Source organism: Cyrtonyx montezumae, unplaced genomic scaffold (genome assembly GCF_038088225.1).
Source record: "Cyrtonyx montezumae isolate F1298 unplaced genomic scaffold, pur_monq_1.0 scaffold_0, whole genome shotgun sequence".
NCBI classification, from domain to species: domain Eukaryota; kingdom Metazoa; phylum Chordata; class Aves; order Galliformes; family Odontophoridae; genus Cyrtonyx; species Cyrtonyx montezumae.
The window spans coordinates 7,483,549-7,627,727 of NW_027071824.1; the positions used below are offsets into that span (position 1 = coordinate 7,483,549).

A 144,179-nucleotide genomic window follows, 5' to 3' on the forward strand; every position below is an offset into this window, starting at 1 on the left:
CTAATTCTCAAAACAATTTTCAGAGCCCGTAGCCGTGCAGAGCTGCAGAACACAGGCTCACTTAGGCTAAACAAGAATGACTTTTGCAAGAACTTCCACTCACTAGATTGATCTCAGACTAGATATGGGAACCTTAAGAGAGAAAGGTGAAAGCCTGGAAAGTAGTTTATCACAAGCGCTGTATTTATTTGCCATCTGTGAAAAACAGAACTACCATAATGTTTCCAGAATGACAAAGCTTCAAAAAAATGAACTCCAGTTTTAAACAAGTCAGAGACCTTTTAAGTGTGAATACAGACTTCTCAGGTCCGATCCTCTGTCTGTAAACCTCAGGGCTCAGACCCTCATTGCTAACATCCATTTGTTCAGCTTCCTTCCACACTTAGCAGGAAGAGCCTGTTAGCCTCTGCTAACAGCAGACTAAAGAATTTGAACTCTTGAAGTGGGTTCCCCCTATGTAGGTGGGATGAGTTTTGGCCCACCTATACAAGGCTGGACACAATCCCTGACTTCTGCATCCTTCAAGCTGGCAATCAGTATTTCAATAGCATTTCCATTACAATTTATTTAGAAAAATACATCTTCAACAAACATACCCTTTCTCTGCCCTGATTTCCACAACACTGAATGCTGTTAGAAGACAAACTTTATTTGTACAAGGAAATAACATTTTAAAATAAGAAAAAAAAAAGACCTTTGAACCTAAATTTTTTATTCATTTGACCTAAAAACATTCTGAGTGAATGGACTTTCAATTCCACATTGAACAACAAATCAGAAAACTGAAAGCAAACAATAATCTACCTTTTGTCATAAAAATTGCTTACTTTAAAACTGCATTACTTTTTCCTACTTCGTTTTGTAATTTTTTTCCTCCATTTTGCACCAATGGGAACAGATAAAGAATTAATCTTTGTAAAAGAATAGCAAATAATTTCCCTTTCACTTTCTAGTTAACCTGTTCTATTTTCTTGTAACATTTTTCAAGCCTGTTCAAATCTGACCATACAAACGTATTTTTGTAAAGCATTTTCAAGCCTCAGTTATCACTACATAAAAACCTAAGAAGATCCCATAATTAGACCTGTCACATTGAAATGAATTAATTTTCTGTAGCACAAAATCCATCTGAAGAGTTCTTATAATGAAAGGAGAACTTGAGTTTCTCATTATTATAACTACAATTAATTGGTCCAGGTGTTCTGTTTTTGACAACAAATTGAAGCTTGGGCCACTACAAAGTCAGTAATTTCTGGACATTTTAAAATATGTACCTAGAGCAAATGGTATGTTCATCCCAAATTCTCACTTTTTGCTGTGAATATATTGATGTTGGCGTAGCATTTTACCATCTATCAGCACATATAGTAGTATGGCCACAAGTGTCATCCACTTCACATCCAAGCAAAGGTCATGATATCAACATGTGAGCATGGATTCATTTCACAAGACAGGACACAGGCAGTGAAAGTACAGCAGCTCGTTTCCAGCTCACAGCCAGTGAAATATGTGAACAGGGGTGGATGTGCAAGTGTCAGGAAGACCCGTAGGTGTCTTACATTCTCATTGCTCTTGAAATAGCAGAGAATAGGAAAGGAAGTGTGATTTCTCTAGTTATTTCTCTAAAATTGAAATATGTACCTCTGGACTCCGTTATAATTCCTTGTAAACACCAGATTTGGGCCAAATTATTCCATCACTTTCCATTTCAATTTCTTTTACTAAAATGAACTCCATAGTTTACCAATCCTCCCAGTTAAGATTATGCACTCTAGGATATAGCAAGCATCTCTCCCAGCGTTTATAAAATGACCACTTAAGGCACAGACATGTAATGTTAGTCTGACTCTCACGAGCCAGTAATACAGGCATGGGATGTTGCCAGCTGCTAATGTCTTTTCAGCATCACAGCTGTTATCTTTTGTACTTTCTATTTTGTAGAGAGGTTGTAGGAGAACCTCTGTCCTCTCTCAAATATTATAATTTATATTGCTACAGAGGAATAGCAAAAGACACAGAAAACAAACAAAATGGTTTAATATCTTTTCACCCTCCCCATCACATCATCATTCGTGAGTCAACCTGTAGGTATTTTGCCCTTAGATGCTACCAGCACCAATTTCTTCTCATCTTCTCAAGCAGCTGTATATATGCCGGTTCTCCACACAGAAACTCAAGATGACGACATGCCCAATCAAAATGGAGACCTTTTCCCTAGTGAGATGTGATAGTGAGCAAGTACCTCTGAGATTCTTCATAACCCTCTCTTTTCATTTGTTGCCTTTGCAGCCTCCAGGTCATACTGATCCAGTCATAAAACACCCATAATCACCCTTAGGCAATTTGTTCTGTTGAAAATAATTGAGATAAGAATTACAGGAAATTGCTTGATATTGGCAATAAAGTCATTTATTGTAATTGATTGTATAGCATGCCTTATGTTATTATGAAGTCTAATAATCAGAAGCACGTAACAAAGTCATCTCTAGCTGTGGAGAACCATGACCAATATGAACCATAAAAATAGGAGCAGCTGTAATCATTGATGTTCTCTGATCTTCTAAATGCACATTGGAAATTGTATTAGCCAAGATAACAGAAAGGGAAATGTCTTGTTTCAGAAATAGTATGAACATAATCAGATTTGTGAAACAAAATGATTATAGTAATATGGGGCACTGTGCACTGAGAGCAAAGAAAGAAAAGGTTTTACGAATTGCATTTCACTACTCAGTAAATGGCAGAAAATAAACCACAGGGACTTCATCCTTCACCGTTACCATGATTGCTGTTCTCGATAATTCAATATAAATTCAGATTTCTCAGGTGCCACATGATGGAAATATCAGAAAGGGAGAATGGTTAACAAAGACACTTCCAAATAGCCAGTTGCACTCTGAAGTTATCCTAGAAGAAGAACCACACAGAAGTAAATCAGATAAGCGAGAGCCTGCTCTATCCATCATTCACTCCATAATCAAGTCACTATATCCCCACAATGTTCATATGCAAGTCCTTCATGCATTTTAATTGCTCCTCTCTTAATCCTGGTATCCCTGCTCAACAAAGATGTAAAAACAATTTAGGTGTTTTTCCTGCTTGAGAAACAAGAAGTAAATATTGCTAAATATTGAGCTGAGAAGTTATTACTTTAAGTCAAAATAAACTCCTTAGAGACACTGCTGTGCTGAGTCACACAGCTTAGATATTTTTTACCCCATATCTAGACCAACCATATATTTGTCATGGAGGTCCATAGCAAATACATCCAAAATAATGGCTTTAAGGCATATCTAACATGCATTTCAAGTGCAGAGCCACCCAACTGAAACATTGATTTTGCCAAACCAGTGGGTGGTAAATTTGCTATCCGTTAATGCAACAACATACTCTGAGGTACAAAAGCAGAGAAGGTATCCTTATTTTTCCAATATAATTCCTGTTTTTGAGTGTTTTGTCTGCATTTTTTTCCTACTAACTATTATTAAACTGTAAGCAGAAATCATACTTGCCATAAAGAAATTCTACGGCACTGACCTGGAGCAGATCAGGACCTCAGAGCTGTATATTCACACCAACATGGTGAACAGCAAAATGGCATTTATTGGTAGTAAGCACTGGCTTATATATCCTATGTGCCCCCAGGCGTGCGTCATGAATGATTCTGATACAGTCACGCAGCAGATAACAGAGCAGGGGAGGTCCTACCACGTCACATCCCAAAACCATCTCGTTATTGCCTAATACAACAATATTGAAATGTTCCCTTTTTCCAAACATTGCTTAACATTGTTTCACACATCTTCAGTCCTCTCATCTTTTTTTCCATCGCTTCCAGCCCATCAGCACTCCTGGTTTGCTTTTACTATGCTGATTTTTCTCATACAGCCTTTTAACACTGGAAAGGAATTCCAAATGGACATCCAAAAATTGCTATTATAAAGCTATCAAAATTTTCCTTCAATTCCCTTGCTTTCTTCAAAACTCTTTCCTAGATATGACAATATACTCGGTGGAAATTAAGCCTCACTTTTGTTGATCCAACTCCTTGACATAAAAATAAAATCAGCTTCATTGTCGCCTCTGGTGAGTTCCATCAGTCAGCGTACTCTGCCTTAAGACTTTTTGTACATGTTAAGCTCACCACAGCACAAAAATATCTTATAATACACTCACAAAGATCCTAACATTTTAAAGAGCTGACCCATAGATGGTTGATTTGGAGGCTGTTGCAAACTAGATAATTAATAATAGATAGTAGTTTCTTTTTTTGTTTGTTTTATGGCTGTTGAGGAATTAGTTCTCTATTACAGTCCAGTTTTTAAATCAAATACAGCAAGTTCTTTCCCTTTTTAACCATACTTTGCTTTTAATAAAAAGAGTAAGCTTGCGTTCTTGCCATTAAACACTTCCTTCCCTTTCCAAAAGGAAACCATTAATTTACAAATCATAATTTGGATCCTCAGCTGCTTTTTTGCTATACACAAAGAAGGTGTATAACTACACTCATTACATTATTTATAAATATGTTAAAACAATTTCTGCATTAGAATATTTCAATTAATCTGTAGGCGTAGATGTCAATCTACATCAGGCCATTTAATAATACTGAAAAGGGCCTTTTAGACCTAAAATGCTAAAAAGGTATTTAAAAGATAATTTTGTGCCATTGAAAACTAGGAAATCTTTTAATTAAAACCTTGACATTGCTTAGTTAGGCTGTCTCCAAGTTAAGCAAAATGAGCAGAAATATCAAATCATATCCTGGAGCTTGACCCACACATTGTACCAGGTTATTTTTCATGCTTATGGAATTTTTGCTGGGGCTTTCTGCTCCAGTCAAAATACTTACCAGACTAGTTAGCAGAGAACTTCTTGACTAAGATTAAGTCTAATTTAGCATATTTCACATTCCCATAACTGATTTAGCAAGTTTTCTCAATTTGGGAACAACTTCCTACAGAAGAATTTAAAACAAAGATTTGTATTTCTGTCTAGCCAGATGTTTTTAGCTACTTCTTACAAATTGCTACTTATGTGTTTAAAAAAAAATATTCCCTTTGAAAAATTATCTTGTGGGAGATTATCCACTGGTCGGTACACTTTAACACCCCCTTTGTGATGCTGTTTCACGGGGGAAGCTTCCCAAAATAGGTTATAAATTACATATTCAACAAGCTGATTTATATCAAAAAACAATCGGTATGCAAAGAAAAAAGTCTAACAGAAGCAATGTGATAACATGGTAAAAATTGGAAGAGCACAAAACTGAAAATACTTTGGTAACTGCCTCCACACTTAGAAGGCCTATTGGTAAACAGATCAGTAGTTTTTCTAGTTAAAGTTTGTTTCTCTATTTCCACCCCCCTCAGTCAGCTTCCATGTACTAGTAGATTTGTGCTGGGTGGTGAGAAATATTGATGATGAAGTTCATGAGTAGAAAACAATGCTGTGGATCTAGCTTTTGTCCTCATGTAGTATTTGAAGCACGCTCCATTGATTTTGGAGCAGTCTCACAGAGGGACAAGTCAGTTTTACAACCTAGTGCTGCCAGCAGAGAGACAGGTCCCACTGCTCCCCACCCCAATTGCATCCAAACACCGTTTGCACAGATCTATTGCTCATCAGACTTCCTCATCAGAAGTCAGTTCAACTCACACTTCCAGATGAAAAATAATCCAGCAAAAGCATGTAGCTTTATGTTAGATTTGTCAAATATTTAGACTATCCCAAAGGGCCCCTGTCACAGCTCCAGAAAGTCTCAAGTCCTCGTACATTAAAGCATTCAGGATTGCGCACAGGGACAACAAAATTCCTTACGCCAATCAGTGAAACCTCTGCTCAATTCAAACTCTGCTGAAATCAATGGAAGCTTACCAACAGCTTCACATATTTATCACCAACTAGAACATCATTCACAGTGCTTACACCAATACCTAACGTGGGCAAATCAGCCACTACACTTTTTCAAGATGCGCATGGTCACAGTTTCCAGTACAGCCACAGAAAGTAAATAGTATGATAGGGGCAGGGGCAATGGATTTCAGCTCCTCATTAATAATATTTTCTAAAAACACACTATTGTGCTGGTAAACATATTTCAACATGCATAAAATGACTGGCCAAAATGATAGCTTGCAACTAATAATTATTAATACAGTATTAAACTTATAACGATGGTCAACAACACTACTTATCATGCTCAAGGAGTAATTACATGAGATGCCTGGTGCTAGTGCAGTCCACCTGGAGAATTTACCCCTGTAATGCTCTGCTGTAAGTCTGAAAACTAAACAGTCATAAATTCTCCTTTACCCTGGAGCTGTGAAGCAATCAGCTTACAAAGGCCAAAAGGGAAGAGAAAGGGATTATATTCTAAAAGTGAATTAATAATTTTTTTTTATTTGTATAATTCTGGCCCTCCCCCAAAGAATATAGATATATCTATTTTTTAACTACTTGACATAGCCACAGAGCAATAAACTGCAACAGGGAAGAGCAAGACCTGACTGAGCACTCCATATCACCATGCCACAATTACCCTGTGAGCAATCTGTCTCTTCCTTCCTTGGGGTAACAGGATGAGTCCCAGCTCTGACATCCAAAAAGTAATAGCCAGGGCTAAAGACAGGTCAAAATCCACCTTAAAAAAAAACACATCCCCACCACAAGCCAATTCCCTCTATGGGCCAAGTAAGACTGGTTCCCAAAGGCCCTACCAGTGAGAACTGCACTGTTGACCCAAGGATAGATGCAGCCCGTGTCCTCCTCTGCCCTGTGCATGGGGTCACAATTTGGGAAAAAAGGAGATTAAAAACCAATCAGCAGTCTTGGCTTGAATTAACCTAGCAGCAAGGGAAGAGGGTGGAGGTTGTCAGCCTTAATTAATGCCTGTTTTAAAAGCACTTTACATTCTTTGCCTGATGTGTGCTTAACAAAAGCCAAGAGCTGTTGTTGTTATTAACAACTCGGTATATAAACACACTTGGCCTGATTTTCCTCCTCCTCACAATAGGCTTCACGCTTGTTTAAGTCTCTATTCCATTGGAATAAGCAGGCTTTCTGCTGTCAGGGCCAAAGGATGCTCTGAGAGGTATCTATAAGCATCTTCAGAAGAAAAGGCAGTAGGAATAAAAACCAGCTTGGTTAAGTGCTCCATTCCTTGCAGGCTGAGTATAGAATCAAAAGCAACCCCAATAGTATTAGCCTTTACCCATGCACACTTAGCTGGTTCTGAGAAAAAAATTGTCTTGTGCCAGAAATAATTTTATAAACAAAAGCTTTTTTTTTTTTACTGTGTTGATTTACTTACAATACAGACAGAGTTAATGAGACATCAAATTTATTCTGCTAAGACGCTTTGATCAAGAAAAAATGCAAAAAAAAGAAAATCCAAACAACAAAAAAGGAGTCACTGTCCCACAATGCTTTTCTGTAAAACATTAAGATATTTCAAGAGGGAAAAAAACCAAACCTATCAACGTCTAAAATCAGTCCCAGAGGTTATGAGCTTTCATGTTCTGTTGATCACAGGAGGCCCTTTAGTTTGGCCTTGATCCTTCCAAGTAGCTGGAAATGAAAACACGGTGCAGAAGCTGCAGTTTCAATTAGACATAATATCAAAAAAGAAGCTTGATAGCTCTTCCTTGCTAATGAGAGAAAAAACAAACAAACAACTAGTGCTCTGGAAGAATGCCATCCCACCCTGCCAGCTGACGTCAATAGAACAACAACACACGTCTCAATATTATAAAGTCAGAGCAACCTGCAAACATAATTTTACACCTTTTTCCTCTCCTGACTGGCTCCTTCAAGGAGATGAAGCTAATGCTGTTCTCTCTTCTTTGTTAAATACATTTTTGATGTTTTTTTCTCTCAGCTCAGCAGAAAAAAAAATCAGTAAGGAAAGGAAATAAATTTATTTCCCCTCTCCCCCCCCCCCCCAATAACTTGCAAATTACACTGAGGAACAAAACTAGTTAGTAATGTTGCTTTGGTAGCAGAGAAGTCTATAAGCTTACAATGGACAAACAACATTAATTCAGGAGAAAAGAAATGTGATGGAGCTTAAACAGCAGCTTCGGTGCTTGCTTACCACAGCTCACTCTCTTCACAGAGATCTAGGAGTACCTAAAAGGCCTGTGCCTTTGCTTTTGGGTTTTCCAATCAAGTCAGTTTATTGTCCAAGGAGTTTCATACCATTTGGGATTTAAATAGACAAAATGCAACAACAGCAAAGCCATGGCAAATCCCACTATGAATTCAAAACTGGGTGATGTTCGGATAGAACACAGCTGTAGCAAAAAGGACCTGGGAGTACTGGTGGATGGCAAGTTGGACATGAGCTGACAATGTGCTCTCACAGTCCAGGAATTTACTTGTATCTTGGGCTGCATTAAAACAAGAATGGCCAGCAGTACAAGGGAGGTGATCCTGCCCCTCTGCTTTGCACTGGTGAGGCCTCACCTGGGAGTACTGTGTCCAGATGTAGAGTCCTCAGTACAGGAAAGACATGGACGTGCTGGAGCACGTTTGGAATGGTCACAAAAATTATCCAAAGGATGGAACACCTCTCCACCTCTTCTATGAGGACAGCCTGAGAGAGCTGGAGCTGCTCAGCCTGGGGAAGGGAAGACTTGATAGTGGCCTTTTAGTATACAAAGGGTAATATAAGAAAGAAGGGGACAGACTCTTTGGCAGGGCCTGCTGTAAGACAAGGGGGCACAGTTTCAAACTAAAAGAGGAGAAATATAGATTGGATATAAGGAAGTTATTTACAGTCACCACATCTATAGGACAAATAATAGCAAGGTCAATGCAATGACTGCGTACTAAGGCTTTACATGAGATATCTAAACGTTTCAGTCTACAGTGAATACCTTGCAAACATCCCTCGACTATAGAACAGGACTTGGAGAAGGGCCAAAGTTATGAACATGATTTCATAATGATCGTTACTGTAGTCCCAAGTAATCAAATCTCTTTCAACTAAAAGATATTACACCCTTTCTAGATTCATCCAGGGAGTATTAGATTCAGTTATGCTTTTTTCTACATACACAACAAGAAGTATTTTCCTAGCAGCTGCTATTATCAGCTGGGAAGAAGTAGTCCATTTGCCTGGAAGTAGCTCTGCTTTAAGAAATCTATTAGTTACTGCTATATATGATTACTATTTTAAATAACATGAAATACAAGGTACAATGGTATTTTAGAACAGTAGCGCACAGCCAGCATCTCACAGCTCAGCACAGGTTGAAGTGCAGTTGAGTAAAATGGGAGAAGCTGAGCTCAGCTATCCACCCCCAGCATCACCCTTTTGTGCTGCTCAGAGATATACCAAGTGATCAGCTCTTCTTTTTTGGAAGCCCAGGTACTTGCTCCCTCATCACCAGCCACAGTTGCTATCTTGTCTGGAAGAGAGAGAAGGTAATGGGGGCAGTGATCAATCTGGGCCTGGTTGCACACTCAGCATTTGTCCCTTCCATTTTTGTTCTGGGTCTTTCCTATGTTTTGGGGAGTAAAATTCTTGAATTGAAAACTGTGAGATATTCCTTTTTTTTTGGGGGGGGGGCATAATTCAGAAAAAATGTTCATTCATGGCTTGTTATTTTAAGAAAGAGTTACCAGTGAGACAAAATACTGATCACTTCCATTACAGCACTCATCAAAAGAGGAGAGGCCAGCAGAATGAGACAAGTGATCGCTCCCCTCTGCTCTGCCTTTTTGAGGCTCCCTTTAGAGCACTACATCCAGCCCAGGGAATCCCAGCACAAGAAAAATGTGGAGATGTCAGAGCAGGTTCAGAGGAGGACCATAAGGATTCTCAGAGGGCTAGAGTAGCTCTCCTTAAAGGTGCCTTCCAATCTAAGCCATTCTATGATCATATATTGAAACTTCTTCAGTTTTCAGTTTTTAGTACCTTACACAGTAAACTGCCTGCATGACTCGTAGCCCAGAATTGCACTGCTCTGCCTGTTATAACGAAGAGCATCAGGGAACTTTTCCAATACACTACTTTCAGTTAGTTGTGACTTTGCAAAACTCTAATCACTTAATGGATTTTGTGTCAAGAACGCAGGTTCCCAAATCCAGTTAAAGGTGCCTTTGAAGAGTCATTTGTTTGCAGCTAATGAGAAGAGAATTGCTGGACCTTGACAACTAAGTCTGAAAAGCTTACAATATACTCTGCATATACTACACAAAAACCAAGCATAGCTCTTCCTTTCGAACTGCTCATACATATGTCAGACTAACAAAGAAGTTGAGCATGCTGAAGCCCTCCACAATCCCTTTCTGTGCTATTCCCAGAGAGCAGTGAAATTCGTGCAATTTACAGAGCACAATTTACCTGAATTAATTTTTTACCATGCCTACCTGACTTATCATGTGAATGTACAATGAAAAAGATGGGAACATTAGATCTACTGAAAGCTTTACTTAGTTCATAGCTTCTTGAGCATATTTGTTCATCTTCATACCCATCCCTGCTCCATCTCTGAAGGCATTGTAATAGCAGTGCAGTGTCAGCAATATCAGGCTATAGCCAAAACAGCCAAAAAAAAAAGTTTTCATTCAGCTACTAATTAGTGACTTTGACATCTCTGGAGAAAATGTTTCGCATACAAAACTCAGCTATTTATTTTGCACCACCCAAATCACTCTAAAAATTACTGGCACTTTTGCCAACTAAGACAGAGTTCATGGGTAACCAACGAGGACTCATAGCATTGCAGACATGCAGACGTCCTTAGCACTGTGGGGTCAAAGCCACACAGAAACAACAACAACAGAATCTAGGGATATTATATAGCTATGGTTCTTACAAGCATTTATTTGGAGAATCATCACTTTAAAAACTTTACTTCTTTTAATTAAAGGATATAATCCCTCAAATACATATTCTTCACCCCTCCCCCTTCTTATTTTTGTGCAAAGTATTTCTATGTATAATGTATGCGGTCACAGCAGCTCTGATTCTGCTGTTTGGGAGGGACAATAGCTACACAGGTGTAATGTTTGACAACAGCACTCTCCAGCTTATAAAAATAAATGGAAACTGAACACCAGAAAGCTTCTCTTAATAAAAGATACTCAGGAAGATCAATTGGAGCAACTTCAGTTTCTCAGATGGAAAAACAGCCTTACATTCTTAAAGGAAAAATAACCCACCCCAGGAAATGTTATCAGGAGAGAAATATAAAAACCTCACAAGTAACACCTGCTTTTCATTTATTTGGCTAAGAAAATTGAACAAGCATATATTTACTTGTATGAAATTACACATGATTTTGTGTATTTTCGAATGGTGCTAACTGCAATGAAGTTTGACATTTTAAAAATTGCCTGAAAGCCACAAAACAAACTTGCCTGTTTGAACTCTTCCTGTGAAGGGAAGCAGAACTTTGTTTACAACATGTTTAAATATATACGATTACTTCTTGATTGCAAATGGTAAACACTGACTAACTGCTATTCCTTTATGCTTATGCAATACATGAGCTACTTTAAGGTTTTGCATATTTTTTCCTAGTTACACATTTTGAAAAGAATGCACCTAATTAACCAAAGATTTTTAGTCTGTCTTCACCAGAAATCCACCTTGCTGTTCTCCAGTTTTCAAATGCTAGCGGTGCATACAGGAGAATTGAATAGTCTGTCATGAGTACAACTGTAGTTACTATTTATTAATAACAAGGAGGAAAAAAAAAAAAGGAACTTAGTACACTGGTAGCAACAAACCCCATTTGAAGCAGGTTTTCTGTTATCATATGACTTTTTGCCCACCAAAAACCGTCCAGCCCTGTAAAGGAGCTCACCAACAGCACTGTCCCAGAGGCCAGCATCTGCTCTGCTCTTCTTACATCTGCCTGGCTGAAGGAGAGATACTAAGAAAGGACTTCCAATGGCCTATGTAACCAGACTTTAGGGCTTAGTTTAAATCCAACTCTTTCCCTTTTACTCTAGCAGATATGGTTAAGAAGATGCATCCCTCTCACAAGGCTTAGTAGCATACTCAGTTCCAGGCTGGGCAGCCACTCTTTCTGACAAGATCAGCTTACATTAGCTGGGAGACAACCAGCCAGGAACAAGTCACATAGGTCAGTTGTTTGCTGAGCTAGCTGTGCAGATTCAGCATCCCAGCAGCAAAGAAAGATGGTTCATTAATATTATTTTCTGATTATAAGGCATTTTTGAATTGAGAACAGAAGAGATGTCTCCAGATACAACAACAGAGGAGTAGATGCTCTTTCTGATTAGCTCAGCTTTTACTAAGTGAGGAGCTGCTTATTTCCATCTGAATGGTGTCCAGACAAAGCAGAAAAGAAGTTTAAAGAGGATTAGTTAAAATTACACCTTACCTTTTTACCTTAAGGAGATCATCCCTCACATGGAAAAAAATCTCTTCAGTTACACAGAATAGTAAAAAAAAAAATACTCTAAACAAGTTTTTAATTGAATCAGTCTTCAGAAATAATTAAACCTCCTCCATCATTCCTTCTTCTTTGGGTTAGAAAGTAATATGTTCCAGTTCCTCTGAAACAAGAGGGCTATGGTGGTGCAATCTACAGGTTTTGATATTGACTGATTACCAGCAAAGCTTAAAAAACTGTTAGTAAGGGGACTCAAATTCTGAAATAGAATAGTCCCATGAAGCTCTGAGAGCTGCATTTTCACAGCTTGCCTGGTGCAAAAGGCCAGCTCAGGATGCCGTTGATGAAATTGACGCTTAATTATTGAAGAACAAGGTAGTATAAATAAGGGAGAGGGACGACGTGCTCTGCTCTGCAGCATTAGTCACACATTTCATATCTAAACAGGCCATTATATGTCACATTAATTAACAAAAGTTATGGTGGACTCTGCAGAAGGTTTACTAGCAGAAGAGCTATTGGTTTGCAGACGAGCTGTCAGCTACTAAACTGCTGTGGGATTTTATTTTTATTATTTCAATTCCAATCGCAATTAAGTGGTCTCCACTGAAAGGATACTACTAAAAACTACCTTAGCAAGAAAGTGCTGGCAACAACCCAGGAATTTCAGAGAAAACTCTAGAGCTTGATCTGAAACTACATTTGGCATTTGTATACCTTCAAAATGAGAGACAACCAAACCTGAAGCCAAACACTGTTGGTCACATTAACTATTTGACTAAAACATGACTTCTTTCTTTATTCCAACTGTGCAAGTGGAAAAAATAAATGTTTTGACAGAATGAATAGGAAGGAACCCTACTCCTCTTGAGGAAACAAACTGATGTACATATAAACACTATTTGATATAATTCACTATATAATTATACACTATATGTTAGATAAAATAAGGCATATATTATTACAAAATAGGAGGGCTTAGCTAAAGTTTTTGCCCAAGTCAATTTGCCATGTGGTTAAAAACATCAGCCTCCCCTCTCTGGCAGTTCAGAAGATCTTAGGTAATTGCAGGTAAGCAAGGTGAACTTGAGCTGACATGATAATTGCAAGTCCATAAGCAGAAGCGTCTTTCTGAGAACTCTTTCACCTCCTGCTTACTTTCAGACTCTTCTTGCTAAGCACAGAAGCACAACACTTATTTTCTATTCCTAACTCTCATGTGTACAACAAAACTTCAAACATTTCACTTTTCTGTAGTACTTCAATTTTGGTTTATTATTATGGCCTCATTTCCTGTTAGATAATCCTTGATCTTATTTCAGTGAATTGATGGAAAACACTCTCTACATGCACCCCAACAAGAAAGCCACATGCTAGGATACACGTGTTTCACTGAGGTCCACAGCACACAAACAAATACACACAGCTTATTGCCACCAGAAATTTGCTTCTCATTTATCATGTAGCTGCAGAAGTATACGTGGAAACTGGGTTTATTTGAAAGACTTTTCCCACATTGTGCCCTCACATCACTGCAGAATGCAACTCACAAGAAAATTTACTGAAACAAGTCATGGCTTACTTTTCTTTAACACTCATTGACTTTTAGGTAATGATAAGCGAAATACTGCGGCTCCGACAGATTATTACTCAAGTCAAAAGGAGTCTGATTTCTGAACTAATAGGACGCTTGTATTTTGTGATATTTCAGAGGAAGACCAAGACTGCCCATGAGCAGGAGGTTTGATTTCATATATTCAAGTGTTGCGTCACAAATAGGTCTTAAGCGGTGAGATACAGAATATAATTCCCAAGACACAAATTTCACTGCATAAGCTTTCAGAAGCATGCAACTAAAAGCACACTTAGTTAAAATGGTGCCTAGCAAGAATCCAAACAGATCTAGGCTCTGTTGCACTGATTTAGATGGGTCTGAACATCCACAGCTCTGAAAACTACTACGGTGATCTCATTAATTTGCAAACTGGATCAGATGTTGCCTTCTTGGAAAACAAAGAAAAGCTATTTATTTTTGTTCAAATGCATCTGGAGAGCACACTGCAAAAGACTCAAGTTTAAGAAATAAGTGCAAGTTATTCTACTGGCTACTTACAAAAGCCAACAGGAGAGAAAAAGAAAAAAAGTATAGGCCATTTGTATCATGCTATTGGTGCCCACTCATGAGTTATTCACACAGTAATTAAATTTAAACTTCAAAGCATGAGGAAAAAAACCTTGGATAGCCTTTACAGTCCAGCTCTTAAGACTGCCAACCATAAATATCAAAATCAAAACCAGAAGTTAAATCATATTGCTTGTCCCTGCAGCTAAATTAAAAGCAGAATCAGACACTTGAATTAGTAAAACCAGTGACATCAACATAGTTATAGTTCCTGAGCCTTGTCAGAGGTGATCATTAGCAAGCAGCAAATTAATTCCCATTGCAGTAGAAAGGGAAACATATATTCCCAGCTTCTTAATTGGTAAGGAAAATAACTGACACGAATAAAATAAAATGAAAAAAAATCCAGCATGAGAACTCTTAACTTTCCTAATGGACCATGTGTATTCTTGGTTTTATCCTTCATTTAAACAGACATGCTCCAGAGAAAAGCATATATACTCAGCTGAACTTCAAACTCTTTAGTTCAAAGAATAATATCTTGGAAATACAAAAGTAAAGGAGTCAAAGACAACAAAAACTCAGTGGCACTTTACTACAACTCTCAGCCAAGATATGTTTGGTTGGCTGAGACCAGGCTAGAAATAAAAAAAAACCAAACCTAATTTTGCAACACAAGTGCTGATGTCTCCAAATTCTTCATTCCTGCAATGGCAAACTAAATCCTACCGCAAATGACTGAGACACAGCCAGTTTGACAAAAAAAAAAAAAAAAGGCCACTTTAACAGCAACCGTGGAAAAAAAAAGACAAGAATTGCCCATTTCAAAATGAGGGTTAATTTTCCACTGAAAGATCATTTGTGCTGTCTCATATAAACCTCAGATTTTGCGAAGTGATGGGGATTTTAAGCACTCTCAGCCCAAGTGCATCTAGAAACACTGGAAAGAAGATACCACTATTAATAGATCATCACACTAACTTCTAGATAGCTGCACATTTATACCATCAACCACCACTAGTGCAAGTTGAAGATTCAAAAAAATGTAAAGCAGAACTGCTTCGATCAACATCTGTAGTTTTGTACCCAACTAAAGAGAGGTAAAGCTCTTTATTGTATTCAGAGTGCAGGAACAGTACAGGTAGCAGTGCTTGAAACTTTCCATGCTTTCCTACTGCTCAGAAAGGAGTAATAAATAGTATACAGTGTCCTAAAAATGAAGGCACAGAAGGGCACCATCCCATCCCTGAGTGGACTGACCTTCCTGGAGCACAAAGGGCCTGCTTCTTCAAAAAAAGCTGCTTTCTGGTACTGCCTAACCTGAAGGTAATTTCAATTGAAGGTTTACATTCCTCAAAGGCCACAAGCCTTATGAAAAACTCACAGGCATCGAAGACGTTTGGCAGCTAATGACATTCAATCCACACTACTTACAGTGGGTTTTATCAGCTCTTTCAAACAGCAAGAAATGCAATACGTAACATCTCACATTCAATTCCCATCAACTCGTCTAAACTAATAAAAACCAAAACTGAAAGCCAGACTCAACACCAGGACAGCAGCACGCTGCACAGGTTTGCAATTTTAATTTTGATCATAGTGAGCCGAACAGGATAATTATTCCAGATTTTAAAACATAATCTAAGATTTGGATAAAATTCTGACAAGATTTATGTTACACAAATAATGAATAACTAGGTTATATAATTCATTCCACCATAGACAGTAATTAGATCAAAGAGGATGCTATTTGCTGGAAACTTGGAAAATTTCATTCCCTTTCACTCTTGGTAGAAATAGAGCCAGATAAAGCTAAATTTATGAAGAACGGCTATTTGCTGAAAATCTAATGGTTCCTTCAGATCCTGGCCTGATGTTATATTGTTGTGTTTTTCTTATTAAAATGCAATTACCCTCTTTCAGTGGTTCAGTTACATTAATTTTAGTAAACAATTTGTCAACAGCAAATACACTTAAAACAGCTGTAGTTCCTTTTGGAGCTGCAGTGTTATCAAGACCATATGGCCATTACGGCGATGTTATTTCCTCTTTTGTCCTCTCCTTTTGACAAAATAATTTATCTTTAACGTGCTAACACTTTTCAGAGCTGGCCTGGACTTAAGTTTATTTTTAATCTCCAGAAACACTAACAATTTCAAAAATAATAGACAGTCCAGGGAACAGAGCATACGCATTTCAAAGGTAAAATCTTTGCAAAATTAATCCCCTCTTTTTTCTTCATTAATAGCAAGACTACAAAAGAAATTATAAACAAACAATGAAAACGTGTTGAGTTATACCTGTCTTCCCTCTGCTCCAACATTACATGATCCTGTAGCAGAATTTGCAAAGGGTGATATGCAGTATTTAAACTCATGGAGAACCAAAATCAAGTTCTACCTGAACAAGTAGCCCAGAGAACCTAAGCATCAAGGGGCTGACTTGAGACAATTATTATTACTACTGTGAAATTCTTGCCTATGAAAACCTTCTTCAGCCTTAGGCAAAGCTGCTGTTCAGAGTTTTTTTCTCATTTGTTTGAGAAAACACGCCTATTTTGTTGATTGTGATTTAAACTATGCCATATAAGGTATGGTGCAACCCCACTACCATCCTCCAGGTTGTAATATCTTCCTCCAGGGAGGCATCTGGCTGAGGTTTTACCACACTGGTAAACACAATTTTACTTCAAAGAAGAGTGTCCCAGCAACAGTGCCCTTCATTGTCGATATAGAAAAGTCTTTTAATTCCTGCTCTTGCAAATGAGGATGGAATACATTGTTATCTTGAGCACAAAGGTGTTACATCAGTGAACATGTGGGAGAAGCAAACCAGAACATAATATTGTTTCCTTCCTAATGCTTTTCTCCCCAGGAAGAACAAATAAAACATTCCTAGCTCTATTTATTCACAATACCTAAGCCAACATTCCTGGATGAGTATACAAAAACCCTTCCAGACACTTATCTCCTACTCTAGACTTTCTGTGGCTATTAGGGCAGCTTGGTGCCATCATCACCAGCCATCGAGCTCAAAGCCAGCACACAAACCTTCTTGCAAAGACGAGCGATAGAAACCTGAACATTCAGAGTGAGAAGGAGAGGGAAAACAGTTTCTTCCAGGGAGATGCAAGATAAAATCACCTGCTAGTCTCAAGCATGACTTTTTTTTCCCCTCCATTTTTAAGAAAGCAAAGCACACAAACAACAACATACAAAACTGGGAATAGTTATGTATTTGTAGATATCACACAGTGACATGCATCCATACAAATAATCTACCTTTTTGGATCAAATGCAAAACAATAGAAAATTTAATAAAAATAATTATAATAAAAAATAAGTGAGTTTGAAAAAAAAGTTTGCTTGAACACAACCTCCCCTCACTGTATGCACAGGCTTGCTTGACTGCTCTCATGAAAGACAGAAGCAAGATGCACACCAATAAATGATTCATGCTTTCAAATACGTTAGAAAAAAAAATTCTTAAAGAAATCCTCAGCATAAACTCAACAAAGCATTTTTCTAGTGAATTATGAACATAACAAATGTAAAGCAGTGAAACAGGCAACTCATCTAAATTTATGCAGCCAATTTTCTTTCTCCTTCATATTTGATTCAAGTATCATTCTCTCTCTGCAACATGGTTGCTGCTGGACTCCTTAACATCTTGCTTAATTAATGACATTTTCTACAGATTTCCAAGAGTACCACCACCACTGCAGAAATATACCAACTGTTCCCCATGAAGCCTGTAGATCTAAGAGACTTTATCACCACCTGATAACATCACCATCATAGCTGCCAGGGATGGAGGACATTGAAGCCAATGCTATAACCTGCTACAGATTTAAAAAAAAAAAAAAAAAAAGACTTCTCTCCTACCTTGTTTCCAGCGCAGCTTAAACATTTGTCAGAAGGAGAAACGCCAAAGAGTGGAGGCAGGGCCAGGGCTCAGCTATGTCCTTTGCTCTCTTTCCCCAGCACCAGAGTCCTTCCCAAATGCTGAGTGCTCGGCAGGTAGCCTGGCAGCCAGGTCCCAGATCATCACAATTCTAGAGTTGGACTGCCTTCTGAAACCCAGGGCTCCCTCAGGCTGGAAAACCCACTGCTAATTTCCATACCTATAATGGTGACCTCTCCGTCACCTTGTGTAAAGTGGGCTAGCAACAAGGCTCAGCTGTGTAGCACTAATCAGCCTGCACCTGAGCTGCAAGGTTTTCATCTCCTCACCTCTATGATTTGCTGCACACCTCTACAGTTTCAGGCAGAAATAAAAGTCCTGCCTTGACTGCCTGTCCTGTTGCCCTGTGGTTTAAGTTCTCTTCAGAGATCATAGAATTGTTAAGGTTGAAAAAGATCTCCAAGATCATCTAGTCCAACCATCCATCTACCACCAACCTACTAGAGCGTGTCCCTAAGGACTAAAACTAAAACTACCCTTTCCTTAGACACCTCCAGAGACAGTGATGTCCCCATCTCCCTGGGCAGCCTGTTCCAATGCCTCTCTATTCTTTCAGAGCTTTTCCTAATATCCAATCTGAACAACCCCTGGTGCAACTTGAGGTCACTCCGTCTCAGTGTATCACTGTCACCTGAGAGAGGCCTACTCCCACCTCTCCACAACCTCCTTTTAGGTGGTCAGAGGGAGCAATGAAGTGCCCCTTGAGCTTTCTCTTCTCCAGACTGAACAATACCAGCTCTCTCAGCTGCCCTTCATAAGAGCCGTGTTCCAGATCCGTCTCGGCTTTGTTGCCCTTCTGTGGATATGCTTCAGGGCCTTGAGATCTTTCTCATAGCAAGAGGCCTGAAACTGAACTCACCTCCTTCAACTAAAGAAATTCAGTTTCTCAGAAACACTGCTGTATCAGAACTATAATGTAAAAAGGGCAAGCAGTAAAGCTTGACTCTTTTTAACACTTGCCTCTATCAACAAGATGTCCCTTTTTTATTGCATTTAGATGGGAAGATTCAACAGAAAGCTGAAAGAAACTGAAACCTGCACGTTAGCAAACCCTGGTGCTGTATATCAGATTTCAGAAGAAACCTCAGTCAGACCTTGTCTCCCCGCCACATCCCCCACATCATTAGTGGAGCCACATGCTGCCTTTTTAATTGTGGGCAGCTGAGGTGTTGGCCCTTGGCCCCTCTCTGTTGATCTGATGAACTGTCTGTGTTGCTCTAGGACCTTGGTTATATGCATAGGGTTCTGGGTCTCTATTTGGGGACAAAACACTGGAAAATTAGATTTGGTGTTGACTATTTTTAGGTATGTACATTCGTTATTGGACTTAAATCTCAGAGCTATACTGAATGAAGGAATCAATTATGAAGTGTCACCTCAGTAATTAGTTTTTCACATTTGCTTAAAAGCTCTGCATTCCCTCATTTGATCAGAAGTCTCTGTCTGTTCTGCTCATTCTCTGTCATTTTATGTGTTTTTAAGGCAAGCCTGATCTTTTAAACTTGAGGTCTTAAGCACTAGAAGTAAACTTCTGTAATGTAATAAAACTGAGGGTAGAAGTTTTGATGCACGTTCATTTTATCTGACAGCAAACGAGCAACGACAAGTAGACAGGAAGTTTCAAAAGCAACAAGATTTCAGTTGCGTAATGGTCTCAAAAGTGGGGCAATGCAAAATAGGTCCGTCCCTACTCATTAGATACTGAGCTCATCTCTTTTGCTCATATTATAGAATCGTTTAAGTTGGAAGGGGCCCTTAAGAACACCTGGTGCAACTCCTACTGCAATGAACAGGGACACCCACAGTAGATCAGGGTGCTCAGAGCCCTCCCAGCCTGACCTTGAGTGTCTCCAGGGATGGGGCATCCACCAATTCTATGGGCAACCTGTGCTGATGCTCCACCACCCTGACTGTAATAAACTTCTTCCTTATATACAATCTAAATCTTGACTCATTTCATGAATTTATATGCATGAAGCTGCTGTAACAGCGTTCTTTCAGTCCACTTCTTTTCTGTCAAGTGGTGCCATGACCTCTGTTTTTCCTCTGGTGGCTTGAAAGCTGTGACAAGACCTCTGGACAACCTAAATACTGACATTGCAGGACGCTGAGTGCCCTGCCAGCCAACAGCTGACCTTAAAGGACCACTGTAGGAAGTGCTGTGGTGTTCCTATCTCCTCCTGCTGGAGGAGATATCTACTGTGTCATATTTCCTACGAACAGAGCTCCATTATAACCTGCTGCTACACCAGAGCACTTAATTCTTCTGCCAGCATTATTTACTGCTGAGCATGTAGCTGCTGTCAATAGACATACACTCCATATGAGTGACTTGATTTTGAGCTTCAATTGCTAAGATGAATGAACATTCAGTCATATTAGCAACATCATTACAGTTAATTGCACTTTTATTATGCTCCCCTTCACAGCATAAATTACACTTTTTCTAATACTTACTAAGAATATTGGTTGATTTAAAGCAAGCCCTTCTCTACGGTGTTCTCATTCTCTCACTTTTTCTAGAGATAACATTACCCTTGGAGGTTGGAGAGCCAAAGCATTTATATTTGAGGTTCAACTGTATTCGCAAATGAGAAAAAGGTGCAAGAAAATATTCATTTTTGGTGCTCCACTGTGGCCAAGCATTACAACAAAATGCTTCATCCATGCTTCAGTACCTTAGGAAGGTGGCACATAGTATTGAAATTATCTGCACAAACATCATATTCATCTTTTTTTTCCCAGTCTAGTTCCTTTGGTAGAAACTTTCTTCTTTTGCTCTGCTCTGGGAGGAGATGGGAGGACAGACAGAGGCAGAGGTGGGGCTGTGGGCTGACATCTTGCACAGATGGAAGGACATCCCCTGAACAGTCTTCTGGAGGGACATGTGAGTTATTTACATTGCCTTTAACAACATATTATTTGATGTTAAAAAAAAAAAAAAAAAAAAAAAAGACCCTTCCTCCTGGAATTCTTAGTCTTGGTAGCAGTGCTCAAAGTAGAGCTTTCCTTGTATGTTTTCTCTTGTACTTTTTCTCATTTCATGTAGCTGCTCCCAGACTCAGCTTTCTCCTGACAAGAACCTCTGAAGCACTCCAACAATCTGGCCACTTTGTTTATCAAAGCACCATCACATCCACTGTTCTGCTGAAATTTGGCAACAGAGCTTTTAGTAAATTAATAATTCCTGTCATCTGTCATGAAAGAGAATAAGGAGGTAACCATTGTTACAGCTTGAAGTGGAGGTCCAAAACCTATTCCCTTTTATGCTCTCTCCAAGAGTCTGTACTCCATGGGCTGCCGACTTTCAATAAATTATGACATTTACTGAGTACCACTTTACAGCCCAAAAATGCGAAGTTTTGGTGAGGCAGCAGCTCTGTTCTGGGGAGAAGAGCAGACCCCCAGTGCTGGCTCTGATTTTCCATGCCTGTCATTGGGGTGACTAGACAGATGTTTAGAGTGCTCTCAAATTAACATGACAAACAAAATTAATGTATTATCTGCAGTTCCTGTACTTATCGCTACGGTGATCCTATTAATTTGACAAAAAGAAGTCCTTTTGTCAAACAGGAGGGGAAGCAAGTGCTGTTAACATGGCACTAATGGCAGCAGCAGCAAGGAAACAAAGTCAGTGCAGGATGCTTCCTGTGTTGCCTTTTTGAGATATTTCTTTTCAGTGAGACATCTCAGTTCAACAGTTTCCTATATTGAAGTGTTTCAGAAAGCACTGAAGAAGAAGGAACTCTTCTGAGCTGTTGGAACAATTCTGTGGTGAATGATTTTTCACTCTAACAGCTTTTATTTCTGCTTTTAACATAATCTGTAGGTTGCTGGAAAAATGCACAATCAGGTGTGAAGGGCTGGATACCTTGATGTGTAATGCTCTGTACCTGTGTTAAAGATCATTCTCTTCAGATGTGGCTGAAATACAGCCTAACAGGCAGAAACTCCTGAAATAATCACTGTCCTGAGAATTGCCACTGCTACTCTGAACTCAGTTTTAGTTTATTTCTCTCAGTCAGGATAAGAATTTGTAAAGCAGTTCAAACCCAAACTATGTGTCTGTAGCAACATTTCGATTATTAACCTACTTCTCTTGCACAGCTTTCAAATAACAAAGGTGCATGATAAACACTTGAGAAATTGGTGTAATCACTGTGACTGACCCCAAATTCTAAATCTTCTCAGCGCAGTATAACCTGACTTTGATTTTCCAACTTCCTTCAAGGACCTTTTCACTGCAGAATTGCTAAACCATCAGGCAGAGAAGCTGGATCAGACAGGAAAACAGCTTCACTGTGGTTGCACACTATTTCAACAGCTGCCTAAAGCACCGTAGGAAATGGGAACTCATGGAGGTCTTCACATGATCACAACTTCCTCTCCATGCATCATGTAACATCACATCTTTCAACATTTCTAGCATATTAAATTAGAAAAATTAATCTGTTCATCTTTACAGTATTTTCTTTTCATGAATAACCCTTTCCACCTGCACTGAGATTGTCATTTCCTTCTAATAGGACCAGAAGTGCGCAAGCCAGAGGCAGACAGTGCACGACTTTGTTTCAATGATTTACATTTATTATACAAGGTGTCACTATAAAAACATAAAAATCCATGAAGACATCTACTTGTCAGACAAACAAACAAAACTGAAAGAGAATGAAAGGAAAATATCCTGACTTTGTAGCTAGTTATACATTTCTGCATTCAGTTTTTCATTACTGAGAACCTGGGTTTGGATTTGTTAAGAAAAGGAGGAAAGCATTATGGACTACACTGTAATTAAGGGCTCTGCATATTCTCTATCGCAGTTCTTTACTCTCTTTGCTGTAGGTTCTGTCCAGTCAGTATGGAGCAGGGTTAAACTGGTATGCAAATAGGGGAATGCAGTCTAATTTAAGGCCTAAACCTGTCTTCCTTGATCACTAAGCAGCAGTGAGAGTTTAAAGCAGTTTTTTTTTCTTTATTACATTCCAAATAACAGTTTCAGCCTGCACAAGCAGTAATCGCATGCAATTTCTGCTGCTGCTTTGGACTGAAGTCCTGCACATTATGAGACAGGCCAAGCTCATGGGCAGAGTATAGCTGCAGTGACAACATGGAACTGCTACCTAGCCTGTTGCTTTCATATCGCAGAATCATAGGATAATTAAGGTTGGGAAAGACCTCTAAGATCATCTGGTCCAACCATCCCATCTGCCACCAACACTGGCCAGTAACCCAGGTTCCTTAGTACCACCTCTCCATGGTTCTTTGACACTTCCAGGGATGGTGACTCCATCACCTCCCTGGGCAGCCTGTTCTAGTGCCTCATTGCTCTAACTGAGAAGAAATGTTTTCTAATGCCCTACTTGAACCTCCTCTGGTGCAACTTGAGGCCATTCCCTCTCATCCTATTGCTGTTACCCAGAAGAGGCTGACCCCCCCTTTCATGTAGTTGTAGAGAGCAAATTCATCCCCTTTTAAGCCCTCCCATCTTTGTTATTTAGCTTGCACCAGAAGAGTGTGATACACTCATAGCTGGTGCACGTACAGAGCTTGAAAAAGCACTGCAAAAGAACAAGAGTAAGCTGGTATAATGCAGACTGCACTCTCTCTTCTGACAGTCTCTAAGGACACTGCAAAATGAAAAGGTCTTTGTGCCTGCACCACCTCCACTCTATATAGCGCACAATAGTACATGACATATTACTCCCACTTCCACTTTTCACGCTGGAGCCTAATTTTTAATCCTCCTTTTGCTGCAAATCACCAAGATATTCACAGATTTTATGAGTCTTCACTATAGTCCAGAAGGGCCTTGACTGCGACTCAGGATAATATCCAGCCAACTGCACAACAAAGTGCCTTTATATCTCTGAAATTTCCTTTCTCCTGCTACAGAGAAGGCAGAGATAACAAGGTGCTCTAAACGCTCTATACATTACAGGGAAGGATAAGCTGAATGCAACCTTGATAGCTGAAGCAGAACTTTCCCACAAGATCTAGAGGTCTTGAGTTGTGAATTGCACACTGCAGCGACGCCCTCTGCCTTCTGTGGGCACATTCTATATTCGTCCCTTTCGAAGCACTAACTCCCTGTAATACTCAGACATCCCTGCTGGGTTTTGCACTCAATCATGAGGACATTTCTGCATGGTAGAAAATCATCACTGGACAAAAAAACACGTTCTTGAAAAAAAAGCCCAAAACTTTATGAATGACTTCCTGTTACACTACTTCAGCATGCATGAATACTGAGTGCAATAGCTTATGAATAAAATGCAAAATCACAGAATCACAGAATTGTAGGGGTTGGAAGGGACCTCCAGAGATCATTGAGTCCAACCCCCCTGCCAAAGCAGCTCCCGAGACCAGGTTGCACAGGTAGGAGTCCATATAAGCAGGAACAGATTTCTAACTAGTACAGAAGTCAGATCCAGCAGTGTACTGATGTACTCTCACGATCCCATCAGAGAGATTTTAACAAACAGATCAATACTTCTGCTCATGCAGCAAAGTTCATTTCTGACTCCCTGGAAGCAGACTGAAATACGACGTGAAAGATACATCTCTGCTCAAAAACGTAGACCCCACAGTTTAATTTGAAGAATTAAATTAATCGTTGCTATTGCTTCTTACTTCTTTAATGCTCTCTGTTACAGTGGAAATAACTAAATGTTAAATAATTTTTTAAATCAAATAGTGCCTAATCATGTCTGACCCAATGAATGGTGAAGGGAAAAAAACTAAACTAAACTAAGAAATCATTTCAGGTTGCGGCTCATCTTCCGCAGATAAATTTAATAATGACAGATAGTTCATTCTCATTAGGATTTCTAATGTGTGCATATCATATGCCTTCCCTTGGAGGATGGAGGTCTGACTCTATATACTTGAGCATGAGCTAGAATTAATAACTGAGGTTAGTAAGAAAAAATGCTTCTTGAGGACTTTCTCACTAAGGACACTCATAAACACTCCTGTGACATTTACAGAGAAAGCAGTACAGTGTTTAATGAATACTACTAACAATAATTAGTAATGGTTCAGAGCACAAAGTATTGTTTCAACGTCTGTCATATGAAATCTAATACTGGTAGCATAACCATACCATATTATTTACAAACCATGCTCTGTCTGCAGCAGCCAGACTAGAACACCCACTGAACATTCAGAAACAATTAAAACAGGCAAATATATATGTATATATATTATATTGCAAGTGTAGAGAGTTCTGTAATACATGAAATGTTGTGCTATCTACTGGTTTTCTAAGGTATTCATTTTAAATTGAGCTATATTGTCAAAACTTTTATTTACCAAAACAATACTGAATTTACTAAAGTGGACTTTTTGCCAATTTAAGATTATACAGTAACACTGATGCACGCTGAATGCACACATATATGTGGGCCCACAATAAAAAGCTGTATGAGCTTTTGTATCAGCTCTTGTAATTAAAGGATAAAACCATGATGTTCTCTAAGATGAATGTAGCTGTTTGTAAACTCACTCAACATCTTCTTCCAAAAGTACCTGAATGCATCATAAACGATGGCCTAGAATGGACACGTTCTGAGAGTTTAAAGTGTAAAAACCTGTTGTAATTAATTCTCACACAGGCTCTTCTCAGCTGTAAGAAACTGATAAAACACAGAATGCTTGTTTACATATGAACCGGTATTATTAACATCTATGAGTAGCTCAACAGCTTTTTATTTCTAATAACAGTAAATCAGGACCTTCTCTGTTTTCCTCAAAAGGAAGATAACGTTCACAGGAAGCTTGCATTATTCTTTTAAATCTGCAGGGCAGTACAACCAAAAATCTTGCACATGCTTCTATGACAAAATAATTATTTTAAGTTTGACATCTTCAGGTAAAATGTATATTTTTTATATATATAAAATCCGTTCCTTTCAAACAATACTGGAAGGCAGGAAAGAGAAGATAATTACCCCATAACTGTATGACAGCAATTTATTAGAAATATTACTGCCGTATTTCGACATTATATGTAGTTTCCCTGACAGGAAAATTTCCATCACAGGAATGAAATTTTTATAATCTATCGCCTTGCAATCATCACGTAGGGTTGACTACATACCGCAGCCTTCCATTTCTTCTTCTACTGGGCACATTATATTCCTGTTTAGAGATCACTGATGTAGAAATGATGCTGGAGAAACAACAGCTCAAAACAAACATACAGGCCAGATTTCCTCCCATCTGCCATCCTGGTGTCGTGGTCTGTCTAGTGAATTAAGGAAAGTCCATTTCAATTCAAGACTGGTCCCTTTAGAGGTTTAATACTTCTACATTACTCTCCAGCTTTCCTCCTGTTGTGTCAAAAAATAATTCAGGAAGGGGTGAAGACAGTATGTTCATAAGATACTCAGTGGGCTTCTGGGTTTGATCCTGTCAAACTACTTGCAGCTCAGACAGTGCCTCAAGATTGCCTAGCTACTGGAAAACGGAGGACAGCCAGCCCAGAGCTAAAGAAGTCATGGAGGAATACAAAAGTAACCACGGACAGGGCACAGAACACATTCTCTGTGGCTCAATCTCCCTGCCTTTCATGCATGGCTATCCAAGAGCTGAGGACGTAACCAAAGTATACACATTGGGCACTTTGTTAAAACAGTAAGTACACCAGAGAAGGCAAAAAAATGAGGATTATTATGCAAGGCAGAACATAAGCAACAGCCAACAGAAATTAGCTACTACTTTAACAGACTCCAGACCATTATTATTAATGTAACATTTCCTCTAACACTGAGAAATAAATTATTTTACGTGGCAAAACAGTCTTTACAGATCTTTACGCTCTAAAACTTCTCTCTCATTCAAGATGGATTGTCAATGACTTTTTTAAAAGGTAATTTCTTGTCAGAACAGGAGAAACAAACCTTTACCAGATTGTAACAGCATTTTCAGGTATTTGCTTAAGTAGCAATCATCCTAATAGTCAGGAAACATCTCCATGTATGTGTGAGAGGAAGGAGGTCGCAAGTGGAATTTCATGAAGTCCTAATTCATAGGAAAAAATACAGAGTGAGAGTTATGCATGATTTCCAGAGCATGAAAGACATGGGGTTTAAATTTGAAAGTTTGCTTTTACAAGAATGAGAAAGAAATATCTTTGCAGCTGTCACTAAGTTTTATAAATTCACTTCATCATCCTTAGCAGGTCTATCACTGTACAGAGAGGGAAAAACAGATTTTCTAGTAATGCTAATGGCACTAGACCCATTTGGAACTGTTGACTCATCTATTTACACCATCTAAACTGTTGCATCATTTTTTCTGGTTATTAAAACAATGAATTCAGGATTGTATTTGCTAGTGTTTTGTTCCAAACAGCCAAATCTAGCCTATTTTACTTCGATAACGTTGGATATTTCAGATCACATATGAAAGTAGAAAAATAACCACTGTATTGTATATACAAAATAACAGGGGTTCTTTTCCCAGAAATCTCATGCAAGAATCAAGGTAAAAACTTCTCAATAGATTTAACAAATATCCATACTGATATCATAAACACTGTCATTGGATCTTGAAATAACATACTCTTTTCAGCAGGTCCTAAGGTGACCACAGTTTATTTAAAGTGAAAGAAACCAGGCAGGCACTTACTGCTGTAGGTTGGTGAAATGAAACTAACTAGTAATTACGATGGGCTTAACCTTAAATCAGAGAATGGTTTGGGTTGGAAGGGACCTCAAAGCCCACCCTGCCCCACCCCCAGCCGTGGGCAAGGCTGCCTCCCCCAGCTCAGGCTGCCCATCCAACCTGGCCTGGAGTGCCTCCAGAGATGGGGCACCACAGCTTCTCTGGGCAGCTGCGCCACTGCTTCACCACCTTCATAAAGATGTCACATCTCTTTTCAGTGACAGTAAGCTTTAAACATTATCAGTCCATTTTTCCAGAAGTCACTGACATGTCCTATCCATATTAGATTGGAACAATTTAAGAAAACAGCATTCTTCAGTCTTTACTTACTTCCACGCATTTGCAAGTTAATGTTTCCTTGGCCAAGGCTTAGAGAGGCTGCTGCAAACTACCCACTGCAGAAATGATTGTTCTGGTACAACAGGTTACTGCTCGGAGAGCTGCTGGTGCACTCACCTCTGCAGAAGGTGACCACCAGCATGGCATCCTGCATCTCTGCCTCTGAAACGACAGATTAGCAGCTGCTCCACAGCACATGGCAACTTGAACTTGGTCCTGCCAAGTTTTTGAACAAAACAGCAAGAAACACAAATCAGGTGCAGCAGACAAAGAACATTACTTTTAATATTAAGAAAATATATATATATTTCTGTGCTGGATGAGTCAAGCCTTTATTGCTAAACCAGCCTGAATTGAAGCAGGTGGAAAGCTGCTATGCTCTAACCAGTGAAAACACAAAATAGTTTCACAGATGATTTCTCAGCATTCCAGTTACAGCAAGCAGGAGATTCAGAAAAGCTTATTTTAATTAAAAACTTTATTTTTCATTACAATTCACAGTTTATACACGGCAAGACAAACTCTTGCCATGTGGACATTCAGAACACTGTGCTGGGGAGACAAGGGTCTTTGTTATAAGAGCATTGCTCAGTGCTGTTTCATGGAACTTCTTTAATTTTAAAAGCGTACTCTCTATAAATGTTAATTGACTGATATTTACACTGAATTGACTGAATTTACATATTAACTTATATTTATTAGAAAACAAGCTAAGCATCCAAAAACATTAACATTCATATCTTGCATGTTATCTAATGGTCAGAGATGCTGTAAGATTTGCCACTTGAATCATGCCCAATCAGCAAAGTCTCATTCTTTTTAATTTACACAGAGCCTAAATTATTCTTTAAGGCCTGTTCAATTCATGTTATGTACAGCCATGTTACAGTAGACTAACATAAGAAAAAAATGTAAAATTATCCATTCCATCCTGCATTTCTTCTGAATCTCACGTACACTTATAAGCAAAACAGAGGATATAAAAGTAAAGTTAACGCGTTTTCTTAAAACCAATAAAGAAAACCCACAGTCTGTTTTCGATCTGCTTCTCATCAGCCTATCCTGTCTGAACAATCACCAGTATTCAGATTGTGCTATTTCTCAGCTCTTCTTCATGCCTGCACTTATATTCAGAGCCATCTCTATTGGAAATGTATGGAGTCACAGTGATACCAGTTTCAGTTGCATTCCCACGTCAGCCACAGCTCCGGCACAGGCAGCCTCTGTACAGTGTGACATTCAGGAAAGCACTTCAGCAGGATTCCTGTGTTAAATATCATATGGCGCGTGGTGCGACTTGACTTAAGGAGGAAGTTAAGATCCTCTCCACAGAGCAAATATCTGGCAGAAGCCTTATGCTCACTGAAGATGGTTGTGTTTTGCTGCATTGTTTTCTGGACGTGGTTATTGGAATACAGCAAGTAAAAGCCTCTCCTGCCTCTCCTTAAAACAGCCTTCTTTATTTTTCTCTCGTCATCTACCAAATAACCTAATGATAGAAAAGCTGAATCTTTTGTTTTATTGTTTTGGGTTTTTTGTTTGTTTTTGTAGTTGTTGTTGTTGTTTTGGTACATCTGACACAGAGAAAAAAACATCTGCTGAACACCACTTGAAAAAATAAGACCTAAAGAGGGTCTGCAGATTCTCCAAGTCACTGTGAACAAGCATCAGCTGGACCTGAGTAAACCAAAATTATAGTGGGGAACATGTTTGCAACTTTCGAAACTGCAGTGCCTTTAAATTCAGAGCTAAGGACATCATTTGATGACTGTTGAGTTTTGGCATTCATTCATGCTGGTTGGTATCTTCAACACAGACACCTTTAAAATATCATTTCAAGAAGAATGAAAGCTCAAATGAAATGCACTTATCATGAGAAGAGAGGAAAAAAAAAGAAAAAGAAGGAAAAAAAAGAAAAGAAAACATACAGGAACTGTAGAGGTTCTGGTTCTCCAAAAGATAAGGCACTGACAAAAATTTCTTAGGTAAAAGGCTGCATAAGAATTTCTTGCCATTTACAAATGTGTTGTAGTCCATAAATGGTCCATTCCTAGGCTCAGGAAGGTAGACCCTGAAATATTAAGGACTGATCCCTCAAAGCTACATTGTTACCATAAACAAGTGTGATTCATTCTTGAGGCCGTATGGCACATTAGGAGAAGTGAAAAACAGTCTGGGCAGATAAAGGCAGAAGACGTTGCGTGTTCCAGCATCTTTCGATAACAGAAGTGCCGTTCATCTTTGTGTCTTTTGAAGAGATGCGATGGTAACTCTGGACTGCAGTTTCTGTGGAACTCATGCACACATATAAAATGCTATTAGCATTGATCTTTGACAGGGTGGAGAATAAAAGGGTGTATGGCTAGTCTAAGCCAAGAGCTTTTCAAGGACTGGGACCCAACGTCACAGCTACTTAATATTTTCAATGACAGCTATCTCTTCTGCTGCACAGTGTGGTGTCAAACCATTCATGTAAATGCTGTCCGTCTTTGTTAGAGCTGGCAAGAGGTCCTTCTCACTGGTGAGATGGTTGACTGACAGGGTTCTCTTGCAGGGGGTCAGGTCTTGGTTGTGGTTGACAGCAAGCTCAGCAGAGAGCTTTCTTTTGATGGAGGTAGCCCGCTGGAACTTGTCGTATATCTCCACGCTCAGGCGTCTTCGGGTTTCTTTGAACTCTGCAGTGACATTGGCTGTCCACTCTGCAGCGTGGGCTCGGAATTCCCCTACCTGCAGCAAAAATAAACCAAACAACAAGAAAAAATAGGCAGCATAATAGGGCTGAGAACTTTAACATCTTCATAGGCTTAAAAGCAATGCAGCTTTTGGCTGCCTGGCAGAGAGCTGCAGTGGTTGACACGGATTTCTCATCCCATATACTTGCTGTATTACCGACAGCAACAAAACAAGAAAAAAAAATGATGCTGTAGTAAGAGTTAGTAGCAACTCAAAAAGAAAAATCTTTTCTATTGGAATTTGTTATTGAATTACAAGCAGAGAACAACAGAGGGGAGCTCCAGAGCCCTGACAGCTGCCCAGTGCCCAGCTGGTGAGGGCATGCTGAAATCCCAGCAACCCAGGCTGTGCTGTGTTGTTATTTATGAGCACTTCTACTGTCTGCGGAAAGTTCCCTAGGAGACTTGGCAAAGAATTTTCTAAATATAGATGGAAAAGCTTTTTTAAAAGAAAGCACCAGCTGCTGGTATTCTCTCTTTCTTTGTGCTTGCTCAGACACAGTAACAGCTTCAGCCCTGTCAGCAGCCTACTTCCTGTACCACCCTACTTCCTCCAAGGTGACACGCATGCAATGGGAGGGTGAGACAGGTGAAGCTGTCACCACTCTGACCCCAAGGAAACACAGACTGCCAGTCAGCACACTGCGCTGTGTGCTATCACCATACAGGTGGAGGGTGGCATTTCCCTCTCATGCATGGATCCCCAGCCTGGTTGGCTGCAAGGTGCTGGTTTGCACAGCCATCATCATTTAATGAATGTGTGTATGTATGGGAGCAGCCTGGTCTAGTAGGTGTCCCTATCCATAGCAGGGGGTTAGAACTAGATCATCTTCCAACCCAAGTCCCTTCCAACCCAAACCATTCTGTGATTCTGTGTCTGTATATCCCTGTCATATACATGAGTATTCCCATCCTCAAAGTGCCTTTGCTTTAGAGTCTGTCAATATATAGGCTGATTGACTTCATTAAAACCACTGTAACTTTGACTCACCGTTTCTGCATTTCAGTGCTGTGAAAGCTGGAACACGCTGTGAGCTCAGGCCCTGAGGACACGGCTGAGGAGGGTGAGGGAGGCAGCTGCTGGCACAGGCTCCCAAACTATCATCTTCCTCAGACAAATGATTTGGAAGCTTATCCATATAATAGTCTGAGGTGAAGATGGCCTTGTCAATTATATGCTATTTATATTTTTTCTTTTGTATTTCAACCGAACAGTTACTATAATAAATTTCAAAGGTAATTAAAGAAAGCAACTTTTGAGGAGAATACCTTGTTATAAGGGAAAAGGAAATGGATTGCTTTTCTTTAAATCTTGGCTCCATAGGTGGCTTATTAGCTGGAACATATAGCACAGGGAAGATAGACTGCTGATAAATATGACTCCAAAGAAAAGCATTTTAGAAGAATTAACCTTCTTAAACACATTAGTCTAATTGGTACTGCTCAGTCCAGAATTTCAATCATCAGCAAGCAAGCCTGGACTTGGTGAGCACAGAAATCAAATAAAAATTAACGAAGAGAAATATGGGGCTAAACCATCAGAGAAGAGTGGCCAAAGGCTTATTCATGCTTTGCAGCGCAGTGGAAAACAGGAATATAATGAATGTTAAAAAAAAACAACCAATCAGCTCAGTCAGGAGTGACGGGTTTTCAGGAACAACTTTGTCCCTCCAGAAACAAAACAAAAAGCTCTTTACCCAGGGGTCATTTTATTACATTTGTCTCAGCTTCAGTGAATTACGCAGTTGACTAATGTGGACCCATTATGTGTATTTTCTAAAACGAGGATTATTATCTGTAATACACAGAGGATTCGCCCAGCTGAAAGATTATTAGTATTTAAATTGTGCAATTAGGATCAGACACACTGCACTTCAGATCTGAAAGTAAGAAATCTGCACTGCTGAAACATTTCAGCTGCTACACTAGTTTTATTTGTAGTAAACAAATAACAAAAGTATGATAAGAAGTATCAGTGCACTGACACCCTGGGGCAGCTTTGTGCTGCTCCAAAGCTCTTCTAAAGGCAAGCTACTCAGATTCTGGAGCAAGCTGCTGTCTAGGGGAGCAAAAAGCCCATATATGGGTTCCTATTTTACCCTGCAGATTTGTAGCCCTCTCCAGCTGTGTAAGTCCTTTGCTCATGCACACATGTCTGTGACTGCACCTGATCACATTCAAGGGATACTATTGGATCAGTACTTTTAAAACCCTGTCTTGGCAACCTACTGGAAGCCACAGGTGTCTTGAACTGCCTCCCTTTGGCCTTTCTAACCTGACTTTTGGTAGTGGATCCAGTTCCCACTTCTCCCATGTGTTCTGAGCTAATGAAAAACAGCTGGCTGCGCTTCTGACAAAAGCAAGTACAGGTAACCTTCATGACATGCTCAGAACTATCTCACCAGTCTACCTCATGGCATGTTGAGGATGGAGCTGTCTTGCACTAGGAAAGCTGCTCTATTTTAACTTGTATGTATGGGAATGATTCTGGAAATTTTTCAAATTGTAGTTGTTAGGATACCTAATTACTAGGTTCTAATTAGATTTCTTCTGGGAAGCAAGTTTATGCAGCTAGATGCAGAGCATCATTAAATATGTCTCTCAGAGACAGACTCGTGTTCCAATTAAGGTGATATGGAATATGAACATGGTGGTCTCAATCCTATCTGCCCATATACCACAGCTATGATGCTGCTTGGCATGATTTCAATTCTGTATTAAAATCAGTAAAAGAAAAAGAAAAATGCAGTGCTGTTACTAAGCAGAATTGAAATACATTTCTAGTAAAACAGAGGTAATTGGCACAGCATGAGAAACAAGGAGTTCAGTGCTGTGTGAACTGTGTGCCCCAAATTATTGCTTTCAGCCCCTAGCTTTTGTGTGAACTAAAAAATATATATATATCTTTCCAGAATAAAACTCTTAATTCCACAGCACTTACAGATTTAAGTACAAAAGGTCACAGGAATAGAAATGTGCAGTTTTCAACTGCCAGTGAACATAAGCAACTAATAATTTGATCCTTCCTTTATCCATAGGGACCTTTCTGTATACGTGCAGGTTCATTATATCCTTAGGGTATGACATTTCTTCCTATTGCATTATAGCTTCTCTTCATCTGGGGGCTGACAGATGCAGAACACTTTATGCAAAGTGATTGAAATGCCAGTTGCCTGTGCTGCTCCACAAAAATCTTAACTTACATACCTACCATAACACTTGTTTACTTTTCTCAAATTCTCTTGCCCAATTACAGCACACAGCTCAAATTTCCACAGATACCACAGTTGGATATCACAATACTGTAGCTGGACAACACAATGCAAAGATATGGTCTCAGTCACAGAAATTATTGACAGCTGAATACCTTACAAAAAGTTGAATTGCATTAAGAAGTAGTATTGCATCAGAAGTAACAGGAAAACTACACCACAGTGATAAGCAGCACTAGTCTGGTGAAGCTGCTCCCTCCTAACCATCAGGGAACAGAAGTGCCATCAGTAATGGGGACTCACTTATAAGAACAGCTCCAGATGGACTTCTTCAACATCAAAATCCAAGTCAGACTGCAAGATATTAGATATCCACAGTGATTTCACAAGAAGCATCAACTTCAACCCATTAATATTGTACTTAGAGCACCAATAGCAGGTATCTTTACTAAATATTTATGAAACAGTACCCCACTGCCATATGAGACCTGCCTTTGCTGGACTCAACAACAAATTCTCAAGACATAGGAACAAGAAATATGTATATTCCACATCGTAGCATACATCATCATGAAAAACTAGACATTTTTCTCTCAAACATCATTCCTTCAGTCACTGCCCAGTACAAACTGCCAGGCCTCCAGCTATCACTGCAGGTGGACCTCTATCTCCAAATATCTGGTGTCTAAATGTGACATTTATTTTATTAGAATGCAATGAGAAATAGCATCCGAAAAAATAGAAAATGTGTCTACTTATTCCTGTTAAAGCCACTTAAAATATATATACATGCACACCAAATATACTGCATGAATTTTCTAAACTATCAAAGAGTTCCCAGACTGTGCAGACGTCAACTAAAATGTCATTTAGAGATGAACATACTGAATTCAATGGAACTAGGAAAAAACAAAACAAAGCAAACAAACAAACAAAACAACAATAAATAAGCATTCTTTCACTTTTCCTACCAATGAAACCAACCAACCACCACCATCTATATTAATATTATTCTAAATATCTGTTCTACGCCAAGCCTCTCAGCCATTATCACTAGTGAGATCAGCATCTTCCCTATTGATTTTGAAGAAACTTGAAGAACCTGCTGCATTCTTCATTACATTTATTCCAATTCTTATTTGTCCAGAGTTTGGGGACCTTTCTGGACACTCTATGAACAGATATCCAAATAATTATGTAAACAGAACTGCCTACCACACAAGTTACTAACTGCAATCTGGGCAACAAAAGTCACATAGTCATAACCCCTACATATGAAGTCTGTATTTTGAATTAAGCCACAGCTGTGATAAAACAAACAAAAAGCAGAAATAAGTACCTCCTTAGATAGACCAAACTGAATATGCACTGTTCAAGTTTACCTTAGCTTTGCTTGAAAAATCTCAATATGAAAGTGTAACCAGTTGATCTACAGAGAGAGAAGACAGATAGATGTTGCCTGGACAGACATACATGATGTGAAATATCTGATATGCTTGGAAGAAGCTGTACCAGTGAGTACCAAACTATAAAAATAGACTTTTTTTTTTTTTTAGCCCTATGTTGTTTCCTTTAGCATATAGATCTCATACAATTTAGAATGGTCACGATGTTAGTGCAAATAAAAACAAAATTAAACAGGGAGCAGCTGAGCGGGAAATATCCATCTGACTGCATTTAATAAATTAAAAAAAAAAAAAAACTGTCTTTCCTTACTGATACTCTTAATGCTTAAGATATTCCTCAGGATATGATTTCTAACATTTATACCTAACACATTCTCCAATTTTTCAGCTTTTTTTTTAACCTCCAAAGTACTTTCCCATTACTTAAGAATAACACATAGCTCCACGATCCGCTACTCAGCGACAAAACTAAAACGTCATGTACATGTCACATCATACACTCAGCAAAGTACATAACATTTTGTCTTAGCTTTCTCCAAGCCTTCTCAGAAATTTCCCTCAGAAAATCCCACTTAAAAATTGAAATAATATAAGAAATAACTGTGGTACAGACAGTCTTGATGTATTTAACAATGCAGCTGCTGGGTGGGTTGATTCTGTAGGCGGATTTGTCTCTCTGCCTTCTCACTTTCCTGAAGTCCTGGGTAAGCAAACACCACTTCTTCCTGCCTGAGCTACCACTGGCCACAAATGTATGTTCATTTTTGCAGAAGAGAAAAAAAACTGGTTTGATAGAGATTTTTGACAGACATTTTGTTTGAAGCCCATGCTTTTCCCGTATCTTAAGAATTCATAGTCCAACTAAGTACATTCCTATCCCGTATATTGTTCTTGATATTTCTAATTATAGTATTATTAGAGATTATCCAAGTCTCACTGTGTTATAGCAGGTGTAGAGAAGACTACTATCTACTTGTCTTTAAAGGTAAAACAAGGCAGTAGCAAAACACAACAGGAAGTCAACAGGCTGTACAAAGATAGCTAGGCTGAGCTTCCCCTGGTGTTTATCCACTATATTCTGTTCCTTTATTCTTCTAGAACTCAGCACTCTAGCAAAGATCTCTTCTACACCAGATCTTTAACACACCAAACTTGAATTTCAAATTGAATGTCACAAGTAGAGTGTTATTTGTTCTCTCATTTGGTACCCCTGACCACTTCACAACCCCCTATTTTAAAAGCCAAATACTAGAAGGGAAAGATTCCATTTTGTAAAATTGCCATCTTCTGGAATAACATTTAAATTACTCTAACAGTGGTACTTTTGTAGACAGAGTGGTACTCTCCTGTTGGTAACTGAATTACTCAGTTCTTCAACAAATAATGTTTGTGAGTTCATTCCAGTGAGAAATGCCTGTTTGGGTTCACCCACAACTTCCATGAGCACAGCTGATGCCTTGGATGAAACAAACCACATTAGTTAAAGGGAATGCAGAAAGCTCATGAATTTTGATTATTTTATTGTGGAGCAGCTTATACAGTGACATCTGTGGGGGTGTATTTTGTGGAGATAATGACAGATGGCAGATACAGAAATGGCTTTTTTGCTCTATCATGGTCAACTAAATAGGAACAGGTAGCTCGCTTTTTTTTTTTCTTTAATTGACAAAAACAAATCAAAATATATCAGTCATTGGGCTCTTTTTTTTTTCCTCCTAATATTGTCCATGAGTTATTTGCATAAATATTTGGGATTTTTTTTGCATAAATTTATGAGCATATATTTCATTATTGTACACAAACTATTGGCACATTCAGCTCCATTTCTAGCACTTCATCTTGTTAAAACTTAAAGCACTAAGAAAAATGTAAGCATCCCTTTATCAAAATCAGTCATGTTTTTCAGTTGTTTCAACTACGTCAGAAACCTCTCTCAGCCTGATGGGAGTGAATGACACCCACCTTTATTAACCACAAAAAACTTCTGGAGCTAACATGAAGCTCAATGAGCTGACCCTAATGTGATTCAGGAGAACAACATGTATTCTCTGTCTACGCTCTGTAGCCCATGACTTTGCTGCAGCCAGAAATAGCAAATATTTTAAGAATTTTAGTAAAAGTATAATGAAATCCAAGTCACAAGCAGCTGAAAGGCTCTGTCTTTTAAATTTCTCCCACAGGAAAAATATGACTTTCGTAAATTCACTGGATTCTTTTTTTTTTTTTTTTCTTAAAATAGTATGCTAAAAAGAACAAACAAAGACTTATTCTGGACTTGGTACTGAGTATAAGACGGTCATTGTAACTACAGGATCAAGTCTCACCAAAAATTTTTTAATCCTTAAATTCCCAGTGTTAATATCTTGGGGGATATTTTGTGAAATATTAAATCTCCACTTTAATTCTTCAACCTGAGTATTACAGTTGCACTCATTCCCTCTAAAGGAATGAGTTTTCCATAATTTCTTCAGTCTCTTTTATCCATTGTTGCAAAACACAATTTCCTCACTATCAACACAGGTTCTTGAAGTTGCAAAGTTATTCTGCTGGACTGGCTTTGCCTGGCAAGTCTTCCACAAGAGAGCTATCAAATGCAAACTTACTCATGTTCACTCTGGGATTATCATAAAAAAAAGTTAAAAAAAAAAAAGTCTTCAGGAATATTAATCATGAAGATGTGGGCTGAACAGATTCCAGCCTAAGTATCTCTCTATCAATGGAGTTAAATCACAGATACATTTGTCTCAGTAACTTAAAGGATCAATTACATCTTTTCTCAATAAATAAATAAATAAATAAATAAAGGTTTTCTAATATAAGTTATGATAACCTACATTCAAAGAATCTTCATGTGTAATTAACTCTGAGAAATGCCACTCCCATAACTGATCTCTTTAATTAATTTCTATCTTATTATGAAATGTAAGTAATTTGCTCTAATTTTAATTTTGAGAATTCAAAAGTTCTTGTCATTACTGTATGGCTGAATTCAACATGAACCAGAGGCACTGCATCATTCCCACTATCCAAATCAGCACAGTGAGGTGATGGGGGCACTGGTGAAGAATTGGGTAAAGAGAGCTGGAGCTGCCGGCAGCATGTGCGCAGTCCAGGCACAGAGTGCCACTCTGCTAACAAGAGATGTACTTTGCTAACACTTCTGTTGTAATCAGCATCACACCAGCATCACCCTGGGCCCTGGTGGAACTTATGCAACAGCAAAACAGCCATCACTGGAAGGCATTTTTAATCTCAGCTAAGAGGCAGGTTATAAACATGAACCACACCAACATAGTAACAGTGTAGACCTTGCTTTCCTGTGTGTTAAGCAAATGCAATGTGCCAAAAATACTAAAAACTCAGGAAAGACATCTCAGAAAATGAAGTGTCAAAGCCACTCAGCAGATTAGTTCTCTTGGGACAAAAAGAAAAACGCATCTTTCCATGTTCTTTACTGCACATAGTACAACAATGTAAGAAAGCAGTCAACACAAACTCAGTGCTAGAGTGTTGCTATGGCACGATCTAGGACATGACTAGGGTAGCTTGCACTCATTACTTTTGGAATTAGATCAACTTTCATTCAAAATCAGGTCAGCCATTTCTTCCTTTTTACACCAGCATGACTCTTTATATGCATCTGAGACTAAAAAAGTTTATGGGGGGGACTGCATTACCATCGTGTTTTATTCTGGATATTTTTGTTTGTTTTGTGGGTTTCTTCTCTTGTCCTATTGATACTCATGTTTGACAATATTTTATGACCTAATTCTTTTTATGTTCTTCCCCATCTGACACAAATTACTGGAAAAAAAAAAATTTAAATGTTGCAATTCTTTCTCAAATACACATTTCTGTACACTCTTAAACCTAGGCAGATTTCTCCTGTTTTGACATTCGTGTAGCCCACTACGTTCCTCTTGAATGTTAGGCCACAGAGCTAGGGACTGCTTGCTGGTAATATTCCTTTCAATAACATCTGCAGCTGAAACACCGTGTTCCTACAGAAATTCAACAACCGCCTGCTGGCACATCCTAGAATTGTGTCACCGCCATTAATCAATGCCTTATAAAAGGATTTCACATGCAGTTGCTTTCACACTATGACTGCCTCCCACAAATATTTCTCCAGTTCACTTTCTAGGAACAGGCTTGCATCAAGTCAGTCTGCCAATCCTTTAAGCTTGTGAATAGATGATTGTTAGCACTACAGAAGCCCTCTTCGGCTTTTGTTGTTGTTGTTGGCTTGCTTGTTTCCATGAAGAAGAAAAGCCCTGAGTTGTTTCCTTTGATAGAAGCTGCTCATCTCGGATAAAACAACGTGCAGTGTATCAGCAATGATCTCACACCTTTGTACAAAGCCTCTGATCACCAGGCTGATGAGCTATTCTGATCACCTTCATTTCCAACTCAATGGATGTCTTGTATAACGGCAAGTGCCAGATCGTAAGCTCTTTGTCAGCGGAAGAAAACCTCAGTCTTGCACACTCATCGAGCAGGCTCTGATGCCTTTTTGCCTAAAAGGCCAATTCATTTCACTGAAATCTTGCAAAACTGTATCTCGCCTCTCTAGTAAGCTACAACCATTCATTTTGCAGTCAAATAAGCACCAGTGGTGTCAAAACAGGGCTGTAAGAGTACTGCAGAGAAACCAGGAAGGAGGCCAGGAAAGGACAGAGGACTGAAGGAGAGAGAAAGGGAGACTAGTATTTTCAGCAAAGAGTGGCACAGCTATTTGCAAAGTCAGACTTTTTTTTTTATTACACACATAATAGTACAAGACTGAAAGACACCATGCCACTCCACGTATACAGTCTACATTCAGGGTTCTCCCATGGTGGATATGAGAAATGGATTCATATTCCCTTAAGGCAGGACCCATATGTTTAGCCTTAAGCTTTAGTAAAAAGGAAAGACTATACACATTAAAGAGTGCAATAATATCCATGGCATCATCATGACAAGCCTAATTCTGTTTTGACAGATGTGAGTGACAGGTCTGCTGCTGATGCCAAGGAGATTAAACAGTGATGATTCAAGTGAATCAAATTGTTTATAAATATCGAAGATAACATTTGCCTCTTGAATTTCCTGAAGAAGTGAGTATGCTATTTTTCATGAACTTTTTAGTCCTGGTCATTAAAGAGGGATCCATGCCATTCAGTTCAAGAGAAAGATACCCAGCATAAAAAAATCACTTGTCCAGACAGAGCTGATGTCTAACACTCTTGATATTCAAATAAGAGAACAGGAATGTGGAGAAAGCAATTCATCTCAAATAGTAGATGCCTTAAAATGAAACAGGTCATGCTAGAAACATTGATTTCCTTGCACTAACTTTTAAGGCAATGTAGATGACTAGGTCAGAAGTTATTCTCTACAGTGGAGATTAATGCCATCTTCATTGATTGTTAAACTCTAGTCCAGAGTCCATTAGAAAGAGCACTGCAAGGCCAAGCAATGCAAGCTCTTTATTTTAAAAACAAGGATTCAACATGTATAGGCTAAGTGACTAAGGTTCTTGGTTGGGCAAGCATTTTTGCATGACACACTGAAATTCAGAAGCTACTGCATACTGAGGTAAAAGAAAATGTGATGAGGAAAAAAATCCTGCTGAAATTCTACCTTTCAAAGAGACTAAAATCAGAAGACTTCATAAGTTCTCTGAGTAATCAGAGCACAGAGAATAATGAAGAGGAGGGAGTTTATGGCAAGCTAGTATAGCTAAAGCTGAACTTCAGAGACAGATCGCCTACTTATGATTATAGCACACAGCATGTTCCAATGACTTTCTGACACTTCATCTATCTTACTGCATGAACTGCTTCCAGCAGCAGATCTATACTTCTAAAACTCCCACTTCTGTCTCTACTTGTCTTTCACTTCTCTCTTCATCTGATACACTCAAAACTCTCAGGAGTATTTCAGGAACCAAGGCCACCTGAGCAACTGAAGGACTTCCTGATTATTTGGATTATAATATCAAAACATAACATTATAGTGAATCAAAGATTACGTGACCAGATTTATCTTTTTTTTTTTTTTTTTAATGTCAGTTCCATTTGCATCTGACAAACATCTTGGCACTATCCTGCAACAAACTTGTTTTTTAATTTGCTGAACCAGTGAAATGTATTACCACCACCAATTCCCTACATAGATCATTTTTAAGAGCAATACAGCTGCATTTGTAAAGAGACAAATGTGAACAGGTCTACAGATATTATGTGATAGTCATGATCAACGTGCCCTTTTCTTGGAACGTGGAGGATTCGTTTTACAATATATACTCTACATTAGCACTTTTTAAATTATTACTTCTATTCTACTTTAGACTGCATGAAGAAGCACAAAGTAGGTTATTACTACTGCCTATGGAAAAAAACTCAATTTTGATTGTTCAGGGGAAGGAAATATAGGGGCCTCTATGATTCCTAATGTTTTGTTGTTTTGGTTTTGTTTTTTTTCATGAGAATTACAACACGACTCCTAAATATAACCTTTTTTAACATGTGGATGTTGATATTCACAGCAAGTAAAAGTTTACTGAAGGAAGATGACTTCCACAGTGAGGTATAACATACGAAATATATTTAGCTGTTTCAATTATAAAAGTGCATTATTATGATTTTACAGATTTTATCCCAGTTCCTATCTCTCTGTAGATTTCAGTATATAACATAATTTTCAAAAGTAAAGCATTCTTCTGGGTAATAATGAGCTATTTTTCACAATGAGTGATAGAAAGTTACCTTAAAAAAAAAGGTAAGAAGGCATGCTTATGACTAGGATTTTCCACTGCACGCACTTCTATTATCTGAATTACAGATAAGTTCTCCTGCTATAATCTGCATCCACAGCATCTGGAACAGACCATCATAAATTTAAGCTTAACTGAAAAAACAGGCAATACAAGAAATTTAGTCTCCTCTGACTTCTGCTGGCACAGAGAAGACTAAATTTCCACTGAACTGCCTTGGCTTCTTCACTTGAATTTTCCTAGACAGATAAAGATGAACTGAGAGCAGCAGTTTTTAAATCATAAAATGCTACTTGTAAAGAACACAAAGCTTCTGTTAATCAAACAGTTAATCTGTCAGCAACATGTAGTATATTTGTACACAAATTTCTTTCTATAAAATAAGCACAGAATCCAGAAATGATTTTTCATATTTTTTAACTAGCAAAGATTGTGCTTTGCCATAATTTAGTTTTCTCAAATCAGTCTCAGTCATTTCTGATACCGTAGCATCTATTGCCAGATTATTTATTTTCTGCTATGGATTTTCCCAGACGTGCTTGAGCAATGGGTTAAAAAGCAGGGAAATACTTCTGAACATCAGGAATATGATTAATTGAACAAATGGTACCAATTATGTTATGTCTGCCTTTAATCTAACCTAAAACACACGAGACACTTGTTTACAGCAAAGTCCCTAATACCTGCATCAGCCATGAGAATTTGGTTATATCTGAAGAATGAGGTTTTCCTTTCCGTAGACAAAATGAATATGTTTGTTTAGGCTACAAAGGTGAGAAAGAATGGAAAGAGGAAATAGGAGATACATTCCTGGTGCCTGAGGAAAGAAAGTTTGGCATAGCACTGTGCTGCATAACCTGGCAAATGGAGTTTTGCTTCTTATAAATACTATTATTCTTTGTATGCTAAAGAGGCCCATGACTCTTTTCAATTTATGTTTCTTTAAAGCTTTTCCAAAATTAGCATCAGCTGAAATATCTACAGTATAAAAAAACCAAGACATTATTAAATCCAAACTTTGATAATATATTGTCATTATAATAATGACAATAATGGATAATGAGAGACTATAAACAAGATTAAAATCCTCAGTGCTATGCACAATTATGTAATCAGGATAGCACCTTATCCAGATATCTTAATGCCTAATAGGAGATCTTAAATGAGATTAAAGATCAAATTCATTTTAGGAAGTGGTATGAAGGACCAGATTGACTAGTGTAGGAGGAATGATCAAGCCTGAGCAAGATATTTTTTCACAGTCCCAAGTTATAATGCCTTAGTCATAATATTATTTTTCCCCCCTCCCCAAGAATCTCAGAAATAAATTCAGTTTAGGAAACGCTCCAAACTGAGAACAGTTAAAACTCTAGGAGAGTGTACTAGGGAAACACTACACTTTCTTCTGCACAGGGAAAGAGTTGGGCAAGTAGGAATGGAAGAAGTGGACTTGTTCCTTAAGCGCAAAATAAATTATAACAATACAAGCTAACCACACCTGACGTGATCTGTTGGTTTCCCTGCAGGCAGTGGAAGTAATACAGGCTGGGTGGTAAAGTTGCCTGCTGTGTTTATCCAGAACACAAGACTGTAATCCTGCTAACACTGAACTTGCAAATGAAAACACTTATGATAACCACTGCTTCATATTTGTGAATGTCACTAGTAAAGTTAGTTGTGTAAACTATAAATATGCTTTGAAATTTGCAAAGCAAACGATAAGTTCCCATACTCATTAAATAAAATGAGTCAAATAATCATTGTGCTCTGCTTCAGAGCTATATCCTCTCATTATTTAGCTGCTTATTTTTTTATTGGAATAAGTGTTTATGAAATTCTCAGAAAAAATGTGCTTAGAGCAGACCTGCTGCACTGCTCTCACTAGCTGTAAGAGCTATGAGCATAGCAAATAGGCTGCCTCTCTCTACAGATCTCACAAAATTGGTTTACTAATCCCACCCAAGGGGCCAGCTCACATCCTCCTGCTCACCGCCACTATATCACTGCTCCTCTCTTGTCAGGAAGAGGCAGGGACCGTGTAGCACCCAAGGAGCCTATAATAAGTGAAGATGTGTAGGCACAAAAATACAAAATAGTAAGGTCTTTGGGAACTCAAGTTTGTCAAGATTACAACTAGGCACTGATGGTGTGCCCTAAAGCTAGGAAGACGATTAAAAGAAACACAAGTAGCAGGCACAGTAACCAGCATATTCATTCAACAGCAGCAACAATAATTCTTTATATTTGAGTAACACAAATGATCCGATATGTGGAGAGAAATTAAAATCAAATCAAATGCTCACATCTCATAGAGGAACAATCAAAGCAGAATAACTGTTGTCTCAAATAAAGGACTTCATTCTAGAGTTTAGAATAATTCTTTTATAAATCTTCTGTAAGTCAGGTGCAAGCGTTCACACACAATTAATTCAACACAGTTTACCTAAATCTACATGCAGCCATGCAAAAAACACTGTATGTTTGACTAGACTGCAATAATTATCCTATTTGAGCTATGGAATACACTTCACATATAAACAAATTTTTCCCATTCCCTAAGAGCAAAAGGGGTTATACGTTCACCTGACTTTTAAACAAAGTTTTTAAAAAGCACTATTTCTTCCCTTCTGAAAATGTTCTTACCTCCTCTTTTGTCTTTTTTGATATGACTCTTAGCCAGTCTCCAATCATGCTGAGAACAGCTGCAAAGTAAGCAAGCCCAACAAGGATCCAGAACCACACCACTGGCTTATAAAAATCTAGGTACTCAATATCTGATCCTCCTGAAAAACAATGAAGTTTAAAAATAAAACAATTATTATAGGTGCAAAACTATTGTACAATTAATTTTTTTCCAGAAGAAAAATACTTATACATCTCCCATTTTCTTACCACTGCAAAAATTTATAGCAAAATATTTCATTAAGACATCACAGTCTAAATTCTTCCGTTGCTATAAAACAGTTTTGAGATCAGCAGTGGTATGCAAATTGTACACAATGGTTCCTAACCTTTCAAGTTACAAAAATGAACACTGAGAAACCGTTTCAGCTTCTGAGATATCATTATTTTAGGTGGAGGTAATTACAGATAGCCTGAACTTCCCATCTACTCCAAATATGCATGCTGTACCAAATTTGAAGTGTTGCTCTACAATATGTAATACATTCAGATGCTGAGAAATCCAACTTTGCAAAGACTTAGAAACACATCTCCATTACTTGAGTCCTTTAACCATAGTAAATGATAGTACTAGCATTAAGAAGTGCCCAGCTTGGGCAGTCAGGCACTGTCATCTCCATTTTACAGTAGAAAGAGTCACTCTACAGAGACTTGAGTTGAACTCAAGAAAGTGTGGATAATATAGCTGGCAGCTGAAGGCAGCTTTTTTGAATCTCACTGCCAGACACTGTCTTCCTTCCAAGTGCTGAAGTTAAAAAAAAAAAAAAGATAAACTTCAGAGATGCTGTAATGGAACTTTTATGTCCAACACAGCTATAAAGAACAGATGCCTAATTTCCTACCAAAAAAAAACGTTATGCTCATCCAGAGCACTCAGGCAACACGAACTATCTCGTATTTCACATCCCACAGTACAATAAAACAAGCTTTAAACTTGCAAGTCAGCTATACACTGTCAAATAAAAATTATACTCTGAGTTGCTGCAGAGAGTTTAATTTGTGTATCTGCCCACTGAAAAAGCCAAAGGAAAATGCTCTTTACCCCCTTTCATGGCAAATAATGATTTGCCTTGCTATTATCTAATCATCACGCAGGTTATAAGCAACTTTTACTGATGCTTATCTTTATGAGGAAGCCCTCAGACAGAAATAGTTTTTCTCTTGTCAAAGAGCCTTTTCATCAATAAAAACTGCTGAGAAGTAGTGGTTTATTTAACTGCCTAAGAGAGAAACCCATACTGCAAAATAAATAATTAGATAAAATAGAATTAAAAAAAAAAAAGACAAAAAACAGGGTGCTTAACACCTGCACAGTCACAGGACAGTTTGGAATAGAAGACAACTCCAAAAGTCAGATTTTCTTGCACCCCAAGGTGAACAAAGCACCAGATAAAGCAATTTGTTAACAGCCACCTCATACAAGCCAGTAAAACAGGATTCACCCGTGTCTTTCCCCTTTGGTCATTCAAAATGGTGTTGATTACTACTATGCTTCAGAGCTCTATCAGGAGGCAGCCATGAACCACACTCTTTGGTTCACATTCTTCATATATTCATACAGTGCACAGGGAAGTACAATATGAAGCAGCTACTCACCAGACTTCTTATTTCTGGAGTATAAAGTTTATATTTATTTCTAGTTTCTGTTTATATCAGTCTGCAAGCAGCATTTCCTTCACTGTGTCAATCCAATTTGTTTACAGCAAGGTTAATTACCAGGTCAGGAGTTTAGACGTCTTGATATTCAATTAACAGCTTTTCTTTGCTTTCTGACCAGGAGATGGCTCCATCTAGCTATGCCCAAAGGAGTTCATCTTTCCAAATTTTGCAAGGGGCAGTCAAAACACCCTAGAAAGCCTTAACAGCTGTTGAATTTATGAATTTTAAAGACTTCTTGCAGAGGTATTGATTTAATGGAAGACCCGGGAGAGAAAGATACATATAAGGATGTTTATTCTGAAATAACTATCTCTCTTTCTATACATATAAATACATTCTACATAGATTAAGTAAATAGTTTCCTTTATTGATGCCACTCTTAGGGAATCCCCTATTCTTCTTACAGCTAACTGAACAAAAATTATTTCTGAAGTCTTTTTTATTCACATTTCCAGTTCAAAACTGCAAGTAGAGGATAGAAAAAGTTATTGGTGCCAAGTATCTTATTTCTGTACTACCAAAATTGTCTCTCCAGACCAGTAAAGGTCACTAGTGCTTTTTATCAACAGTAAAAATTCTGGGCATATAAATGTGATTCACTTCAAACACAGCTGAAATCAAGCATGCCCAACATACAGTCCATCCCAGTTTGCAGTGAGGATACTCTCTTTTTTCATTTGAATTAAAAATATTACAAAAAAAGTGTTCATATTTATATACATTAATTAAAGTATATACCTAATGAGGGTTTTTCCAAAAGTAATTCTATTTTATGATGTTGGCCCACAACATAAGAGATGGATGTTGGTGGTATAGTAGTGGAGGCTGAAACTTCCTGACAGCATCTCATTTCATGCTGTTGCCATACGACAGATGACAGCAGAGGGGCAACTCTGACAAAATAACAGTGTTATTGTACTCTTTATTATCTACTGTAGTTCCCGTGGAAATAATTAGGAGGCATTACTTTCAGATATATTTTTCAGAATATTTTTCAGGCATAGTTTTCAGAATATATTTTCATATATTCTTTATAGATGGGGCCCTAGACAATTCCTCTTCACTCAGTACAATCCAGGCAAGTCAAAAGGTTGGATATTATTAACTTAAATGAACGTTTAGCATGCAGCCATCCATAGGTTGTCCATCAGTCATGATGAACCTGTCAGTGTGGGCAACTAGCAAAAATTGAGAAACTTCATTTGTCCCACTCCAAAGGAACATTAAAGTTTGGTCCTGCACTTTGAGAGGAATTAACTCCAAGGACTGCCATAAGTGACAGAGAAAGGCTAGACTGTGCAAAAACCTGGAAATTCAGCACACTGGGGAAAACACTTCACTGTCTGCAAGAGAGAATATAATGTTGGCGATACAAGTTACTTGATACAACTCACTAGAAACTGGAGAGATACTTCAGAATACAGAGTACAGCTATAAACACCCTTTCCGTGCTGCTCTACCCAGAAATCAAGATAGACACTGCACACTGACCTAAGCTTAAAGCAGCCTGCAAGGTTCATACAGGCAGCCCTTACTACTGATGTGAAATGATGAGGTGACAAAGAGCACTTCTGAATGCCAAACAGACAACGCCAGCAGGAGAGAGCACAGGCTCTGAATTTCTATGACAAGTAGGTGAGATGTTCCACTTTCATGACATTAAATAAGACTAAAAATCTATTAGTGTTCTACAAACTGATCTCCAGCTGAGCAATTCAGAGCAGACCCAGATAAATAAATTAAAGTGGCAACACACGTTACACACAGTTACAGCCCAGAACAGTGAAAAAGCAACATGCTAAAATCACAGATCAGAAAGTGGAGACTCACTTTAATTGGACTGATCTGCTGCTTAGCTTTATGATATAATATCATTATGCTCTACTGTGAAACATGCTTCTCATATGTTATTAATATTTCTGACCTCCACATAATTCAGTCAAATTTTAAGCATCTAATCTACTTTATATTTGCTAGCTGCTTGACTATCTCTTCCAGAAAAATTTGAAATACTTTTCAATTTGAACTGCAGTTAAATGACTTATCTGCACATAAGAACAATATATTGTCACGTTGTATGTATTTTGACTTCACTGCTAACTTTGGTAGGCAACTTGCTTACACTAAAAAAAGACATGACATGAAAAACTCTTTCCCTCTTTCATAGAACACTAATAAGATTGATTTTTCTGTAGTATTAAAGTGGTTTCTTTGAAAACAAGAGATGTTTGAATCAGTATGTCATGATTTTCAAGAGATAGTGCTGGCTGTTCCTTTAGAACAGTTTTTATCTTCCTTGTGTGTGTGTGTGTGTGTAAAGCTAGAATAGCTTTCTTTAACTGTAAAAAAAAAAAAAAAAAAGCCTAAATAATAATGATAAAATACATAAATTAAAAAGTTAAGAATTCAGCTCCCATGTCAAAGAAACCATCCCAGGAACAAAATAAATAAATAATCAATCCACTTTAAAAAACAGAAGAAAATTAAGCCTGTTTTTTGGAACACTGCCATGTATTATCTTGAACTTTCAATACAAAACCTCTTTACCTTTTCCCTTCTTGCTTGCACCTTGAATGATCAGACTTTTATGTCTGCCATAAGACTTCTCTTGCTGGTGGAAACTGCAGCTGAAATTTCCAGAGGCTGCAAATGACAACTTAGATTCTCAAAGCAATAGGGGATGTTTTGTTCTTCTGGTTCCTGGGAACAAGCTGCTTGTCCTCCAGTACAAAAGAAAATAAGCGTGCAGAAAAGCTTGAGAACTATTCAAAAATTTCTGTTACAACAACCAGCCCTACAGCCTTTAATACCATTACATTCCCTAATCCCTAGCTCCTCTTTTAGCCCCTTTCTCGTACAGCTATTTGGAAGTCCTCTCTTTTACTTCCTTAAAGTTCTGTAAAGCTTCAAATCCAGTGGTGCCAGGCAGGCAGCATCTCATTCTGTGTCACTGGAAAGTGACAGACACTGGAAGAAATCTCTTAATCCCAACACATTTTATCACAACCTTAACATTCCTTCATGGAAAACATGGGTTTTCCCTGGGATGAGGGTTCCCAGAAAGATAATATGATAATTACCAAAATGTTTTGAAGTTTTTTAAATTGTTTGGAATTTTGTTTTGTTTGAGGGAGATTTATGAAACAAAATGGAAAGAGTTATGAAATATCCCATATAGAGCTTCAATATACTACAAAAATTGCCAAATACTTTATTTTCTTCCCTAGAAGCCCTCTCCACTATAATCGCAATTTGAAGTGTCAATGACTACCACCCTGTTTTAGCTTTGACCAAGTGGAAGAAGGCAATTTACACCTCAAATATTATTTAAGAAACATGCCTTCTCAGCCAAGAATATAATAAAAAACTAAATTAATGCCAGCCTAACAGATTTTTTTTCCAATTGTATTGCCACCTAGGCACTGAGAAGTGGATTGATGCAGAATTCTTCCTGCTTCATGACTCACCATCAGTAACCAGAGCCAAGAAATGTCATGTTCTAGAGCCACAACAAATACAGATGCATCTGTCAGATGAAATACTTATGTTCTATCAGGACAACCTACCCTACAGCCTTTTACACCATTATGTGCTTATCTGCACACACTCAATCTCTGGTTAAGGCACTCAGCTTTTCTAAATTTTCTGACTGAGCGTTCTAGATGAAGTCTGTAACAAAACACAAGTGACATTTAGTGTCTGCAAGGTAGTTGTGACTACTCTAAAATAAAACAAATAAAAGCAGGTCAATAATCATAAATCTGCTTACTGATCTGTTAACTTGAAGAAGAATCTGCATGCTTTCCCAAAGTTAATACGGAAATCTAGCCCCTTCAGATAAATGCTATCAGCTCTATTGAGTACTTTAGGCACCAGTTTTCCTTTAAAACAGCTTAGCATCTGTGCATACTTGTGACTATAAGCTTCCACAATGTAAACTATATTTAGTGAATATATTACACATTCATCAGAATTGCTATTAACTAGACATTACTGGAAGAACAAGAAAACAAAAAGAACACCTTGAAGAATCCATCATAGATTCACTTGGGTTGGAACGGATCTTAAAAATCATCTCATTCCAACCCCCTGCTGTGGGTATGGTCACCAATCACCAGCTCAGGCTTCTCAGGGCCCCTTCCAGCCTGGCCTTGACCACCTCTGGTGATGGAGCATCCAGTGCTCCTCTGGGCAGCTGTGTCAGAGCCTCACCACCCTCTAAGTACACATTAGGAAGAAATTCTTTAATCTAAACCTACCCTCTTCTGGTTTAAAGCTGTTACCTTTTGTCCTCTCATCACACTACCTGGTAAAGAGTCCCTCTCCATTTTTCCTGTAGGGAATTTTAGGTACTGAAAGGCTGCCAAGAGTTCTCTCCAGGCAGAATTAGTCTAACTCTTTCAGCTTCTCATTATAGGAGAGATGCTCCAGACTTCTGATTCTTCCTGTGGTGTTCTCTGGACCTGCTCCAACAGGTCCATGACCTCATGTTGAAGGCCTCAGACCTGAACACAGTACGGCAGGTGGCTTTGTGCAGGCAGAGCAGAAGGGGACCATAACTTCCTTTGGCCTACAGATCACACTGCTTTTGATGGAGACCAGGAAACTTTCAGCTTTTTAAGCTGCAAGTGCATGCTGCTGTCCATGTTGAGCTTTTCCTCAAGCAACAGTCTCAAGTTCTTCTCCACAGGCCTGCTCTCAATCTGTTATCTGCCCAGCCTGTATTTGTGCTTGGGATTGCCTTACCCGAGGTGCAGGAGCTCGCACTCAGCTTTGAACTTCAAGAGATTCACACAGGCCCACATCTCAAGTCTGCCTAGCCCCTCTGGATGGTATCTCTTCCCTCCATTGTGTCAACTGTACAAACTAGACTTGTGCATTCTTATGTGGTGTCAACACAGTACACTAGTCCACACAAAGAAGATGAAAATTAATGAACTTATTGTCAACTTTGTTTCTGACAAAAAACAATCCCCTGGCCACGTTAAGCCTCACACTATGACAGAAGTGGCCTCAACCTGTTCTCTTTAGCATCGTCATTGCAAGCAAGAATCCAGTTACTACACACTGAATCTCTGCCAATAACATTTCAGTATAAATACAAGTCTTGTGCGTGTTGCTCTAAAAGGAAATCAACAACATTCACAGCATTTTGATAGCACCATTACAGCAGAATTTTAAAATTAAAAATATACTTAAAGACTATGAAAGGCCATGAGATATAGAACAACATAATCCAAGGGCATTTAGCAGAAAGAAAATGTGTTTCCTGGTAAAATTAAAAAACAGACATAATGTAGAAACAAATTACGATTTCAAGTGGTCCACAAATAGAAATCTACGGAAATTTTATAATGAGAGTAATGATGAATGTACTCAGTGTTCCAGCTAAGGCCAAGTGGGCCATTTCACATAATGTCTTACAGTAAACATCACTAGGACTTCATACACTATTATTTTTATTCCCTGCCATGCACATGCCCCACAGAAGGGAAAGTTTAAAGCACCCAGACTCTTCATTTTGAAACAGCATAAATTTTTGATTTGATATTAGAATTTGTTCCAAACCACAGACTCCTGAAGACAAAACTGAAATAAAAAAAACAATACTAGGAAAGAGAAGGAAAAAAAAGTCAGAGACATTCAAAATAAATACTGTAGCATCACTAAAATAGTTACCAGGAGATAATCAGCCTAAGACCCAAATGCTGGGTGCATCTGGACTCATGCAATGGCAGTATCTTCAGTTGGGACATGGGATAAGCCCACGTTATGTGAATGTCTCCTAGCTGTGCTTCCCTCCAGCAAAACAGCTCACTGACATCATCCCTACACTTCTCATCCCACTGAGGATTTCAGATGGAGTAAGCTCCAGAACTGGGAGAGTGGCATCTCTCGAAGTGTCAGTCAAATCACTTATGGACTGTGCTAAACCTTCTTATAAAACACACAGGAAAAGATGAATACATAGCAAACAAAGCACAGAAAGGTACAAAAACAGCAAAATTCAGTGGTAGAAGCAGAAAACTGCAAAAACGTTTTGCAAGCCAAAGATGCTCACAAAAACTGTGCTATATAACAAAACTATGTGAGACACTAAGAGACTTCTGCTAAAAGAAAAACATTCAACAGACTAAAACACAGTAGTTCTTCTTGCATATGACAAAAATCTGAAATTAGGTATAACAACTTTTTGATGATTATCAAAGAATTAAGACGCGTAGGGAGAGACAGTTCAATTGTCTCACCTCCTGTTTGTAACTTGCCACATGATTTAAGGTTCTTCAAACGACTTGAGACAAATATGATGAAGGTTAAAATTGGAAGAGAAAGGTTAAAACACTCCCCCCTTCCTACCCATTAAGTTCAGTCTGTACCCCCTATCCATACACACACACACACACACACAAAAGCAGAACATATATCACTGTGCAAAACATTGCAAGATAAAGTTATGAGAAAAAAATTACCTGCAACATAGTCACCAAATCCAATTGTAGTTAAAGTGATAACAACAAAGTAAATTGCATCTAGTGTGCTCCAGCCTTCTATGTGCTTGAATATAACTGCAGGAAGAGCAACAAACAGCACGCAGCCAAAGAGTATGAATATTATTGTTGAAATTATGCGAATCTTTGTTTGACTCACGTTCCATTTCTATGGAAGAAAGCGAAGGGGAAAAAGAAGAAATCCATTGTTAATAAAACAGTGCATAAGCACCTGTTACCCAATGCGAGCACATTATAGTTCGTCAACAGGAAAATGAAAGCATGCTTTTAGTTTGAAAATGTTTTCAAAACAAATATGACTATTCTAGTAAAGACTTTGTAGCAGGAAATGCAGAGTAGGTCTTTATGCTTCATCATGACCAGATTTGTGGTCTGGGTGGGTGGCATGCGTAACATGCATTGATATTAACTGCTGACTATGCTACAGATTTAAATGTGGGGCTAAACATTTGAGTCAGTTTCAAGTAGTGTTTGCACCTGAGATCTGGTTGGGTTTTTTATTTTTATTTTTTCATAAATACTTAACTAAAAATTGTGATTTTAGCAATATTTTTTCTTTAATCAAACATGAGGGCTGCTCCAAAAGTAATGCCTCCCATGATATCACAGCACACAATATCAGAGGTGGACATGGGTGGTATGGCCGTAGAAGATGAACCCTCCCTACAATATTCCATCACATTTTCTTGCTGTGGGACAGCAGCAGAAGAGCAGTCTGACAGAAAGGCTTCTGATATGGAAGTGCATATGAATTAAAGGTGCGCCACTGAACTCTTCCATGTGGAAAAAAATGGCACCCACTTACATTCACCAACACTTGCTGAATGTTTATGGAGTCCCAACAGCAGATGTGAGCAGAGGTAGGTGGTAGTGGTGCCTTTCAGAAGCAGTGACAGAGACATGAAAGACAATCCTTGTATTACTGTGTCACCATGAAAAGCATCTCAATCACTTCATCTACACGAATTAGTGGATTATGACAAGGGAACTGTGTTCAGAGCTGACTGCCAGCTTTGACACATTTGGAGCAACGGCAGCAATTTTGGAATATTCCAAAACTTGTGCCAGCTGAGTTCCACAAAAGCTCACACAGAAACAGAAGGGCTGATGGTGACAGTTTCCTGGATTACTCCATTACCAGTGATGAGGCAGTGTTACTACTACAAGCTGGAGTCAAAATGTCAGCCTATGGGCTGGAGACAGGTGAATTCCTCATAAAAAAAAAAAGTTTGAGACACAAGCCTTCAGTTCATAAACTGATGCTCTTTTTTTTTTTTTTTTTTGAGATAGGAATGATCCTTCTGAATTTCCTGGAACCTATACAAACCATTAACTTTGACTGAACATTGGAATGCTGACTAAGCTGAAGGCTGGAAATTCCAGTCAGTCGAAGGGAGAAGACAATCTTTCTCTTGCAACACAGTAATGCCAGGCCCCATACCAGTCTGAAGACCAGGAGTACATTTCCAGTGTTGACCAGACTGTCCCACCACACCCACCATATAGTCCAGATTTGGTGGCTTCCAATTTGCATCTGTTTGGGACAATGAAAGATGCACGACACGGGCAACATTCTCCCAGCAACAATACCTTCACGGCAGCTGTGAAATGGTGGATCACCTCTGCTAGTGTAGGTTGTTACAGCACTGCAATGCAGATTCTTGTTCCTTGCTAGTGAAAATGCACAGCTAATGCTGGTGACTGTTGAAAAAGTGTTTCGTAGCTGAAAATTTGCTCAATCAAATGGTGTTATTGTGCTCTTTGTACCTATTGCAGTTTCCATGGAAACAAATAGGAAGCATTACTTTTGGAGTGACCCACATAGATGACTAAACAGAACCACAGAAAATTAGAACTAGAGGAGACACGAACAAACTGTTTCTTCCAAACTTGCCTCAAAATTGAAAACGACCTCACCTATGCCATTGCAAACATATGTGAGCCAATGTGATCAAGGTTAACTTCATATCAGTGTAAGGTTTTTCCTTACCATGCATCACACATTTGCTCAGTTTAAGTCTACTACTTCTGGTCTTATTCAAGCAAAAAAAAAAAAAATTGCTACTTTACCCTTTCCAGAAAAATAGATTTTCCAGAAAAATAAATTTTCTTTAGCATATATTCTTCAGACAAAATTAATGTACTTCACTGAGACTTCCTTCACTCACTCATTCTTGTTTCTATCAGTTGGCTCCACCTAGCTAGCGCACACATTTCTTCATATGCAGTACTTAAGAGTAAATACAGAACTGAAGACCTACTATTCTACTGCAAAATGGAATATAGGAGTGGAAGTAAATAGATCTGATGGACGAATCCTTTCATATTTATACCTTTAGCTGTGACCTATGATTTCTCACGTTATCCTACACTAATGCTCAAAACATTGTTACAGAACTTCACTTAGACAACTGTTTCCTTTAACTGTATATTTCATCGCAATTGTTTTTTTATATTTCATTACATAATTAGATATTTCATTATTATTTCACATTGCACTGTGAATTCCTCCCTCTTGAACTGCATCCTATACATTCAGACTGCTTTTCAAAATCCCCAAGATCACTTTGAATTATAGTTCTGTCCTCTGACATTTGACTCTCCCCAGCCTGAGATTATCTATAGATTTAATGAGCAAAGTCCTTTATTTGTTGCATAAACTATTAATATTAATATAAACTAAATAAAAAATAACTGTAGTGAAGCTAGTACATAGTGTTGCAAAGTCAGGTTTGACATCCCCTACCAATTTGACAATATTTCTCACAGTGTGGTTTTTTTTTCAAAGAGTCTTCCAACCACCTAGAGCATATTGGTTTAGATTCAGGGAAGCAAAGGACTGCACAAAAATGGACTAACTACTTTCAATGCACTGATTATTGTATTTAACGTCAGTGCCAATGGAAAACATGTTTTCAGTCCACGTGACCAAAGTCCAGCTCCTGTAACCCAAATCCCAGTAAGAGCTCAGATTATGTTAACATGAACTTCCCTGCTCTCACACAGTGTCTTCCCCATTTATTTATTTTAAATGAATAAACAGAATGAGGGAGTGTTCTGCATTGCAAAATGCAGATCAGTGTTTTTATTCATTTTGCCAAAAGAAAATAAGTAACTGCATTCTTGTTGTGTGTATATGAATATTACAGTGAAAGAAAAAAAAAAAAGAAACCCATTATACCTTTGAGCAGGAGTCTAAGAGACCAAACAAATTGGTCTGATAGCTTCTGTACTTTTAAGCAAAAACTGAAAACCCATTATAATAGAAAAGTGAAAAGGATAAAAATAAAATGTGCTCATGGAATGTTCTTACCCTTTTTAGACAAATCTCAGTGGAAATTGCTGCTACTTGTCAATAACTTATTGAGATTTGAACTGACTCTTCAAATTTAAAAAAAAAAAAGGTGCTTTTTCTTAACGTTGTCTTTCAAAGTCTGTTTCATACACCATAGCTTAAGCTAAGCAATGAAGTTTCTCTGTTATAACTGTAAGGTGCTTCGTTCTTAAGGACTGGCTGCAGCTTAACATTATCAATATCTGCATAAGTCTGCTGGGTCACTCAGGCAATGCCATTTTGCATGGAGTAACTGAAGATTCACAGGCCAAGCAAAATGAAGGTCATGAACCTTCAGGCTGTGCTACAGTCAGCTGAAGCTGCAAATATCTTATGCCCAATGTCAGGCAAGTGCCAGTAGGCTCTGTACCACTTAGGCCACCCTGCTCCCCTGAATACACAAAGCATTAACCAGTTACAAGCCTGTAAATCTGGAAACACCAGTGTCTACAGATCATGAACATTTCCTCAGGTATGATGCCATCTGATTTTGACAATTGTGTTTTTAAACTCAGACAAAGCTCTTCTCTGAATCAGTGCAAAGGAATAGTAGTTTCCAGAAGTCAGTATTAACAGCTCCACTCCGTTCCCCATGCCAGCAATTTCCTACCGCGTACTACATTAAAGGTAAACATCACAGCAAGTTAGGAGTATTTTTAAGGGCAAAACAAAAATAAAATGTTTTATTCCTCCTAACCATCACTACTGTAGAAAACTTTGGATCATATCCAATTCTCAGTTAACAGTGTTCAATGTGTTCAAAGCTTGCAATGCTCTCCCTACCTTTTCTAGACATCTGGTTACAAGGATGGGCTGTACCTTGTGTATAACACTTGTTAAATTTAGAACAATCAGCCAGCATACTCACAACAAAGGTATCTTCTACTTTGGCAATTCCTTTTCCAAAGATTGTCCCTAGTTGATCTCCAACACCAGCCAAGAGAAAACCAAATAGAGGAATTCCCAGTAAGGCATAGATGATACAGAATATCTTTCCACCTTGTGTGCGTGGGGAGATGTTTCCAAAGCCTAAATTACAAACAACTTGAGATGTTTAAAAAAGTTATATATAATTACATTAAACATTTGTAAAGGACTTCAGAAACAGAACAGTTGCAGACAAGTCCTACAAAGTTAACAACATTACACAGAAAACGTGAAAAAAAAAAAAAAAGAAAATATGTTGTAAAATCCTCTTAAACTAGAATTTAACTATTGTGTAATTCACTTTAAGTATTGTATACATATTATGGAGAAGCAAAAAAAATCTTATCAGAGAAATAAATCATATATACACACAAATATATTTATAAATTACAACTTTCCACATCTACTAGACGCAGTTAACAGTATTTAATTAAGATGTGCCTTAGCCTCTGTTTCCTGTAAATGTCCATAACTGGACTTGTAATTTGAAGGCTGCAGTACTCTGAAACAAGATCCAGTTTTCCTTTGAATGTGCTATGAAGTGAAGCAGACTGAAAGAAACTATTTGTGTGAATGAAGTAGGAATCTCTAAATTAAATGGAATTGCTGTGAGTCCTCATTATTAAAGGCTCAGGTTGATTCAGTTGCAAATAGAGCTTAGAGAAATGTTTTTTTCTAGGCTCTTATCCATTTGAAAACTGAAATGATTTTATCTTCACTGATCATGTAAAATCACACCCTTGGTATTTCTGTGATACCTCTATTGCTACTGTCTCACTTAAAATAGGGAACCCAAAATATGATCAACATAGGCATGTAGCATGCCCTCAAATGTACCTCTCAACATTGGCAGATTAATGATTTGTCCAAGGTCACATTTTTTCAGGAGTATCATCTTCATTTTTAATTCAAAGCATTTTTTCCTACTCATGTTTTTGGGGAAGCAGTAGGGTATCAATAATAATATAGCAAGAGTTTCAAAATTATTCCACTCTTCAGAATAATGTGCACTAAGAAGGTGGGCAGAGGGAGAACTCGTGAGAGGAAGAAAAAAAAAGGATTATTTGCTATGGATAAATTAAGCAAAAGCTCTTAAAGGAATTACCTTTTTTTTTTTTTTTTGTAGAAAAGAATGTACAGAAGATAAAAAGCAAAATATTTTACCAAATAATTGAGACATCCATGTCTCAGTGTTCCTTTAATATTAAATATTGCATAAAATATACTTTTCATATAAACACTAAAAGCATTCAGTGAACATCCAATTTTCCTCTGAAAAAATCTGACAGATTTTACAGATTTTAATCTGCTCTATTGAAAACCTGCAATGTCAGTTTTCTATTTAAAATAGCTTGCTATTCATGTACACCAACCACAAGCTTCCATAATGCAAAGTACGTTTAATGAATATCTTATTTATCAGAAGTTTTATTTCACTATTTTGAACATGTAGGTTTAAAATGGATTTTTCTTCAAGAAACTTATTTATAGTACCTTAATTCTTGGTTCTGCTCTCACATAGGTGAGCTAAAGCAAAGCTCCAGGTGAAAACTTTTTCAGCACACAGGAGACAGAACTACCCCCACTAAATTTTGTTACAGAAAAAGAAAACATGTTTGGAATATATTGCACTGCTAGACATTTTGCCCTAGTATCTGCTTAGGAATAGTAAGCATGAGAACAATAAACTCAATGTTATAATATTAAAGTTTAGTTAGGTTAAAAAAAATGAGGAAAAATTATTTTATATTAAAGTTTTACCAAAATAACTAATAAGCCTTCTCAAAATTAAACGAAGGACAAAATTATAGACTCACAGAATCATTAAGGTAGTAAAGATCATCTCGTTCAACCATCAACCCATTACCACCACGTGTCTAAGTCACGTTACCCAGCGTGAAATAAGAAACATCATCAATTACAAGCCCTGGAACTTGTAAATCTTCCCTGCAGTAACATTAAGAAAATAACCTGACTCAGTCCAGGTGAATAAAGTCAGAGTGATTTTAGGGTAACCTAGTATTCTTTGCTAAACCAGAGCCAGGACTAAAATTACTGATTATTATAATTCAGGAAATTTCAGCTCCATTGAGCTCGCTCTGTGCCTTCATGCAGCAAGTAGGAAAGACCCTTGAGTTTTAAAATGAAATTAGCTCATCACCAACCAAAAGGGACAAACAGATCCAAACTACTCTGTTTTCATAAATATTTCTGTTTATGCAGCAACAGGAGCTTGAATAGCTGCCAGGGTGTGATTCCTGCAGAGTCTTAATGCAATTCAGAACCCAAGTCTGGATACACCAGATTTATAAAACTTGTACTGTGGGGATCTGGAAACAGCTCTTCCTTCTCTTGGTTTAAGAACACTATTATTCAATTGTTCCACAAAAACAGTACCATAATGGTGATAAAATACCAGCCCAGTCAACCACAAGTCAAACAGGCAATTTTTCTCGCTTTAGTTCATAAGGCAAACTGGCACTTTCTGTGCATCCCATAGCTATTATAATAGATGATTACTGCTACAGCATACTTCTCATCTGCTGCTAATTGCCATGAGAACAAGAAGTTCACATTCAGCTCTGTGTATTCTTGCACTAAATCACACGTATATTTTGCTTGAGGTAAGGATGGGGCTACGTGTACCCTCAAACTGTTACTTTTCTTCCAGAAACACCATAAAGAAGGTCTTGTATTATTAGTTATAATTTAAAACAAACCTCATTAACATATTACTAGATAAAATAACACTCCTCAGGCGGTGCAGCCCATCTCTGCCCAGCTGCTCACTGCACACTGTACAAGCCACAGTGCTGTCATGACAAGACTCGCTTCAGTGAATGGATACACCAAGGATACACCATTACGTGTTCATCATACTTTCTGGAGCATCATGTTTCGTAACAGTCTTCTGCCACACAGTCTAATTCACAAGTTACTCAAACTGTCCTTACATTCTACTCTCCTGGTTTCTCTAGCAAAAAACTAATCCATTGTTTATGTAATGAGAAAGGAAACACATTTATATTTCATACCATTGTTGTAATTCCTGAGGGCCTTGCCAAAAAAAGTATAGTTTTTTTCCTTAGATAAGGCAGCAGAATTCTGCTGCTGCATAAAACTGAAGGAAAGCTTCCTTCCATGCCCTGTGCTGAGAGGCAGACACCACACAGGCTGCAGCTCTCCTGTGCATGCAGAGCAACGTACACCTTGCAGAATGGGGTTGGCTTCACCCAGGTAATATCAGTGCTGTTTTCAGGCTGCCCTTCCCCAGCACACCTCCTCAATTCACTTCCATAACCAGAAGCATGATCTACCTCCTGGTTTTGTGCATTATGTTGCCTCCAACAAGTGTTGTAGACAAGAACTGTATTTTAAGAGACCCATATATGCATTTACAATGGCCTTATAACTCACCAAAATAACATACTCCGTGGTTTCAGCTCCACAACTCTTACAGCCGCCAAGACTCAAAAGACAGATTGCTTAGGGAAACCTCAATCCTTTAGTCAGCTATACATTCTGAAGGAAAGGTATGCTAAGCCGACCAACCAGCCAACTTAAACCAAGAGACTTTGATAGGAATTATTTTTTTCCCCACATTCCCCGTTTTTTTATAAATTTGAAAATGAAGATATCTAAATTTCCCATCTGGAACAGATCAGATACTAAATAGAAATTAGTAGCATGGTGCAAACTACAAATTCATTACAGATTTTGAGCAAATCAGAAAGCATTTGAAACTTCTGTCCCAGATTTTTTCTGATGACACACAGTAGTTTATCTCTCGTACAATAGACAAGAAGCACTTTTGTTCAGGTCTAGAAATGAGAACATCTTTGCATTCACACCTTCATAAGAAGGAAGATGACTAATTGACTTTTTTATTTGATTCAAGTAAAGAAATTTTTTTTCCGTAGTTCACTGTAACCTCAGTCTTTCAGAAAAGAGCGTTAAAAGAAAAGACTCCAGAGGAATATATGATGGTGGCTCTGAAAGTTATGCCTCTTATTTTACTATGTTAACCTACAACATCAGAAGGTTGGATGTCAGTTGTACAGCAGTAGAGTTTGAACCTTTCCAGCAATGTTCCATTACATGTTGTTGATGTGGGACAGATGGCAGCAGATGGATAGTCTGACAAAATAGCATTTGACATGGAACTACAGATGAAGCAAAGGTGTATCAGTGAATTCCTTCACATGGAGGAAAATAACACTCACTGACACTCACCAACACTTACTGAATACTTATGGGGACCCAACAGTAGAAATGAGCACAGTAAAGCAGTGCTTTGCAGCAGTGGGGACACTGACATGAAAGACATCACACATTGTGGCTGGTCATACACAGCTGTCACACCATAAAATGCAGAGCATCTCAATCCGCTCATCTGTGTAAATTAGCAAGTGGTGGTGACTATGTTAAAGATATATCATTTTATAGGTGAGAACTCACTCTATTAAACAGTCCATCTTGCTCTTTGAAGTACCAATTGTAGTTGCCATGAAAGGAAGTAGGAAGCATTACTTTTGGAGCAACCTGCATATTTTAATGGATAACTCCTAAGCAAAGCATCTTCTGATAAACTGCACAGAGGAGATGCTGAGCTCCTGCTGCTGAACCAAGAGGCCAGATCCAAGCAACTTGGCTGCCATGCAGCAGGTGGCCACATTGCCGCAGGTCTGCTTCCAGCCTGCCTGTGCAGCTCAATTACAGCGATTACCCTTTGAAAAGGGCGAACATGTGTTTTGATACTGAATGTCATATTGACTTTAAGGGATCAAAATATACTTTTTTTTCCAGGCCCTCAGGAGCTATCTGATGGAATCTTTATGAAAGGTACCTCAATGAATTTCTACTAGCTGTTTTTCTCTCTTTTGGAGTGCTATCCAGGCTCAAGAGATTAGCATTTAAACACATGCCTCATCACCAGTGCCCAGATAAAGATGCACACATTCACAGATAGCTTTGTCTTTTGAAAGAAATATTGGTCTGGACGTGATAGAACGGGAAGATTTTACATGTCTACCCACAATGGCTCTGTGGAAATCCCTGTAGAAACTGCAGAAAATTTAAAACTTACACCTTCATGTTCACTACATAGTAACTACAGCATTTTTTTTCCCCCCACCTATTCTCTTCACTCTTTCCAACCTCTGCCCTACCCTCCAAAGTATGCTACAGAGCCATACAATCCTGCCAAACACATCCACAAATAAATGTGTCACATTCTTTACAACATTAAGTTTAGTATGAGGACATTTTCAGTCTTCCATGTGTTTATTCTCCCAATATCATTAATTATATGGAAATTGACATTTTTGTTTTTCATAAATACATAAGTGAAGTACAGGGAAGAACAGAACCGCAGCACTTGGGTCCGTAACCTTCACTGAGACTTTGGCTGAGAGCTACACAATGACTTCACATTTACCCTGAACTAGGTGAACTTTGGTACCAAAAATCTGAGAACCTTCAACAAATTCTTTCAAGCCCGGTCAGATAACTATTGGGAACACATGCATCCACAGCCTTTCCTTCCCACCAGGGCATAGGCATATATGCATGCACATATACATATATATTCAAGGGTACAGTGCAAGATAATCTGAAAGCTGAATAATGATCATGACAATTTTTTGTGCATGTAATTGACCACATCCCAACATGGAAGGGTCTGATGCAGTAACAGAGGTGTGAGTCAATCTGTTTCAAACTGTGGTCATTTATGAAACCACATATCCATCTTACTTATGGTAGGCACAATTACTGTACTGGTCACTGCAGCACTTAAAAGCCATTTCTCTTAACAGCTTTAGCCAGCAACTCAAAGGATGTTGTCACTCAGTACTGCTATTTACTTAGCATCAGTGGTCTGCACAGCACTCCGTTTGGTATTATCTGGATTCAAATCTAAAGATTCTGGCTTTTAGTATTAATCTATAATTCTGTGCCACTACAATGTCAGTATATCATTTTGAAGTCTCTTGTGTTCCGGTTCAAGCCTAAAAAAAAGAATTCTATTACCATCTCCTTTTCAACTATGAATAATAACAGGAAAATCTAGAATGACATTCACAGGAAGTTAGTTTCCTTCAAGTCAAAAAGTGCTGGGCTAGAGGTGAAGGACCCTTGCAAGGAACACCTCAGTATGAATGCAGAAGCTGTTGATATATTCGGTAAATCTTTATACAGTTGCTAGGAAAATTTCTGAAGGAACTGGGTAACAATTGTTGAAAGCTTTTTAAAAGACAAAACATCCTTTCAGCTAGCTCTGCCTCTTGGTACAGGTACCTCATTCGTTCAAAGCTGCCACTTTGCATGGTGAAGTACTTCTTGCTGGTGGTGGGACTTCCGTCCCATTTTTAAGTTCTCTGTGAGCGTGTGTCATAATTCGGATGTGTTTTACTTCTAAATCTTCTTTGAGAAAGTGAAATCAGCTCCAAAACCCAAAAACTTCCACTTGACAGTCGTTTGGGTTTTGTCCTTCCCTTAAGTGAGCTTGTGCCATAGAAATAACATGACTGTCTAACACAGCTAGGAAGACCATACTTTTCCTTAAAGAAAAATGTCAACAGCTCACTATATCATGAAACTCTTACCATCTAGATATTCATATCAGTTGTAAGCACTTATCAAATGTGATAAAATGACACTAATTCTTCCCAAATCCATAAACAGCATTAACATACTAATATAATACATCGACGCAGGTAATCAGTGAAAAGAATGTCAACTTTAAACATACTGACAAAAAACTATAAATAGAAGTTTCTGGTGCTGACTTCAGTGGAAGTCTAAGATAACCTCCTTCAGTATCTTTCCTTTTTGTTCACTGTAAGTAGCATGGCAAATGTATTATCAAGTCCTTACCGAGTTAAGGACTACAGCAAACAAATGGCAATAAATGAAGAGCTAAAACATGTAAAGTCTCCACCACTAGCTCTTTTTATCTAGGAGCACTACTGTTCACAAAGATGAGAGTATCCAATTTCTCTGGTGAAACTGGCTCTGTGCCATCCGTTTTCAGCACAGATATTCTGCAACCCCCATGGATTCCAGTGAAATCAAACTTCAAGATGAACTGAAAATCTCACAATCCTACACTCAGTGGATTTTGAGCTCCAACCCTGTTCAACTGATACAACTGGTCACAATGAATGGGTGATGATTCGAGCTAGTAGATAAGCTGCAAATATCTTTGTAGCTCTAGACTTCAGATCAGTTAAGTGTTCAAAAACACAAATACTTAGCAGTTTTAATTTTAATGGAAGAGAAAGATGAGACATCTCCTATATTTATGCTTTCTGATACTACACACAGCCCAGATATCTAGATCAAAAAATACATTTACAAAACAAAATACAATATCCCACTGACCTCATATTTTGACTTCAATATATTTATGGGCTGTATTCCTAACTCAAAGTAAGCATATGCTTAACTTTAAGAACACATTTAATTTTATCTTTATTCAATAAGCATTTAAACCTGAAAGCATACACACACTGTCAGCACTTATCTGGAAATTTGGAAAACTCACATACTTTGTCAAATGAAATTCTTAAGAGATTTTCCAACAGTATTGTGATGTTGCAGAAATCAGCACTGGAAATCATTCTGTCACAGGTTCCCTAGTTTCCCAGATTTTCGCACTGCATATCAAAAAAATCCCCTTTGTTATAATGCCATTATCCTAACAGTTAGGGAAAGTGCAATAATCAAGACTGCAAAAGTATTTAAAACCCTTCGAAGGTGTAAAACCTAATTTTTCTGCTCCCATAGATTGCATTCTTTAGAAGCCTTAAGCTACATGGGTATGAGTATCTTTCCCCTGTAGCCTAGTGCTCCAGCAGAAGGAGGAACATAAGCACCCCATGGATCAGCAGCACCCTACCAATGCCCAGTGAAACTATGTGTCTTCAGGCAAACCACTTGGTAAGCTATCAAAGTGGAGAGCCTCACATAATTCTTTGGAAAAGCAGAAAGATGGAGGAGCGCAGGAAAGAACAAAAACATATTACAAATGCCTGTGCTCCTAACCATAAATCCCCAACAGAAAAATAATTTTATAAAACTGTCACTATGATGAAGCAAACTGATTAAAAAAAAATGATTCAATGCAAAATAAACTCCACAGTTCACTCTATTGTACACTGGAAGGTTTTTTTGGGGAGTTTCCATGCCAAGCTTGCCTTTGAAAAACACCAGCATTGCTTACAGTAGACAGAAATTTCATCCAGTAATAAAAATCGTGAATAAGCCTTTCTGTCATACCTTGCTTTCACATACATAGGTTATGATACTCCATAAGAAAGTGAGGGGGGAGGGGGGGGAGGGCTAAGACATCTCAACTCATCACTCTTCACAGGAAAGGAAATAAAAAAGGAACAGAACAATTCTTGAGAAGCCTCAAACTTGATATAGTCCTTCATTTCAGTTCAAAATTGAGAAAAACTCTAAAAATAAATGCATATATTTACACATGGTTCATATTTATATTTCCCCAACTATTATTTTGCTTTTTCTCCGCCTCCAAAGCCCTGGGCTAGACTACGAATGTTTAGTTTAGACTAAGCCTTCCAACTCAATAAAGAAAATCAGCTGAGTTTTGCTTGGATTATGAGATGTGTACTACCTTCTGAAATCAGGTGCAATACAGTATCAGTTAGAACAATCACAGCTGTTAAACATATCCAGAAACTGAAGGAAGTGAAAAGGTATTTAAAAAGGAGGGTATTATTTATGACTTCTTTCCTGCTTTGCAAATCTCTTCACCCAAATGTCAGTTTTAAAACACAGAAACATCAATTTGCTTTTTTTCCAGCCCCGCGTCCTCTTAACTGTCAGTAGATCATGTAAGGGCAATCTCTCTCTTTTCAGCAAAGGCACAACTGAACAAGAAGGAAAATCATTTTCTGAATAAAACAATACTGTGTTTCTCCCTATAAAAGTCTATAGAGATATGAAAAGCACTGCAGCTACCACTCTAAGGAAAATAAATCTTAATGACTTTTAAAATAGCCCCGGTATGAAAAAAGGACACTTATATTAGGACTATATCCTATGACCTTATTAAAACTTAAAAAATAAGATGATGGAGGTAAGAGAAGTAATACTTTAAATATGGGTTTTTTTGGTTTTGGTTTTTTTTTGCAGGTAACAGATTGATATTTATTTTTATTGTTATTAAAGCACTCTGAAGTTCACTGCAAAACAGAACATGACAGCCTCACTTAAGGTTCTCACTAATCCATTACTAACAGAAATAAGCAAATAATAGCTTAGACTCAGCTTTAGTTGTAGAAAATGTTTCAATGTTTTAGCTGTTGCACATTCTAATTAGTCACTGCAATTTGAAATAACAAATATGAATGGAATTTAATTGGAAACAAAATCCTGTATACAGTAGCACTCGCTCTCAAAATTCCTTTTCTCTTTTTCTATAACATTTGCCAGAAAATGAGTGTGTTTTTTCACTTGTTATTTTTTATTTGTTTTTTTGGCTTCATCCTCTGCCCCAGAATTATTCTGCAACAATGGTCACATACAGTCTTGGAGTCTTTAAGACACCTGGGATGTTTACACATGTTTTTGTCCCCTCATTATTTAGGGGACTGCTCTTGCTTGCAAGCATTTCCATTAAACAAATATTTGTGCTTATTTCACATGCCACCCTGATGGGACAATGTGAAAACTCTAACATTAGGTTTCAACATTAATGGAAGTCTACTGCTCAATGTGTTTTTGTCTATCCTGTCAAAAAGTTTCTGTATTTATTTAGGAATATATGATCCTGAAGAATCACACATACATCGTCAAAACTACCAGCGTGGAAGAGTTCATAACAAGAAATATGTTGCTTGGCAGTGTCTTCAAATTTATTAGCAAATAGTATAGCTGATAAATATGTTTGCAAAAGCCTATATCGTAATCTCAAATGGAAAACAATGCAAATTTTTTTTTCCTGAATCATACTACTTTCTTTTAATTCAATTTGAACAAGAAATTAGAGTAGATAGCCAGTTCCCAAATACGTAAGCAAATTACATTGTCTAATTCATATGGAAGCATCATTGAAAAGGCTGCTGCTCATAAAACACATGGCTGCAGCTGCTTTAGCAAGCAGGATCTCATTTTCTAAAGGAAGCAGATCAGAACCTAACTGGGGAAAAAATGAAAGTTTTGAAAAGAATCCCACCCATAGAGCCTAAATTTATTCGTTTCCAGTATAATTACTTGATTTCACTGCACGCTATTCATTCAAGAGAGCATCACAGTTCTCCCATTGTAACTTAAACTAATTACTTGCAACAAAGTTAATTATCATTAACTAAAGTCTAAAGATTACTGTCTTGCTCTAACCAAGACATCTTTCCTGGGGTCAGAAACACTTGTAAGAAAACCCTCTGTAAGTTTAGTGTGCCACAGCTGCATCTATAGTCACAAGAACAAATTACTTATTGTCATTTTGTTTCTCCAGCATAGTTTTCTGACTCTTCTGAGAAGAGTTATCAAATTAATTCTTTATGTTTTTACACAAACAGATCAGGAATAGATGTAAACTAAATTTTGATACATCTATTTATATCACCAAAGACTCAGTGGGATTCGTTAGCGTGTGCCTTGTAATTCCCTTAAGGGATCGTGTACAAAAATGGTATTTTATCATCCTGCATATTAATGCAGACACACAAAAACACTTTTGGACTCTTAGAGCTGAGAACTCATTCCACCCAAAAAAGACCACAAGATTAGTACCTTTTATTCCTGTAGTAAAACAGACATGAGCTCCAACCCAAAGGATGAAGCTCTGGGACTACAGGGACTTCTCCATAACTCAGTTCCTGAAAACGGCATTCTGAGCTGAGAGAAGATGTATTGCCACCACCCAGATAGCAAGAGTAATAAAGCAATGAATGGAAGCCTCAGTTCTTTCTGATGAACTGTTATCAATTCAGGTTACTTCACAGCTAAATACTGGAGCGCTACAAACATACAAAATGGCTTCTGGCATGGAGGCCTGTGTTTGAAGCAAAGGTATGCAGCTGACTTCTTCCATGTGGAAGAAACGTCATTCACTGACATTCATCAACATTTGCTGAACATTTCTGGAGATCAAACAGTGGCCATCAGCACAGCATGGCAGCGGATGGTACATTTCAGCAGGGGCAACAGCAGCATGAAAGACATCTTCTGGACAGCCATGCAGACTTTTACAAGCACAGCATGCTTGTACTGGTGAAAATGCATAGCCCATGTTAGTGACTGGTGAAAAACAAGTGTTTTGGGGCTGAGAATTTGCTCCATCATTTGCTCTTTTTTCATACTTCCCATGGGAATTAAATATAAGGCATTACTTTCAGAGCCCACATACAGAAGATTGTATTGGAAATACACAAATGCTGTACATAACAGTAGCCTGTTCCTTCCGTGTACTCCACTACACTCACATATCTCAGCGACAAGATAATTAATTAGGCACAACAGATATACCTTTACATCAAGAAAACTGTTTCAGATGATCATACTATATTTCTGAAGCGCTTTAACAACTGTTACTTTTAGGACTGCATGTTGGTATGTTCATTTAAAGAAGAAATGCCTTTCCAAAACGACATTAATGCTAATCTATAAAAACTTCTGACTTCCACATATAATAGGCAAAATAAACACATGAACAAGAAGGAACATAAAATTTACATATATAGAGCAAAACACAAATATTAATAAACAGACCAAATCATGACTGCACTCAAAGAGACAGACTCACATCTGGAACTAAAAAAACTTCAATATCAAATTTTAAAAGGCAGAACTCTCAATGTGGGTAGATAGCACTCGCCAACATCCACACTTACTGGATACAAGTTTGTAACTAGAGCTCCAAAATAGAGTTAACTCAATTTTGAGGGGCTCGGGTACATGGATATCATACAACGCTTTTCATGCAGCATATGAAACATCTTCCTTCTATCAAGATTTCCCCCAATTGAAAACTTCAAATCATGAGAAAAACCATAAGAATACTGTCACAATTTTCTTTGAGATAGAGGTATTTTCCATTAGATAAGTGTATCTTCAGATACATGCACTGACATACAAGCAAAAAAATAAAATAAAATAAAAAATTAGGAGAACTCTAACTACACATTTAGCAAGTTATATTCATACACAGAATTAAAGAATAGGTATTGCAAATCCAGCTGTCCTCCTAGCAGAATATAGTGCGAACTGGAAATAACTGCATTTAGTATTACAGACAAAATAACTGTCTTTTTCTCCACTCATTTTAAAAAATATATATCTACTGCATATGACTAAGCCACTCAATGCTACTACTTCCAACCTGAACAGTAGCCTCTAGATGCTCATTTTCATCTATCAGAAGAATTGCAGAATTACAAATCTGATATCCATAGTGGAGAAATACAATCTGTGCTTAACAGATGCTTGCTGGCATGGGGTTTTCCAGTGCATCCTCTCTTCATCTGAAAACCACATTGGTGCCGCAGCTGTGTCATACAGCCCTTTACTCATAACCACTAGTAAACACTATAGAGTTCTAAATGTTTATTAGTACACAACCAGCATTTCCTACAGCCCTCTTAGCTCAGTTTCAATGAGTAAACAACCCAGAAACTTGAACACTCAATTGAATAATTTAAGCTGGGAAATACAGATAGTTGATGGACTCCACATATAAATATTTTCAGAACTAGAAGTTCCTTCCAATCAACTTTTCCTTACATACTGTAAGATTTAACCAGCAAGAGATTTATCCTTACTAGGCATCAGTATTTTAGGACACATGGCAACCTGTAAATGTGCAAATCAAAATGTTTAGGATCGGGAAAAAAAAAAAGTTACACATCCCTTGAAAAAGCTGTTTGCCTTTTACTATCTCTGTCCTTTTAACCCCCACCACTCTCAAGCAGACTTGCAAAATTAACATGAAAAAAAATAATCAATAGAGTCCCAAATTGAATATATACTCTGGTCTCTGGAAGTTCTGTAATAAACTTAATTAAGGATATGACAACACAGCTTAATTCCCTAGGAGCTCTGATAAACAAATCCAGGTATTTAAAATTCTTCCACACTGATCATGTTAAAAAATAAATAAATAAAACTGTACACTCTGCTACCTCTACTCCTCTTCCTTAAAGGAGACCACACAAGTGTGACATTTTTTCCAGAGCATTTTTAGCTAGGCACAAAGAAGCAGCCTGGGTCACTCGCCTTCATCTGATTCTACCATCAACCTTATCGTTTCTGGCTTCAGCTACCATCATTCTTCTGTCCCTTTTTATCATCTAACACTAAAGAGGAAAATGAAACTTCTAGCCAAATGCCATGAGAAGTCTTGTCTGAGTAGGCTTGAGTATGAGAACAGCTGAAAGCAGGAGGAATAGCAGCATAAGTTCTTCACCTAAGGTCCATAAGTAAGCTTTCTTTCACGTGCTTCCACTCTTTCTTCTTCCCCTTTGTAGAAGGATGACAAACTCACAAGTCTCACAAAATGCAGATCCACTGAAGTTTAGTGCATACCGTTTTTTTATACAGTTCTCCCTAGCAAATGAGCGATCCATGGTATTGTAAGAAAAATATGAGAGGAAACTGTCATGTTTTCACACACAAGGCATATGTTTCTGGAGATCTTTTAGTGCTCCAGTGTAGATACTTTAAACCCTAGAATCTCTAAGCAAGTTGAAATAATTTATGGGAACACCTGTGACTGTGCTACAACATAACAGGAATGAAATTGTCTCACTGTTGAACTGATAGACCTGAATATCCAAAACCTCTCAGTGCATTAGTATCTTCACAGGTTGGACTTCCACCATTATTAGCTAGGACAGCACACGCAGCTCTCAAATTATCAGAAAGGTCTCAAGGCAGCATTTATGTATCTATCCAAGTCATTCTCTTTGGTGGAGAGCATCTCCAGTACAACAGGTTCAGGCTGCAACTGAGCCACTGGTGACAGCTGACTGTTGAACCTGCATGCTCTAAGGCAGTAAGTCAGTAGAAACATTTTTTCCATGAAAATGATAGAATTTTGGCAGGAGTGTGAAAGGACAAGGAAGAGCAGAGAACACTGAAGCAGTATCAAGGTGTACTCGTTTAATACCTAAATGAAAAAACTAGAATGGCACTGTTTCGGAGAAATACTAGACTGCAAAACTGAGTAACTTAGTTTCAGTAGAAGCATCTTTACAATTGATGCATTTTGAAGGCAGTGTTTTTTTGTTTTGTTATTTTTTCTTATGTATTTAGATTTGTATTAGCAGAATGCCTCAGAGAAAATGCAAAAATCACAGAATTGTAGGGGTTGGAAGGGACCTCTAGTCCAACCCCCCTGACAAAGCAGGCTCCCTAGACCAGATTGCACAGGTAGGCATGCAGGCAGATCTTGAACGACTCCAGAGAAGACACCACAGCCTCTCTGGACAACCTGTTCCAGTTCTTATGAGCATTTGTGGGGAACTTCCCATGCTTCATTTTGCAAGCATTTCCCCTTGTCCTGTAACCAGGCCCCATTGAGAAGAGCCTGACCTTATCCCTTCACCTCCCACACCTCAGATATGTATATATATCGATCAGATCCCCTTCTTTTCTCAGGGCCGAACAGACCCAGGTCACTCAGCCTTTCCTCATAAGTGAGATGCTCCAGGCCCTTTATCATCTTTGTGGCCCTCCACTGGACTCTTACCAGGAGATCCCTGTCTTTTTTGTACTGGGAAGCCCAGAACTGGACATACAGTGTCATGAGTACAGAAAGACTTCAAAAGTACACACCACTATCACATTAAAAAAAAAGAACACCAATACAGAACAACAAAAATTTGAGTTAGGAAACACTAAATCCACTGGTAAAAATAAGCACAGCATCATCTTCTGCCCTCAGAATCATCACTCCGCCACAAGAATTGGTCACACAGAAGCTCCTCACATTCTTAAGTCAGAAGCACAGATGTTTCTAGACTCAGTATATAATGCTTTAACCACATATTTCATAAATTCATTATTTTTAAATGTACATGGCTGGATAAGATTCCATCTGAGAGATTAAGCTGAAGAGAACAGCCAGAACAGGATGAAGAACGCCCACTGAGCTACCAGGCAGCTCAGAGGGAATATTCCAGCTTGATACTGGTGGTAGGTGGCTCCTCTTCACAAATTCTCCAAAAGCCACATTCCAGAGACAGGCATAACACATCCCCAGAGCTGGAAAACACTTCGCAGTATTCTGCATCCAACTGTCCTTCAATCAAGTATTCACCATCCCAGCTGCTTTTCCATCTTCTCCAAATTTTATTATTTTTTGTACCAGTTAAAAATAAATGCAGGAGCATTTTCATGGAGGACTGCTGCTGCAGTTTCCATCCTGTCTCTGCATGACTACTTGTGACATGCTGTTCTAACAAATATCTGTTAAGTTTTCACATCTTAGAACAGCTTTCAATTCATTATTCCTCTATCCCAGCAGTATAGGGATGTGCATTAAGTAGATCACAGAAGTTTATTTTATAAAAGCCTTGAACATTCTGGCTTTATGTCAGGATCAGAATAATATACTTCTACCTTTACACCCAACACATGACCATCTTACAATTGCAATGTAAGTGAATGGCCAGCCAGAGGCCAGCTGTCATAACAATCACAGAATGGTTTGAGTTGGAAGGGACCTTAAAGCCCACCCATTTTCAACCTGTTTCCATGGGCAGGGTTGCCCCTCACAAGCTCAGGCTGCCCAGGGTCTCATCCAACCTGGCCTCTGTCTGTTGCCCTCCTGAAACTCATCAGAGCATGGATCTTCAGCAAAGGCACACAGCCCAGTGCTGCATGCATCCTGGCTAAAAGGGAACTTGCACAGGCCCAAGATGGCCAGGCTACTTTCATGCTAACTGATGTTATATGCACATATATATGCACACACACTTTCTTCACATGTAGGGTTCAAAAACAGCAAGGGTGTAATGCTACCCACTCACATGGTTCATCTCAAAGTCAAATAATAAACTTCTTGATGAGACTTTAATATGGATCTTATCTCATTGCTGATCTGTTTTACTGAAAGATATAGGGAAAGCAATCCTGTTTCATTCCCTGCTTCCCACAGCACAGGACAAGGCTTTCTCAGCCACCCAGAGCCTGCAGACAGGATGTCTCTACTGTGGAAGCTAATACAATATGATTTGTCTTGATTGACAAATAATATTGAATGCTTCATTATCTTTTATGAATCATCTCTAAATTTACTTTTTCTGAACTTGATCTCTTGATTATGAAAATAATAATTATATCAAATTAGTCCCTATAAATTACTGCTTGGAAAAATATTGGACAATCATTAAGGTCGAGATGCTCTAAATATCCAAATATGAAATATAATTAAAGATTGAAAAAAAAAAAGAAATGAGTAGCAGAGACGGGCATCTACAACTCCACTGTCAATGTTATTCTTGATATTTGTACGATGATTCAGCAGCATATCAATTTGGAAATGTCTTTTTTTTTTAATTTAACCAAGAACAATAAACTTTTAAAGTGTTTTACTATAAGAAATGGGATATGAATTTCTGAATATCTCCAACATGGTACATGTCCTAGAAAGCCGTAATAATAGCACTTCGATAGTCAGAAAAAATGCAAGAACATACTGAGATATCATGATAGAAAAAGGTAATGCCTGTTCGTAGAGTATTTGTCACAATAAGAAAAATATTTAGGGCAAATGAGGTCTTCCTCAGCTATGCCCAAAAAACTCAGCTGTTTTGGGTGGCTATAATAAGACACTTTCCCTACAAATGCTCTCTCATTACAGAAAAGTAATCATGCATTACTTAATTCTAATAATCATGAAACAGAAAGCCTAACCTACGATTCTACTGTATTTTTTTCTTATTGTAATCTCCAATATCTAATCTCAGAGTTTGATTCATCCGCCAGTTGCAGTTCCTGCAACTTTGCCCTTCAAGTGGAGCAAAATCCTTACTCTCTGCAACACATTCATGTTCTTTGATACCAATGAAATGTACTGCACAATATCCCAAACTTGTACTGTACTCTTGAACATAAAATTCAGTCTCACAGATTCAAGTAACGAATCTGTCCGTGCAAACATTTGTTGTTCCTGAAAATATGTCTACAAAAATAAAAAGCAATAAAAAGGTTGGTATCACACCCATGCTAGCTCAAAATCAACTGCTTTAGTAGGATTTTTTTACTACGTCTTTCTACCAGACTTAACAAATACTCTCTTGCTAACACCACAGCTTCTGCAGAACTTACATATCTTTAACCCTTGCATTTCAGCATCTCCACGCTATTTTGATATTAACGGTTAAAATATGTGCATTTCTGGTGACATCAATTCCTTTCTCCTTTGTTTACTGCAGCAGAATCATGCTATCTACTGCTCCTTTCATCCAATCCTTAGAAAAGTATATTTTAAAGGTTGCAGGATTAAAAACGAAGAGTATGGAATACTGACTTCCCTGAATCTTCATAGACTTACAGTGGACAAAAAGGGACCATTAGCTTAGCTAAATATCTAATCTGTATTTCATATTTACAGACATGAAAATTCTGAGCAATTCAACAACAATTACTAATTAGCAGTCATAAGCTCAGTGAAGAGAAGGGTAATTATTTTGCCAGCAATGCTCAGAAATGCAGACTTAAAAAGCTATTTACCAGGATGAATAATATATTAATACGAATCTATCATAAGCCTTTACAAATTTATAGATTTGTAGATTATCTTTGTGAAGAGAGATCAACTCATGGCAAAACACAGCATTTTAGAAAAATGTAAAACTAAATATTATTGTGTGGCATAGGAAAACATCACAGTTGAATATCAGTAAATCCCATAAAGAGATATCAAAAAATAAAATTATCAGTCTTCATGGTATATATTAGAGCATAGAATCACATAATTGACTCCTGTTCTAATAAGCACATTTTCTGTGGCCAGTGCTTAACCAGAGAGTGAACACACACAGTTAGAGAGGTTCTCCTCCTCAGGCTGATGAATTACACAATTGCACAATCCAAATGTGGAGCAAGGTTTACACCCTCTAATTTATCACCTCTCACATTCACTACCCTTTCTCATGTCAGAAGAGCAGAGCAAACCAGAGAGCAGAAGTTTCTTTGCCTCCCACAGGAGCAATGTTATGCATGAATTAGCATCTTCAGATTTATTTCAAGAGGAGAAAGGGCTTAACCTAGTGATGACATTGGCAGATTTGAAAAAGCTAATCTAAAATTAGAGCCAGAGTGCCAACAGGTCAAATTGGTGTGATTTTAGAGTGGGTGGTAACAATATGTAATCAAAGACCTTTTTAAGCTATTAAAATCATGGATGTTATTTCCTAGAGGGAATACCTTAAATACCATGGAAATGTTACCCACTTAAAAAGCAGAGTTATAGGTTCTAATAGCTTCTGAATTTGCCTGCCCTTATTTAAGTAAAAATTATCAAGCAGTATTAAAAGATCCACCATTACATTGAGAAACAGATCTCAGTCTTCTTAAATAAGGCTGTTTTTTTAAACTTTTATTCAACTATCATCATGTCAAATTAGATTTAGAAGTCTACACAATCTTATGGATCCTTGATGTAGGAATTCTTGACTCCATAACTAAGCAATTATAGCTGTATTCTGTAAGATATCACCTAATGTGTTATCAGTTAAAGTGATCTATACAGACACTTGGGATACTTGATCATGTTGTTCATACTGCTATGCAGTTTGTGGTCTAAATAAGACAGACAAGAGAGCAGAGCAGTCAAGGGATTCAAAAAACACATTGCAAGCACCATGCTGGTTCCTTAATCATTTGTTTGCTGTGATGCATCACACAACAAAAAGTCTCAGAGGCATGTGAACAAAGGTCATCCATCCACATTTTCCCTGATAACTGCTTTTCTGCCATACTACCCAAAGAACACAGTCATGAGCAACACATGACCCAGTAACATAATTTAAGAACAAAGGTTGGAAGATTTGCAAGATAATAAATAAATATCGCTATGGCTAGTGCTAGAAGTTTGAAACAAACAAAGAACCAATTAAATAAAATACCCTAATTTGGACAAGACACAGCAGCAGGTAGGTAAGAAAACTTCCCCCTTCCCCTCAGTCCCTGCAGATAGTGAATCTTCTTTAGTGTTAAAAAAAATACTAAGATACAACAGAAGTTATTTAACCAAAAGCAAGCTTTTGTGAACTCAAATAAGTTGTACAACCATCTCTAGTGACAGAAAAGAGTTTGTCAGCCTGACAAGTAGCAAGTGTCACTGAGCCATTCCTGAGAAGTATTTAATTCAGATTACATGCCAGGAGAAAGTAAAAGAGATTTAAGAAAACCTCTGTAGCAAGAGGTGATGACAGTAGTAAATTATTCAGGAGTTACAGTTGGAGTCTGGCCATCTGAGACCAGAGAGGACCCAAGAATGACATAGCTAACTCTTCCCTTTGCTTACATTAATTTGAGACATCCTCATGATATTCTAGAAAATAAGAAACACCACTAATGTTTTCAAATAATGTCATCCTTAACCAGATCTAGGCTTAACAATGGATGTTAGAACTTAAAACATGCATATTAGAGAAAACAATACTACATTCTGTGGAAGGGAGGAAAAAAGCTTCATTCAAATCTTAAAGGAATAAAACAACTTAGAATTCTCATCTTGTGAATTAAAATATCTTATAAGACTCAAAGCTTCTCCCTACTCAGATTCCTTGATAGTTCTCATCTAGTTATTTAAACTGACACTTCCATACACAGAGCTCCTGAGCACAGTGAATTACCAGTTTCAGGTGGTTTTGAGTAAGGATCTCTGTAGCTAACATCCTCACTAGGACCACAATTGCCATCAGATTCTTGTCCACCAAGTGACACAGCTCCTATGGTTGCTATGAAACATTCACCATAAAAATGTCTATACAAAGTAAACTCTTATCTTTAATCATACTCAATTTTCTCCTGGCCCTAGTTACCAGTTCAGCAAACAAACAAACAAAAAACCCACAAATGCAGAAAGGGAGAAAAGTGCATAATTAAGGAAGCCAAAACTGTCTGTAGACCTTTCCCCACAAAACCAAAAAGCCAAACTAAACTCTTATTAACATCAGAGAATACAACTCTCTGCTTCTCCTACCAAAATAAATAAATAGAGGGGGAAAAAAAATCAAACACACACCAATCCGATGGCCTCAGCTAGAGCAGAGTGACTTTCAGAATGTCAGTTAACTAAAAGGAAACTATGTTCTTCATCACTCTCTAGTGCAACTCCAGACTAAAAATTTTCAAGTTGTTCTCACAGAAGAATATCTTGAGAACAAAATACTACTTATCATACACTTCAAAGGCTATCAGTTCTACTACCCCACACAGTGATTGATCATTAGCTTAGATGTAGCAGATAGCTGTCTTTCTGTTAGTTACAGCCCACTTTATTCACACCTGGAAAAACACTGAAGTATTCATTTGTCAAAAATCATCATGACCAGGAAAGGATAGCTGATGAATGAACACATAGAACTCATCTGTACTGTCACAGAAGCCTTGTTTTTTACTACTTAATTCCAATCAAATAAAAAAACTTTAAAATTCATCAGGATATAATTCCATCACTCAACTTCACTTGCATTAGAAGTGTTAAAAACTGAATTAAACATTTTATTCTCCTTTATGAAAAATTGTGCATGTAGATTATATCTAGATAACTGTGAACATAAAACCGTACTAATGAAAAATATGGACGTCTGGCCCAAATTGAGATGTAAGCAAATGAAACCTGTAGCAGTACCCCTTGAATTTTGCTTGCAGTTACAATTGAGGCAAATATTGCAAAAAGAATGACATTCTTACCCAGCTTCCCTTTTAGGTTTTTTGGGGGTTTTATTAGCAGTTTTTTTGTTGTTGCTTGTTGTAATGGAACCAAGATTCCAGAAATAAGGAGCAGTCTATAACACACAAATCTCTCTCTCTCTCTATATATATATATATACACATATATTTATGAAGCACTAATAGATGCTTAAAAGCTACTTTATTCCCTGATGTGGCAGCGGCACAACACTAGTACCAGCAGGTCACTTCAAGAAACCTTTAAGCCTTTCTTGGCTGTCAGTACAAATTCTCTTCCACAGTCTTTGAAAAAAACAGAGGTAAACATCTTGAAAGTACCACTGAAGCATAACCCACAAAACCAGTTTAAGGATTACTTTTTCACATGGACTAGATGCCTCAGACACTAGAACACAATTGAACAAACAGCAATGGCAGCATAGTAGCAAAGTCCTAGTTTGCTCAAATACAACAGCCAAAGACACTGAAACAAAAAAAAAGAATCTGCTTAACCTACAGAAGGTCTCAGGTACACAAGAGTCTCCAGCAAGACCCTCTTGCCTCCACTAGTAATCCTTAAATGAGGTCTGGGAAGGGATGGATCCTGGCTCCACCAGGTGCAGTCATCAGGTACATTGCATGCACCTGAGCTCCCCTGGGTTGGCCCGGCCTTCCCACCAGGTGCTCCATCACTGCTTCAAGCCATGACTGAGTATTTCCACTACAGACACTGTGTGTTTTCTTATTTTGTTTTAAATGGAACTGAAAATAATTTCGCTTCATAGATGCAAGTTTTCTGTCCTGTGCTTCTCCAAATACACTGCTACAACAAAAAGTAACAATAAAAAAATCACGTTTCACACATAGAGGATTGTAATCAAACTGAACTTACTTTAACACTGTATTGAAATAAAACAAAGCAGTCTCAAACCCATAGTAATCCTTACTTCTAGATAAATAAGGAATCTACAAATAAACACTAATTATACTCTTACTTGTTTGCCAGTTCCTTCAATCACAGTACAGTCAGTTTCCAACCTAGATGCAGCCTACGAACATATCTCCCTGATGGTGCATGTGGCAAGCACACTGACAGCTGGCTCAGAGTGTAGGTCAACAGTGATCAGGGATGCTCCAGACCACTTTAAGCGCTTGCAACTGAGGGAAGAGACAGCCTAACCTGACCAACTGAACCATCTTTGTTGGGTGCTGGTTTTCCAGTGAGTCCAGCACCCAACCCCAGCTGTTCTCTGTGAGCACTCATCATTTCCCCATGCAAGCCAGACAGGGAAACCACAGACACACCTGCAGATTGGGAGCACAAGATCTATGCGTCAAACAGCCTCTATGCAACATAACCAATCTTTTCCATATCCTTGCAAGAGGAAAAACTACTACACTCAAAGCAGAATTTACAAACAGCTCATCCAGTTAGGATTTGCACGCTACATGCAGGTGCTTTTATTTTGACCTCTAATGACTATGTGCTCAGTGGTTTTAATTTTGTTACTTCTTGTTCAATAGAAAAAAAAGCACAGGATGTTTCTTTCTTTTCCCCAGTTTTTTACTTTTATTTTCCCACATCCCATACTTCTTGTTTGCTTACAGGATTTGAGATTTTTGTGGTTAGTTGCACCATTTCTGATGCAATTATAAAAATAAACAAAAAGGGAAGCAGGAAATAATTTCATTCATCCTAGCATTCTGCAAACAGTGTAACTGTATTCAGTGGTTCTTCCTGGCAGCCCTTCCTTTATTGATATCAACACGTGTTTATAACTTGGAAATTAAAAAGGACATGATTGGGAGGCTCAGAAATTCTACACTGATCAGCTGGTGATGAGAAATCTGAATAAAGAAAACAAAATCCAGTACAATTAACACACTAGCTTTAGTGTAAGCTGTGAAAATTTCAGCACTCATTTGCAGTGTAAATTGGGGACCGTGTCAGAACTGACAAACTGACATTTTCACTCCATAGCAAGACTTAAGCAGAACTGTGCTAAGTGTAGTTTTTAGGAAATTATTGAAGATACAGAAAAGGGATAGAAAACTATGTACTTCGAAATTTCCTTTAGTACAAGTGTTTGCAATTTCTGATGAAAAAGAAGATTAAGAGGTAAGAATGTGCAAGAATATTGAACTGTAAAAATGGTTGCCTCCTCGCTTTGCAGGATCCAACAAGAAACAAGTGCTGCCTAGGTGGAAGCTTAAAGGTGAAAATAAAAAGGCTATTTTGTCAAAGCCATGCTTTAATGAAATCACATCAATTTAAAAAAAAATCCAGGTGGCTGGAGAAAGTATTCTAAAGTACAAATATCTTTGTAAACTCAACTTCACAAGAAAAGCAGTTGGTAGTGCTATGAGTTGGGATAAAAAGACTAAAAAAATGCAAAAAGAAAAGGAAAAATAAAAAAGAAAGGTAATATGGTATGCCATCAATGCTAACACCTTACCTCAAGAGCATCCCTTTGTACAAACCATAATCAAATTTCTTCTAAACCTTGTCAGGTCAGCAAATTCTCCTGCATATTCACACTGCTCAGATGCTATATCACCCTAAGTTTTTCCAAAGCAGTTAATAATTTGAACAGTATCACAAGAAATGTCCTTTCTTTTACAGCTACGCCCACAGAACATGCAAGTGCCTCCAAGTTACCAGACACCTGTGTGTCACAAAAGGGCCAGAAGAAAAAAACAATTTTTATATATGCAATTAAAGCTCCCATAAACTTTGTCATCTCATAAACTTGCATTCATTGACTTTCAGAGAGGGTGGTCAGGTACTGGAACAGGCTGCCCAGAGCTGTGGATGTGGCCCCAAGCTGACAGAGTTCAGGAAGCGTTTGGACAATGCTCTCAGACACAGGGTCTGATTTTTGGGCGGTCCTATGTGGAGCCCAGATTTGGACTCAGTGATATTTATGTGTCCCTCCCAGCTCTGGCTATACAATGATTCTATGATTTAGAGCCAGCCTTAGCATTGTTGAGAATTCTGGAATGTACTGGGAACACTTGGTCCTTCCTATCTCTTGGTCCCAGTATTTTGAGTCAGTGAGGCTCACCTTTTCTCTCATTCAGATCATGGCTTCTCTTGTATACAACCCCTCAACATCAGTCCCTGACTGAGCTCTTCATCTAATACTGTTTCCTTTCAGCTGTTGACCACAGTCCTTCCAAAACCACTTTCCAGGCTCCCTAACTCTCAGCAGTCTTTTCCTAATTTATTGCTTCTGAACCTCATGCAGTCCAAGTATTATTTCCTCACCATCAGGGTCAGACAAACCCTCTTTTGCATTGTCTGAACAAATGCAGGAGAAAATTGAGGGCACAGTGGTAATACACTGTCTGCTCACTGTTCCTGGGAGAAATAATTACAGAGGAAATCTTGCTATAGTTGCTATAGTTCTGGAAGAGACTAAGCTCAGTGCAGATGAAATATTTGGAGAATTTTGTTATCAAACCCTCAGAGCACAGGTGAGCCACTATTTGTCAACAGCCAATAACTGGGTCAAATTCTTTACAGGAGCAATAAAAGAATTACAGGAGAAAAATTAGGTTGGAAAAAAGAGAAATGAAGAAACATCAAGCTTCTTCAGAGCCACAGTGTGGGGAGGGGAAGGGAAGCACAGTGCTAACTGTGAGGAAGAAGGAATTCTGAAGGATATTTGAGGGATATTTTTAAACCAAGTCTTTCTGTTGACATTTAGTCAGGTGAGATATATATATTCAACACTATTTGCATACATGAAATCATTGTATGACCCTGGGAGCTTTCTGTGCAGTCCAGGGCAGGCAGAGTAAACGATGGAGGGAGCTTTTCCACATCATTCCCCAGCAATACTTAATCACTTATTTTCTGCATTGCTCTGCAGCTGGTCTTATCAGCTGGTTATACTCAGCTTTCCCCTAAATATATCCACACAGAGCTATATGAAACCTGGACACGTATCCAGGCTACACGTGGAAGAGAAGATCTATGACCCTACTTCAAACCTTACTTGTTGCTTGGGAAAAAGAACCAAAGATAATTTTGAGTTGAGAGACAGATCCTCAAAACTCATTATGTTCCAATGTCCACCACGTAATTAAGCTCATGGAAACCACAGTCCCAAATGTATTTCTGAACACTGCTAAAGTGGGGAGACATCACACATCAGAATACTTTTTGGGCAAATATATTTTATGTTATTTATTTTCAGGAGGTTTTCATTACCCTTCTCTTCAATCACCCTGGCATCAGCACTTTACTCTCCTGTTTGCTGTCCCTTCTTTCCCTCTCTTTCACACAAGCCACAGAAATCCCAGCATTTATATTCTGATCAGCAAATTGGAGTCATCTTTTTAAGTTAATATTTGAAGCTCATCTTCAATAGCCACTGCTTTTGGAAATAACCAAGGTGCACTACTCCCCTGACTTTTTTCTGCTCCGTTTCTCAAAAAGTGGTTGTCAATGTTGTATAGAGGATGTGGGTTTCTTATGCAGGAACAACAGAAGGTGAATAAAAAGAGTCTGAAGGCAGAAGTTTTTTAAACAGGAAAACATATCTCCACTCAAAAGTTTTTGGGGGCAGCTAGTTAAAATGATTAAAAAGCAGCATTTCAGATAATCTGAGCACTTTTTTCATTTATGAGCTATTGCAGGGCAAGTTTCTAGGGAGATTTGACAGTTAAGGGCTGAGGATTTTTAAAGAAAGTAGTTACTATTTTTGCTTTACTGAAATTATCTGACACCACATGAAAAGCTCAGAAAAGTGCAGTTTCTTTTTTAATGGCAAAAGTAGCTACAGAAGAAAATAATAAAAAACAACAATAACCAAACAAACACTATCCTAACGTAAGTTTGTGATACTTGTTAATTTTTTGAACTAAGGGAACACGTTTTGCAGCATCCCTTGCTATTGTTCATCTGAATGATAATCTAACATAATAGGTTATACATTTTTTATTATTAACAATATTTATCCTTTTGTAACAAGTTAACAAGACATTATTCTTTTACTCTGCATTTCAAAAACGCAGTGAAATGGCACAGGAAGGGACAGATTTAGCAGCAGGATTATTTTCTTTTTTACATTAATAAGCAATGTAATAATATTTTATAAAATACCCTGACTTCACTAGGAAAGCTTGGGGTCAGGAAATTGGAAAATGGCAAGAAAAAGAAAAAGATATTCCTTCCAGTGGAATTACATTTTGAAACTGCACAACTAATTGCAAATCTCTAAGTGAAAAATCAAGTTCAGATTTCTAGTCAAATGCATTACACATTTTTCAGTGTTTTAGCTGCTTGCAGTTCACAACTGTTCCCTAAAACATACATATTCACAAGTAGTTCCCTTGATTTATTTATTTTAACAACAAACAAACAAACAAAAAGATTCACATTCCTTTGCACTCTGTAATAGATACCAGGCTTTAGACTCAACCAACATAGCAATATTTCCATAGCTAGCTATATAAAGCTAAGTAAAACTCAGACGTAATTGAACTAAACTAGAGGTCCAGTTTCAAGTGCTGATGAGAAGTTTGGGTTAAAAAGTCAACAGCTGGTGAAAAAAAAAAAAAAAGTGGAAAAGGGACAAAAAGAAATTATGTGTTCTTCCCCTTTAGATTTGTAGGAAGCTACTAACAACTATGCTTGGACGCCAATACAGCTGCCAAGTATCCTCGTGCTAGGCACTCACAAAGTTCCATGAACTCACTCCCATGTAGACACAGCTCTGTTTGGAAAGATGTGCTCTGGGAAAGTATAACTGCTGATGATGTTGCTGGCATTCCTGGCATGCACACCACTGCTATTCAAGATACTCCTGTCTTCCAGGAATCCAAATAAGTGCTCTCTGCTATATTTCTGCTTGTGATGCTTGAAAAAAGTAATTACAGGCTGGCTGAAGTAACAGCAGAAATAGTACAAGTATTTAAAATGAAGATCTATAGGAGTTTTCATGATACTGAGTCTGACATTTTTTATGTGCTGGAACAGCTGTCATTTGTGAAGGAGACCGCTAAGCTCTAGACCTTGGTAGGTCTACTTTGTTGGGTTTTTTTGTTGTTGCTTTTGTTTTTTGTTTTTCTAGTTATCAGTCTCAAACATGCAGAAAGAGAGGTTTCATTTCCTACCCTGTTGCCAATAGGGAGCTTTATCAGGAGCTGAAATACAAACTGCTGGAGAGAGGATGCTATCTGCCTGTTCCTGAGTTATGCAATCTATTGAACAAAATAATCTAGAGAATAAAAATGTACTTGGAGTGGCACTGATGAGCCTTTACAATAAAAAGATGAGACAGAAAGATCATTTTCCAGTCTTCCTCAGCACAAGCTCCAGCTTTACTATTTAGTTACCTTTATTTTTCTACTGTTCCTCTCAGTGCTCTTTTTCCTTTGGATATTTGGTCCAAATAATAAAGGCACTTTCTGCTAATAAAAATAAGAGTATCTTTTGCACTTAGCAGCATGCACATAATCCCAGCAAACAATGCAACAACATGTTTCATGAACAATGTCTGCATTTCCGTTATTATGTGTTACTCTTTTCCCTGTTAGGGATTATCTGAAATTGTATCAGAGTAATTGCATTGCTTCATATTTCTTTGTCAAGATGAACTGTATTTGTTCTAGAAGCACAATCACAAGTGAAAACATCTTACTAAGTAAACCACACCCATAGCCAACCTGGTCACTTGAAACAAGTCTTATGCTCTTTCACAGTAGCAAATGCAAAGCCAAATCCAGTCCACTCAGACAAGTTTTAAAAAACTACCAACTATCTTCTCTATTAAGTGGAGCCATGTGACATTGTTTGACTCGGATCTCTCAACTAAATCTACTTCTCTTAGTAAACATCTAGTAACGTTCACAGAATCGTAGAATCAATAAGGTTGGAGAAGACCTCTAAGATCATCCAGTCCACCCATCCAGCTATCACCAATATTTTCCACTAAACCATGTCCCTCAGTATGACATCTAATAGTTTCTTGCTTTCTTCAATATTACTTCTGCTTTTGTTAGCTGGCTTTGACTCTCAGCAGCTAACAAGTCACCATCCAAGAGCCCTTCAGCAGCCCACAGGAGATCTAGAGCAAAGAGAAAGGACAGACAACTCCAGACTGCTGCCAACAGTCACCAAAATACATAATCAAAATTTTTCACCTAAATGCTTACGATTGCTATGATCCAATGATAATAGCAATTAGTTGTAAAACAATAACTTATTGCCTAGGCAAATGCTAAAGTTCTATTTATGATTCCCTCTCCCCAAAAATCAAACATCTGGGGGATGCAAGTGACACTGTCATTGAAGAAGGGTTTGGAAAAAATACAATCCATTAATAAACTACTGGTTTCATTGAAATTCCTTGGATTCTGAGGTATCAGCAGGAGGAGTGTGGTCTACAGTAAAATCATAATAAGAGGTTTAGAAAACCAGAGAATCTGCTGCAATGCTAGAAAGCTGTCATTTTCTGTAGATAGTAGCAACCTTTTTTTTCTTCTATTCAAGTACTTCTTTGAGGCATTCATTCTAAAGGACATAATATTTATAGATTTCATTCATATTTATAAATCCCTTCTACAAATTATTTCTGTTGTTTTATGAATTTATAAGGTTATGTCCTGGTCCACAGAGAATTTCTGTAGTGTTTGACTGAAACTCATGGCAATTCTCTGGAGATGCTCATAAACTGCATTTTTAGACTCTTGAGGATTTCAGATATCAAGTTGTAGGATAAACATATGCCCTCAAGTTGGAAGGAATGCCTTCACATTCAAAAGGTTACTTAGATATGAAAAGATCACGTTCTGAACACAAAAGCAGCTGATGACACATCATAATGTAAAGAGTAAGGGAAAACACATCCGATTGTTAGGCTTGTTGCTGTTTTCCTGGGAGATCCACAATCCCAAAGGCTTTTCATGACAGCTGCATTTTTCTAACACATCACAAGCCCTTTGAACTGCCAGGAAAATGGCTCACAGAAGCAAGACAATGCCGAAATGCAACAGCAGTAATATACACACACAGTCCAGGAATCCTAAGAATAAAAGCTCAAAATTTTATCTCTTGTCAGAAGGCTTTCTGATGAAAAGCTCAGTTGCTCCAAACCTTAAATACTTGTCAGAAGACTTTTCCCTAGATTTTATCATGTTATCTGTCACAAAACCTGAAATACATATTTAGAGTTGCTGGGCGTGACCTGATTCTGACTACTCTGGTTTGAAGAAATGACCTGAAATATTAATTTTCAAATGTATTTCCTATTTGGTTATCTTGTCTCCTGAGGACTGTGGATCGCTGGATCCATTTGCAGATGGCCCTCTCTCCACACAGGACTCATACATGTTTTGGTAGAATCAGTTCAATAAATTAAATCAGGAAATATTTTGATTTAAGACCTTAAAAGTTTTATTTAGAAATGAAATAAAATGTGAAACAAAATATTCCACTGCTTTAAAATTATGTTTTGAATTAATTAAGCCCCTGAACATTTTTCATACTTATTTATTCCTATCCACAACTGAAAACATCAAGCACTTTCTACAGGACCATGGACACTTACAATGACATGCTCTAATTAAAATATCCTAAAGAGTACGGAACAAGTAATCTAGAAATAAACCATAGTGAACTGAAAAATGTATTGCCAGTTTTAATAAATATGCAGTTTTAAAATAGAAAATAAATTTACATCAAGCTTCCTGCTGTCAGAAGAGGGTTATGAGATTGATTGTAAAGATATCCTTTCAAGGCTTTTGCTTTCCTTCATTATAATTGGATAAAATTACATTTTTCAATATTTAAAATCAGTGGGTTTGCTGGTAACCTCAGTAAGGTCAGAGATTTACTCTCTGCTGTCACTAAACTGCGCTTCAGTTACTCTGGATGTGAAAAATGTTATACCTGCATGCAAAATTTATACATACATATATGCATATATATAAACAAACACACAAAACCACAGCAGTTATACATTTGTATATAAAGAAGAAACAAAAGTTCATAGAAAGAACACACATTTCATCAGAATACGCATATAAATTGTACATGTATAATAATTACAACAACATGACAATCCTTGCATATTATTCTAGCCATGTAGGTCTTAGGCTTTCTCATCTGATTTCTCCCTCAAACTTCCAGTCTCCTTTGTGGACGCCCATCCTATGACTTGGGAGCTACACTGCATCTTTGAAATGTTTACAATGTGCACTATATTTTAGTCATGGGGAAGAAACTGATAGGGCAAGAGCTGCTCCTGCTCACACCTGCCCAGAGGGACATTAGCTCTTAAATGCAGAAAGGATGCAGAAAACTCACTGGGTTTGTGATCATGGACAAATCACCCTAAAGCTTTAGACCTTCCTGAATGCAGCAGAAGCCTCAAAGTAAGCTCTTGAATGTGAATCTGCCCACCAACACAGTGCTCATAACTGAACTGAATTCTTACCATGTTGTCATCTTATTCAAAACTTAGAGAAAACAACACAGAATCGGATTATACAGACTTGAAATTCCATACATCTCAGTCAAGGTTTAATGCACATGTGCTTTAAATCACGCCCTATTTAACACTTATGATTACACAGTTGACCAAATTCCCCCCAGAAAATGTTTCCACAGCCTCTTCTAATCACTTCACAGAAATCTACAACAACATTTGTCTTCTATTGCAGAGCTATTCCCTCAGCTAGGGATCCTTAAAGACAGCTCTCACTTCTGACCCTGAAGCTAAAAAGTAACTCTACTTAAAATAAATACATAAATATGATTTTGAAGATATACCATTGACAAACATAAGCACACATTGGAAATCAAAAGAGATTCAGCTCATTTACTATAAAAAGGTAATAAGCTGTGTCCTACCTATGGTGGTAATAACAGTGCCAGCAAAGAAGAAGGAACTTCCCAAGTCCCAGTGACTGATCTGAGTAGATGTGTTTCCTAAAGGTATGATTCCTGCATTTATTGCTGCCACTACTTGCTGCAAGTTTAAAAAGATTTTTGTCAATATTCATGAAACATTGATATTAATATACATTACATCAAGATAAGTAATTTTTTTAACCCAAGCAATAAACCACAAAAAGATGAGTGTTGGGTTGCTCAAGTTTTGTCCTTCTGTCAGGCCAGGATTTATTGCTCAGAATATACTTGAGCATGTCAGTGAGATGCAGAGCTGTGAGCTCTACACTGCTAAGGCAAAATGAACACAGAATCCACAAAGTCTATAGGAGCCACGTTAACTGGGTAACAAATACAATTATTTTTACTGCTGTAACTATTTGATAAAGAAAATGTGCATTAGACAAAGATTTACAATTACATTTCCCAAAATATTCTTCTATTGGGTTAGACAAGTAAATGTATTTTTTAAAACACAATCATTTTAAAACTCCAAGAAAAAAATTTTCGTACACTATTTTGGATCAAATGAACTTCAAATAATTAAAACATTTCTTTAAAATAAATAATGCAGTGATTAAAGGTGTATAATTTCAGCTATGGTCATAAAATCTCCTCCATATCAATAGCAAATCCAAGGTCAAATACCAAATGTGTATATCTCTAAGCATATACAACTACATAATTCATAAATACTGTTCTTGAAAAAATAGTTCCAGCAGCTGAAATGAGCAAGTATGACATTTATGACATTTTCAGAGTCTTGAAAAATATGAAGCATTTTCTGTACTGGCAGTGTCACCTACTGTACATTGTTATCATAAAAGAGGATTCCCAGGCAGTTTTATCTCCATTGCAGGTATATACCAGCAATTGAGTTAAACACCACATGTCAAGCAGAAGTATTTTTAAACTTGCAATAAATATTTAAAAGAGGATTTCTTTCATAATCATGATCATTATAATAATAATTGGTGTTTAACAAAAGAACATCACAGGAAGCAATTTTGCAAAGCTAAAATGAACATTTTCACTAACAAATAGCTTCATCTTGGTGAGTTGTTAAAAAATGACTTCACAGATAAAGACATTCAGCAACAGGGTAAACCAGAATGGTTTTCTGGGTGGGCAGAAGCCCCACTGTTTTTGTTTCTGAAACTACTCTAAGCGAAGCCCTCCAAAATTGTTTGACTATTTCAGAGGAAGATTGTTTTGCAGAATAATTTTTTCAATCACAAAATAGATCAATAATTTGCCAATGAAATTATTTTTGTCTCTCAACAGTACATGTGCAAGTCAGTGGATAGACATTACAAAACATCAATGCTGGGATCTCCAACCCATCGATTTTCCATGACTAGCTCTCAACCAAAATCTGCTGCTACCAGTGCGCCATTGCCAAAGCTCAGATGCACAAAGAAGCCATTTCTGAAAACACCAGGATCCCACCACCATTTTTAGCACATGGGACTGTCAGTAGAAAGCCCACTGGGGTAACCGGACAGAGAATTTGCATTGTTTTACCTTCAATATCTTCAACTTTTCATTTTAAAATGCTTTAAAAATACCAGAAAGCAAGACATCCAAGATGTAGAATATTCGGTCCTACTGAAGAAGAAAAAGATGGAGAGAGGCAAGGGGCAGAGAATTTAATTTTCCTTTGAGTCTGAGGAACAATGCTTCTTCAGCATTCACACGTTACATACGACTTGGCAACTATGAGTACTGACAAGTGCTTACATTAGTTTAGAAAGAGACATATCAGATTAAGCCCCATATGGAAACCAGCCCGTATATTGATTTTGGAATTCACACAATACAGATATTCCTTTGACTTACATACCCTAGTGTGCTGCATTATGAAGCCTTCTGAATACATTTTGAGCAGTGTTTCATTTTAGAGAAGAATTTTCATCATAAATCCTTGTATCTGCAAGTGGGAACATGCTCTCCTGAGAAGACATCATACGGTAAAGTGCCGGATCAGTATAATTTTATAGGACTGTTCATGTTTTATTACAGTTTAGCATACTGTATAAATGCCCTATACAGAGCAAAGCACCTGCTTAGGCAGCCTTAGAACAATTTTTAAAAAAAAAAAAGTTTTTTTTACAGGACTATGTATCATCATGAAGTTTTGAAGCCAAATGACATCAAGGTCTTTTCTGTGAAAGGTGAGTTCATCAAAGCCACTCAAAGATCCATTATAACTATGCATTTCCTAACTGCAGTATACTACAACTACAGCATTCCAGGGAAAAAAGAAACAGCTTAACCCAAAACTGCTCTGTTGGGTTAGTCCTGATGAAACATAACAGATGGCTACAAAAGACAATTAGCCATTATTATGTCTCTTATTTCAGCCAACAGCTAATGAGGAAAAGAATGTAGAGTCAGAGTAAGCAGTAAAAGTGATGCTTTCACAGCTTCTGATTAGCACTTTTAAGGACTTCAAGTGGGAGGCTGCATGGTGTTAAGATTGTTTGGGGTGGATCTTTTTACCATTAATTTCACTACTTTTGGAGTCTGCATGCATTCTGGGAGCCAAGATGCACTGTGCCAATGAGTTCAGCAATTTACTCCTAGATCGTTTTTTTTAAAAAAGCTCTTCTTTTTTGAGATTATTATGTGCTTTGACATAATTTTATTCAGTTCTTACATTACGTTTCTTATTTGTCCAGTCAGATAAATTTTTTATCCTACAGACCTATCATCTGCCTCTTTTCCAAGTTAAAAACTGTTTCTAATTAAACAATTTTTTACCTATGTAAATGAACCCACCGAATATTATATCAGTATTTCTTTATTACCAGCATTTCTCATCAAACTTCTCTGTACCTTACTGATATAACTTAAATGCACTGTTTCAAACACAGTTTTAGTCTGGAAGGGCCAGATGATGCCTTCTTCATCATCTGGTTGTTAAGTTTCTAAACACACACACTATTAAGCTTTCTCCTCTGCAGTTCCTATGTTTGAGAGAAACCAGCCTTAAATATTAACAGTTACTTCATTACATTTCTTCACAGTCATCCGTAAGTCATCCTTACTAAGGATGCAGGTTTGCAAGGTTGCAGGTTTACTGTGATCAACAGCACTATCTCATAAATTCTTTGGCTTGGAGGCCATCTTTCCATCTTAATTTGGTCAGTTCCAGTGAACAGGTCATCATCTAAGACTACTCTTAAGCATAATGTTAAAAGGAAATAGTCTATAATACAATCCATATTGTATATCGGCATGTCAGGGCACAATTCACAGGGCAGTATCTCCTTTATGACTATGTAACATAGCTGGCACAAACATAGCTGGACTATTGGATATCAACATTTCGTTAGCCTGGAACAAAAACTTAGCCTCACACAGTTGTTTTCTGCTAAATTCACTGAGGGCCAGGATCTTATTCTCCATCCTTGAAAAGCATCCTGTTACTCGTAATCAGTACTTCTAGATCCCATTTTCCCTGACACTTTATTATTGATCTCTGGTTTTCTCTCCTCACTGTTGCCTTATTGCTAGGGCAAACACAGCCATTTCATTTGTCAGAAGTTTGGCACAACTTTCCCCCCTTTACAACTATTTTTTTACTGTCATTTTAACTCCTTGGAATATCTTAACATATACAGCAGCATCATTAACTCCACGTTTTCAATCCTGAAACAGTCAGAACAGTCACAATCATGAAAACTGTATAATCTTTACATTTATATCAGGTTGTAGCCAATGCATGATCTTAAGAGGGGAATTTCTTGGCATTTAAAAAAATACTTTACTGCAGTACAGTTCAGCGACAGCCTTGGAGACGATTTTTCTAGTTTTTCATATTATTATCCCCTGTGCAAACTAAATGATGACTTAAACCTCACTTTTACTTCAGCACTACCAAACCACTTAGCTTTAGCAGAGGAATATGGACAAAGATACATATGCCTTGCATTCACCCTGCGCTCTTTTGCTTGAAATTGGAGCATTGGGAAAATGAGAGCAACAACATAGAATTTGATTTTAATTCAATGCCAGTTTCCCATATAATTTAGAAACACTTTTTGGTAAATACATTGTGCAGCTTTGTGTTATCACATAATGATTTATTCAAGTAGAAAGATGTCCATTGAGGCCACACTGACCTACCCTTGCTGTTTATCACATAAATCAGGCTTTCAAAAAGGAGCTACTGAGGGGGAAGGGGGAGGAAGAAGAAGACAATTCTCCTAGGTCAGGGATTTCAACCTCTGCTCCTCTGACCCCACGAGGAGTCAATGGAGATGAGAGACAAAATCAAGCCTGCTGGTGATGGAGCTACATCCACTGAACTGGACTCCTCAGTAAAACAAATACAGAGATGTTTACGAAATGAGGACAGCCCCTGGTAGTCAACCGCAGAAACAAGCATATCTCAAATCAGCTGCCCTAATTCTTTTTCATCTTCTTGTCCTCCATCAGGAGCTGAATATATGTTTTTTGTACCAGACTGCAGTCACTTCACTTTTCTGAAATGATGCAACAAAACAGTTCATTACCCTCAGACTTTCTATCAAAAAATTAAAATAGGTTCACCGCAAAGTATGCTGCTGATAAAAAAAGCAGAGCATGCACTCTTCTGTTACCCAAGTCATCAGGAGTTGGCTTGCACTTCCTGGGAATCATTTAGCAAGCAGTGTCAAAAAAGTCAAACAAGCCTCAAAGATTTTGGAAACTCAGTTCTCCTCCTGGATTTCTTCCTTTGTTGTCCTACATTTTGACAAATACACAGGGTCCCTCTCTCTTCACTGTAGCCATACACCTCATGCTGTCCAGCTACTACCCAGGAGCCTTTGCACTTTACCTTTGGACAGGAGGATGGAAATCCCAGTTCTTTATTCAGAGGCAAATGACTCTCCACTCTCTCAAACCACATGCTTCTGAGCCCTACTGTTGAAAGAAACTGGAACAGTGTTTGTATTGTAACTCTATGACCGCATGTATTCTTTTTAGTCTGTCAAACTTAACAATTGTGATCTGCACTGGAGTGCTCAGCATGTCAAAAAGCTCTTTTCACCCTATGTTCATTATCTACTCAAGCTAAAAATACACAGAAAGATATTGAAAAACATTTATATTTCTAAATATGTAGAACAAACAGAATACATATATAAATGTTGTGTGTGTGTACACATTTATATATACACATATGTATATGTACACATTTTGAGATGAGGATCTAGCTTTATTTCTTGAGATTAAAGACAGGAAGAATTATTCAGACAGCTGCTCAGGAAAATTGACTTACTAGTGAGTCATAGCTGCCACCCTCTCTAAGACAAAAGCTGTCATTCAGATGCACTCAAGCTAGCTAGTTTCTGGGTCCTGGAAAGCTGTTCCTCTGAACTAAATATATCATTCAAGAGCCCAAACCCCAAACCACCCTGCTTGAACAGAGAATCGACAAGCATGGTTAGAATCTATTTATTATTCTTCCAGAAATCTGCACTGCTCTTAAGTTCATGAGGGGTAAAGAGCACATGCTTAAAAAATTCCCATAGGTTTAATGAGCACAAAGGAAATATCTACAGAAGAGGGATCTATCCTACCAGTATGCTGAAATGGGAATGGTCCTACAGCAACAGAAAGTTTGGCAAAAATTCTCCCCTCCATGAACTGAGAGAATCATAGGATCATAGAATCACCAAGGTTGGAAAAGACCTCCAAGATCATCCAGTCCAACCATTCACCTACCAACATTTCCCCAGTAAACCATGTCCCTCAGTACAGACAGCAGTTAGTGGAAGAGATCCAGCTGTAAGAGGACAGCAGGAACTGGAGCAACCCAGAGCAGGACATACCCTGGGGGCTCCAAAGCCTACCTGTTTTTTGGTAATGACACCCAACCACAGCAGGTGGATATTTGTGCAGAACAGGCCTGGGTAAGGTCTTTAATAAATGTTCCTCTACAGCATCATGACTTGGGGACAGCTTGGGGGCCATAGTAGTAAAGAGACAATATTTCCTGAATATTTTCTCTGATGAGAGAAAAGCAGGCAGGATCCCCTGGGGTGAATGCTGACTAGCAGGGACAGCAGAAGGAAAGGAGTGGCAGAATCCCTCTTCACCAGCTAGGACTATCTCTGTACTCAAAGAATACAATACATAAGATCAAGTGCTTTGAAAAGCAGACTCCTTACTGAGGACTGACACATCCATAGGGTAACAATACAAACTACATTCCCTGCACCTCATGCTTTAATTGCTTTAAAAGTCATTAATTTCATGTTGCTTCATCAATACCATTAGCAGGCAGCTCTGGAACAGGTATTTGCAATTTGACATAAGTTTAATGTTCTAATTGCAGCAGCATGGCTTTGTACATTAGAAAAAAAAAAAAAACTCCAAAAAACTGATGAAATGGTATTTTGGATCCCCAGTTAAATAAAATTCACTGCAACATCAATTTCTTTTATGCTAGTCTGTCAATCTTTCCAAAGCTCTAAGGCTTATGAAGGATAAGCACCTGATGCTTTGCAGGCCAGGATCCAGAACTAAACGGGATGGTTCCTGCTCCCTTTTGGAAAGACTGGAAGAAAGGAATTGCAAAAGAGAGAGACTACAAATATTTAAGGTTTGAGCTGGTACGTGCCAGACTCCCTCCAAAAGTTCCTGCTCAGAGACCCACAGGCTGCAGCCCACAAGACTGAGAATGTCTGTCAACACTGTGACTCAAAGAAGGAATAAAATTTCATTCAAGCTTAATAGGCTTAGCTAATAGATTTAAAATTTGTATAAATAAATGTCAGATTTAGCTGAAAACAAAATCTTTGCATATCTTTGACTTGTTACCTCTGAAAAACCATACGGGTAGCTCAAAAAGCTTCTAGTCTCTGGGAGAGAAAGAAGGATTTACATTTCTTTAAGAGTTTTCTACACGATCTGAGAGGTTGTGGCTCAAGGAGCTTAGCTGGCTGAAATAAAACAACACACTTCTGAGGATGCAGCTGTATTAGTTTCTTGAGGCTAAAATGCAAGTTGTAAAATACCCTATGAAAAAGATACAGTATCAGCTACTGGTGGAGGTGTGCTATAGAGAAAAATATATTGAAGCTTCTCCAAACTACAAAAATGAAGTCACGGAAAAAAAACATATTTTGAAGTACAACATTTTTAACAATAAATTAATCATGTCACAAGCCATGATGACATTTTGAAGATGAAAGAAACACAGCTTGCGTGTCATTCATAACTGTTGGGCTTTCCTCCAGAGAGATAAAGAAAAAAAATTATTTCCTCCAGAGAGATAAAGAGAAAAGACATTTTAGTCTCACTCACGGCCTACAAGATGAATGGAAAGTAAAGAGAGAATTTAGCACATCCAAACACAGAATGGGAGTAGTCAAGAAACACGACTGTGTGGACCCTAGCCCCAGGAGCTTTTTTCTCATATTAACCACAAAGCCTGGGCAAAACCCAGAGAGATCAACTTGTGGGATTAGAGGCCAATACAGATAATCCTGGCAGCTCATTAATTCTTTTATTTCTTCAAAAAATCTAAGAACATTTTTGTGAGCATTCAGTTTTCAGAATAAGATACATACTCCAAAAGGGATTATATTCAAACACTACTGTCCTCTACTGCTGGGGCAGTTTGATGCAGAATTCTGAAAACCTGCTCAGATTTTGAAAGAAAGGCTTTATAAAACAGAAGCTACCACAAGCAGCACTTGGAACACACTAACAGATCATGCTGTTTATTATGATGTTATTTTTTCAACTTGTTAGGGTTTTCAGAATAAACATATTTGAAAGATGTTCCCTTCTAAAAGAACCAGAAATTGGTTATGTTCTGTCATTAGCTTTAGTTTCAAAATATCTTTAATTGTCTTTAATAAAGTTTGAGAAGTAACTAAGATACCTAAAATATTTCACACCAGCTTCTTAAGACACTTTAGATACTTAAAATAATTTAACTGAAATTTCTCTAATTTGTGTTTGTTTTTTTTTCTTATGGCAATACAAAACACAACCATATACTTGTGGAATAAGTGCTTTTTTTTTTTCATTTGGGTTTATGAAGGGCAACAGTAAACCAGGTAGCTGCTGAGTAATACATAATTAGCTGTCATTCACATAAGAAGCTCTTTTCTTGTTTTTCAATCAGTTTTCTCTGTGGCTGGAGGACAAATACTCACCTCTCATTGCCAGGACAGCCTGCAATACACTACACTAGTCACACCCTTACCTCCTAAGAAAAAAAACGATTTCCAGGGGGGCAGCAAATTCAGAGGGGGAATGAGATGTATGAACCAGCAGGAATGGCAGTTTTACAGAGCTGTTGGATACCACCTACAGTCCAGCTCACCTGTCCCCAGAGATCAGCTCTTAGCCCCTAGGCACATCGTGAATTCAGCAGGTATACGCACATACAGTGGCTGCTGTGCACAGGTGCATGAACACAGCAGGAGATTCTTCTAGGTATCTGACAGTACTTTGTGCATCTGAGTTTGGAAATGGCTCCAACATTTTCAAAAGTTTAGCAGCAAGTTTATCAGAGGGAACAGTCCACACATTAAAACAGAACTGAAACCAGAATAAAATAAAGATATTACTGTTCAAATTAGAGATGATTCTTCTTCATTCTGATTCCTACTGTTCCTTGGATTACTCCCAGGTTTCTATCAGCTTCTAACAACAAAATATTGCTGATGAGAAGAAAAAAAAAAAACCTGTTCCAACAGAGATGTAAATACTCAGTTTTATTCTGTCACCTGCACACCATGTCAGGACCAAGTAGAGAGCAGGCACAGATAGAGAAATTGAAAAAACATCCACAAAATTGATGAGAGTTCATCCAGAAGAAGGAATAGTAGCAAAGTCTCTGGTCACATCCTCTTTCACAGCTTTATAATGTGTGAGATATGACATATAACCTTCAAAAAAACAGTGCTTCCTCATCTGTTAATAACTGAGACCCCTTCAAGACCTTCCAGCTGAAATTTGAAAAACCCACATTTGACACACAGCTTGCTGGTCTGTTGGTGAGAATCAGACTCACCCAGACAATGTTTGTGTGTCCACAAGATTCCACCATGGGATATTTCTTTAGCTATACATTGTAGGTACAGTACCAAATAACACTGTGCACTACCAAGCTGCTCACAGCACACAGTGATCCACTTAATACTGTTGTTAATATTGGCTTCAGGCCAAAGCAAAAGGCATTGAAATTACCTGAAAAAAAAAAATGGCCTCTTGGGTGTACAGATATCCTCAACCTGGCCTGTGCACATTTTAAGGTCAGTACTAAATGGAAGTGTTCAAGAAATAACAAAAAATAAAGATGTTTTGGAAATCAGGTCTCAGGGTCACACATAGCTGTTGTTCATTTCAGGTGTATTCTATTACAGTGAGGCAGCAAGGAACGGAAGCAGTTTGCACTGAGAGAGATTTGCAGCACCAGACCGTGGAAATCAGAGAAGGAGAAGGTCACGAGGACCACTTCTTTGGCAACAGATGCACAAAGATGCTGGACTCGGCTGACCTCTCAAAAGTTAAAAGGAAATTCCAGGTCACTGTGAGGCAATTGAAGTTGCTTGCTTTTTCTGAGCTGCATACCAGCTCGCCACTGCCCTATGTTTCGTAGACATATCAATAATAGAAAAGTATAATTCCTATTGAGTACACCTAGAGGAGCCACACAATCAGTGTGAAAAGACATCATTTCAGGAAATCAAAACCTATGCAGTAAAGCTCTGTGTGCTGGGATATACGCAATATATTGCTGAGGCAGGAAGGATTTGGGTGACTGGTTAAAAAAAAAAAAAGGATGGAGAACACACGAAGTGGAAACTCCCTGTCCCCCATGCATTTCTGAAAGCTCACAACTCTGTGTACTGTAATCAGCTTCGGGACGAAGGGAAGATGATGGAAATGAGATAGACCCAGTGTGTTAGTGAACTGCATTTCCATCCCACTCGCACAAATGTTTTTGGCTGAATTCGTTCTCTCAAAGCATCCTTCCTAACTTGCTCACCTGGATAAGCCACCACACACTGTACCGTCAATTAGGAGCCTTGGGATGGTCAATTGGGTTAAATGTCAGTTCCAAAATTGTGAGGACTGAAAAAGGCTTTTATGATAAGCAGCTTGACCAACAACTAGCACAAACCAATTTCTGAATTCCCAGAATGTTAAGTTTGGAAGGAAAAGTTTACAGTGAATTTCATTGTAGTTTGACTTCAGGTAAATACTTGATTAAAGAAGACATTATAATCTGTAAGCTTTGTAATTTTCTTCACATACACTAAGCATTCCAGATTCTTACTACAGTAGTGCATATTCATTTTCAGGTTTGTAACTTTCAGTGATTCCTTAGATATCACTTATTTTTCCTCACATACATTATTTATTTTTAATCATGCAGACATCCAATGTAAACTGAAGAATCACTGTATTATCCCACACTAACAGTCAGGCATTAGCCCAGAGAAATAGAATGCTTTACAGCAATTTAGCTTCTGTGACAAAATGGGAAGAAATCTGACCCCTTATGGTCATGGTAGCTGCCTTGGCTGGGAAAAATTGATTTGAGATGCTGCTTTAGCACAGATTTCCTATTTTGTTTTGGGTAAACCAAACACCAGCACCTTCCTACCTCCATGCCCTGGTTTTTATATTGCTGAGGAGGGGTCTGACCAGCAGAATGGAACAAGGAGAAATGAAGTTTTTCATTTACCCCATCAATGAGCACAGAAAATTCTTCCCAAAAGTACTACCTCACATCCACATGTGGGAGGCTGTCCCCCCCACTGGGCCTCAAAGGCTTCTGTTTTTCCTGGCCATGGAAGATCACTAGCAAAGAAGGGAACCAATTCTGTTATGGGTATCTGTGCACTGATAATCATGCTAAAACTCACATTCATTTTACACAGAATATAAATGGACTTAGAATGCTGATGAAGTGGTTTTCTACTACCAATCTGTACTGCTGGGTAGGGAATTATTAACGCTAAAATATCTAAGTACTCCAGAGCAAATTTCAACATTTTTTGCCTTAAGGAGCATCTTGTAGATGATGTAAGATAATATTGCCTCAATATTTCTATTTTTATCTCCACCAGTGTAGGATCTGACCTAAAAATTTCATATGGGATATTTACGCTAGCTACAAGACATTATTTTTAATCAGAAAGTGTGTGTATATCTCTTTGTAAGATTAGCTCACATTCTGCTGGTAAAACCACTGAAACATATGTACTACACGGCATCGAAAGCATTCATACCAACAGCACCTCCTCAGGCATGCACAGTCAGGGTACATGAAGATAGGAATTGCTGGATAGTCATGTAAAGAAACATTCTTAGGAGAATTGGAAAAATTCTTAGGAGAAAAAAAAGTGGGGGATGAGTGGAAATCACAAGTTGTGATTGCCCAACTTGCCTTTGAAATTTTTAAGAAATGTGCTATAAAAATAATTTTATAAACTAGAGCTTTGCATTGAAAACTGAGGAAAAAAAAAACAAAACCAAAAACAAAGAGGTGTCCATGCCAATGCCATACTCAAAGCAGATAGGTCTATGTGGCTAAACTCAACTACTAAACTCCCAGCTAGATCTGCTGTTAAAATGCACCTATGGAAGGCCCTGTTGCACACAGCATCAGCACACTCTGCAGCACCTGGACACTTGTTCTCTCCCTTCCCATCTTCCAAGGGGGCCCCAGTGAACAAAGGGAGTGATCCTAGCCAACCTTTGGCATTTCACTCCATCTTCCCACTCCCAGAATTTCTGGCCACCCGTCACTGATTCCTTCAGTGCCACTGGACAGCCACAGGAATATGCACACCTGAGATAAAGTGGGATAGGGCCTCATGAGGCTCTGGATCCAGTTCTGCACTACTGCAAATAAATATTTCCTATTATTCTGAGCCAGTTGACCTGTAAGGGTAAAATTCTGTTAGCAGAAACACATTGATTTACATCAGTTGGGGATGTGCCTTTAAGAAGTGCAGAAAATTGAGATTTAAGATCAAAACAGCAAGTGCGTAGTGCTTTCCTTTACTTAAAACCAAATCAATAATAAAAAAAACCCATACAGCTGGAGGAAAGCTAGCTTGATACAATCACAGTAAATTAGAACTCGTTTAAGGCAATGGACGGCGTATTTTCTTCTTCAGAACTGGGCTTCTCAAATATTGACAGACCTAGTAAGGCTCGAATCAACTCCTTTGTGAACTATTAATTATATATATTGCTGATGAATAATCATTTAATTACCAGAATGGGAGGCTTCAATGAAAAGGCTGTCTACCAAGTGCACTGAACCTAAAAATAGCAATAGCTTTTCCACCACAAGTCTTCGCATGAAAACGCTATTGCTCAACTCCTGGTGTCACCACTTGTTACTCTGCTTGGCCAACATGGAGCTTGGCTAAGAGTTCTCCCCTGCACAAATGCAGTGCAGCCATATATCACTTGTTCCTCTAAGGCACAGTGATAAGGGTTTTGAATGGATTACCTGAATCAGTTCATCAAGCTCTGTCACGTTCACACAGGAATGCTGAGACACGAACGTCTGCTTCTGAATCACAATGGTGGCTCTCTGGGAGGTTTCATGAGGCTGCTCCAAGGCTTTAAATACAGTTGCTCCTATTATTAAATACACGACAACCACCAGAAAAATTGTTGAGACTGTCTTCCATTTCATAACATTGATAGCTGAATCACTTTCCTCCCGTGAAGAGAGCACGGTAGGCTTGGTAGAAAATGATAATCTCGGTTTGGAGTTCTGAGTGGCCGATTTGGGATCCAGCAAGTCAGGTGCCGCCACTAACAAAACAGAAAAAAAGGAAGTTAATTTCTACAGGTCTGGTCAACTTGCATTCAGTGTGCTCCCTTCTTGCCAAGAGATTGCAGAAATTCTGTTTCTTCCAACCACAATCCTCACAGAGTTGGATCTTTCACTTAAATCCCGCACTGCGTTACAACGCTGCTGCTCAGAGTAGTATTATCCGTTCACAGTTGTGCACATTTGCAATATGCTCTGTGCCTGCATCCCCTTATCACACTCCATCACTTGCAAAACGCAGGATTTCCCCCATGCCTTGGCACCTCTTTAGATTCATGTAAGGTGGCACTTTACTGCCGAGATTCTTTACATCCTCCACTGCCTTAAGCACCGCTAAGCAGCTTTTCGGCTGTATTTCCTCAGCATTACAGAAGTAGTAGAAAAATACAAATCCTTCTTTCTCGTGCCTATTCCGTCCTGTGCTCCAACAAGAGCTCTCTTACAGCAGTTGCACGATCTCTTTGCAACTCCCCAGACACGACCATAAAAACAAGACGCTATTCCTCATACTGGCCATAGAGTGTTAATTGCATATTGATTAAACCGTTCAGAAAATACCAGTAAGACACACGTGTACTTACAGGAAAAGTCACCCATTTGTTAAAAAGTGTATTTTTATTTACAGCTACAAAAACCAACTGGGTTGGGAAAAGAGCAGCTGAGTGTGTTATCGAGAATCACTATAACTCATGTGACTACCCGCAACTACACAGGAACTAAAAAAATCCGCCACATCAAACGCAGGTTAAGGTCTCCTGTGGGATGATGGCCACGGCAGCAGACTGCAGAAGCTGTATTTAAATTGTTCGGAATTACATTCCGAATGGCTGCAACACCGCTCTCCGCTGCCGGTGGGAAGTGTCCAGCTGTAAAGCCAGCAGGAGACTTTGCGGGGCTGGGACCTGACCCACGCGAAGGGACAACCCTGGGCACGGAATGGAGCGCGGGGGAGCGTGCCAGCCCCCAGCCCAGGCCGAGGCAACCCGGGGCACCGCACAACCTGCCCACACCCGAGCGGACGGCTCACCCCGACCCCGCTCACAGCCGAAGGCTGCGCCCCGCACACCGCTGCCCAACCCCGGGGGTCGGGCGTACCCCACCGACACCCCCAGCCTCACCCACTCGGGGACGTGCACGGCATTCCGCGCCCAGCGCCTTGCCGTGGGGCCGGGCACCGGTGGGAGGGGGGACGCCGGCGCCGTCCCCCGGCGACCCCCGAGCCTCCGGGGCCGGTGCCGACGCCGCTCCCTCCCGGCCGGCCCCGCCGCGGCGAACAAAGGAGTGGGCACCGGGCACCGCCGTCGGCCCCGTCGCCCGCTCCCCGCAGCCGCTGCCGGGCGCCCGGGGAGCCGCCGCGGCCGGGGATGCTCCGCGGGGCGGGGGCGAGGCGCGGCGAGGGACCGGGAGCGGGGAGGGCAGGAGGGAAGGGCAGCCAGGCAAGGTACAAAGCGCATGCAGCATCCGCAGGGTTGGGAGCGGGGAGGCACGCCATTGTGCTCGTACTCACTTCTTATTTACCGACCCGGTGCCCTCTCCTCGCTCCACGGGCAGGCATTTTTTCAGGGCTCGGGTAGCTACAGTTAGCGCAAATTACAAAGGAAGGAGGAGAAGGAGAGGAGGAGGCTGGCGGCTGGCTCGGCAGCGGCAGGGGCGGGCGGGCTGGCGGCGCGGCTCCCGCGGGCTCCCCCCGGCCCCGGGGCGTGCGAGGTGCCTCACGCCGCGCATCGCGCATCGCACATCGCGGCGCGAGTGTGTGTGCGTGTGCGTGTATGCGCGTGTCCGCGCGTCTGTGTGCCCAGGGGTGTGAGGAGCGGCCCGAGCCCTTTTGTGGGGCCGTTCCCCACCCACCCCCGCACAAGCAGGGCAGACGCCCTAGGGGAACCTGCCGAGCTTTCTCTGGGGCGGGAGCAGGAGGAGGGCGGCGGGCGGATGGGCAGCACCCCCAGCGCCCCTCCGCCAAGTTCTGAGCCCCCCCTGGGCCGGGCCGGTCATGGGGCGCTGCGGGAGATGATGGGGGAAACGGGGAGCGGCAGCAGCCGTCCCCCCGCCCGCTTCCATTTTAGCCCGGTGGATGCATCGGAGCTGCTGCTGGAGACGCGGGCTCCGCCACCGAGATGCCTGAATTATCCTCGGTTTTGGCCACGAGCTAAATCTCTTCTTCCCGGTCATCTGTCACATGTGAGCAACCTGCCCGTGGGCTACACCACGCTGAGGTGGTGAACTCATCTAAAAGGCAGGAGAGCCTTTACCAGCAGGACCCAATCCTGCCTCTAAACACCGCTCTCTAGTCACGGTAACAAATGGGTGTAGGTCACAAGTATCTAACACCAGAGGCTGTGTCTGCAAAATGGCCAAAGGCAGTCATACTTTGGGTGCTTAATGGGCTATAATCCTGCTCAAATCAGCAGCTCCATCAGCAAACACTTTAGAAGCCACTTATTGTAACATGTCTCCCTATAAATGAGACATAATATAAATGAGTACAATACCGAGTTCCTTGGGACTCCCATTTCAGCAGTATCAATCACACCAGCCCTCCTGGCATGCCCACAGCTCTGCGTGGCTGTTGCAGAGCTCTCACCTCCTGCTCCCTGTCCCACCAGCACAGCCAGAAGAGCACTTGAGTAACAGGGTCCTGGGCCTGGCCCAACAAATCTCACTGCAAGCAGTCCCAGCAACAGCCATGTAGTCTGGTTCTCAAACAACAGAAGATAAGCAAAACACCTGCTGCTACATGCTAACACTCATCCACTCAAGCAGCACCAGAAGCCAGCCCTCTGAATCTTGGAGACTCAAGCTGGAACAATTTTTATATGAAAAAGATGATCATCTTTCACCCTATTTGCAACATGATGTCTCAGACACAAGCATATGTAAACACTGTCTGGTCCTACCTCATGGAAAAGAATCATTCCATAGGATTTCTTCCAGCATCCTATGGGGAAATGAGCCTTTTCCTGCATGCTGAGCTGAATCTGAGTGAGATATTGTGGAAAATACTACTACATGCCTTTCTTTAGCAATCTAAATATTTGGAATTCAATTTTGTTTTTCCTCAAGCGGAGGAATTATTATTAAATGTTGAGAAAGGGTCAGCCTTACTGCCTACAACTGCAAAGCAGCAGGAAGCCTCCCAACAGCTTCAGCAGTGTTCAATTCAGGCATGTGACCAAACAGGCGGGAGACATTTTGAGCAGCAGAAGAGATCTAGTCCAGGAAGAACTGAGTTGGTGCCTTACCTTTAACAGCTGAAAGCTGGCCTGTGAAAGTAATTATTGCAATTAATTACCTAGGAAACATCTCAAATATCTACTTTGAACAAGCTGGGATTTTCTACCTTTCATGATCACAGCCACAGGCCTCAGCTGGAGCTCACTGCTTGCTTAGAGTGGATTTAGAATCATAGAATAATTAAGATGGGAAAAGACCTCTAAGATCATCATGTCCAACCCCAACCCATCCCCACTGTGCCCACCAGCCTACGTCCTTCACTGCCACATCTCCACTTTTCTTGAACGCCTTCAGGAATGGTGACTCCACCCTCCCTGGGCAGCCTGTGCCAGAGTCTCACGACTATTTCTGGGAAGAAATATTTCCTAATATTCAACCTGAACCTCCCCTGGAGCAAATTGACGCCATTCCTTCTTCTCCTGTCATTGCTATCTGGGAGAAGAGGCTGACTCCCACCTTGCCACCACCTCCATTCGTAAAGTTGTAGGGAGTGATAAGGTCTCCCCTGAGTCTTTTCTTATCCAGACTAAACAATCCCTGAGCCTCTTCCCATAAGACCTGTATTCAAGATCTTTTACCAGCTTTAATGAACTTCTCTGGGCACACTCCAGAGCCTTGATGACTTTCTTGTACAAAGGAGCTCAAAACAAAACTTAGGCTTTGTATTTTCACTTCTACCAGTGATACAACCACTCCACATACAGTACCTCTAATGACAGACAGTTTTCAATCCATCAAGAAAAACAGCATTTATTTCTACAGTGTACAACAAAAGCTACGGTGTGTGGCAAATCCTATGTTCTTAGTGCCTTATATAGCATCACTATTTAATCCGGAGTCACACCCTCTGATATTTTTATTGTAATGTACACCACATGTTGTTTGAATATTGTGGTGACTATTTTGATCTCAAATCTGGAACTGACATTCAAACAGTTTGAAGTGTCAGGCCTGTAATAGTCCTAATTTTTTCTAAACAAACACACTCAAATTCAGTATATTACTGAGAAAGCATACCACCAACTAACATGGACAAGATTAAGTAATAAAAGGGGTTACAACACAGAGTTCCAGCATTGCAAGCAAATGGGCATGCTGCTGTGCCAAAGAGATTTATGTGAACAGACTAAAAGGAAAAATCTTAAATGCTTACAAGACCAAGGTTCATCTATTTCATGCTAATGTGAGAGGTTCACAAAGTACAGGACTGCCAGAAGCCATCTAAAAATCTGTTGGCATGAGCTTGGGATGGCCACATGACTCACAAAGAGTGGCTATGGGGAGCTGCTCAGTGCTTTGAAATGTTAAAAGTAGGCACAGCAGAGGGGGGCAGGCAGAGGAAATCGCTGTGACTGTAAACACAGCAATTGCATTTTCATATATGTAACAGCTGTAGATGACCTAAACATAGATTTGATAGGACAAAAGCACACTTGTAAGGAAATAGTTATTCCAAAAGAAAATCTCCCTAGAAAGACCTGTTTAAAAAGGCTGTGTAGAAAATACCCTTACTTGTTGCCATTTTCTCTTCCTTTCAGCTCAGGAGCCTTCAAGGCCAGGAAAAGCACTTTGTGCCAAAGTGTGAGGTTCCTTCAGAGCCCATCTGCTGGGTTCGCCAAATTCTGTTCTTCAATCAGCTGCACAAGAGGAGGCATCCCAACTTCCAGTCTTTATTTAACTGCCAAGGATTTCTGCATCCCCAAGGGACTGTTATGTTATATACACAGCTTGCAATGAGGTACATGCTTACTTGCAACACAAGGCCATCTCTGGGTTTCTCTGTAAAAACACAGGTTTCCCTAACTGTACCCTGGAGGGAAGTGTGGAGAAGTCTCAGTGAGGTCCTGGGTATGTCTGGGTGCACAGGTGATAATTTAGGCTCTCTGTTTCTCCCATAGCTTCTGCAGAGAAGGGGGAACTCCACCACTTCACACCAGTCTGGAAAATACCTGTATGTAACTTTGGTGTATGTGCTCAGGCATGCAAGTACCTCACTGATCTCAGCAGGCAATTCCTACTCTCCAGACATGCACATATTTGTGTGGCCAGAGTGAGAGCCACTGATTGAGCAATGCATCCCTAGGGGCTTCAGGCCTTAATAAAGGTTTGGGGCCTTGCTGTGGACACACACCATCTTGCCCTAGAAAGGAAAGGGCACTTCCTCATGCCAGAAGAGAAACCTCAGCCTCTCCTTCAAACAGGTCAAGCCACAGGCCCAGACTATGGGTAAACTTTCATTTGTGCTGTTTTACTACAAGAAAGCCCAGCAGAAATACTTACTGAGTTAATTTTCAGGCTCCTTTTACTTATTCAGAAGGACTTAAAGTGACTCATCTCTTGACTTCTTCAGAGACACTAAAAGATCTCTGACAGTTCTTTATGGATAATTATGATATTAGGGCCATGCCATGTTACTGTATTCTGCCATTAAACCATCAGTCACATCCTGCCATGGGAATTCATGAGTGGGGAAATAATCACAGAATCATTAAGGTTGGAAAAGAACTCCAAGATCATCCAGTCCAACTGTCCACCTACTAACAATATTTCCCCACTAAACCATATCTCTTAGTAAAACATCTAAATGTTTCTTGAACAGCTCCAGGGGCTGCCAGTTTCTCCAGGAGAATACTGTGGAAGAGTGTCAAAGGCTTTGTCAGTGACATACAGCGCATTGAGCAGACAAGAAGAAAGAGTGGGGGTGCAGGGGCTGCAGGTGCTGTGCATGCTCCAGTGGCATGGGCAGCATCAAGCTCCTTAACTTTATGCACACTTTGTGCTCTCTCAGGAACTCGCAGTGCCTCTTTCCCACTAGCTGCTCCCCTTGCTCAAATGTACATGCACATACAAGACAGAACCTTCACAATGGCAATTGCAAACCTGATTAAAGACTTCATACACTACTACTGCATCTATCAGTCTGCAGCACTTAAAAATACGTGACCACTATTAATTTGCATTTTTAAATGAGTTAAACATTATGTAGCAGACTGGAATATGTATTAGTGAATTCTACCTACCTTGGGTATCTGTTTTACAGCGTTATGAATTATTTGTTCAGCAGAAAAGTCATCATTGCTCACCTCATCAATTCATAGAAAAAATGTTTACATGTGCCCATCTATTATCATACAGCTCAGTTGTCAGTTTTAATTAGGCTCTAATTCTTTCCAGCACTAGTAATTCTTATCTATTTATCCATGTGTGGCAAGTAGGAAGTTGTTTTAGAATCCATAAAGTACTCACTGCTGTAATTAATATTGTGAATGTGTATTTTTCTTTACTGGCTTGCAAAACTCCCAGTGGGTTTCCTCCCTGCCTGCATCGTGTTACCAGATCTAATGGGATTTATTTGTCACATGTTCTGCCACTGTTTTTTCGTATTTGCTTTCACAAATCTGTTATGCTTGGACAGCTTCAGAGGCAACAATTATAATTAACTTTTCAATGCCATTCTCATCAATGATAAATGTGAGTTGCCATATGTCACCTTTATTAAGGTTTATTTATGCACAAGATAAACTTACTACTACTTAGAATTAGTAATTTCCTTGAGGGATATTCGATGTTTCTTTGGGTTGATTACAAATATGTGTTTTTTTGTAATCATCCAGATGCTCTAAAAAATTGCTGTTTTGCCCTTTATTTTTCATTTTTGCCAGTTGTGGTCTTTTTAAAATAGGAGACTGACAGTGGGAATAAGTAGAATTCATATTTGGCTGTCCACACCCATTAGTACAATCACGCAACTGTCCTTTTAGATTTTCATGACACAGCTGGATGACTTGGAAACCTAATCTCTATATTGCCTCTGCAGAATGGGAAAAAAAACAAGGACTACTTTGAAAGAAAACAAAACATACATATAAGACCACACATGTGAAACCTGACAAGAGAATGGCCAAACTTTATGCTAACTCTAAAGTCAGGATTTCCTAAGTAAGCACGTGCTTGTTTTTAAACAATACTTTGTGAATTTTATGCTATAATTGCGAAGTAGACCATTGACATTTGAGGGCATTCTGAAAACCTAGACTTTCAGCATAAAAATCTGTAAATAAAATAAAATACTGACAGAGGACACTGGAAGTCACCTAAAACAGTGTTAGTGTCCATTGTGTACAGTAATCCACAACTAATATTTAGAAAAAAATAAAACGAAGCAGAGAGGAGAGGAGAAAATAGCCCAGACAGTACCAAATAAATACCATGCAGGGATATTGAAAGAACTTGCTAGCAGGAATAAGGAATACAAATGAGCAGATGAAAAAAGGAGAACATTAAGTATCATCTACATTTTAAAAAGCAACAGACTTATTTTACATGGCAATAACGATAAGAAAAAATTCAATGAAATATATTAATTATTTTCAAATGTGCACAGGAGGTTTAGTTTTCTGGCAGTCTCTTAGCTGCATGGAGATGCATCTGGAAAAGATGGTACAGTTTTTTTTATAGAAAGACAGGCATTTGCTAGTCATTTTAAAAAATTTTCATTACTTGTTCTAAGGATAGACGTCTTATTTTATCTCTTCTCAATTATTTTGTCATTTTTTTCCTCCCCCCATGCCAGGCACAAAGCTCACAAATCACACTGTGAAACTAAGCTGTGCACTGATGCTAATGTCAAAATATGGCAGTTGCTAGTAATGGTTATTTAATTTAAAGAAGCATAGAGTTCCAGCTCTGAAAACTCTAGGCAAAAAATAACTCCTAGATTCACATTTAAGCATCTAAAAAGAGGTGAAAAAGTAATTTCATATCAGATAATGAGATGCTGAGAATTAGGGCATTGCATTCACCTAACAACTTCTTAGCTTTGTCTCCAAAAATCATTTGCCCTACCAGTGACCAAATCTTCCTGCTGTGGTAAAGGTACTCTTAGAACAATGCAGACAACAGTTTGGATCAAAAGTCCAGTTTTTAGCATGAAAAATGAACAGCTGTCATTCAGATACACTGTGCATTGACATTCTTCAGTATGTCTGCACTTGAACATTTTCTTTATGTAGGTGTACACCTTGACATTATGGGCTTGGTGTTGGAATCCTGGGCTCACAGCTATGGCCAATACTATCAGGAGAACAGGCTACAGGTTCATCCTCATTCTTTCAGCTCTTAAAGTACGTATAAACCTCTCCTTTTTTCTTTTTTTTTTTTATGCTAGAAAGAATGTTTCTAGGGTTTTTTTATGCCACTGATGTCAAGTATCAATGGTTCCATTGCTTTTTAAAGTTTCAGCATCTTTTGTGTGTGTGGTTTAGACAGAAAATTACAAATTGCTGTCCAGCTCTAAGGAAAATATGTGTACCACTGGGGGACAATTGGCTCACATCTTCCACTTTTGATAGCAAAAACAATTATGCCCCAGATGTAAATACCCCAGGAACTACATAGAACCAGATACATTTAAGAGTGGGACTAGTAAGAAGGTTTTACTTTACATGGCTTATTCACATGAAAAAGCAAATATTAATATTTTAAAATTTCCATGATATTTCATCTGCCTGGACATGAAGGATTTTCTATTTCTAAACTCCTCAACCTTTTAATATTTTTATAATTGCTTACTCAAAAAGATTGCTTGCCCTATAACATAAATGAGATTTTACAAAATTATTTATATCAGATCTGTTTGGGTTTTTTTTTTTCTAGATAATTTATATTGGCCACAGATACAGCATAAGTGACCTACTGTCAAGAAAATAAATAAATGTAAACTTCTTGTAATGTGTTTTTGTTAGGAAAAGAGAATATACCAAGAAACAGGCCGAGAAGTTAATAGAAAAACCATAAAGAAGTCAATTCCTGAAATTATTGCTTTCCTAGCTTTTCATGTTCTCTCTCATAATAACTTCAGATTTTAAGGTGGTTACTGCACAGAAAATTTATTTAAAGCTTCATCCTGTAAGAATATGAGAATAGAAGAAATACAACATAAGTAGTGAGTGAGGAAGCCTCAGGCTGAAGATTTGCACTATATTCTCTGGGACTCACTGGTAATTTCCTTCTTTATTTCAGAGGGAAGATGTGATGGTTTTTCATTCTCAGAAAAAAATTGGCCATAAAATTTTGGAAAGTCTGGTACGGTCGCAGTACTGTGATAGTAATGTAGACTTGTGAGGGAAACATCCTCTATTACTACTTTATGGGGTTGAAGGGAGTAGGCCCTACATTCTACTGGCAAATCTCCACCAAGAACGGAGTCAACACACAGGTATAACAGATGTGAAGGGGTATGAATATACCCACAAGCAGCCATGTGGGTATACTGGGGAAAGTGCCACATGCATAAGACTGTGCAGTGCAGTCCCAAAACAGTCAGCTCCTGAAGATACAGCAGGTAGAATGTACACAGCAAGACACTGAGCATGACAAGCTAGCTCAAATGTAGCACTTTTCCTGTGTGATTGTGCAGGGCATGGACATGACATTTGACTTGAGCAGAGGCACCTATATGCAAAATTGTGATCCTCAAAACCCCTATCTTTTTTAACTTCTGTGTGGCTCTGTTTTCACCACTCCTGCTTCTGGACACAAACACACTTCCCACCTTGCTGCTTAGCACTAATGTCTTTCTTACGCCCAATTGACCCAGAAAATAGACCTTCCTTACTTATCTCCTCAGGGGTGTTTGGAAAGCTTTCCTGGAAGGCTAGCAGAACAAACCTTATGTAAAATGTAGGGACAGTTGCAATTTTCTTTTAAAGCATAAATAAAGGAAATGCCTTTGCTAGTTTTCATGCAGTAGTGCAATGACTGGAGAACTCTTACAGAACAAGGGGGGAAGGAATCCAATTATCTCTAATGAATACAGGAATTAGAATCTACATCTTTCTCCTTCCTGGTGAGAGGCTGACACCAGGACTCACCCAGTTCCACCAGGGCATGCTTATTGCTCACCAATTCCTGACACGTTGCTGGACTCAAGCATGCTGCCCTCTGATTGTGCCTAGTCGCTTGGAAATACGATTGAGCTTTTTGTTGTTCGCACCTGCATACTGGTGCAAAATAAAGTCTACCCTTCAGTGTTATAAATGGTAATATTCTTACATGGGTGCTTAGAAAGTTTCATATCCTTTGCCATCAGCAGAAAGAATTTTACTGCAAACAGGTAAATGACCTGCTTACCCCCAGGCCAAGTACTGAGCTCATCATTATGTTTTGCCTTCTTACCGAATAAAAGGTTCCTTGAGAGCCGGCTAGGTGCTGACTTCTGACTGAGTCTGTGAGGGCAGAAAGGCACTCTAAAGGCGCCTTTGAAGAGAAAACACTAACCCACGGCAGTCAGGATTCAAGAAGACTGGAACCCAGTACCAGAGTATTATAGGGATTATTTTGGAAATTATTTTGGCTCAAGTGCCTACCAGTTACATGGAAAAGAGAAATCATCTTCATGGCTAACTAGAATGAGATTGAGCAATGATGTTTTATAGTTTAATTTCTCATGGTTCTCTGTCGATAATGGTGATCTTAGAATAAAAATCAGTATGGTCTGTATGCTTTTTTTTTGTTGTTGTTGTCTTAATATTTTAGTATAATAGTTTTTTATAATTATTTTTAACTAAACACTAGGTACAGCAAAGAAAAAAAAAAACAAACCAAAACAAAAACAGGATGTCTACAAACATTAAGCACCCATTCTCTTACTACATGGCAAATGCTTCATTGTATGTCAGCCTGTACTTACAATGCTGAGCATCCCATATGTCTCCTCCAGCTCGTAAGATCCAGTCTGGTTACTGGAAAAATCAGACTCCCTGTGGAAATTAGCCTCTACCATCTCTTTTAATCAGAATCTCCTCAATAGTCATCAGAGTAATGATGACCTCATGAAATTCAAGGTACCTCCTTAGATGTATGATAGTGCTTTAATCTATCATGCATTAAACAACTTCATGCAATCCCAATTCTTCCTGTAGAATTCAAGATTTGTGAGGTGGGAAAAGCAGCAATTGAGAGAAAAAACACTCCTGGCTTAGTGATTCTGTATTCGCTTGGCAGAGGAGGACAAGTTCCTGCTCCAAGGACTGTTTATGCATTTTAACAAGTGACAGTTTCAATGAAAATTCCAAGTGCAGAAACAAAATATATCTGATCAGTTCTACAGATATTTATCACTGATAGCCGTCATCAGTCTTAGTCAGCAAACACCACACCAACACTGTCTCACTTTGACTTCTTTACAAAGTTTGCTTGTTTATCCGTGAAGACAAACCCACAAGGATGCTGCCACATGCAGACAATTCCTGCTAAATCAGTTCAAACAGATTAATTAACAGAATTAATCAATTTCAACCAAATGAGATCAAAGAAATATCCCATCAGATGACTGTTTAAAGTAACTCAAGAAAGATTAATGTATATCTCAATGTTCTCTTGATCCCAATAGCTTGTTGATGACAGAAGTGTAGAAAATAATCATTTTCTCATCAATCACTTTCATTACTATTTGAATGCCTGCTGTGTACAGAGGTCAACACATTCCTCTGGTTTTAGACAAGGAAGCAACTGTCAGTAACCACTGAACTTCCACTCACTCAAAATGACCACTTAGGGAAGTACATACACAAAACAGCTGCCATGGAGAATGTTTAACGAAAGGCTTTATATGGAAAAACATGACTTCTTCTCAAAGTTAATAACATTCAAGCCATGTGTAACAGTTACTGATGAATCATCAGCAACACATCCTTCAGTGTATTATTTGCACACTGTAGGTAGGTATACTTCTAGATTATCTACAAGTACTACATTTATCCACTAGCAATACTCTAATTATCATTATAATATTAAAATATTACTATGTTGTTATCAGTTTATAAATAATGAAATAAATACCGACCCTGTTTACATAGTCCTACAGTGCAATGAAGATCAAAGCTATCGTGCAGCTGAAGACACCACTAGCATCCACCCATATGAATTTCTGACCTGCAGCTCAGGTCAGAAGTCTTCCCTTAAGAAAGACATACTGCTGTACAAGGTGTTGCAGAAGTACAGAACTTTATGTTCCTTAGCCTCAAATTTATTTAATGCTACAAAATATATAGTGCCAAGCCAGGCAGTCTGTGGAAGGAATTATGTGGCCCAGCATCTTGTAATAGTGCAGGACAAGGGTATGTGACTCAATGCTTCTCTCAGTCCAGGTCCCTGCCTCCTCAATTCCTGTATATTGGTGTGATCCCACTGAGTTAAGACTACAGTAGTGTATATAAAGTCACCCAAGTTTTGATTATTAGCTCTTGTAACTCCACCTTGGCTCTTTCAGTTCAATCAACACAGTGATTTAAGAGTCACAGTGCTTTATGCTGATGCAACAAGCTGTTTTTGCCATAGCAGATGCAGCCCAAAGTTAGAGCCTGAGCTCCCTATTTATCATAGTCATTCACCAAAGGAAGAAACTGCAGGAGCTGCCATGAGCTAGCTATTTGGCAAGGCAGCTGAATCAGAAGTGGACTAAACACTGTCATACTCTGGGACTTAAATCTCTCAAAAGAGGGTCTGTTTGCATATCAGATTACAGAAGTCATTTTTGGTGTTTTCTTTTTAAAGTACCTGGCAGGTAAAAAAGAAGACAGAAATGGGAGAGTACAAAGAGCTGGAAGACGCCACTCAGTGTGACCAACCCAGCACCTGAAGAACTTACTCAGGAGATGGGAGAGGAGATCTGGGCTCACACTTTCCACCTACCTTTGACCACTTCAACCAGAAAGGCATTGGGTGGGGTACCCTTAATCCCCAAATTTTTAGCTGCTTATGATTTTGGCAATAAAGCATTTTCTACTGGTATCCATGTTCTAACAGGCCACAACTGAATATCTTTATTTCATTTAAACACGTACCTTATTCTGGAAAATTCCCATCAACTTCAAAGAAAGCCTAAAAACTTAAGTGTTCAGTTCTCACATTATCCGTGGCCATGTCTATATTTATATTCTTATGCAAGCCTTGGCACGCTTCAGGGTCCCGCTCCACAGATCACTCAGAACAGCACCTGGCAGCAACATGCCATGGCTCACGCTCAGACTTGGGGCTTAAGCTTCCCTGTAAGGGAACTGGGTCATCGAGGTGTGGGAACAAGGAGCTCTGTGCAGCATCTGCTTGTAAGCCCAAGGAAACAGGAAGGACCCCTGCATAAGAAGTAGACTACCTGTTCAAGAAGTTTCCCTGTGCATTCAGCAGAGAACAGTTCTCAGAAAATGCCAACTGCATGAAAGCTCAAAAGGCAAACACTAAAAAAAAAGTGGAAAGAAGCATGCACGGTTTGGTTTTGGATAGGTTGGAGCTATGATAGAAGTCCACTTATTATTATTAAAAATTAGTCCATGGACCATGGCAGTCACTCATCAATTCACAATGGAGAGCATGGCAACTATTCAAACTGACTTATTACTTTGTTCCTTACCAGGAATTCTTGGTTGACAAGTGTTCTTGCATCCACTTTTATCAAGGAGACTATGAAAATAGTGACTTGACACATCCTATTTCCTATGGAAAATGAATTTTTAGCAGGTTGCATTTCATCTCTTCTTGTACTCAGTTATTGCAAACTGAAAGAACCAGGACATATTCCTCCTTTTTAATGAACTTCCTTTTTCTAATATTTCCAAAGATATAATGGACATAATGAATAGAAAACCTCCTTATCATGCACATATTTTTAACTACTTCCGATCTTTTTTTCTGCATTTTCCTTATCATTCTCTTACATTAGTAATGACCGTTTTTATTTTCTTTTTCTTTGTAAAATTTGCTTTCTTAAATAAATAAATAAATATTGCTTTACTGTCTATATTCTGATTTAGTTGTCTATTTTTAAACCATGCTTTTCTTCCTGCCTCTAAGTTCTCTTGGCCTTCTAGTTTATATATTTCCTCTATGAGAAGTTGTATTGCCTCTGTCTCTGTCAACAATGAGTAAAATTCTATGTTTTCAAGATACTGCTTTGCAATTACATTTAGTTTGTAGAAAACTATTATGGAACTGAGTTCACCACTGCAGAATCTGAGTTTTTTGGTTTGTATTCAAATTGTCTTAAGATTTCATATTGAACTGTGTATAAATATCCAGTTTCTAAGGAACAATTCCACTCATGTTCCAGGGGTTTTTTCCACTCATCTGAAAGAGCTCTATCAGAGCAATTTCCACAGTACAATTTTCTACACTGCAAAATACTTACACTTAATTTACTTTTAAGTACAACTTTCCACAGATAGCTTGCTTTCTCAGCAAAATAGTAGCCATGTGAAAGCCCAGGCATTGTTTCATTCCCCTTTTTTGCTTCAGCTATGAACTTTCAAATTTCTTCTCCAGTTCTGTAGTAAGACTAGTTTGTCAGCCCAATCAACCATGCCATCACCTCATCCACTTTCTAAAGCTAGTGCTCTCATCCAAGCATGTTCTGCAGCCTGGCAAAGTAACACCACTTTATCTAAACTTAAGCCAGACTCTTACTTGATGTTTCTCTCTCATTTCTATTATCCAAATGCTGTTGCAGTCTGATTGCAAAATAAGGATTCCATAAACACTGAAAAAAACCCAACACAAGTTGTTAAAAATTTTATATAACTTTCTCTTTTATGTATTTCACATGCGAAGAATGCATCTCTCAATTCATTCCTTTTCAAAGAGTGTGATTCTTCTGGTTTCTTTTAAGCATAAACTAGTAATTAGATTGCTCTTCTTTAATTGCAGGCTATTAAACAGCATCCACTGACTCTGATCCAAGATTACTGGGAAAAAAAGAAGAGGTAGTTTTGCCGGCCTTTCTTTTAAAATACTTCTTTTTGAAGGGACAAATTTCTCCTTTTAAACCTCCACCTAATTCATTTCTGGAGGATTCCAGGTGCAGTGGTTGTAGTGCTTAGCTGCTGTTTCCAGGTTCTTCTCCTCTCACTTTTTTTCTTACTTTTCTGACATTGGATACTTGTTTCTTTATTTATCTCTTCTTCAGATATCAGAGAGTGCTTTGAGGTGAAAATGCTCATTGGACTTTTAACTGCAATGAGTCTTTCTAACTAACAAATAAAAACTAACAAATATGCAACGAGTGTACATAACATTGGAGTGTGTGAGGAAAGTTTACCCCTTTGCCTTTCTCTCACTGTTGAACTGTACTGATTCAAGGAAGTGCATTACAGGGAATGTTACATATCTACCCACTTATTCAATTATCATTAACTTCTTGCTTCAGTCTGAGTCTAAAATAAGCTCTGTGGCCACAGGATAGAGATTCTTATTAGCACCAGGTCTCTTAAAGTGAAAGAGAGTTATCCCTTTCTGTATGGAAACCAAACTTGTTATAGATGCCAGGCACAAAGTTACCAAAACTCATCTGTGGTATGGTATGGTATAAGGTACCAACCTTATCTGTGGTACTGGTTCTTTCAGACCTACCTTCAAACAGCACTATCCACATTGTCCAGTGTGTTCTGAATACAAAGAAGTGCCCCATAATAAGGGGGGCTGTTCTAGCCTATTCAAACCCTGCTTATTAGAAATCCTTTTAAATCCATTGTCTTCTTATTTTTTTCTAATATCACCAATACAAATCAAGCAGAGTTTCACCAGCAAGTACTATCAGAGTGCTATGTGCCAACCCATGGGTCCTGGTGAAACATCAATGGGAAAAATGCACTTTGTTCTAGCCACAGGTGCTCCACAAAAATTAAGCCAAAGTCAAGCAGAAAAGAATTCTAGATTGTTCATGTCTGAGGAAACTGGAAGAGCTCAGCTCACCAATCCTTGCAAAATGAAAGCTGAGAAAAGATCTGATTGCTTTCTGAAGATACATCATAAGGACTTTGTTGAGCTAATGGATCATTTTGGCACAAAAACAAAACCATTCTGTGAATAAATTTAGGCTGAAAATCACAAAAAGCATGCAAAGAGCCAGCTTCTGGAACAATCTCTCAGAGAAGAGGCTGAGAACAAAAACCTAACGTTGTAAAACATAGTCAATTTATGAAAAATATATATCTGATATACTGCCTGCAAAAACAGGAGACTGGTCTCAGAAAATCAGGAGACAGTAAACCTCTCTGACCATAACCCCATAAGACACATTCTCCCGTTTTCACAGAGCCACAAAGACCAGAGAGCTCAGAGAGAGTGGATAGCTCAGCAAGTCCCAGATCATTTACTGTTCCCTTGTGGATTTAGGCTGGATTGCCTCTGCATCCCAGCAGAAGTCACGCCCATTGGCTCATGCCACAAACCAACACACCCCACTGTCAAAATGAATGTTGTAACCCTCGAATTGGGGTGAATTCGGTGTACAGACCAAAAACCCCAAGACCTTCATCCCAAACCCTCCCTGTCATACAAACTGAGATGTAATGTCCTTTCAACCCGCAGTTCTCAGACATTGGGGTATTCCATCTCCAGCCTAAGGAGAAGAAACATTTCCTTGAATAAGAATGTGTTATAGAATTAAACTTTGTAAAGAAATTTTTCATAGATTTCCTGAATTTTTAGCAACAGTAATACTATGAACCACAGTGGAAATTGAACAACTTTTTGCCAAGTTACCACCATCAAGGGTGAAACACTATATTGATAACTCAAGAAGGTGAGATTTAAGAGGCAATAGCACTGTCCAGGACTGTACGTTCCAGCAAAGTCAAAACACTTACAGCAAGTAAGTGTCAAAACCAAGGATGTGTGCCATTTATTAATAGAAGATGAAGTTATTGCTGAGTTAAGAAGTAGCCTCAAGTTACTAGTATAATTAAAAACTGTGATTAAATATTAAGATCACTAAAAAAAATTAAATTGTGAGCTGTCAAAATGCCAAGAAAAAAATCTGAAGACAGATTTCAGAAGCAGTGGGAACATCCTTTTCCTTATCAATTTCTTCATGTTAATAACCCTTTTTTGCTCTTTTGAATATCACCTCAAAATTTATTCTCTGTTTTTTTTGAATAAGTTATCAAGGTTATTTTCCCATACAATATACTTCTGTTTATATATGTGTTTGGAAATTGCTGAAGAGGCCTTTCCTATGTGAAATAAATAGAAAAAATGTGATAGTGAAAAGGACAACCACTTCTGGGAGAGAACTGCAATCAGCAGGAACAAAATAAGTGTTTGTGGATAGAATTAGGAAAGAGAAGGGAAAGAAGAGTGGTTATGGTTTGATTGTGGGTTATTTGGTTATCTAAATGTTGGGATTTATTTCAAGATTTTTCCATATTCATTTTCTTTGCTGATCAGAATTATTCTTAATATGGGTAAACAAAAACCTTTTTTGTGTCATCAAATGGATGTCAGAGGCTGCTATGACTTCCTTGCTGCTGAGGATGACCTGAGGAGACACTAAGCTGCTGAAGATAGATCTAGAACATAGCTTGTGCACTGACAACACAGGGAGACAGAAACTAGATCTTCCCACCTGTGAAAATGCCCTCTTTCACCTCTTTTGTATAGCTTTTAAGCAAGTTTTGTTTTGTCTTTTTCTTTCTTTCTTTTCCACAAATAATGGGAAACAGCTCTGATTAGTTTAAAATGACAAGTGCACAGTGCCCAATAGATTGATGAAAACATCTGGAAGAAAACAATAAAGGTTCTGGGACAAATAACACAGGTTCTCAGACAAACCCTTACCTAGTCAAAAGGATGGTTGGGAATTCAGTAAAGACAACAGGAGGCTTCTCCCCACTCTTAACTCTGAAGACTGTCAGTCTGTGCCAGTACAGACACACTGCTTAAGAGCTGCTGATTTTCTGTCTAAGAGGTCTGTCATACAGGCTGCTTCACAGCAGTCTCATCATACAAATGGAGACATCCACAGCTTTGCCATCACTATCTTGTTTCAGTCTTGCCTCCCCAAAGCCTTAAAAATCTTGAATTTTTGCAAAGTTTCTGCATCTACAGCATAAAACAGGATTTTACAATGGAAAAACAGCCTTGGTTGTGGTTTACTGGAAAACCACAAACACTTCCGCAAAGCCTGATGAGAAATGTATCACCTGAGTATAGGTAAATTTTTCTTTCCTGTCACATCTTGGTCAAGTGAAAATTTGTACTTTTTATCCACAAGATTTCAATTTGACCACTTAAGCCACCCTATTCCATGGCTTTGCACTTCCACCAAGCATGTTTTTGCTGTTAAGATCTTGTTCTGAAAACTTACATGCGCTCAGTTCTCTATGGAAGCACTAGCAGGATTAGTGGAATGACTACTTGTTTTGCAAGGTCAGTAGAACACAGTTTTTTTGTGGGTTTTTTTTTTCTGATAATTTTACTTGATGTTAAAACAGCATTTTTCTCCATATATTAATAAAGGACAGGTTTTTCTGATGTAATATAAGAATATATTCTTTTAGGGAAGATCTTTTAGGGAAGTAGTATATAATTTGTAGCAATGTCTTGTTCCAAGATTTTCATCAAATTAATCTTTTCCTACTCTTGGTAAAAAGATATAGATTGTGTACTGGCTTATTTGGATTTCTTTTTTTTAATATCAGCTCGCATTTATGCAGAGTGAAGCAAGACTCACAGCAATTCTAGGCTGCTAATGAATGGACCACACATACACTCATACAGTCTGTGCAGCGCCCAGGCAATGATGCAGAAAAACTTCCTAGTGAAGGACATGCAGCAAAACATTTCTTTCACTGAATTCCACTATTGCTTTCAATGGAGTTTGACAGTTACTCTTTTTTATATGTATATTTTGGCAAAGACAAGAATTCTGACCCAGATAAGAAGAAAATGCTGTTAATTTCTACTTTATTCATTGGATTTTGTTGTACAAGTGGAGATCTGACCATTTCTCAGGAAGTCATAGGATCACCATAGTGCCTTTGAGATCACATTAGGTGGTATCTGCCACTTCCAGAAAGGAGTCAAGTCCAAGTTGCACATACAGGGAACTGGAGAAGCTATGGAGAATCTCAGCACCTCTCATGCCTTCCTCTTGTGTTTGCTGACAGTAAGAGGAGTGATGACTATGATTCAAAAGGCAGATAGCAAAGCATAGTTCATATTCTGAAATACCAACAACAATAGGGCTGAGCTGTGTCAGAAGAGCTCTTCTGTGGGGCTCCGTTGTTTTCTGTTAAGTGTTCCATTCATAGGAGACTGCATTCCAGAGGTCATAAAATTCAAGCAGCAGAGACTCATGCATTAACAGTGTCTCTTAGAGTATTAAACCAAAAATATGATGACACATCTCACTTTTCAGAAAGTAATTTCTGCATATACATCAGCAAAAGGAGGCACTTTTCTACAGTTCACTTCAGTCCCTGGCCCAGTTATTGCAGCTACCATGTTTTTTCTATTCATCTTGACCAATGTTTTTTAAAACTCCTCAAAGTAATCATGATAATATTTGAAAGTAGATGATGTCTCATCTCAGGCACCAGAGCCTTAAAAAATTCTAAAAAAGACCTCAGAAAGCAAACTTTAGAAACACCTTTTCTTTTATGACTTTGTGCATATAATTTCAGTATTTGATTTGGTTCTTTGCAAGTAATAGTTGAGGTTGTACTGGAAGTAACACATCTTTAAGTATATAATTAAAGTTCATTGCATTTTTTCAAAACATTTGATTTCTGCTTGCCTGGACTTTTTTGAGATTAAATACTTGTGGGAGAGATCAAATCAGGCTCAGCCAGAAGTACATGCACACTGCAGATTCACTCTGCTTACCTGCTTCCCTTTCTACCGGGGGATTGGAGAACAGCTGCTCAAGCACCACAGTACTACAGATAGTTAAGTCCTGCCTTATTCCAATGTATAACCAGGTATCCAAGGCCCTGCTTTCTTCACATAGCAAGAATGTTGGGGCTGAAGACAGATCCTTTTGACATAGATGTGGTTCAGCACGTACAGCCAATAACCTCATTAACTTACAGTGTATGAGGACACCAAAAGAAGAGTGAAGACAGCTCTCAGAACTACTGGGGGTGCACAACCTCAGGCCATGTGCTCCTAGGCAGGGATACAATCTGAGCTCAGACCTTCCATGGATCACCTTCTCAATCTCAAGTACAGTCTATGCATTCCTCTTACAGCACATGCAGTGGGGTAACATCTCAGAAGCTATTCTTATCAATCAGCAAATGAGGAAACAAAGAGGATTTGAAAGGGTCTTGCAGCAGCCTTTTTAGAATACTTGGGAGGTATGTTACTTGTACCAACTTAGAAAACAGAGCATGGTGTCACCACTTTCTTAAGAATTCAAGTGCATACAATACACCAAATTATTTTGTAAATAAATATAAAGCAAATGGTAGGGAGAAAATTGGAAGAGCTGTTTGAGGGAATAACAGCAATATTAGTGAGATAAAGCCATTATGTAGGCATGTCTCCCACTGAGAAGTTTTTATTCTCTATACTTGTTTTAGTGAACAGTAAGAAAAAAAAATAAAAGGTTATTAGATGTAGCAGAAAAAATCCCCATCCAGTCTGAAACATTTCCAGGGATTAGGTAACCACAGCTTCTCTGGGTATTCTGTTCTAGTGCCCTCGCATTGAAGAATTTCTACTGAGTATCAAAATCTACCTTCTTTAAGTTTAAAGCCATTACTCCTTGTCTAGTCACTACACTCTTATCTTTGATTTAGTTCCCCTGTAAGTACTGAAAGGAACATAGGAAATGAAATTATTGTTTTAACTTATGATTTTTGGCTTGGTCCAAGTAAAATGCAGAAATAAGCAACATATTTTGGCTTAGAAAGGACAGACTTCTATTCATCAATCAGTCCTAAATTGATTGCTATGTCTGCATAGAGTCCTATTTATTTTATATCTGCAGAGCAATATACTTATCAAACATCAGGAAAAACTGATATAAATTTTTAAAGCTGCTTTCCAGCTGGCCTATCTGCATCCAACATGTTGTTTCAGTAAAACAACTTCTCAAACTAGTAATCAGTTTTCTGGAAAAAAAAAGTTTTCTCTGGTTTACTCTTACCACTCCACATCATTGGTAAAAAGCATTTATATTATAATTTTAATTCTGATCTTAAAGTAAACAAAATAGTTCCCTAATTACATAGTTTGGACCACTTGATTTCACAATGAAGCTTCTAAATAACTAAACTATCCTAACTTGTCAAGAGTCCAAGAGTCTTGAAGACAAAATAATTCAGATGTGTATTAGAGACATTACAATCATAGAGTCACCAAGGTTGGAAAAGACCACTAAGATCATCATGTCCAACCATCAACCCATTACCACTATGCCCACTAACCACATCCCTCAGTACCACATCTCCAGATTTCTTGAAGATCTCCAGGGACGGTGGCTCTGCCATCTCATAGTTTCAATGCCTTACCGCTCTTCCAGAGATAAAATTTATCAAATATTCAACTTGAGTTGTTAGGATATATTTTAGACTTTCAAGTCTAGGAAAGGGAAGAGGTTTAAATAATTTTATGAGCAGATTCAAAATTAAGATGAAGTAATAGTTTTGCTTTAATAAGTAACCAGGAACAGACATTCTTCATTTAACATAGTTATTATTTAAATAAATAATTTGGGATATAGTAATCTCCCTAAAGATCTTCCAGATGATGTTAGTAGCCCTTAATTTGGTCCAAAAGTCAAAACTGGAGTTTTTGAAGAGTAGAACTTTACTGATACACACTTAATTTTTAGGAATTGCAGTTATTTTGGCTAGTAATTCCAAGAATAAATATCCTGAACTAATGAATACTACCTACAATTCTTCATGCTAATTAATTTTTAACACACACGGACATTGGTGGTTTTTCTGTAGGTTTTTTTTGTTTGTTTTGGTGTTGTTTTTTTTTTGTGGGGGAGAGGGGGCCAGGGGGAAGAGTTTCTGTTAACAGAAGAAATGAGGATAATGGATCTACAAATATATCAAGCAAGTTGTTTAAAATCAGCATAGTATCTTTGAAATATACCATTTTTTTTTTCCCAGAAAAGGCAGAGCACAAGCAAACTCTATGGACAGTTATTAGCCCCCAGCTCATACTTGTACAAAAGTCCACACAAACAACACGTTGCTACAATTTTTGGCTTTGCTTGCAAATCCATTCCATAAGCTAGAATCAAAGAGGTGGCTCCAAGGTTAAGTTTAGAACACTGCCTCAAAGTGTTACTCTGTGGCTGCTGGCCACATGTACAGTTATCTGTTATGAGTGTTCTATTCATCCAAGAAAACAATGAAGCTCTGCAAATTTAGTTTAAATTTAAGAAAAAGGAGACATTCCCTCCAGCTTGAGATTTACTATATGTCACAAAGGCATTTTCTCCCCTGCTCTATTTTGTCTGCGACATTAGGTAAAACATTCTAGATATCAGGAACAATGAAATTTGGTTCATTCCTCAAAACAACATTCTGATATTATTTATACTATTTATTTATACTATACTTTTAACTACAATTTTACAAAATTTCATTCTTCAAGCTCACTAGTTGGCATTTTATTATGTTGTCTCATTTGGATTTATGGATTCTGAGCTTTTTTTAATTTCATGTTTTTCCAAAATAAACATAGTAGTTAAAAAAGATCTACCCTTAAAACATTATGGTCTATCAAAGGAACTTCATTTTTATGCCTAAGAACAGCATGTCTATTACAGATCTGAGAGTGTAGACTTGCAGAATATGTAAGAAATATTTCAAACAGCAATTTTTTAAATCTTTCTCATTGTTCTATAACATAGAACACATCAGATGTTTTAAAATTATAATTAAATATTGATTACTTAGTTAAATGTCCTTACAGTACGATGGGCTTATTTCAAGAATCAAAGACAACTTTCCTTTCTGCGAGCTGATACTACCAAAGTTTCAGAGATAAATAATAAAGTTTGTTAACATTGCTCTGTGAATTATCTGCACATCTGCAGAAGGATTAAAATACTAATCTAGAACTGAACCTGTCAGAATTGTCTGTCTTATTTTAATTGAAGTGCACCAAGATGCTTTAGTCAAAGCACAGAAAGGACTTCACTTCTTTGAAGAACAGGAGAATGGAAAGCTGCAGAGATGTGCTGAAGTCAGCTTGACCTAGTTTGATAGAGGCAAAATAAGAAGTTTGCTACAGAAAGCTCTAACCCCAGACATCCTCTGTCTTACAAGGAGGTCTGGGAGTGGAAAACACCAAAAAACTGCATCCCTAGATTAGTCCAGTATCAGGAAAACTGAAATCAAAACCTTGGCTTCCTGAAATACGATTTCTGTGTTGTCTCTCCTCCACCCTGGCAGAGAGCTTGGTTACATAGACCTCCTGACCCTACAAGGTATCAACCAAACTTTTCATATAGCTGAGAAGGTACCAAACATGTCCGAGACTGAACAAGAGTGCACGGTTGGGAAAGGGTTGTACCTTTCCAGAGCCTCCCCTCATGCTTTTGTTTTATATGAAGAAGCACATCAAGAAGCAATTCCCAGAGCAGGAACTTTTCAGTCCAGTTAGATAAAAGAGGCAAAAAGCAAGAGGATATTGTCTTCATGATCCTATTTTACACACAGAACATGCAGAGAGAGAAATTAAGTGTTCTGCACAGGTGAAGAGCAGCTCTCACTTGCAAAGATGTATTTCTAGCTACTCTACCCATCAACTATAGCGTAACAAATTCGATTTTCTTAGAAAGGCAGAACTGCTAGTAAATAAACTTATAGATCCTGACCTAAACTCCTGGGAATATGAAGAAAGAGGGGAAGAGGCAGGGGAAAAAAAAAGTCAAACTTGTGCTAGACTACTGTGGAATCCTTGATTACATCTTGTTGTTAACCCGCTTTTTACATTTACTGGCAAAGACACGAATAAGAACATCTCTCTCCCAGACTTCTCTGATCTCCCTTAAGAATGGTGTGCTCACTTTGAGTAAGTAAAAAATGATGCATGGACGATTCTATGTATTTGCTCTAGTGTTCCATGTAGTAAGTATTGTGTCCAAACATAAAACTGCTAAAAGGTGGCCTCAACTACTTTAAAATCACATATTTCTTTCTCTCCACTACTGAAGAACACAGACATAATAAATAAGAGGGAAAGGATGCCAAAAAGGTATTTGTCTTCATGTTATTTTGTGGCTCACCATATTCTACTGAAGATCTCTGTACTATAGCCTGTTGAATGCTGTAAGAATTGGCCTGACAGCATTGAGCAATGTCTTTCTCTTCCAGAAGTGGATGGAGGAAGTAAATCCTCTCTTTCATTGCATATTAATAAAGATGGGAAGGGGTTATTTATAAGAGGAAATTAAACTACTATGTATTTTATCTGTGATAATCAATTATACTAAAATAAAAGGAGAGCATTAATGAACTATTTCATCTCAGTATGATGCTTCTGCTTCTCAAAAATGCTTCGTCAGCATGGTTCAGAAGTTTTTCAGACTTCATATCTTACAGTTAACAGGAAATAAAATCCATCTATTTTTCACTCAAAGGGCTTCCAATCCTATTTCATTATCTTGCCCAAACAGTGTTCAGCTTTCCCCCGGACTGCACATGGTGTATTTCCAAATTTAAAATCCTGATCACAGTAGAATTCTGAATTCTGCTGTGAGAAACACAAAGTGTATACACTACACCTAAATATATCTAAAATAGTTCTACAAATTAAGTCGTTATAGCTATGGTAGGCTGACAAATGCCTGAATATATTTATTGATGTGGCTCCTTAGCTAATCTAGAAAACTATAAAGACCAGTGGAATAATAGAATGGAGATCACAGAATTACCCCATCATCTGGCAGCAGCATGATACAGGCAATGCAAAAATACTAGCAAAGTAAACAGTTGGTCAAACAATTACTGCCAATTCTGCGACAGCCTTCCTCGTTTCCTTACCTGTCAACCATAATAGCCACTACAAATATCAGAAATATTTTTTTTCTACTCTTTTAACAGACTATCATCTCAGTTTCTCCAGTATTGTCAGAAAAAGAAGTTGAGGCGTTGCGAAATCAGGCTGTTTATCATTTTCATTTATTTCTGCTCTTATCCTCACCTTGTTCATTTTTTGCAACTCCCATCCTGAAAATATTGTGAGTGTCAATAATACTAAGGGGTTATAGAATAAATATCTGCTAGACAAAATGTTGAAATCACCTCTGATGTTGGTTCATAAGCATTGTTATATTACATAAGAAAGGGCTTTTGTGCTACATACCATGGTTAATATTTACCTCCACCTTCCTTTTACACGGTGCACCAACTCTCTTCAGAGATTTACTCTGATGTACCCTACATATTTAATGCCAACCATACAAGAAATTGGTGTCCTACCAATTCAAGCCTATGTGTGAAACTGCTATTTCAGAATGAAGGGAGGAGACACTATTTTATTTTGAAAAGTACTTTTTGTTTTTAAATATAAAGTCAGTGTAATTTCACCCAGCAGATATCAAATATCTTCTCTGAAGTTATTCTCACGCATTATATAAGATGCAGATCACAGTACCATGGTGTTACTTCATTATATTTCTTTACTAGCATGAAAATTGACACTGCACATTTTTCTCTTTAGTGTTCTAGTATTTAAAATTATGACAGCACTGCAGGTTATTCAGTATAGTAAATAACCTAAACACATTTTCCATTCAGCACCACACTAAAAGCAAGCAACACCTTATTTCCCAGGTGATCCCACAGCTTTTTCAAATTCTAGCTAGGTAATTACACTCTGCCTGTCTGAGGTCTCCTTCTGACTCTGCAAAAGTATTCTTCATTTGTCATGAACAGTCTGTAGCGGTGCTGCAGGATATGAAACAGCTGCACTTGGGTGCTATGGCAGCCCCGGTACCTCAGTGTAACTTACCTGAGTTGTCTTCTATTCTCTTTAGGATCATAGGATAAAACTTGACAGAAAATAACTTGGGGGGGTAGAAGCTGTTTTTGGTATTTAAAATTTAACACTTAAGTTCATTAGCTTCCTAAAGATTCAAAACTACTCACACTTCAGGTGTAGAGCTAATGATTAACTGGTTATTGAAGCCTTTAACATCAGTCCAGAAAGCAATGTTAAAGTAACTTTGGAGAAAAGAGCGTTATCACTGATACTAGGAGAGAAGCGAGAATGAAAGATCAAGCAAGGAGAAATCACCATAGGCTGAGCTTTTTAATCAGTAATTCTAACCTCAGCATTTACATGCATAGTGCACACCTTAAAATGCAGTAAAAATGAATATATGATAAAGGATTTAATTAATTCAAGGAAAAGTAGCCCTTCAAAAAAGAAAAAACACACTAAATTGTTAAGTATTTTGAAAGGCATAATTTCAGCACAATTAAGCATTTCAATAAATACAAATTCTCATTCTCTTTCAGAAGTATAGTGATCATGGAGACACTTACCTGTGTAAACAACTGAACTGCTTTAAAGAATCATTTTCCATTAAATGGTATTAAAGGTTCAGTTATGAAGTTGATACGTGATTTATCCCTAATCCAAAAATATAATTCAAGATCATGTTTATTCTTACACTCAGTGAAGATCACAGATGGACAGGAAGAAGAATGTTTCTTACTCAAAAACGAACACATACATCATATTCCATATGACTAATCTCTAATTCAGAAACCTGTGGTGCAAGATTGTTTTCTTCACAGAAATCACAGAACTGCAGAGGTTGGAAGGTACCTCAAGAGACCACAAGTCCAACCTCCCTTCTATAGCTGGCGCCTTGAAATAGGTTGCACAGGCAGGCAACCAGAGGAAACTTGAATATCTCTATAGAAGATCTCCATAGAAGAAGATTCCACGACTTCTCTGGGTAAGCTGCTCCAGCACCCTGGCGCTTTTATAAATAAAGTCATCTGCATATTTGTATGGAACTTCCTATGTACAAGTTTTAGGCCGTGACTTCTCGTCTTACTGTTGTGCATCACTGAAAAGAGCCTGATCTCATCCATTTGCCTCCTACCTCCCTTTAGATATTTATAAACATTAATCAGATCCTCCCTCCATCTTTTCCCCAGGCTGAACAGAGCCAGGTTACTTAGCCTTTCCTCAAATGGGAGATGCTCCAGCCCCTTAATTATATCTCTGTGGCCCTCCACTGGACTCCTCCTAGGAGATCCCTGCCTTTTTTGATCTGAGGAGCCCAGAACTGGGCACAGAATTGTAAACATGGCCTCACCAGCGCAGAGTAGACAGGGAGGATCACCTCCCTCAACCTGCTGGACATACTTTTTTTATGCACCCCAATCTGCAAGCAGTTTTCTATTTCATACAGTAGAGCACAAGTTTTTTCTCTCGCTCTTTGGATAGGATTTTCCTTCAGGGCTTGAGAAAATTTTCCAAAGTTTACGCGCCTGATGATAATGCCCCAGGAAAAATAAGAATACCTCCAATATTACCTACAGCAGGACTACTTATGTGTTTAAGTGAAAGTATAACTTAAGTGATTTTCTGGATAAATACCAGTCTACTCAACAGTTTCCTGATTTCCATGCTCCAACTTAAACATCGCATTATTATATGGAAATAAATATACACAGTATTACAGTAGAATCTGTGATCATACCAAAGGAGATCTCCAACTTCACAAAGAAGCATGGTCAGTAATAGTGTACAGGATAACTGATGCAATTTTCCTAAATAATGCCATTCCGTTGTAGCAAATCTTCAACTTATACACAACTTCGTGAATACAAAAATCAGTATCTCAAAAGAACTAAACTAAAATTGGATACTTTTATTTATAACTGATACATATGTTACTGAGGCCTTCCTGCAATAATTAATCCATTAATTATTCCTTCTAATCCATCATAACCTTGAGTCATGGAAACTGATTACAAATAACCAAGTTCAACTAAATTAAATACTTGCATATGGTATCAGTACTTACAGTAGAAATTATGTCTTGCTTGTAGGTTCCTCATTTGGTGATATAATATTCAGAAGTCACCATGCTTTCGTTCTTAGATAAGGCATTTCCCTCATGGATCTCTTTAAGTAATTTTCTGAACAAGTCATTCCATCATAACATACCTTCTTCTGATGTATGTGTATGCACTCTTTCTTTATTTCCTGCCCAAAATATTCAATACACATATAAAAGGAAATAAGTGAGTTACTAATTATAATACATAGCATTTATGGCTTGTTTCATATCTTTAAAGTACTTTACAAATAGTAGCTGATTGAACAAGTTAGGAAATGCTTAGAAACCTGAATCAAAATTACCCAGAATCCTTTAAAAGATTGAATAATTCCATCTCAAAATTTCCAGGGGGCTTTATAAGATCACAGCTTCTTCACAATAAATGAATAGAGCAAAATGCACAATTCTTCAAAGAAGGAACCGTTACATTGGAACAATTTCTGGTAGCAGGTTCTCAAGCATTTTCTTTCAACTGTATCAAGTTATTGATTAGGAGAAAGCAGGGAATGACAGTTTTCAGCAGGATTGATTTTATTTTCTGAATTTTTATTTATTTATAATTTTGTGTCTCCTCTACCCATTCTTCATTTCCATGTGGCGCAAGTCTCAATTTTAGATCAGGAGAAACAACCTGAGATATTTAGGTCCCTATTTTCAGTTGTGTGTGGATTTGCCAAGTTCAGAAATCAATAGTTTGAGGCACATTGCTTACACTTTCTGTAAATCCTTCCAAAAACCTAAATAGAACAGTTATTCATATTCTAGAAATCAGAAATTTTAAACACACACAGAAAAGCTGGTTCTTTTAGTTTTAATACTTGTGAAAATGTGTCATAACAGTCATTTAACAAAATAGACAAGCAATACTAGTTTAAGCAATATAATCATACGGCAGTAATATAACATTATGTAATTTCTGATATAGCATCTAAATACCTGAATATAGCTCCACTTGTAAATATAGATACCGAGCCGCAAACAAAGGAGCATTATGTTCAGTAAAATAAAGTCCAGCCAGACCCTGTGAACTTAAATTTGCTGCCAAACACTTGCATATGCTTGACTTCTGATAACTCCAATTCTTTTATGACAAATGGATGACCATCCCAGATGAAAAGGGAACTATGAATATGTCTATATATATCTGTATATCAGACGTTTCTCAAGGCAGAGTACTTACAGGGGACTCAGTCTTATTCCCATTCAGTTAAACAGGAAGGTTCTTCATGAATTCCACAAGTTGGTGATCTTCCCCAGACTCTGAAAATTGACCCATAGCATTAAAGTAATTACAGCCCTCAGGGCCAGTTACATGGTGTCATTTCTTAAGATTTTTATAGAACTCCTTAATATGAGTATGCCATATCTAAGTCTCTGGAAGAGGGAACTCAATATTTTCACACATCAAGCTCTCACAATCTTCTACCAGGAGATCTAAAATATTTAACATTTTGCTTAAAACTCTGCTGGGTAGGCAAGCATTTTGGAATACCTTCTCTTTTTCTTTGATTTCTTGATCTTTTGTTTGTTTGCAGTGAAGAGCTAGAAATGTGAATCACAGTTGGCAATGACCAAGGTAAGATTATAATAATCTTTTTTATTAGCTTTAAAACTTAATACTTACCAGGAGCCTGATAGCTAAGCTTTAGAACAACTGTGGTGAACATGTAGCAAAACCTGCCTTGCAGCAAGACTTAGCTATGTATTATTTGCTGATAGTCACTAGTGTAAGAAGCTCTTTAGAGAATGCTTTCTGCGTTGTACATTTTCAGTACAAGATCCCAGTTTCTCTGTATGTAACAGCTTACAGTAACTATTCAGATAAACAATGCTCCTCTACTGCTGTTCCATCTGAAGCAACAAAGGTCTTTTAATACAGCTTTCTGTAACTCTCTGAAAGCATTCAAATGTTACCACCTATGAAGTAACAAATCTATCTCACAGAAAACCAAGCCTCAGGAATTTTAGATCAGAAGTTCCTGGAATTATACGAAGCATCAAAGATGGTCAAAGCAAACCCAACACTGTGATCTAAAAGCATAAATTATCAAGAGATATTTCTCATAGCATGCTTTTCTGTTCTAATTCTGTTTTGATTGCTTGGCTTTAATCTTTTTTTTCACAGGCAAAAGAATTTTTCCTGGTGTTCACACATACCAAAACATTTTCAGATGATCAATTCTCTCTATTTAGGCTATTTTTGATCATTTGATTATTACACAAGCACACAATACGCCTGTTCTCTTTTCTGTAAGTTGTGTAACTTGTTTCTCTGAGCAATTGCCACAGCTCTATATAAATCTCATGTGCCTGCACTTGGTACTGACAATAATTGGATATGTATGAAACAAATGCCCTTAATCTGAATCTGTTGCAGGAAATGAAGATTTTATGGTGTAAATCCACAATGAGGGAGACTCAAGCTCTATAAATCAGAGACTAATTAACAGATTTTCTCAAATTCTTAGAGGAATGGGAATTCTGCTGGGCTATCTCCTGAGAATTAGGACAGATCAAAATCTCTTTCATAAAATAATGCACTAGTGGTCCAAGACTAAACAGCCATCTGCAACCTGTAGTCACTTGAATTTCCTAGAAACTGAAAAAGTATTATGGCTAATAGGTGTTACATCAATCTCTATTCTGTCCTCATTGTTTCTTTCCTGTCTTTCTTCCCCAACCCTCTTCTCTCATGTTACCAAAAATGTTTTTCAAGGTCTCTTCAGTTTCTGCTGTAGAGCATACTTTTGTCAGAGAACAATGTCAGATAGGGTAACTTTAGATTGTAGGAAAAACAAACAAAAAAATCCTGTGGTCAGTTTTGTAATTTTATGTATGTTATGAAGATACTAGGGCTTTTTTTCCCCCCCATGTTTTGACCATTTATCTCTGTTGTGGCTTTTTTTTCCCCACCTTGATTGCAATTTGCAGTTGTGAATGCATTCATTTCAATACAGTTCAAAAAATACACTGAGACCTGCAGAAATAGCTTTACCTTTTTTCCCCATTTCAATCAAAGCAGTCAATTCCAAGTTTATCTTTCCAATTGAATGTTAGAACAAAAAAACACAGCCAACTAGTATGGTTTATCACAAAAAGAGCATTTCTCTTTCACATACTATGCATATGCATAACAATCTAAGCATCTGACCACAGCAGCAATATATGCATGCCTAATCTGTGTAGATCCAGAAGTATTTTCCCTAATGTGTCAGCAGACGTTGTTACTGTGCTACTTGAACTGAGGAAAGACAAGAAAACATTCAAGGTTTAAAATGTCTTTTTGATCTGGTACCAGCAGACAAACTTGTTGACGCTTTGTAAAAAATAAATTAGACAAATTGCCTTCTCAGTAGAAGGCAATAAAGGACTTTCCTGTTTACAGAGTTCAGCAAAGTTCAGGTGCTTGTCTCACACTGAAGACGTGAAAAAGCACCTGAAAAAGACGAGCAGGAAACACTCATTTGTCCCTCAACATACCACAGGACATTCAGCACTGGATCAGTTACTATAAATGCTGAGCTAAAGACATACTCTTACTTCCTCAACTGGCATAGCTGGCCACAGTTCCAGTGAGAAAACGGGCACGGCAAAGCTGCTCACTTTATGTGTCATCCTGTGAGCACTCTGATCCGCGCCAGATGAAGTAAAACAATAATCAGTTCTCAGTAGCTTCACCACAAAGTCAAACAGATGAGTTTTGGACTTTGCTGGAGTTGACTTCAGCTGCACTCTCAGAATTCAAACTGAAACAGTGAGGAGCGCTCACACTATTTCCCAGTGAACCAGCACTCAGTAAAACGTCATTAGCTACCTCTTCACACCAGGTCCTCAGGTCTCTTGTCCTACAAGCAAACTGTAAACATGCTAATCCAGGAATTGCAGAAGCAGATTATTCAGCATCTGAGCAAGCAGGCCTTAAATGAGCCAATGTAGATAAACCAGAAGAATGTTCTTTGACTAAATCTGAGGATATCTTTATTTAAACACTAAAGGTTTCCCTTATTTACATAAAGGAATCAAATCCTCTTCCCTGAGAGGATGCAATTTCCTAAAAATGTCAAGTTTTATATATTCATACCAGCCATAGCATTTATAAGGTTAATGATAAAGTATAAAGTGTAAAGAGTGACATATTATTAGCAGATATTCAAGCTCTATTAAAAAAAAAATAACCTTATCAGACTGGTTCTCTTCCTTCTGAAACCCATGGCAAAAAAAAAAAAAGCACTTTGGAAAACTCTCCCATACTTAAGAGACAGAAATATGAACTACATTCGTAAATAAACATGCTTCCTTCCAAAGACATTAATTCTACCCAACCAATACTCTGTAATCTTTACCATTTCCATAAGGCCTCACTATTCAATCTCACATCACTTTACCAAGGTGGGACTGATTCCTTTCTACAGACAAACATGGTACCTTAACTGTGCCAAAACTGGAAGAAAGAAGTCAAACTCCTCTGTACATCAGTCCTTGGATCACACAGCTGTCACAGAAAAGTCATGCAATGACTTGGAAAGGCTTCCCTACTGATACTGTTGGAAGGCAAACATTTGTATGTATGTACCTTGTATTCAAGAAAACTACAGGCATAATCACAACAGTGGCACCACTGACGCCAGGTAAAATGAAACTAAACGAGATGATGACTTTGTTTTCATCTAAGACAGAGGGAAAAACTGAGCCACAGGAACTGTGGATATTAGGTGAAAAACTAGATTTCTAGAGGCATAGGTGTCCATGCACACGTGCTGGCACAGCAGGTATTGCTGCACAATAAGAACATCATACGACCCTGGCACACAACCACAGCTGCAGTGAAAGTAAACAGCAATAAACTCAAAATGAAATTCCTTTACATTGTGACAGGAATTTACAAGATCCAAAATTAATTTAGGTGTTGTGTGACTACTTTAATGGGTAAGAATACTTAAAATTACATACTGCTATAAAAGTTACAAAATAAATCAAATAATTTGTATCTATCCTTAAATAAATTTTTCTTTGTTACCATTTATGATAAGGAATGGTATAAAAAGAAGGAAGGGTGAATATAAAGAAAAGCCATTGCGAATGCAATAGCAGAGTCAGAAAGGCTAAGAAGTAAAAGGAGTTTGAAAAGTAACAATTTGAAAAAAGGCAAGAAAAGGCTCTATTAATACTTCAGAATTAAGTGAAAAACAAAGGGAAGCACAGATCATTACTTCACAAGAGAAAGGGAAAACAACAGATGACTCAGAGCAGGCTGAAGGATAAGGTAATAAGGTAGACTGTGCAATTAACATAGCTGCAGTTTTACCTCACTATGTCAGAGTTCCCCCCAAGGGCAAGATGCTCCATGTCACTACAGAAAAATCTACATAACTGTGAGGTAGCAAGACTGGCAGTCACAAAGTTCACGTTAAAATGAAATATATGTTGTGGCCATAAAGAGTCTAGGAAGGAAAATAACCTGTTTCAGCCATTTTATGGGAATAGAGTGGCATAAAGACGTACTAGGTTTTAGTAAAAAAGGATGGGAGTCTGACAGCAACTTGTGTTTCTGTGAAATGTGTTTCCATTCTGAATTCTACCTTATTGATCTCAGAAATGATCGCTTAGATAAGGGAAGGAACAAGTGCTCATGAAAGCAGCTGCTAATTTGGAGGAAAGAGAGGAATCAAAGGGAAAAAATCGAGATGCAAACAATTCAATTCCAACCTGTTTTAGTCAGGTTTTCGGCTAGTGGCTGCATTTATTCTTTTTTTATAGGATCATCCTGCTCCAAAGAACACTGAAACAGTCCTTTCTGAAGTAGGTAATCTACTCACATATGTCTGCAAGCTGCCAACTTCAGCCCAGCCAAGGAAGGATTTTAAGAGCTGGATTCTTTTCCTCATGGATCACTGGGAATGAGATGGACGCTGCCTGCAGCTACATCAGCAGTAACTCACTGTGCTCAACAGATCTGTGGGGACAGGATCAATTTGGAGACTGCAAGACTGTATCACTCAAAAGAGACAGCCTAATTCAATATCCCTAGCATGCAAATGGAATTATTTACTATCACTTTCCAAAAAGCAACTAGAACTTTTTTTTTCCTAATTACATGAGAGCACACTTGAGTTATAGAAAACATGGATGCTTTTGTATACTTGAGGCAGATGGCCGCATCGTCTTAGAAAAACACAGAGCTGCATGTTAGAAAAACATTATTCCATAAGTTAGTATTTAAATATTTATATATCAAATAGCTGAATTCAGACAGTCAACTGCCTTGTATATGTTGTTTGCATTAGATTAAGATGTTTTGCTTGATGATGGGAATATGACATTAGGGAATGATAATGAGCCCTTCTGAGGAGTCTGACTGCCAACCAGGTAGCAATTCTGGAGCAAGGTTAGCTTCCTAGGTTGCTCACAATCCCAGCACTCAGCATCATTTCTGCCAGAAGGCTCAAAATCTACATTGGGATTATAAAGCAGTGAGAAATTTTACACAGGAAATATCAATACATGAATGGGCTGAAGCAAACACTAGTCTACAAGCTACTTTTCACTCCCATTGCTGCTGAGCGGAGTACTGCAGAAGGGGTGGATGGTCTGGACATCTGTAAATGTCTACATCTGAAGGAAGGCAAAAGCTCTGTTGTCATTTGGAAAGCCTGGGATTAGTAGTTCTTAAAATTGACAGTATTAAGAAAATCCAAGTCTGTAAGCTGCCTATTATTAAATATAATAATTCTATTAATAGACAACTATTACAGATTTACTTCGGCCTTTCTAATTACTTCATAAGCATGTGGAACAAAATGGTTTCTGCTTCCCACAGAGTTAAACATTGGTTTAATGGTCTGAAAGATAAATAAGAACTGAGCAGCACAATCCATGCTAGCATTCAGTATCCATGAAAAACAGATGTTCTCCATTGCAGTTAAAATGCAGGCATTATGTATTTTCAGACCATAATCCAGAATTTATAATCTTTGCCCTGAAGACAGAAGGAATAAACTGAAATACCTCCAGTCATTTCCACTAAAAGAGGAGAGAAACACTGCTCAAATGTGAATCTGAATAATTCTGCACCCAAGTTACTCAAAAGGACAAGGTGGTTCAAAGTTGTTGCAAAATGTATAATTCTTCCACATTATAGGCGACTGGATCTTACTGTAGTTTGCTTTCAGTAAACAGATTGTACAGAGCATGAACTTCTTTCTACAACGTGACAAGGAGATGATGCAGGCTGGTATGTTGCAGGAGAAAGAGTGACTTGATTCTTCGATTCACCAGGTGACACAAGAGTCAGACCTAATATAGATCCTGTCCCCATTTTCTCATCTCTTAGTTCCACATTCCAGAAAAGGTTTTATAAACATATAGGGGTCTACTCTTACTCCTGTGCCACATAAACATGTATTTCAAGGCCAGCAACAATCCCACTGAGCAGAAAGGAAGAAACACAGGTAAGGATGAATACAAGAGATGACTCCATACCTTCCATGTGGACCATGCAAGCAAGCTAAATGCAGGGCAGCAAAACAGCAAAAGCTTTCCTGCCTTTTGTCTATGATAGAGCCCTTTGTAAACAAAGGCAGTCACACCTTGTTTCTGTGCAAATTGCATCCCTCTGACCCTCCTGCTCACCATACTTTACAGGCTGTTCCTGCATTTGATCCAAATACTGCCAGATTTACCAAAACAAACAGCCAAATTACCACACACTCTGAAATCCACTTCAAGGCGCTAAATGTAACGATGCAATAAAACGCTACCTATTATGTTACATTAAAAATCCAAGCACCTAAAAGCATGAAAATGAATAATTAAGAACTTCAGTCTTCTGCTGCCCACAATATGGCCACTTTATGCCTGTTTCATCACAACGCCATTAACTGTCACAGTTTGATTGTTTTTAAAATGTATAATTTTGTTTTCATGATGTCAATAGCTAAATGTGTTCACTGAGAAGAGTGGGATCTGGACGGAAGGTAGCTAGAAACAGCTTCATTAAAGTTATTAAGGAAACATTAAGGAAACAAACAAGAAAGGAAATATTGTTCAGCTTTCAAAAAATAGGTTGTGCTGAATATTGCCCCTTGGCTTTTACTGACGTCTAATAGGGAATGAAAGGCATAAGGCACATTAACCCGTAAAGCAATCGAGTCTGACAGAACTTGAATGCATAAGCTGAAAATAAGCTGATCATCAAAAGTCTAATGGTCCTATAGGCCAGAGATAAGGCTACTGTGGAACAGCCAGCAAAGACTTTGTAAACTTCCAAACAGATGACACTCTACACCACAAAAATCACAGCATGTTTCACCAAGTATCTCTTGTACCAAAGTAGTCATGTCAAGTTTTTAAAGAGGAAGAAGTGAATTAACTGCTACTGTTATTCAAGATCATACAGAATGGAAAGCCTAAACTTTAATACAAGAAAGATATTTTTTATAAATACATTTCAACCAGACCACCCTGAAAATTTAGAATAAAGCTGATATTGAAAGGTTTGGACCAACATTTACACAAATAATTATAATGCAACATTAGTCAGTTTTGGATTATCTATCATTTAACTGGCAAGAGACACGGCGAAGAGACATGAAAAGCACGTTTCAGAATTTTATGAACAAATCTGAATTTTACATTCTCAAATGCAAGAACTAGAACCAGAAACCATGTTCCTTTTGAAGTCCGTGGGAACTATGTCATTCACGTCAGCATTGTTAGAACAGCACTCATGCAACCAGCTAAGCCAGAAACTGAAACATCAAGGCTGAAGTCTGAAGGTTTGCCCTTCCATAGTCTTCCTGACTTGCTTCTATTTAAGCAGAACCTGATCATATTATGGGAACCATCATCCTAAAGGGAGACAAGTACAGCTTTGAAAAGATTCAGATACAGTATGGATAAATACATGAAGGTGTCAAAACTTTAGCATTGATTTCACAAGCTGGAAGAAAACAGATCAAATTTAATTATCCAGCTCTAATCATTGATTAAATTCATAGCTGGTGGCTGAGGGCTCAAGCCAACAGATTTGCAACAGAATAAAATTTACTACCTGAAATATTTCCACTTGGCACAGCACACTGCATTTCTCCTTCTCCCATTTTTGAGATATACTTGGTTAATATCTCATTATCTTGATTATGTAAGGGACAGGGAAGAAAGAATTTCCATTTTTTCTAACCTGCAGTTCAAATTCAATAGGTACTTATGCGCTTTAAAAAAAAGAATTGTCTACAAAATTGTAATTTTTTAATAAAATAATTATACTAAGGAAACATTTGTAGCTACATTTTTAAGGCAATGTTAGCCAATAATCTATGAATATGGACAGGTTGTTTAAATTCCTGAAACTGTGATAAGAGCAAGCAGAACTTACTTTCTACCTTCAATATTTTACCATTGGCCACAGCTGAATAGCTGTTATTTGCAGCTGTGAAGTATTAGGTTATGGCACTGTAGGAAGCAAGATATCTGATTTTATCAATCAATAGTCTAATCCGATTCAGAAAGTCCTATGTACATATCTCCTTTAAAACCCACAGAAATATAGATGCTATACAAACAAAATCAGGCATCTTCTATGGTCTAGTTTCAATACACAAGCCAGAATGCTACTATTGTTAACATGCATAAACTCAACTTCAGGTGGCTCTTGAAAGATACAGCTTCTTGTTATGTTTGGCATATCAAGAGTTTTCTGATCAGAAGCTGAGCTCTGATGAAATGCCATGCATTTGCAGTCTCCTTCATTTCTGATGACTTCTTACGAATTCTGCAGAATGTTCTGCAATGTGCTGTGATTTCTAGTGCAAACAGAACACTTACACCTATGTAGTTAATGCTAAGATGACACTTGAGGCACTAAAAAAAATACCAACAATGGAAGACACATTGTTTTTGTCTTTTCTAACACAGAAAAATCAAGAAATGTCAGGTTTGAACTGTGCATGGAGGATAAGATTTTCTTAAGTCGGTTCTCTTCCTATTTATATTTGTCTTCCTACTGCCAGAATTATACCTCCTTTCATAGAATTACTATTGATTTACTCAAACACGAGTGAGCTGATTCCTCTGTTTAAAAGCAGGATTACTGTGATATTCTCAATTCTTTCAGCATTTTTTAATAAAAAATAAATAAATAAAAATCCAAGTCTTCCAAAAACTGTACTTAAGTTGCTTTGGTCAAGTTCCCAACTTCATGGAAATTGCATTGTTAATATTACCTCATTTCTAAACAAGGTTTCACACATTTCTTTCATCTCACAGCCTTCCTTAGCATAATCACTATAATTGTTCTCTTTAGCAAAAGCACTTGAATACTTGAGAAAAATATCTTATTAAATCTGATAAAATAGAGACACATCAATTATGTGCTGGAAGGGGAAAAATTCACCAGCAACTGCAAATTACAAAGGTTGCAAAGTGCCTTGATGAGCTGACTGATTGATAAACAGCAGTAGATATGCACAGAAGAGTGTGGGTGCCTCCAGCATGTCTCTGCCTTCAGTGAAGCCAGAGAAGAGTGAAAACAAAGTGCTTTACATAAACCCATTCTCTTGCCTGGACCGATAAGCTTACAAAATAAATAATATGCATTTAACATAAGTAAGGAGAATATAGAGAACATTTGTCTTCATCTGTACTATGTTTCAGCATATTCATCCAAATCTATATCCTGTGCTGCTTCTGTGGGGCTATTAACAAAGGATAAATGTGGCTCACTGTTGAACTGTATTCTCACCTGAACAAAATCAGTGATGATAGCTGTGTGAAAATCTAGGACTGAGATCCAGCCCCTTAATGCCTTGTGAAAAAGCAGCACGGCTTCGATAGAAAGGGTATCCATACTGCCCTGCCAGAAGTGAGTGGGCAGATTACAAAAAGGAACAGAAAATGCATAGTCCCAGTGACAGGAGACATCAGCAATGGTCTATCAAGCATCATTCACAGAAACACATACCCTATATATTTCCTGCTCTGCATAGGACATCCAGCCCACACAACTTCCTTAGCTATCATAGATGCGGAAAAACCTCAAGCTACAAAAGAATCACTGTGAAGCACTTCTCTTTGTCATACCTGCACAAATCAGTGTGCCCACAATGAAAAACACTCCCAAAGAGCATCCCTTATCAGCAGTATCTAGCAGAGTATCTTTGCAACAAGAGATTTTTAAGCACCATGTGGAAAAAGTGAATACAATATTTAGCCAGGATAAAAACAAGAAAAATAACGAGGCTGCTGACATAGAAAAACAAGCTTTTAAGATTTAGGGAAACAAATTTTATCTTTTATCCCCTCCATATTTCAGAGGGGAGCAGGCTTCTCTGTCAATTTCAGGAATGAGTACAAACAGACAATGGAGAAGTGATATACGATCTCTCATGTCAAACTTGCTTCAAATATCCACTGGTATCAACTTAGATTCATTCTGCTGTGATTTTTTAGAAATCCCACGCCTATATTATTCAGCTATAACAAGGATATATACTGGGCTACATTATACCTGCTTCTAAAGCAGCAAGTCCCCTAGCTTTCTCCCTTTCAATAACTCCTAGGAGGAATTACAATTTCCAGCAATATACCATTGTTTTCTATAGATACAACTTAAGACTTGCAACAATTACATGCTGTATCAATGGCAAAAGTCCACTGAGAGAGAAAAAAAATAAAAGTACCAATACTGAATTCCCTAAAGGAAAATCCATTCTTCTGTTGGAAGAACAATAACTAAGTCCAGCATCTGCAGTGAATACAATTCTCACTGCTATATCACTCAATGTCCTACCATATAATTTCTGTAGCTTTAAAGTTAAATTCCCCAGTGACTCAAGAGGACAGAATTTTCCCATCTGTTACACATCAGCTGTGGAAGACCCTTTCCTGCAATTTTTTTTTTTTAATCAATATCTTTCCATGGTTGTCTCTTGAAATCATAAATTCCTACGAGAAAAATGATATTGCATACTCATTCTTCATAATTTTGCCTCTTTCAAAGCATTTCAAGTTGCTTCAGTATTTAATTGTGATCTGACCCACACTTCCTGAACCCTAAAAGCAGTGTCTTTTAACAACGTAAGGCCAATTTAAGAATAACTTAAGGCCATTAAGAATCACAACAAAATAAATAAAATTTATTATCCATTCAGTTGCATACTGCCTTAAAATTCTCCCTCTGTATGATTTAAGTCAAGGTTGCAAATCCTCTTTATCTGGCAGATGATCTCACAAAAAGCTATGCTAAACCAAGTCAGTTATCACCTTGGAGAATGTAAGTGGACCCTCTTATTCATGGGTAAAAGGCAAAGCAGAGATGAGCAATCTGTAGGGTATCCCTGTAATCCAAGAAGCTCCTATGTTTGCACTGAGGTGAAAGGTGCCTTGGCTTTGGCATTTAGAAACCTACATACCGATTAAAATTCTGGAATACTGCAACAACAGCTGCTTTAAACAGAAGTTACCAGATGGCAATATTTGTGTGGGTATCACATAGACTGGCAAGGAACAAACTAATGATGTACAAAATGCTTTGATACACAGCCTTCAAGCACTAAACTTAAAGTGAAATGAAGCTTCATGCAAGAACTTGTCTACCCTGACTTTCACTTAAGTGTAAAACTGTATTACCAATACAAGTGTACAGGAAAGGAGTTATTTGGCAAGGCACTGCTGAGATTAAAATGAGTACCATCCCTCAACAAGGCTAATATTTGTGGATCTGTATGCAAATTTTGTAAAAAAGCTCTAGGCTAGGGCACATCTTGGACGTATTGCTGTGAAGTTTCCCAGTGGGTGTTTGGAACATATATAAAAATACAGAGATTAGAGCACAGGCCTCATTCAGTCAAATTTTAGAAATGGAATATAACGACAGCTTAAAACCCCAAATCCAATAAAGCCTGTAAAGTTCAAGACCACGGAAAAACTTCAGAAATAATATCATTGAGAATATATGGTCAACACAAACAAGACTAGCCAGTACAAAGTTTAGGGCAGGAAATTCCAGGGCTATCTGCCATATGCATAAATACTACAGGCACTGATTAAATGCCTTCGGTACATCCCTCAATGGTATACAGCAGAAATGACAGAAACAGCATCACCTGCAGCCTGGTTTGTTTGTCTTCAGTGAATAATTATTTAAAAACACATACCCTGCTCTGTGGATAAGTAAAGTAGAAGCATATTTAAAATTTTCTCCTGTTTACAGGAACATACAGCTGTGGTCTTCCCTGCCACTGTTACTCTGGAGCTCATGTACTGTATTTATAATTAACTCAGACAAGCTAAAAGCGAAGCTAAAACCAGGCCTTCAGGTTCAAAGTGATTTCACCTTTTTCCAACTATAAGCACTTGCAGCAGGTAAACAGTAACCTAAGTGAAGTACATTCTTTTACTGGTCAAGGCTCAAGTGGAATCTCTCCAAAAATTGTGTTGAACAAGTAACCTTGCTGATTTCAATTGCAATGCTGAAACCTTTATCAAAGAACACAAAATAACATTAAGTGATTAGTTCACCTTTTTTTTTTTCCCCCAGCATTACTGGAATAGTCACTGATTCATTTATTTGGTGCAGAAAAGTATAGCAAGCTTGCCTTGCATTAAATACTCTATTTCCCCATAATATAGGTTTTTTCCTCTTATAAAATTAGCAGAAATCTGTTGACAAATAACAGATCAAAGCCTAACTAAAGTGAGATAAATTATAATGATATCTACAAAATAGAATGATACACCTCTATGAAACACAAAAACATTACTCAACATTTGTGTTTTCAGGAAATAATATCCATATCCTAAACAACTGACTGTTTAAAATAAACTAGACTATCTGTAGTCAGTTTCAGTCCAAGTCATTTACTGGTCTGTGACTCCAGTAATGGCCCTTTGTTCCTCTACCTTGCTATTCAGGACTTTGGAAAAATAGAGTAATAATTATAGTCCTAAGAAATTTTAGAGAGAATAATTACATCAAGTCATAACAATTTATGTATTTTTTTCATTTGTTTCTGTTGGACCATTTCTCCAGGACAACTATTATATTCAATATCCTCAGTATATTAGCATCCTGCAGTAATGTATTTAAGTTGAGCATGTTTATTATATTTATTAACCAAAGAACAAAAATAATAGAATGAGATGTAATAGAACACATACATCTTCCATGCAGTTAGCAAGCAATATATTTAATTGTTTCTCTATGTGTTTGGTTGTTGTTTTTTTATTATTATTTAAATGAGTGTCACAACAGATTCTAAATTCAATTCAATTCACTTCATGCAAACCACATTCTGAGCCAGGGGTCTGGGCAACCCTGAACTTTATGTACTACTGTAGTCATGGAAGTTTCTGCAGGAAAAGTGAGAACCCCAGCTGGAAAGCATCTGTGCATCAGGAAAGAGATAAGCATCCTACATAGCCCTGTATCCTTCAGCTAAAATAAGGTCACAAAATGCCCTGCCTACCCGTGGCACGTGGGAGTGACTCATGAAGAAACCTGGCCTACACAACCCCATTTTCCCAGCACCTGAAGTATGAAAAAAGCTCCCCTGCAAGAGCAAAGAGCCAGAATGTGCTTGTGCTATATGAAATGAGCTGGAGGATTAGACAAGAGGATGTGAAAGCTGCAAAGGGCCCATGGTAGAAGGCCAGAGGCTCAGCAGCTGCTGAGACAAGTGACCTAGGTCACTGTCACTGGCCACCACCCCTGGTGTAAAGATATTAGGCTTTGGAAGGGACCTCTAGAGATCACTGAGTGCAACCCCCTGCCAAAGCAGGCTCCCAACACCAGGTTGCACAGGTAGGCATCAAGGTGAGTCTTGAACATCTCCAGAGGAGAGTCCACCAC

At 38.3% G+C, this 144,179-nt stretch overlaps 1 protein-coding gene across 2 annotated transcripts; it reads right to left on the reverse strand.

Moving 5' to 3' along the window:
• Nucleotides 1-30,411: 30,411 nt before the first annotated feature.
• Nucleotides 30,412-104,238, reverse strand: KCNK2 (potassium two pore domain channel subfamily K member 2). 2 transcript variants are annotated; one of them, XM_065736169.1, is made up of 7 exons: nucleotides 104,172-104,238; nucleotides 100,948-101,258; nucleotides 88,425-88,542; nucleotides 57,627-57,787; nucleotides 53,386-53,572; nucleotides 45,218-45,357; nucleotides 30,412-31,191 (listed from the first exon to the last, which is right to left on the reverse strand). In XM_065736169.1, exons 2-7 carry the CDS (start codon nucleotides 101,134-101,136, stop codon nucleotides 30,874-30,876), a joined length of 1,113 nt encoding a protein of 370 aa, XP_065592241.1. In that variant the 5' UTR covers nucleotides 101,137-101,258; nucleotides 104,172-104,238; the 3' UTR covers nucleotides 30,412-30,873. The 2 variants fall into 2 exon arrangements, with proteins under 2 accessions (XP_065592241.1, XP_065592233.1); XM_065736161.1 differs by lacking the exon at nucleotides 104,172-104,238 and adding an exon at nucleotides 102,785-102,829.
• Between the last annotated feature and the right edge of the window lie 39,941 nt (nucleotides 104,239-144,179).

Excerpts from the sequence above, each read along its gene's own strand:
- KCNK2 (XM_065736161.1), bottom strand. Across the intron at positions 53,573-57,626 it reads AAGTAGAAGATACCTTTGTT|AAATGGAACGTGAGTCAAAC; the intron begins GTGAGTATGCTG and ends TTTCTTCCATAG. Across the intron at positions 45,358-53,385 it reads ATTTGGTGACTATGTTGCAG|GAGGATCAGATATTGAGTAC; the intron begins GTAATTTTTTTC and ends ATTGTTTTTCAG.